The sequence below is a fragment of the Anastrepha obliqua genome, chromosome 5 (genome assembly GCF_027943255.1).
Source record: "Anastrepha obliqua isolate idAnaObli1 chromosome 5, idAnaObli1_1.0, whole genome shotgun sequence".
Lineage (NCBI taxonomy): Eukaryota > Metazoa > Arthropoda > Insecta > Diptera > Tephritidae > Anastrepha > Anastrepha obliqua.
In genome coordinates this window covers 108,175,532-108,319,710 of record NC_072896.1, presented here as the reverse complement: position 1 = coordinate 108,319,710, position 144,179 = coordinate 108,175,532, and the positions used below count along the sequence as shown (strand labels likewise).

The window sequence follows — 144,179 nt, the reverse complement described above, 5'->3', positions numbered from 1 at the left end:
GGGGCACTCATTTTATTGTCTGGTGATTTTCGACAAACACTGCCCATTATACCACGTTCAACACCCGCTGATAAACTTAATGCATGCCTTAAATCATCAGTTCTATGGCGTCATTTACAGAAATTGACTATGAAAACTAATATGCATGTACAACTACAACGGGATGCATCGACTGGAAATTGGATATTGCAATGCATTATTGGATATTGGAAATGGACGAATACAAATTGATGAATCTACACAATGTATCACCCTGCTAGCAAACTTCTGTAAGATCACAGAAAGCATCGACGAATTGGTGCAAAAAGTTTTCCCAAACATTGCACAAAACTACAAAAACTAACAGTTGCTCAGTACGCGTGCTATATTAGCAGCCAAAAACATCGATGTCAATACCATCAACTTCACCATTCAGCATGGAATACCCAGTGAAACGACAACATATAAGTCCATCGATACTGTGGAGAATCAAGGCGAGGTTGTCAGCTAACCAACTGAATTCTTGAATTCGCTTGATTTGCCAGGCAAGCCGCCGCACGTTCTTACATTGAAAATTGGCGTACCCATCATTCTTCTTCGAAACATAAATCCACCACGACTTTACAACAGAACCAGACTCTCAGTCAAGAAAATGATGAACAATGTTTAACGAGGCAACAATTTTGACTGGAAAATTCAAAGTTGAAAACGTACTGTTGCCACGTATCCCAATGATCGCGACTGATATGCCATTCGAATTCAAACATTTACAGTTCCCGGTGCGACTCGCTTTCGCAATGACTATTAACAAAGCACAAGGACAATCGTTACAAGGGTGTGGATTAAATTTGGATAATCCATGCTTCTCACATGGACAGCTCTATGTGGCTTGCTCACGTGTCGGAAAACCTTTTGATTTGTTCGTCTATGCACCAGATGGAAAAACAAAAAATATTGTGTATCCCACAGCACTTCAATAAACATCGAACTGAAACTAAACTTTGTAATTTCACAATTTTTTCGAAATGCACAAAATGAATAAAATGGTTTAGAATGAATTGAGTATTTGTGTACTGATTTTTCTTTCAAGTTATTTTTCTTAAATTTATTTTAGTTGTTGACGTAGCAACGCGCGCCGGGTACAGATAGTATTTAATAAATAAATTTTCTATAAATAGTGAAAACATTTTAGCTTTAAATAACTTAATATTCCTGCTATTGCCTGCAGTCAAAATACTATTTATTTATTTATGTCAGTATATTTCAAACACTTAGCTGCACACAGACAATTTCTTTCCTCCGTTCGCGTCATTTAGTTCCTTCTGAAACTATCCGTACATGCACGCAACCATCTCGTGCAACATTTATAAGCAATTCAACATTCCTTCGTCCTTTGTTGGGTGCATTGAACTCTACGTACCGACCACCTTTTAGCGAGGTATCGGTCGAGTCGTGTCGAGCCGAGTTCAAATGCTCCTCAACCGTCCACGCCATTACCTCAGTCACATGCCAATCGCTTGCGGTAGGTCGCGCATTAGTCAGTTTGTGCTTTTAGCTGGTTGGCTGGCAGGTGAATGAAACAATTTTTGCTTTTTACAAAAATTCATGTCTCTGTAGTTCTGTGCAGCAGCAGCAAGCAGGTGTAGATTTCTACGATTACTACTCTAGGATCAATAGCTGAATTGTATGCGCAAAACCAAACAGAGAGTCGGGGAGTAATGCAGCAGCAGTACAAGTGGTAGTTGGTACAAATAAGAACACCAACAATTTTGTGTATGCATGCATGGATATCTATGTATTAGTTAGTCTTTACGTTGTATTCGAGTTATCGATTGACCTGAAAACATGTACAGCGTGCCAATGAAGTAATTTTTACACACCCATACACACACACACATACAATCTTAGCATATTTCTTAGGTCCTCACGTGCTCGATAGTTGGCATACTTTGTAATACGCTTGTGGCTTTGCATTAGCACTCGCATTTCGACCACGTGCAAAAACAAATGGCTTTTGTAAGAGTTGAAATAATAAACTCGCACACACACACACACACGGAACACATGCACTCGCATTGCATGCACAACAAGCTCAAATGCAGTGTGGTTAGCACAATTGACAGGCGAAAATTCATATCATCTCAAATTGTGATTTTTCAATTGATGTTGACCTCCGCTGCTCTTGTAAACATAGCGAACGAAAGCTAGAGAATTTTGTTATTACCAATCGCAGCATCCACAAAATATGATTCATTGGAAAATTTTAAATTATTACACATTTACTTTCTTGCCATACAAATGTGTAGCAAATAATTTAGTGTGATTCCGCAGCGGAAGATGAATTCAGAAGCTTTGCGTTATTTATTGAAATACTGTCAGTTTTTTTTAAACGATGGCATTCGATACGTGATTTTCGCAAAATTTAAAACTATTTAAAACTTTTGTTATTGTTTTATTGCTAATTGCGACTTTCGTGCAATTGAAGAATTCATTCAACTTATTGGTTTGTGGTGCTGATGTGAATTTATAATAATAAAATTAAAGTGGGTATAGAAGAGTTGAATTGATGCAGGTGGTGGGGCGTATGAGTAACAAATTTACAAGTCTAAAGCAACCAGGGGAGTGCACAATCGATAGCGACCGGTATTTTTACGTATCCTAAATATAAACTCTCAATAATTTTGGACCGTATAGACAAATGTTCAAAATAAGCAGTTTAAGAAATTAATTTAATGCGCCTGATAAGTGAAAATTTAAAAATAAATATATATTTTTAGCACCGTAATATTTCATACCGCTCTAATAAATAATAATAATGATACTACTGCACAACAACATTTCTGATGATTGGGTTATGATACATGTTTTTAGTTCAATTTTTAATGACAATTTCAAATCTGTAACTGAAATTCCTGTATCAGCTCTATATGACTCTATATGACACATTTGACTTTTTGTAATAAAATACTATAGATTTAAAGATTATGTTATTTTATTGCCTTATTAAGTTTAAACAAATTTTCTTTTATATGATTTCCTAGCTGAAGTTGAAGACATAGAACTGTTGTTAATGCTCCAACAATAGTCGGCCATCATGTGTGTGTTCCAGTAACCTTGATAGCGTTCCTCCATCGTACGAAGGTCCTGGTGGAATCGCTCGCCCTGTTCTTCGCTGAGATCCCCAAGATTGGCTGGAAAATAGTCCAGATGGTTGTGAAGAAAGTGTAACTTAATGCTCATATTACATCCAACCCTTTGGAAGTGACCCATTAGTGGTTCGACGTGCTGAGAATAGTCAGAACTTTTCTTATTTCCTAAGAAATTTTGAACAAGCCAAAGAAACTCATTCCATGCCATTTTCTCAATCACTGTCATAGTGTCTATGAAATTTGAGTCTTTTATTAACGACCTTATCTGTGGCCCGTCAAAAATACCCGCTTTTATCTTTTCTGTACTCAAGTTTGGAAACTTTTTACACAGAAAAAGAAAACATTTTTCCATTTTTGTCAAGAGCTTTAACAAATTGTTTTATAAGCCCCTGTTTTATATGTAACGGAGGTAAAATTATACGATCCCTTGATACTAAAGGTGGGTTTATCAAGTTCTGTTGTACTGGTACTAACGCTTCCCTAGCAGGCCAATCTTTTTTAATCCAATGTTGATTTTTAGCTCTACTATCCCATAAGCAAAGAAAACAGGGAAACTTTGTGTAACCACCTTGTTGGCCTAAAAGAAAGTTTAAAAAAAAAAAAAAAAAAAAAAAATAATTGGCGCGTACACTTCTGTTAGGTGTTTGGCCGAGCTCCTCCTCCTATTTGTGGTGTGCGTCTTGATGTTGTTCCACAAATGGAGGGACCTACAGTTTCAAGCCGATTCCGAACGGCAGATATTTTTATGAGGAGCTTTTTCATGGCAGAAATACACTCGGAGGTTTGCCATTGCCTGCCGAGGGGCAACCGCTATTAGAAAAGTATTTTTATTAATTTTGCTTTCACCGAGATTCGAACTAACGACCTCTCTGTGAATTCCGAATGGTAATCACGCACCAACCCATTCGGCTACGGCGGCCGCCAGTTTACCATTTTTAAATCGACACATATGACCCAATTGTGTTCCGCATATTTAATTTTGTCTAAAACCAGAGCAATAGTTGTATATTCTTCTTTTACTTTAGTAGAATGTGCAATAGGCAATGAGCCCAATTTGTTCCCATTGTGTAAGAGAACACATTTAAAACTCCGTTTTGATGAATCTATAAATAAACGCCACTCACTAGAAACGTAATTTTGTAATCCCATTGCAGCCATTAAACTAGGTACATTTTTACAAAATACAAAGTCATCTTCTTCAGCAAAATATTCAAGGAAAGTTTGTTCTCTTCTGCGATAGTAAAAAATTTTAGTTTCTTTTGTGACTAAGTTTCTTTCTTTTAATCTAGACGCCAAAATTTCTGAACCAGTCTTTGACCGACCCAGATCGCTAATAAGGTCGTTTAAATCATCTTGGTTAAATGGTTTTGGTGTTCCCAGGTCACAATCAAAGTCACTATCGCTATTGTCTGTTTTTGCCTCAAAATGTAAAGGTTCTTCCTGTGAAGCACCAGGTTGAGGTTCAGATGACATCGTAGGGCTCAAAACACGTCTATGTGCCGATCGCATGGAAAGATATTCCCATTTGCCTCGATTTTTTCGGTTAATGCCAGTTATTTTTACCATACAAAAATAACAGTCGTCGTGGTGGTTCACAGGTTCAATCCAGATCATAGCAGTTTCGGATCTAAATTTATTCCTTTTCTTATTCGTCCAAAAAACGTAGAAACTCAACGCACGTTTTGCATACCTTTTGTGGAATCCAAGGCTTATTTCTCATGATCACAACTTGGGCAAATTTCATGATTCCAAATTTACACATAGCTATACAAGATGGCGCAAAATTACATCGTAACTTGTAACTTTTATAACGTGACAAATCTTGGATCAATACATTTGAGCTGGAAACAGAGCAGCAATTGAAAGTACGGGTGTTCCAAGCCAAGCTGAATTTAACAAAATTTCATCGAGGAAGAAGCAATGGTCGTCTGTTTTTTCGGAAGATCTGACCATGTCGCAATTGTACCACTAAAGAAACTTAAAATAACTACGAATCTGAGTCGTGCACAGCTATTTGTTTGCCAGCATTTTTCAGAGTTTTAAGGAAAACCAATCACCAAACTGCCGAAGGCGAATCATCCTTCACCAAGCTAATGCGAGCTCTCACACACAGGACACACAAGAGAGTTTTTGAAGATCGAATTAATGGATCATCCGCCTTATAGTCCTGATTTGGCCCCTAATGATTTCGTTTTGTTCCCGAGGATCAAGATTAGATTAGATTAGATTTGTGGGGGGCTGGACAAGTCCAAGCACTCAGTCAGTAGACCATTGTACTACACCCGGATAGATATCAGTAGAAAGAATAGAGATAGGAAAGATAAAAGGTGGATGGTAGAAACGGATAAATTAGTTTGAGGTCACTCTTTCACAAATCTCTTGGATTCATTGATGAATTTTAAGATATCCGGAAGAGGAAGAATATGAACTTTTTCTCTACCCAGTGTATCGCAACCCAATATACTAAGTCTGATTCTGGAAAATGCAGGACAGCTATAGAGAAAATGCTCTGCAGTGTCGACATTCTCAAGACAGGATAGGCATATCGGGCTGTTCACGACCCCCACGGTAGCCATATGCTGACCACAGACGTTGTGCCCTGTGATTACACCCACCAGTACTCTCAGGTCCTTCTTGCTGAGTTTTTGGAGAAAGGTCGCTGTTTTCCTGTTTGGTTCTTTCACAAAGCACTTCCCGAGTTCAACTCAGACCAACGACCTCTATGGGTAGACCTCATGAAGTCGTCACTCCATAGTTGAATCGATGCGGAATTGACACCTAGAAAGGGTTCAGGGCCCAATGGCATACTTGCAGAGCCTTCATTTGCCAATTTACCAGCTAACCCGTTCCCTGCAACACCACAATGTCCAGGCACCCAAATAAGACTTTGTTGTATTTTGCAACACTGTTCAGTTTTGTCGTACATTCACCGACTAACTTCGAAGAGCAGCGTGGGTTAGCAAGGGCTTTCAGTGCAGCTTGACTGTCACTACAAATTCCTTTTTCCCAATTAGCCAGTACGCCACATTCAAGATGGCATAGACTTCCGTAAGCAATACCGTGGTCATCTGTCCTGTGGCAGTGTGGAGTACTTAGTGTCTTCGTCTAAGTGCCATCCAGATCCGCTTCCATCACTGGTTTTGGATCCGTCGGTGTAGAAAGTATGCTGATATCCCGTTAATAGGTTCTCTGGACTTAACCATTGATCTCTATCTGGGATCAAAATGTCATACTTCCTACCGAAGCTAACGACAGGCACCCGATTGTCCACCGGCATCGAGAACAGTGTGCACCGCTCTGACAACTGGTGGTGTATCTGGTTGCCAGTGTTTACTTCATTTCCCCAGACTCCGTTTAACTTGAGCCCGTACGCCGCCTTCATTGCTTCCTTTGGAATTTGAAGATCTAAAGGTTGCAAGTTCAGAATGGCATTAAGGGCATCACCAGATGTTGTGCTCATGGCACCTGTGATACCCAAGCATACACTTCTCTGTAGCCTGTTTAGGGGTTTTACCTTGGAATTAACCATTGTGGCTTTCCACCATACAACAGAGGCGTATGTAACAATGGGTCTAGTCAGGGTAATGTACAGCCAATGTACTATAGCCGGTCTTAGTCTCCATGTATTGCCAAAGGTTCTCTTACACTTCCAGAAGACTTTTAGTGTTCAAGAGACCTTCTGCTCGACGTGCTTCTTCTAGGTAAGTTTACTATCTAGGATTACTCCTAAATATTTAACCTCAGAAGACAGTTGCAGTGTTACCCCCTTCAAATTGGGTAGTAACAGGCCTTCCATATTGCGTTTCCTAGTGAAAAGCACTAAGTTACTTTTTGTATAATAGAATTCACCGAAAGACCATGCAATTCGCACCAATACTCAATCTTATTTAGAGCTACCTGCATTTTATTGCATATAACTTCAAGTGAGCGTCCTGAGATTCACACGCACACATCGTCTGCGTAGGCTTGGATGTGTCCAATTTCCTGCAGATCATAAAGAAGAGAGTCCACCACGAAACACCAAAGTAGGGGCGAGAGTACACCCGGGGATCAAAAATAAAATGCGATGTCAACGTTTTTCAACGCACGAAGAAGCTGTTGAAGCTATTAAACTACTCGTTTTGAAGATATGGAGAAGTGTACTGACTTCCAAGGAGAATGCTTTGAAAAACAATAAAGCTATTTTCATTATTATTTTATTGTATTTTCATTATTAGTATTAGTTCCACTGCGGAAAATCACAAACCTTCCTTTGAATTTCTGATATCAAAAACTTCTTTCAGAGCTCTGCCTGAATTCCTATAGAACCATTTGTCCCTGCACCTATCTGTAAGGTGCATGCCACTACTACTACTATACTTCTGTCATTGTAAAATTTTCTAATTTTTTTATTATATTATTTTGAAAAATATTTCATTAAAACCAACTCCCTGAAATGTCTCTGAGTGAGCCCCTAGCTATGAGTTACGAATTATCAGAAAATTATCTGGTACTCCAAGAACTTTTTAGTACAAATTTTAGTCTATACTCTGCCCCTACGGCCTATGCAAACTTGCCACTGGAACCGAAAGTTATGATCGTACTTGGACTCATAGTCAGGTGAATATACTGTAGGTAAAATATAAAGTTCTGAAAGGACAGAAAAACTGCCGAGATTCATTAACTTAATTTCAGATCGTGGATTACGCAGCTAAGTTCCGTTTTTAACACACTATTATTAGCTCGGGTTGTATGTATGTATGTATGTAACGGGATCTTTGAGCTTAATTTTCACTGGCTTCTAAAAATCTGATCGACTTGAAATTTTACACACCTATCAAGGACCGATGACAATGCAATAATTTGATAAAAGTTTTCCATTATCCTTATTAGGATTGCCAGGATTAATATTTTCTTTTTTTACCTGTGGGCAAAAAGTAAGGTGAATTTGGTTGTAAAATGAAAAATCTTTATTTATTCTTGTAAATCAATTTCATCCCCTTCAAAATAATCCCCTCTCGATGAAATACACTTATGCCAACGATTTTTCCAATCCCCGAAACATGCCAAATAGTCCATTTCCGGTATACCCATCAGCACCTTCTTCAGCTTTTATCTCCTCAATCGACTCGAAACGCGTTCCCCGGAGTGGTCTCTTGAGTTTTGGGAATAGCCAGAAGTCACACGGAGCCAAATCAGGTGAATACGGTGGTTGCGGAACGACATGCGTGGAATTTTTGGCGAAATGGTCATGAAGAACGAGTGCAGTGTGAGACGGTGCATTATCGTGATGCAAAAACCAAGAGTTGTTGGCCCATAATTCTGGTCTTTTTAGACGAATTGCTTCACGTAAACGAAGCATAACGCTCAAATTATATTTCTTATTAACAGTTTGGCCAGGTGGAAGGACTAAATGCAAAACAATAATTTTCATTCAGAAAAACAAGGCTCGACCTTCAATCAATGATCTATATGGGAAAAAGTATGTAACATATTGATTATGTCAGTATATTTTGTTGTTATCTCTCCGTTTCAAGAGTGGGGTAGCCGTTTCTCAGGCTCCCTTCACGAAATAAGTTCTTCATCCCGATTACTTCTTTATCACGGCCGATAACTGCTTAGCTTTAGACTCACAGTCTTTGCATTTTGCTTCACTCTCATAACCCTCTGTACATAGGTAGTTGCCAATAGAATGATTGTAATATTTACTATATCAAGCATCCCACGCTTTTAACTCTAATTTGAATTATTCTATTTGTATCTTAATTTTTGTTATAATTCTGTTCTGAGCTAGTTGACTATGACTGATCGTTCAATTTGCTATTACTTCATTATAGGTCTCTTTGTCATTAAAATTTATTTTCTACTTTTTAGTTCGATTAGCAATAAAAGCGTGTTTTTTAGTTTTTTTTTAAATATTTTTTATTTTAGATCAAGTCATTTTCTCTAAACATTTCGTTTTTAAGCTTGTATTGTCTCTCAAACAGTTGTACACAGAAACCCAAAAAAACTGGCGAAAAGTTTCATCAAACCATAATGGCAATCGAAGATCTTTTCGCTTCGAAGAAAAATGACGCTCTGCTTGCGAATTTCTGTTGGTCGACTGTAACCAAAAAATAAAAAAGAAAATAGAGTAGAATAAACTAGAAAATCCTAAACATTTTATTAATGTGAAAAAAGAAATATTTACAAAATAATAAAATTTCAATACAAAAATTGTGTGGAAATACGTCAAAAAGTGGCCAAAATTGTAGAAAAAATGTTTGGTAATCTATTGAAAATCGGCAGACTTCTATGTTATTGCGCCATTTTTTATTAAAAAAATAATAGACAAATCGCTTGAGAGATAAGCAAACTTAAAATTTAAATATTTAGAGAAAATGCCCTGCTCCAGAAAAACAATTATTTTTTATATGTAATTTTAGTGTATTTTATAAAAAGTCTTCTTTCATACACCTGGGGGCTTAAGCAGAGAGAACCAATTTTACTTGAAGTTTAAAGGTAAATACGCCACTTATATAGAGTTTAAAAACTCGTGTTAAAATCTTACCTCCTTCTTCGTTGGTTTTGACATCGTTCCATTTAGACAACTGCAATAAAACAAAAACATTTATAATAATTTAATATTTATGCAAAACACTGAATATGCATTCAAATATTAGTAAATGTTTTTCAAAGGAAATAAGATAATAGGACTATGAATAAGTTCCTTGCGGTTTTACAACAGATGGCGTAACTTGATTATTATTCCATCGATCCACATTTCCAAACATTCATTGGAGAGCTACTGTCGTAAGGCACAAACGTCAGTATAAGTTTTTTATTTGAAGCGTAAACAACAATATTTTTTCCACACTTGAAAATGTCGAATTTCGTGCCAAATAATGTGTTTTTGCGGGGAATTCTTCTTCATTATTTTAATATGAAGAAAAAAGCAGCCGAAAGTCATCGTATCTTGGTGGAAGTTTATGGTGAGCATGCTCTAGCTGAGCGAACGTGCCAGAAGTGGTTTGCACGCTTTAAAAGTGGTGATTTTGGCTTGGAAGACGAAGAACGCGAGGGTGCGCCGCCAAAGTTCATGGATACCGAATTGGAGGAATTGCTCGATCAAGATCCGGCTCAAACGCAAGAAGAGGTTGCAAAAACTTTGGGAGTTGATCAATCAACCATTTCCAAACGTTTAAAAGCCATGGGAATGATCCGAAAGGTAGGCCATTGGGTGCCGTATGAATTGAAGCCAAGAGACGTTGAACGCCGTTTTATGGCATGCGAACAACTGCTTCAACGGCACAAAAGAAAGGGTTTTTTGCATCGAATTGTGACTGACGATGAAAAGTGAGTCCATTACGACAATCCAAAACGTCGGGCAACGTATGGATACCCTGGCCATGCTTCAACATCGACGTCGGCGCAGAATATTCATGGCCTGAAGGTTATGCTGTGTATCTGGTGGGACCAGCTGGGTGTTGTGTATTATGAGCTACTGAAACCGAATGAAACGATTACGGGGGATGTCTACCGACGACAATTGATGCGTTTGAGCCGAGCACTGCGAGAAAAACGGCCGCAATACGCCGATAGACACGACAAAGTTATTTTGCAACATGACAATGCTCGGCCACATGTTGCACAAGTGGTCAAAACATACTTAGAAACGCTCAAATGGGATGTCCTACCCCACCCGCCGTATAGTCCAGACCTTGCGCCATCCGATTACTATCTCTTCCGATCGATGCAACATGGCCTGGCTGACCAGCACTTCCGTAATTACGATGAAGTCAAAAAATGGATCGATTCGTGAATTGCGGCAAAACCGACCGAATTTTTCACAAAGGGAATCCGTGAATTGCCAGAAAGATGGGAAAAAGTAGTAGTAAGCGATGGACAATACTTTGAATATTAAATTTGTAACCATTTTACGTCAATAAAGTTTCAAATTTCGAAAAAAAACCGCACGAACTTAACCATAGTCCTATTAATATTTCATAAACATATCAATAGTAGTATATATACAGGGTGCGTCATCTTTTATGTCGGTATGAAAACATTGAATAATTTTGAAAAAAAAAAAACAACAACTGATTTGTATAAGTGTGGTAAAAATATGGTTTGGTTATTTACAATTTATTAAAACTATTTTTTGAAGACAATGTCAATCAAGTGGCCACCCTGCAATCACAAACTGCGATCTTTTTTCTGCGTTTGTCATCACCTTGTCAAGCACTTCGGGTTTTATAGCGTCGATTTCGGTTGATGAATAACAAAGTTATTCAGCGTTTACCGGTAGATACCTATGAAACGAGACTTTCAGCTATTAGTCCATAGATGTCGCCATGAGTATTTTTAAACCTTCCCAAATGTCTTGTTTTTTTCGTCTGTCATCTGTCAACAATATTCAGTTCATTGTGTGTTACGTTTCATACAACAATGCATTTTTGTCGCTCTTAAAAATGTCGAATTTCGTGCCTTCAAACTATCGATTTGCCTACATCGTGAAACCACTTGTGAAATGCTGTTCTCCCGGTTCAAAAGGAAGTCTTGTTTGCTTCGAATCGTTACGGGTGATGAAACATGGGTGTATTTCTCCAATCCCAAGCGTAAACGATCGTATGGTCCCCCGGCCACAAGCCAAAAAGAACGGCCAAACCAAATCGCTTCGGGCGCAGGGCAATGCTGTTTGCTTTCTGGGATCAGCGTGGTATGATTTGGTACGAGCTATTAAAACCAGGTGAAACAGTTGACGTTGCACGCTACCAACGACAATTGGCCGATTCGAACAGCGCTATACACCGAAAACGCCCAGAATATGCCGATCGGCGTCACAAAGTAATTTTTCTTGATGACAATGCACCGCCACGTCGAAGAAGAGCGACCTGGGAATTGGTGGAGACGTACGATTGGGAACCGCTGGTGCATGCGGCCTACTCACCAGACTTGGCGTCTTCCGATTATCATTTGTTTGCATCGTTGGGCCACGCACTTTCCGAGCAGCGCTTCAATTCTCATGAAGAAGGCAAAAAATGGCTCGATGATTGCGGCCAAAGACCAAATTAATCCACAAATTGCCTAAGAGATGGGAAAAATGTGTCGCCAGCGATGGCTATTATTTTGAAGATTAAATTTGTAACCATTTTCGTTAATAAACGTTTGAAATTGAAAAAAAAGTCTCACTTCATAGGTATCTACCGTATACATACCGACATAAAAGATGGCGCACCCTGTACCAGGTGCCACGAAATTAATCACCCTATCGAAGGTTTTTTAATTTTTGCAAATGTCAATCATATTTGAACTAGACAGCTGTAGTATACAAATAGACAAGAAATGGAGCGCATAAAAGTCAAAACAAAGATATTCATCACTCAAAATAATTTTTTATATTTCGGAGAAAGTTATTCAAAAACAAAAATTAATGATTAATTGTGCGCCATCTTGTATCTCTAAGTTTTACTGCTGACACTGGCTTACGGGCGGAATGTATGGAAATAAAAAAGCTCTATGACGTCCTGATTTAAGCGGTACGTCAGCATATATTCCATATTGCACTGGTTCTGGACATACCGATACAAACACCTAACCTTTTACTATTGAATCATAGCGTACTTCTGCGTAGTGTGTTACAAATTATGAGTAAGAATTAAGATCCTCAAAACACTTGTACTTAACGCGTAGATAAGAAAACTTTGCGTGCCCGATAAAAGCCCCTCGGCCGTTGGCTTGTAATCAGTCTAGGGACAACATCAAGTCAGATATGCCAAGAAAGGCATCTTTGAGTCTGCTGACATCTAGGCAAAATAATTTCACACCTTTCATCATATTTTTTTTATTTATTTTTTATTAAATATATTTAAATATATATACAGGTAGGTATACAATGTTTGTTGACACTACTACTAGTTTAAAGGAAACTAACAAGCGGTATGATTTTAACAATTTTGTGTGGTTTTCATGAAGTGACTTTTAAAATCTCTTTTTTACATTAACTACCAATAAGATCATATGGTATTTTTCGCTGGAGTCGTCGACTTAGGCCTGCAGTGTTGAGAAGTTTGCTGGCTTCCTCGTTTACGTCCCTCTGGAGCCTCTTAGAGTGGGCTTCTGCTTGTATTTGAATAACTTCAGCGACCGTAGGAATGTTGAGCTGACGAAGAATATCTGCATTGCGAATGTACAAAACTGCGTTCACAATGTTTTTGAGAATTTTTTTTTTTAATTATTATATTAATAAAAGGTGATTTTTTAGCTATTATCTTTTTAAACAGTTGGTTTAAACAGCTGACGCACGTTTCGTGTTTGGTTTCGCTGTCAAGCATCTTCAGTTTCGTCTATAATTTAACAATGAATCGTCTTACAAACGAACAACGCTTGCAAATCATTGAATTTTATTATAAAAATGCGTGTTCTGTTAAAAAAGTTTAAGATCCACTTTTTTATCGAAAAATTGTGTTTAGCGACGAAGCTCATTTTTGGATCAATGAGTACGTAAATAAGCAGAATTGTCGATTTTGGAATGAAGATCAGCCAGAAGAATTGCAAGAGCTATCAATGTATCCAGAAAAGGTCACAGTTTGGTGCGGTTTATGGGCTGGAGGTATCATTGGACCGTACTTCTTCAAAGATGCTGCGAATCGTAACGTAACTGTGAATGGTGAGCACTACCGTGAAAATATATCCAACTTTTTTTGCCCAAAATGCAAGAGCTTGACTTCCATGACATGTGGTTTCAGAAAGACGGTGCCACATGCCACACAGCACGCGTAACAATGGACTTGTTGAGAGGCGAGTTCGGTGAACATTTTATTTCACGTTCGGGACCTGTCAATTGGCCACCCAGATCGAGCGATATAACGCCTTTAGATTATTTTTTGTGGGGCTATGTTAAAGCTCATGTCTATTCAGACAGGCCTGCTTCAATTAACGCATTGGAAGACAACATTAAAGCATTTATATGTGAGATACCGGCCGAAACATTGGAAAGAGTATGCCAAAATTGGACTAAGCGGATAGACCATTTGAGGTTCAGTCGCGGTCAACATATGCATGAAATATATTACATTAATTACATTAAATTATATGGACTGTACTATCGATTTAAATAAAAAATGCATGCATTTTTCTGAATTTTACGTGTGTTGTTTTGAAAAACTTTCCTATAGCTCTTAAAAAATCACCCTTTATTACTTTGACTGGCCTAGCCCCAAATTTGTGCGCCATAAGACCACACTGGTTTGATAATTTAATTGTATATCATTATTTTGTTATATATGGAGAGTTTTGAGTTCCGTCCCATTAGCCAGTTCATTTTTAGTACTTTCAAATTAAGCTCGCTTCGTTTTATTTTTATATGCTTCTTCCAACGTAGCTTGGAATCGAGGTTATACCAAGATATTTGGCAGTATTTGCGTATGGAATTGAAGCCCCTAGTAGCATTATTGGGTGATGGTTTGCTTTTTTATTGGTGAAGGTCACATGAATTGATTTGTTACTGTTTAATTTTATTCGCCAAATTTTCGTCCATCTTTGTACTGTGTCTATAGCGGTTTGAAATTCAGATGCCACTACTTCGGTGGTTTTTCCTATCTTTCGTATACAGAAGGTAAAGACGGGCCCAAGGATGCTCCCTTGCGGCATGCCAGCGTTTATTTTCTGCAAATTGGAATACTCATTCCGTTGTTTTACCCGAAAATAGCGTTCAGTTATATACGATTTCATAAATGCACTGTATTGAAGTGGAAGACATGAGTTCAATTTGTTGATAAGGCCTTCATACCAAACCTTTTCGAATGCTTGCACGACGTTCAGGAAGACTACTGAGCATATGTTTTTCTCTTCGAACGATTTTTCTATTGCAGCTGTAATTCTGTGTACCTGGTCTATGGTGGAGTGTTTACAACGAAATCCAAACTCGTGTGAAGTTATCAGATTGCGAAACTCAATGATTTGCTTTAAGCGATTTAAAATGAGCTTTTCCAGTAGTTTTGAAATTTGTGGCATCAAGGAGACTGGAAGGTATGAGGAAACAACTTCACAACAACAAACATTTTGAATCCTTTCCTGGTTTGGCAATCACAATCATCTCCGCAACTTTCCGGAGGCTTAGAACATAATGGAGTCGGATCGATGAATTGAATAGATTGGCTAATCTTACTAGGCTTTTGTTGGGTCTTTGCTTTAATACATCCGCTGTGATTAAATCAAATCCAGGTCCCTTTTTGTCTTTTAGTTGCTTGGTTTTTCTTTTCAGTGCGCTTATAATATATAAGGTGATTTTTTAATAGCTATAGGAAAGTTTTTCAGAAAAACACAGGTAAAGTTCTGAAAAATGCATGAAATTTTTATTTAAATCGATAGTACAGTCCATATAATTTAATGTTTGAAGATTATCTTATCCAAATGTTGACCGCGACTGCGCTTCAAATGGTCCATCCGCTTAGTCCAATTTTGGCATACTCTTTCCAATGCACAGTGGTCCGGCGGCCGGACAAAATTCAGTTTGTCAACATTTTTGAAATAAAAAAATGATAATGCAGATGTTTTCTTAAATATTCAAGGCAGATTTCCTGAAAATATTACTTAATTTAAAAGATTTTTCATTGTAGTTTTTTGACTTTAAACATGAAATTGTATGCAAATCGTACTTCATACAAGAGTTTCATTTTCATGTCTGCAAATAAATATTACCATTTTATTGTTAACCAAATATTGGAAAAAAAGATAATTGAATATATTAACGGAAACAGTAATAATTCTCTTAAGTTGTGGTACAAAATCCAATTTTTTTTTTTTTGAAATTTCAAAATTTTTCGAAAATTTTTTTTTTAAAGATCACTTTTTCGAGTGGTCCACACCGGTCCACTTGAAATCAACATGAGTGATGTAGCCACATATTTCAGCTATGATCTCAAACTGAAACCTGTTGCGCAAAGTTGCGCAAATTAAAAATAATGTAGCTTTTGTGCATTTACCCACAGGCAAAACGTTACATATGGCTTATGCAATTTTGCAAATCAAGCGGGCCTGAATTGTCGTATGCTGTATCAGTAAATTTGCGGTAACGTTCAGGGTGCAATTTTAGTGAGACATGTAGCACATACTTCTAAAATGGTTGAAGACATTCCTAAGCCCATTAAAACTTTTACCTCTTATACCAGCGATGAAGCTTTAGCTTTCTTGGTGGCTAATAGACTGACAAAGCATCAATATCTTTCTATAAGATCTGGTGCAATAGAAAGGGAATTGATCTATATCCTTCTTACCATAAAATTCTCGAAGCTAAGAAAAGGTGTTACCCTGACCAGATTACAGTAAGCGAACATAGTGCAGAAATTCAGTTGCAATCACTGCTCGACCATTTATCAAAACGTTTAGTTGAAATTGCATAGTCTGTTTTGATCACTCTTCCTTCCGAATGTATCCCAAATTTGATTTTAATTGTTAAGTGGGGCTTTGACGGTAGTTCGGGCCATTCAGCTTATAAACAGAGATCAATTGAAATTTTTGATGACCAAAACCTCTTCATAACTTCACTAGTACTTATAGAATTGTACACAAAAACTCAAACAAAAAAAATTTAAAAATTAAAAATAAAAAAAAAAATTTTAAAATTAAAAAAAAAAATTTTTTAAATAAAAAAATAAAAAAAATCTAAAAACAAAAAAAAAATTAGGAGAGAATAACCTTACCGTAAACCTCCACGTGGTACTCTCTGGGGTCGTGAAAAATGTAAAAATGAACTCACCAGCTAATTACGGAAGTAAAAATGTATTTATAGTATTCAATGAATTTAAAATTTGCTAAAACTAAGGTCAGATTCGTCATCACTGATCCTTAAAACCCCTAAATATATACAATATTTTCAGCTTATTTAAATGAGTTTTTGAATTTTGTCCGCCAACGCCTTCTGGTCGGACCACTGTGCAATGTTTCGACCGGCATCTCACACATAAATGCTTTAATGTTGTCTTCCAATGCGTTAATTGAAGCAGCCTTGTCTGAATAGACATGAGCTTTAACATATCCCCACAAAAAATAATCTACAGATGTTATATCGCACGATCTGGGTGGCCAATCGACAGGTCCCGAACGTGAAATAAAATGTTCACCGAACTCGCCTCTGAACAAGTCCATTGTTACGCGTGCTGTGTGGCATGTGGCACCGTCTTGCTGAAACCACATGTCAAGCAAGTCAAGCTCTTGCATTTTGGGCAAAAAAAGTTGGATATCATGTGAAGGTAGCGCTCACCTTTCACAGTTACGTTACGATTCGCAGCATCTTTGAAGAAGTACGCTCCAATGATACCTCCAGCCCATAAACCGCACAAAACTGTGACCTTTTCTGGATACATTGGTAGCTCTTGCAATTCTTCTGGCTGATCTTCACTCCAAAATCGACAATTCTGCTTATTTACGAACCCATTGATCCAAAAATGAGCTTCGTCGCTGAACACAATTTTTCGATAAAAAAGTGGATCTTCGGCCAACTTTCAAAGAACCCATTCACTAAAAATTCTGCGTTGCGGTAGGTCGTTCGGCTTCAATTCTTGCATCAGCTGTATTTTGAAAGGCTTCACACCTAAATCCTTTCGCAAAGTTTTCCACGTTGTTGAGTAACAGAGGCCCAATTGCTGCGAACGGTGACGAATCGATAATTATCGATTATAATTGATGGTCATCATTAACACTGGCCGATACAGCTGCGATATTTTCTTCAGTTCGCGCTCTACGTAAGCGTTTTGGTGTTTGATTTGGTTCTAAATTTAGTCACAATAGCTCGAATAGCCGCTTCAGTGGGTCGATTAATCTGACCATAAAATGGAAGAAGCGCGCGATAAACTTTTTTAACAGAGCACCAATTTTTATAATAAAATTCAATGATTTGCAAGCGTTGTCGTTTATAAGACGATTCATGGTTAAGTTATAGACTAAACTGAAGATATCTGACAGTGAAAAAAAGCACGAAACGTGCGTCAGCTGTTTAAGCCAACTGTTGAAAAATATAATAGCTAAAAAATCACCCGTTAGTTATATGTGGAATTAGAGTGGTTTCTTGATCTAAGGAGGAATATAAGTCATCGCATTGGTTCTCGTACGGTTGAAAGGTGTTGGATAGATGATTTGCAAATGTGTTACCTTGCTCATTGCCGTTACCTTGAATGAACTGCAAGCGAAAGCGCGGAACGAACGACAAAGCAAACGAACGGCAACGTTCGACATCTTGCTCTCTCCTACTTAAGTGAGCGTATATATGTATGTATATGCGCATATGTATATACAGGGTTGGCCATCTTAAACTGACCCATGTGATTATTAAAAAAATATGGAAAAAGAAACATTTTTTGTGTTTCATTAGTTCAAGGAGATTCGTTTACATCCATTTTTGAATATGATATCGCGCAAGTGGTCGCCCTTAGCTCGTATAGCGTAATGTGCCCGTTTTTCGGCGTTTTCCATAGTTTTGGCCAGCGTCTCGGCCGATATGGCGGCTATTTCCCGTCGGATATTGGCCTTAAGTGCGCCTAGTGTCTTTGGCTTGTTGACGTAAACCTTAGATTTCAAACTACAGTAAAAAGTTATAGGGTTACTCAATGGGTCAGTTTAATATGGCCAACCCTGTATATAAATTCACGTATTTGTATTTGCATATGCCTTCTTATTGATTATTATTCATTTGATTTACTTGAAGAATTTAAAATAAAACCAAGTTTGTTAATAATACCTGTTGTTTTAATGTTATTATAATTTTTTGACGTGATAACGTCTAATAATTCTATGTAGCCGGTCGCACGCACCAAAAAATGCGTCGTTATCTTGCTTATGCGTCGTTACCTTGCTTGAACAGCATGTTATGTTATGTTATGATATGTTATGTTATGTTATGTTATGTTATGTTATGTTATGTTATGTTATGTTATGTTATGTTATGTTATGTTATGTTATGTTATGTTATGTTATGTTATGTTATGTTATGTTATGTTATGTTATGTTATGTTATGTTATGTTATGTTATGTTATGTTATGTTATGTTATGTTATGTTATGTTATGTTATGTTATGTTATGTTATGTTATGTTATGTTAATGTTAACTCATTCTCTATATCCATACAAAATATCTATCAAACAAATAAAATTAAAATTTTCTTTTGAAAAATGCAACCATTCAATCAGTATTTTCTTATGACGTTATCACGTTAAACTATCGTCAGTAAACCGACTTTACAGACAACCTCTTTTTTATAAAAGCTTACATAAAAATTAAATTATTATAAAAACTAAAAAACAAACGCATCGCTAACTTCTGAAGCTTTCGATAGTAATCAGAAATGCATAAATTGGCGCTGACAATGTTTCAGTAATGAAAAAATTATTGCATGTAATTCAATTTATCTTCTCAAGGTTAAATTAACGGCACAAATTGTGCTGAAACCGAAGTTTCGCATTCATAACCAATAAATAGTGTGAACATCCTGTCATATTTTTCTAGGCTGCCTAACGAATTTAGGCAACGAAAGCCGCCGAAAATTGCATTTACTGCCTAAATGACCTTCAATAAAAGTTGTTATTTTGCTTGCATTCTATCTATGCTGACAAGTCCTTCAATGCAGCGGTGCATCTTTGCATAAGGTATGTATGTATCTGTAGCGCATAATTAAATTTTACCCAGCGAAGCTCATCGACATTGCCGTGTCAGCGTTAGGAAATCGTACATACGTAAGTGTGTGTGTGTGCATGTATGTACGTCCATAAGTATATGGCTCATGGATAAGCAAACTAGGCCAGGCATTGACTGAGCTACAGGTGCCACAGCACGCACTCTATGTCGGCGGTGCTTACCCTCGCATATGTCACCTTGTTCAAAGGTCAACAACAGCCAGCAGCCAGCAGCCAGTGTCTGCTAGCATCCGCTGCTTTTAGCTGGCGATTTCTCATGAAACACTTAGCAAGTGGCAATGCAACCAAACAGTTGAGTGTTGCTCCAAACGAATTTGCAGAATGATGTAGAGATGGAGATAATTTGCTTCTAGGTAGATAGGTGAGTTTGGAAAAACCGAAAACAGATATTTTTTAAATTTTGTATGCCAGTGCCCATGAAAGCACTATTTAGCGTATTATAATTTTGTTCACCCAGTTCAAAAAAAACTAATCAGGGATAACTGATAAGCAAAAAGTGCGAGATCTGTCTAAAAGGAAATTTTTTTTAAAGTAAACACAGCAATGTTTGAGTAGCTAAAAGATAACATATTAACTTTGGTAAAATAGGTGACCTCAAAGAAAGGAAAACAAAAGTTCTTTAAAAGCTTTTGTGAATTGCATGCAACCGGACAATATTAAGCGCACTTTCAGTATAACGGTAATTTTCTAAAATGCGAGAAAATGCGATATTTAAGTAGCTTATAAAGAAATTTTCACATTTTTATAAACAAATGAGATCGAATAAAGAAAAAATTAATAACTTAAAAAATGTTGAAAACGGACATGACACCACCCACTGCCTTGTGAATCTTAAAATCCATTTACCGAACTCTACCAAACTGAGCATACGCATTGCATTTGATCTCCTTAGGGCGGATTATACAAATTATTCAAGCTGGATAAAAGAAATTTTGATTCTGCCCATCCGGCCGTCTTTGCAACGGGTGTCGTTTGAAAAGTCTGGTAAAAAAAAATACTTAATGGTTTGAGGTAAAACTTTATTTTATTTTTCGCCATATACTCATTTTAGTCTTACACACTTCCTCCAACGCTGTTCTAATTTGATGATCCCTTCCGAATAATCGGATTTGTTCAAGTCTGCAATCGCCTCCACATTTGAGTAAAATCTTTTTCCTGCCAGAAATTTCTTCAAATTGAGGAGCAAATATTAGTCCGAAAGAACCATGAGAGTCAAGTCGGGAGAATAGCTGGGATGTTAAACGACTTGGAACCCTTTTACCATTAATTTTGCGACCACAACTGCTGTGGTGTGAGTTGGTGGGTTGTGTTGATGGAAAAGGAAAATCACTGCACTGATACAAACGAATGCCAAGCACAAAGAAATGAGCCGATCTGGCAGAAACTTTGTGTTCTTCCAAGATATGCTGTAGTGCCATCTCTCTGACTTTATATATATAATTGACGCGTACACCCTTTTTTGGTGTTTGGCCGAGCTTCTCCTCCTATTTGTGGTGTGCGTCTTGATGTTATTCTACAAATGGAGGGACCTACAGTTTCAAGCCGACTCCAAACGGCAGATATTTTTATGAGGAGCTTTTTCATGGCAAAAATACACTCGGAAGTTTGCCATTGACTGCCGAGGGGCGACCGCTATTAGAAAAATGTTTTTTTTTTTAATTTTGGAGTTTCGCCGAGATTCGAACCAACGTTCTCTCTGAGAATTCCGAATGGTAGTCGCGCACCAACCCATCCGGCTACGGCGGCCGCTACTTTGCACTCTCGAATAGATTGAGTTAAAAATTAGATATCATGGTAAATATGGGTACGTTCGCGATGGCAATCAGAACAGCAGTGTTGCAAATTTTGCAAAGTATCACGTTCTTCTTGAATCTGTGGCAACACTTGCAAAAGTCAAACGTTCTATTTACTCATCAAGCGCGCAAATAACCTCAATAACCGGCAACACTAAATTTTTGTCTGCAAGCTTAACACAAATGCAATGGAAAAAGAAAGGTAAGCGTAATTGTTATGTATTTAATGCTGAGTATCAGCAGTGTAGTGCAAAATAAGCAACAGGGTTGCTGTATTGCTGCAGTTATACATTTTCGCGAACGTACCCCGTGTTTTATTTCATTTGCAGCATGTTGTTGCTTTCAGAAATTGTTAATAAGTATGCCCATATCCCATATAACGGTAGTTTTTAAAAGTAAATACGGAAAATATTGAAAACAGGTATGACACCACCCACTTTCAGTTGCGGTGGCAGTGAAAATAATAGGAGAGCGACATTTTGCAAATTTTTGACTACTTATTTACTTCTTATTTAATTAAAAAAATTCATTTAATGTTTTTGGAAATATTTGGCTATTTATTTGCTTTTTATTTAATTTTTTAGTTTTCTTTGTTATATTATTTTTTGTAAATTTTGGACTTTTTCTTTAATTTTTTATTTTTAATTTTGTATAATCTTTTTTTTGGTTTTGTAAATATTTTACTATGTATTTACTTTTTTATTTTTTTGCTCTTACAATTTTTTTTATTGGAAATTTTAGACTATTTTTTTAATTTTTTTGTAAATATTTGTCTCTTTGTATGCTTTTTATTTAATTTTTTATTTTTCTTTGTTGTAATATTATTGTTTTTTTTGTAAATGTTCGACTACTTTTTTTAATTTTTGGTTTTTTGTAAATATTTGACTACTTACTTACCTTTTATAATTTTTTTTATTTTTTTGCTCTTAAATTTTTTTTGTAAATATTTGACTATTTTTTTAATTTTTTTTTTTTTTGTAAATATTTGGCTATTTGTATACTTTTTATTTAATTTTTATATACACTTTTGTTTTTTTTTGTAAATATTTAGTTATTTATTTACCTGTTTTTTTATTTTATTTATTTTTTCCTTATTTTGTTTGTAAATATTTGACCATTTATTTACCTTTTTGTAATTTTTTATTTTTTTGTCTCTTAAAATTTTTTTGTAAAGTTTTGACTATTTTTTTAATTTTTTTGTAAATATTTATTTGACTATTTGTATACTTTGTATTATCTTTTTACATAATTTTTTTTTTGTAAATATTTAATCATTTATTTACTTTTTTTTAATATTTTAGTTGTTTTTGTCTTAATTTGTTTGTAAATATTTGACTATTTGTAGGCTTTTTATTTAATTTTTTTAGTTTTCTTTTTTGTATTATTATTGTTTTTTTGTAAATGTTCGACTATTTATTTTTTTTTTAATTTTTGGATTTTTTGGAAATATAATATTTGACTATTTACTTATTATACCTTTTATACATTTTTTTGTAAATATTTGACTATTTATTTACTTTTCTATGTTTTTGCTCTTAAATTTTTTTTTGTAAATTTTTGACTATTTATTTAATTTTTTTGTAAATATTTGACTATTTGTAAATATTTACTATTTATTTACTCTTTTTTACTTTTCATTTTATTTTTGTAAATATTTGACTATTTATTTACATTTTTTTATTTTTTTTTATTTAAATTTTTGACTAGTTATTTAATTTTTTGTTTGTCTTAATTTTTTTTTTAATATTTGACTATTTATATACTTTTTATTTTTCTCTTTTGTATTTTTTGTTTTGTAAATATTTTATTTATTTGCTTTTTATTTATTATGTTTTTTAATATAGTGCACAGTACAAAATTGAAAGATCTGTGCGTCTCCCTAATGCTTGCAGTGTCTTTCAGGCGGAAGTACTGGCAATTGGGGAAGCTTGTAGGCTACTAATCGCAGATCCCTCTTTTAAGGGCAATATCGCTATCCTTTCGGATAGCCAAGCTGCACTGGGCTCGGCTACAACAACCTCTAAAACCTCTAAAGTGGCGGAACAAAGCAGGACTAGCCTTACCACCTTGAGCGAAAACCATAAAGTTACCCTAATCTGGGTTCCGGGACATCGGAGCATTGAAGGTAATGAAAAAGTGGATGAACTGGCAAGAAGGGGATCTGCCATGAATAACGCTCTTGCAGAATCGGTACTCACACTATTAGGTGCAGTCAAGAGTGTAATTTCTCTAAAATACCTCCGAATCGCAGATTGTAGATGGAGAGACCAGACGAAATGCAAAATTAGCAGAACGTTATGGCCCACCTACAATCACAAACAAACATCAATACTGACAAATATGAAACGGAGGAATGCCTACAGATTCACGGCGGGACTAACTGGCCTATCCGCCAACAGCCACTGTAGCAGTTGTAAACAAACTGAGAAAAAGGAAAAAATCGTCCATTTCCTCTGCGAATGCCCTGCCCTATGGAAGGACAGAATGTTAACCCTGGGTAAACCGCTGTTCGAGAGTTTGGAACAGCTGTCTGGCTTAGATGTCAACAACCTGATAAGGTTCCTGAACCGCACAGACTGGATATAGTCATGCTGTAATAAACTGGTAAACAAGTTGGTGACGAGGATGTGGCAACAAAATGGTACGGAAGCGCTAGTTGGATTCTGGAAGAATCACCACTTAAATCAACCAACCAACAGTACAACAAAACCACAAAACTCAAAGATTCAAACTTTGTATAAAATTTAATACAACTCAATAAATTTTCACTAGATTATTTATTAATTTTTTATATATTTTTATAATTTTTTTTTATTTGTTTATTTATTTCTTTTAAACATTTTTTTTTTTTTTAATTTATCTAAATTTTTTATTTATTATTTTTATAAAATATAGCCCATAATACAAAGAAAATTATGTAAAATAACTCAAAGTGGGAATAAAATTTAATAAATTTCACACTTTTCAGTTGTTGTTGTTGTTGCATCAGCATAAACATTCCCCATAATTGCATGGGATCCGCCGCTGGAGGGATAGTCCTTGGCCGGATATAAATCTGGGTCTTTCTGGTAATGCAGAACCGACCGTTGTGGGAACGTCAAACATGTTAGTCAAAATTTTCAGAAAAACTCTGGGTATGCAATTTTGTAGCCCACTCTATAATACCTATTTTGGTAACAGCTAACGTGGCAGCTAACAGTGGCTTAAAACTCGCGTTCATTTTTGTTAATTTTCTTTTTTATTTACGGCATTGCGCATTCTCTTCCATACAAACCAAATTTCAATTTCCGTCCATACATTTCTAATTTCCTTCTATATAAGTACATACCATCTATTGTTGCTAAATGTTATAATATAATTAAAATCCTTATAAGTCTATGACATTTCGCAACAAAGCATCCATTGGCTATATAAAATTCACTACTTTACTTGTTCAAATTACTTTTTATGTTTGTGGTTAATTTCAATATGCAACATAAATAAGCTGTCCTTGTCAGTCATGCATGCATACATACATACATACATATATACACAGACAAGTATTCTGAGAATGCACACGTTGACGTGTGTCAGTTGGCTACCACAGACAAGTACCGTAAACAACCTAAGGCAGCTCCGCCAGTGAGTACACTCCTGCGCTGGATAAGTCCCATTCACACTTCATGAATTGCAACAGTCGCTTGCTGCTTGACTGAATGGCTGACTGGCTTGGTGACCCCGACTACCTTGACTTATGCTCTGACAGATTCTAAGTAAATATGTAGATGGGAGAGTATATGTATGTATGTATGTATATGCATATATCGTCCTAAATGTCCTTCGGCTGCACTTGCATTTAGCAAAAACTCACTCACTGCAAAACGAGTGAAGAAACAAATAAAAAAGATGATGCTTTTTCTCTGTCAATGCAAAGGATATGCAGATACACACACACACACTTGCATCTAATGTAAAACACTCAACGCGTATTGCTTCATTACACGTGTGTGCATATGTGTTCAGTTCAAAGTTGGTCAAAGGCTCCAAGGGTAGACGCGAAAGTGTCAGCGAGGGTCACTGCGAGTTGAACCGAGTTGAGGATGCACCCAACAAAGGAAGCTGCAAGGACACAGCAAAAAAGAAAACGGAAATTTGTGCACAACAAGATGCTAAAGTGTTTCAATGGAATTGCAATGAAAGTCAAAGGTGAATGAGTTGATTGCTCTTCCCTTTGGTTTTGTAGACGGAATTGTTAAAAAAAATAAAAAAATTGAATAAAAATTAGAAAAAGTATATTGAGTCTGCGATTAAGTCAAAATGTATGTTATCAAAGGCAGACATATTAAATAGGAAGAGGAAATAGTGGAAATGCATTTTCAAACGTGAAATCGCTTTGTCTTGTAAAAGAATACTAAAGCTGATAGATTCGCTTATGCGCAATGGATTTCTGAATTGAACGCAGCAGAGACATAGCTGCGGCGAAAAGAATAAGAATTTATGTGTAATAGCTATATTAATCATTTATGGCTTGTGTTTATTTATTGGGCGTTTGGCTCCAAAAAGTATATATTTGAGCTTAATAACTTGGGTGGGCTCTTGCTATCGGTCAGCCTTCTATCTGCCTTTCTATCTGCCCTTCTATCTGCTGATTATATTAATCACTCAGTTATTTGTAAGTCAAACATATAGTTACATGATCACCCTATATGCGCATATACCTATTCCTATATTATACCTACTCTTAATTCTAACTTAATCTTACTCTTATATTTAATTACTTATGCTAACTCTTATTTAAACCAACAACTGCTTTACATACTTTCTCACACTCTACACCCACACGCTTACTCACGCACTCAACATACACACAACATGCATTCCTACATTCATTGCTAGTTTTACCCTCTCCCATTCTCATTAAATGTATTATCTAATATTAGTTAAGCTTTCAGCTAAGAAGAGTCTTTGTAAAATGTGGAGTTCAATAAAGTTCTTTGACACAAGAAGACGTTTTACTTATTTTCTATATCATAAAGGCGGAAAGAAGTTCACACAAGTCAAGTTAATCATTAGTTTCATGAGCATGATGAATTTCATTAGTTTGATTAATATTGAATTATAAGACAGTGTATTAGATGTACGTACGATCGGAGGACCCAGCATCGACTCGGATCATTACCTTGTTGCAGCTAAACTGCGCACACGCCTCTGTGCAGCAAAAAACGTACATCTACCTACGCAAAGAATGTTCGACATCGAAAAGCTGCAATCACAACAGACAGCCAGAAGATTCGCCACTCGACTCTCACTCCTGCTCTCAGAGAGCACTTCCCAACAAACCGGCATGCACGAGCAATGGAGCAACATTTCACGTTCCCTACGTACCGCCGCCGAAGAAGAAATCGGATTCCGGCGAGCCCCAAAAAACAGTTGGTACGACGAGGAATGTCATGCTGCCGCAGAAAGAAAGGATGCCGCCTATAGAGCCACGCTGCGATCGGGCGCAAAGCGAGCCATGTGGGATCGCTAAAGAGAGCTAAAAAAGGAAGAGAGACGTATTATCAGAAAGAAGAAACGAGAGGCCGAAATACGTGAGTGCGCGGAGCTTGAGACGCTGGCCAACAGGAACAACACCCGAAAATTCTACCAGAAAGTTCGGCGGCTTGCAGAAAGTTTTAAGACCGGGGCGCTTTCCTGTAAGAACAAATATGGCGAACTGGTGGCTGACATCCAGAGCAATCTTAAATTATCGAGGGAACACTTCTCGAACCTGTTAAACAGTGATAGCTGCGCATTTCACAGAGAATGTGAAGATCCCGATACCCCAATCGTCGACGACGGAATTGACGTTCCGCTACCCGATCATGACGAGGTGAGAATAGCGATAATGCGGCTAAAGAACACCAAAGGCGCGGTCGCCGACGGACTGCCGGCTGAGCTATTCAAACATGGCGGCGAGGAGCTGGTAAGGTGTATGCATCAGTCGGATGCAAAATATGGTCGGATGAAAGGATACCTGCCGATTGGAATTTAAGTGTGCTCTGCCCAATCCATAAGAAGGGCGATCCTGCAATCTGTGCCAATTACCGCGGGATTAGTCTTCTAAATATCGCCTATAAGATTCTAGCGAGCGTATAGTGTGAAGCCCACCGTCAACCAACTGATTGGACCTTATCAGTGTGACTTTAGACCTGGAAAGTCTACCATTGATCAAATATACACAATACGCCAAATCTTGGAAAAGACCCATGAAAGGAGAATCGACACAGAATCTCTCTTGCCAACAAGTGCTACTTTAGACTAAATAGGCAACTGAGCAGTAAAGTCCTCTCTCGACGAACAAAACTAACACTCTACAAGGTTCTCATCATGCCCGTCCTAACGTATGGCGCAGGAGCTTGGACGATGACAACATCCGATGAAGCGACGCTTAGGGTGTTCGAGAGAAAGATTCTGCGTAAGATTTTCGGACCTTTGCACGTTGGCAACGGCGAATTTCGGGATGGCGATGGAACGATGAGCTGTATGAGCTTTACGACGATATAGCGACATAGCGGCTACGTTGGCTGGGTCATGTCGTCCGAATGGATACAAATGCTCCGGCTTTGAAAGTATTCGATGCGGTACCAGCTGGTGGTAGCAGAGGAAGAGGAAGACCTCCTCTGCGTTGGAAAGATCAGGTGGAGAAGGACTTGGCTTCACTTGGTGTGTCCAATTGGCGCCGGTGACCACGAGAAAGAAACGACTGGCGCGCTTTGTTAAACTCGGCCAAAATCGCGTAAGCGGTTATCGCGCCAATTAAGAAGAAGACGAAGATATGATGAAATAGGCAAACATGTTTTCTTTACACCTCTTTTACGGATAAACTATTTTTGTACGGAATGAGGAATTTGATATCACTCGAAAGATATTTGATGCTAAAGAGAAGAAAATTATTCAGATATCAAATTAGTTTAACATAAGGCAAAAATGGCACTTACCCAAATGCCAAAACCCGTACGTATGCCTCCTAAATGTATGCTTTAATATTGATTTAATATGTTAGAATAAAATTACAACAAAGATGAAGCTGAAGATTTAGATGTAGATGAGGAAAAAAAGCAAAGCGATAAAAACAAAGATACGGAAAGATAAAGACAAAAATAAAGATAAAGATGGAGATGGAGATAAAAATGAAGAGAATGATAAAGATAAAGATAAAGATGAGTCATGAATGGTTCAGAAGAGATCGTGAGTCCATCGAGGATGCGGCAGGCCGTCGAAATCGAAAACTGAAAATCAATAGTCGCAAATTAACCATCAGAGAGCTGGAAGAGAAACATTGAAGCTGAACATTACTTGTAGTTAACGATTTGGGTTCGGATCGTGTTGCTACAAGGTTGGTCCCAGAGGACTTGAATTTCATGAAAAAGGGGCAGTGCTAATATCGCCAAAGACACGATTTGCAAGGCTGATTCCGACCTAACATTTTTTTGTCGGGACAGACTAGCAAGTATAGTACTCATACACAATTAAATCCATTGTACTGCACTCGGAATCCCATTTTAATTTTCTTTAAATCTACTCGACCTCCGAAAAAATCTGAGTAGATCTTGTCAAGGTGATCGCTTCTTAAAACATCAGTGCCAAAGACCTCAAACCTGATTCGAGCGAAGGCGGGGCAGATGCACATGAAGTGGTCCGCCGTCTCATCCTCCTCTCCACATGCTGGGCAGAGTGCACTGTCTGAGATGCCCACCTTTTCCATGAGCTTTGCCCACAGAAAGTGGGTCGTCACCTGTCCAACCAGCTTCCTACAGTCCCCTCCGCTTAGTGACAGGAGGAACCGCCACAGTCGGTTGGACATGACAGGTAGCATCAGTTTAGTCCATCTGCATCCTCTCTCAGCCTGCCAAGCACGTTTGTGGATTAGTGTAACCCGTTTGCGAATCGTGGCTTTGATGGATGCAGAAGGAAGTGGCAGAACGGGCTACGGGCCAAGAAAGTTGGCCTCATAGCCTATTCCGGCTAAGGAGTCAGAGATCTCGTTACCCGCGATACCCACATGCCCCGGGACTCATGTTAGCATTAGGCAATTATGTCTACCGACATAATTCAGCCTGGATTTGCAGCACTCGACTGCCCTTGAAGTGGTTGGGGGCCTGTCTAAGGCCATGAGCGTAGCTTTGCTGTCGCTGCGGACAATACAGATCTGCCTCTGCATCTGTTTTCCACAACAAAGTTTATTCCTTCTTGAACAGCATACACCTTCGCTTGAAACACAGATGCATGCATTCTAAGAGCAAAGTGCAGTTTTGTCCCGCTGGATTCCACGTAGACCTAACATTAATCAAAAGCGTTATTACTGGAGACAAGACTTAGGCTTATACTCGTCTGATATCTGCTTACATATAATCCTTTATATACATAGTTATATAGTACATATACTGTGGGCAAAAAGTAAGGTGAATTTATTTGTCAAACTTCGCGAGATTAAAATTTCGGTCTAGTTATTTTTTCCATGAGTTGGCAGCACTGTTATAGAAATCTGGGCCAACTTTCATGTGAATGTCAGTATCAGTAATATATTTACGCTTGTGTTTACCAAACGACTAAGAGTGCATTTTTCGATTTTTACAATGTCTGATTTGATTGAGCAGAGAAGTGCCATCAAATTTTGTTTGCGGAATGAAATTTCGGCTGCGGAAACGTTTAGCATGTTGCAGAAGGCATTTGGTGATTCGACCATGTCGCAGAAAAATGTTTATAAGTGGTACAAAGACTTCAAAGAGGGTCGAGAACGTGTCGATGACTTGGAGCGCTCCGGACGACCATCGACGTCAACAGATGACCAACACGTCAATAAAGTGAAGGAGTTAGTGCTCAAAAATCGTCGGTTGACTGTTAAAAACCTTACTGATATGATCGGAATATCAGAAGGATCTGTAAAAACCATTTTGAAAGACCATTTGGGCCTACGAAAAGTCAAATCTCGCTTGGTACCGAAAACTCTCAATTTCTTGGAAAAAAGTCGTCGCGTTGATGTGTGTGAAACAATGCTTTCAGACTATCAGGACAAGCTCAAATGCATCATTACGGGAGATGAGACTTGGATTTATGCTTACGACCCTGAAACAACCGACCAATCAAGCGAATATTGTGCTAAAGGCGAGGCCAGACCGAAAAGAGCACGTCAAAGTCGTTCAAAAATAAAGGTCATGATGACAGTTTTTTTCCATTTTCGTGGTGTGGTGCACTATGAATTCCTTCCACCTGGCCAAACTGTTAATAAGGAATATTATTTGAGCGTTATGCTTCGTTTACGTGAAGCAATTCGTCTAAAAAGACCAGAATTATGGGCCAACAACTCTTGGTTTTTGCATCACGATAATGCACCGTCTCACACTGCACTCGTTCTTCGTGACCATTTCGCCAAAAATTACACGCATATCGTTCCGCAACCAACGTATTCGCCTGATTTGGCTCCGTGTGACTTCTGGCTATTCCCAAAACTCAAGAGACCACTCCGGGGAACGCGTTTCGAGTCGATTGAGGAGATAAAAACTGAATCGAAAAAAGGTGCTGATGGCTATACCGGAAATGGACTATTTGGCTTGTTTCGGGGATTGGAAAAATCGTTGGCATAAGTGTATTTCATCGAGAGGGGATTATTTTGAAGGGGATGAAATTGATTTACAAGAATAAATAAAGATTTTTATTTTACAACCAAATTCACCTTACTTTCTCCACAGTGAGTGGAGAGCTCCGAATGAGCGAGTGAACCAAAAAACCAGGTCGCTTTCATTGAAAAAAGAAAGCGAAGCTCAGAGTTTTTATGGATTAGAACGGTATTGTACACCACCATTTTTTGCCAGAAGACTTGCTGAATTCTCTCAATCCGATTAGACAGACCTATTTGGTACGGTCTCCAAATAACAGCGGCATACTCTAATCTTGATATAGCAAAAGCACAATACAAAGTTTTGAGAGTGTGTGGGTTGGTAAATGCAGAACAATTTCGGCGAACGAATGCTAGCATCGCATATGATCGTCTAATGACGTGGTTAACATAACTAGTGAAATTCAGCTTAGAGTCGAAAATAACGCCTAAGTCTTTAGTTTCCTCAACGGATTGCAAAGGTAAGCCAGCAATACTATACGAAGTATGCAAAGTATTGTTTGATTTAGCATATTTTACGTGGAAGAATTTGCTTATATTTAGATTTTCCATCATGATAACGCACCAGCGCACAGTGGTCCGGCGGCCGGACAAAATTCACTTTTTCAACATTTTTGAAATAAAAATTTGATAATGCAGATGTTTTCTTAAATATTCAAGGTAGATTTCCTGAAAATATTACTTAATTTAAAAAAATTTTCATTGTAGTTTTTTGACTTTAAACATGAAATTATATGCAAATCGTACTTCATACAAGAGTTTCATTTTCATGTGTGCAAATAAATATTACCATTTGATTGTTAACCAAATATTGAAAAAAAAAAGATAATTGAATATATTAACGGAAACAGTAATAATCCTCTTAAGTTGTGGTACAAAATCCAATTTTTTTTTGAAATTCCAAAATTTTTCGAAAATTTTTTTTTTAAAGATCATTTTTTCGAGTGGTCCACACCGGTCCACTTGAACTCAACATGAGTGATGTAGCCACATATTTCAGCTATGATCTCAAACTGAAACCTGTTGCGCAAAGTTGCGCAAATTGAAAATAATGTAGCTCTTGTGCATTTACCCACAGGCAAAACGTTACATATGGCTTATGCAATTTTGTGTAAAAGACAGAAAAAGACATCACAGACCCCATCAGCATTAAGAGACAACTAAAAAAACAATGACAGATTTATTAAATGCTTTGCTTTGTTCATCAGATGTAGTTATAATATCAAAAACTAAGGTTCCGAAAAACAAGCCAAAACCATTTTCAAAAATTTGAAAAATGATCCAGCCTCAGAAAACAGCTCATCAGAAACCGAGTATTCTGAACCATAAAAAAAACTAAAAATGAAACAAAAAACAACTAAATATCCAAAAAAAATTTAAAAACTAAAACAAAAAAAAATTTTTAAATTAAAAAAAAAAAAATTATAATTAAAAAATAAAAAAAAAAATTTAAAATTAAAAAAAAAATAAAAAAAATCTAAAAACAAAAAAAAAATGAGGAGAGAATAACCTTACCGTAAACCTCCACGTGGTACTCTCTGGGGTCGTGAAAAATGTAAAAATGAACTCACCAGCTAATTACGGAAGTAAAAATGTATTTATAGTATTCAATGAATTTAAAATTTGCTAAAACTAAGGTCAGGTTCGTCATCACTGATCCTTAAAACCCCTAAATATATGTTTTCAGCTTAATTAAATGAGTTTTTGAATTTTGTCCGCCAACGCCTTCTGGTCGGACGACTGTGCGGCGCACAGTTGCATCATTATCCGTGAATTTTTAACCAAGCACGTAACGAATTCGCAACAGCCATCGAATTCAATATGGCGAACTGAGATTTTTTTCTGTTTGATCGAATCAAAAAACTACTAAGGGGAACTCGTTTTGTCAGTCGAAAATAACTAATGGAAATATTGAAGACGGCTCTGATGGCTGTATCGAAAATAGAGTTATAGTAATTATCAAATAATATTAAAATCTTTTAGTAAGTGAATACCTTGAAAATAGGTTATTCATTTATTCGGACAAAAATCACTCGTCAGCGATCCTCTCGCATTTGCCATTTATTAGTCAAATCGCGCATGAGTGAAAAATTAGTGATGAGTGACTGCTTGAGAACTATCCACATAACTAACTTTAATAAAAATTGCTTAACTATCGAATAACTTTATAGTTTTCTTCGATATTCTCCATCACTAGTTTCGCTGTGTGGTAATATAGGATGAAGCCGACACGTGCTGAGAGGGCCATATGGAGTTGGAGTAGGCTTTACTTAAGGAGCACACCTAGTGTGAAATTTCAAAAAATTGATTTTTTTTCATATTTCGATAGGTTATACCTTTAAATATAACATACTAAAATTTTAAATCGATATCTTAAATAGTTTTTGAGTTACAGCTATTTAAAAGAGTAGCCGCTCGGCAGTTTGATAGTTCCATTGCATCTTTAAACGCATTTTTCTTGAAACAGCATTTTTCGAATTTGCTGGAGTGATTACTCGGAGACAAATGATCCGATCGCTATCAAATTTCTTTTGCATCTTCTCTATATAGCTCTCCATACGATGACCCTCCAGTTGTTTGATCTGATCAAAAATCGGATTTCGGTAGGCCAAAAACGACCAACATTTTGGGTAAAATTTAACTTTTTTTCCAACATGCCGCCATTTTGTCAATTTTTGATTTTTTTGTTCGCCCGAGGATCATCGTACAGACAATATGTTTTCGTTTAACGAGAATTTTTTTGTTAAGGTTTTATCAACGGAGAAGACTGCAATCACTCCAGCAGTGGAGGACCGTTTTTTTTTTGGCACCGCCGGAGATCGCGTGTTATTTCAAAAATATTTAATATATTATTCCAAAAATTTTACTGTGTATTCTCAAAACACGTATAAATATACCCTCAAAATTTTAAAACGATTGATTCACTACTTTTTTTTTTTAATTCCCAAAAATTGCCTTTTTTTAGGCTGTCACACTAGGTGTGCCCCTTAAGTCTTCTAATTGACGTCACATAGTTCAAAAAAGTAGAGACACCGAGCGGAATTTCTCCCATATAAAAAGCAATTACGTTAACGACTCATGAGATTTTATTTTCTTAGCGGTAATAGTGGCATAGCATATTTGGCAAGCCTGATAAAATGTATAAAAACTGCATGTTCACTTTGGAGCTAAATACCAGATGCAGTAAATTAGATGCAGTTGATAAATTAAGCACAATCAGGACCTTTTGCTAAAAATACAAAAACTCACAAATAGTAACTATCCCTCTGATTGCTCACATCCTTCGCGCCTACTGACCTCGCACGCCCACATGAATCAAAACTAAGTCACAGACAAAATAAACCACACACACACACACAATAGGAGAGACACACACACACATATAGCCAAATAAAAATGCAAGTTTTCCTTCGATACAATACAAGTGCAAAAAACAGTCCATCGTTGCAATGAAAGGCAAACGCTAATACAACAAGCAAAAGCTGAATGAGTGATTGAGTACAACTGTGAGTGTGTAGATAAAAGGTGGCGATTTGTTACAGCTGATGATGGCGTCTATGCCAGTAGCAGGACATGATGCGCGAGTGTGTGCGTGCGTGCATGTGTTTGACACAAATGCACTTTGGCCGACGATGTCCTTGTGATTGTGCTGAGGGCAGTGCACTCGCATTCGAAGCGATTTGTATGTGGGAGCGTGTAAAGTAGACGATTGGGTGTATGTGTGTGGGTGTGTGAAACGTGTGTTTGTACTTTTATTGCTCGGAAATAAAAACGTTGGCGGGTGAGCCTTTGGACAACAAGCTATGCATAAGTATATGTGTATGTGTATGTGTATGTACATGTATATGTAAGTATGTATATGGACACATGCATGCGCCTAAGAAATCAAAGAAAAACTGCTATATTCTTACAGAAAATGCTTCGCCTTCACTTACAGACCTACACACACACACGCACAATTACAATGCAAGGCTTATGTGCATGTCTGTATTCCATTTTACTCGTAGCAAAGCCAAAGCAGGCATAAAAACACTTCCAAAAGTAGGTTAACATTTCACGGTTTTGTATGCAGTAGAAGAAAGAGCCAAAGAAAATGGTTTTTACTAAAATGTATTACAATTTAGAATGCATTTCACATCCGTTTTCTCATTTGCAAGACTTGATGTTTACAGAAGGAGGAGAAAAAAGGCATACGTGAATTTAACTCTTACAAAAAATTGCTAATAAATAAAGAATTATCGTTTAAATAAGTAAAATGTTCAGGAATTTAATTAAATTTTGTATAACGTATGAGATTTTTTTTGTCGAATTTCAAGTCACATGACAGGTGGCGCAAATTGATCATACAATTTGACCTTTACGCGCTTTATTGCTTGCCTGTTTGTTTACTGCTATCTGAGGTTGAGTTCGAATCGAACGAACTACACTCAAACATAACATCTGCGTTTCACGAAAGTTGTCCAGTAAAAGTGAAAAAGCCACAAAGAAATGTTCCTTGGTTGAATAGTACACTTCCCGACCTGCGTAAAGAAACAAGAACCTTATGGAATAGAGCTAAAGGAACGGGGGACGTCCTCCTGCTCAACAGCCCTAACCAACTACAACAAAGAATTGAGGAAATCTAAAAGGGCTACTTGGAGGAATCATTGTGAAAAGATTCCCAGTCTTCCGAATGTTGTTCGTATCCAAAAAGCCCTACTAAAAGATCACTCAAACGGCATTAGTACCCTGAAAAAGCCTACACAAGGAATCCAGAGAAAACCAGTCAGCTTCTGCTGGACACTCACTTCCCTGGATCACTTGTGCTAAACGAGATCTCTGTGCCGGCAGAAACTACTACATATGTGAGCGCTGAGAACTTAAAACTAGCAAACAAGCTATTCCATGAAAAGCGGGTAAAATGGGCGATATCAACATTAAGCCCATACAAATCTCCTGGTCCTGATGGGATACTCCCCTGTCTTTTACAGCAGGGTGCACACCATATTATCCCTAATTTGACCAGACTATACAAAGCAAGCTTACTGCTAGGATATTTGCCTACAAAATGGGCTGAGGTTAAGGTTGTATTTATTCCAAAGGTAGGGGAAAACCCGAACAATTGCCTAAATCATACAGACCAATTAGTCTCAGCTCATTTTTCCTTAAAACAATGGAAAAGATAGTTGATCAGTATATTAGGGAAAACAATTTAGCTTACTTCCCACTGCATCGTCTTCAATTTGCCTATCAACAGGGAAAATCCACTGAGACTGCAATACACAGCCTAGTAACAGTTATTGAAAAGGCTATTGAGTTCAAACAGATAGCTCTATGTGCATTTATTGACATATCAGGGGCTTTTGATAACACTTCCTATGAGGCAATCTATAATGCCCTATATCTAAAGGAGGTACCTGAACCCATCACCAGATGGATAATATTCATGCTGAAATCTAGGACGATCAGCACCGAACTAGGAGGAACAATCAAATATATCAAAGCCACAAGAGGTTGCCCTCAAGGAGGCGTACTTCTCCACAAACTGAACAACCTAGGTTTTCACACTCAGGGCTACGCTGATGACTTAGTAGTTTATATATTAGTCTGGCATGAGGAAACCATTTCGGATCGCATGCAGCAAGCCCTTACAATAATAAACAAATGGTGCACGGAAAAAGGGCTTTCCATTAACTCATCCAAAACAGCACTTGTACCGTTTACTAGCAGAAGGAACATAAATCTCAAATGTCCGACCCTTAATGGAACAACACTTCAACTCTCGACAGAAGCGAACTATCTTGGCGTCAGTCTTGACAAAACGCTTACGTGGAATTCCCATATTGAGAGACTTACTTCAAAAGCCACAAGGGCATTCTTTGCCTGCACAAGGCTTTATGGTAAGACATGGGGACTAAGCCCTAGAATGACCTTCTGGACATTCACCACAGTTGTGAAACCCATAGTCACTTATACATACTTAGCATGGTGGGCCAAGGTCAAGCAAAGAAAAGCAGTAAACGAATTAAACAAACTGCATCGCCTGATATGCGTTGGTATTACAGGGGCTATGAAAACATGTGTGCTCCTGAACATACCACCGCTTCCAATCTTGATTGAAAGGGAAGCTCGCTCGAGTGCCTTAAGATTAAAAGGTATATCTGAACTTAAAAGTGGGGATGTGAAAGGACATTTAAAGATCTTAGAAGACTTCCTACATAGTCCCATTCTTCATAGGGATGATATACCATCACCCAAACCAATACTCTTCAGGAACTTCCTAGTTATAATTAATGAACGCACAGACTGGAGAACTAACTCTATCACTTTCAAACCTGGCTCCCAGCTATGGTTTACTGATGGGTCCGAATTGGTAGAACCGGGGCAGGAATCAATGGGCCTTAATTCAAAAAATCGATTCCGATGGGACTCTACCCAACAATATTCCAGGCAGAAATACATGCCATTGAAATATGTGTGAGAGAAAGCCTTAGCAGGAAAATGAGAGGTACTCACATCTACATACTTTCAGATAGCCAAGCCCTTCTATCAACAACTATCACCCCTAAATTGGTAAATGATTGTCTAAACCTTCTCAACACGTTAGGAAACCTCAACATAGTAACACTAGGCTGGATTCCGGGAGGACATGAAGGACATGAGGGAAATGAAATGGCTGATGACCTTGCAAAACAAGGAGCAAATATGCAACTTACTGGTCCTGAGCCTTTCTGTGGACTCACAAAAGGCCACATTAATGAATTCCTTAGGAAATGGGAAGAAAGAAAATTTGCTGCACACTGGCTAAACTGTGCCGGTCAGCGTCAAGCCAAACTGTTCCTAAGTCCCAACAAAGGAATATCTAACAAGCTTCTCTCACTAAGCAGAGTAGATCTGCGTCTTTTAACAGGATATCTTACAGGTCACTGCAGCCTGAGGTATCATCTAAATAATCTTGGTCTATCTGAGACCAATGTCTGCCGCTTTTGCGAAATGGACATAAAAAGCTCAGAACATGTGCTTTGTGAATGTCCTGCGTTGGGCAGACAGAGACTTCATCACCTTGGTGGCATCGTAGTATCTCCATGCAATCTTTGGAACAACAAACCCAAAATTGTGCTAAAATTTTTAAAAAGCCTACAACTCTAGGGTTACAAAAATAAGGCTTTCACAATAGATCAGCTCTGGTCGCAGTACGTAATAGCCTTCTAATAATACTGCAACTGTCCGCAGTTCACAAGTGTTAAATATAATATGGTTGACATGCAACGCCATTTGTCAAAATTATAAGTCTTCCGATAAAGTGGTTAATTTTATAATATCGTAAATAAGGAAAAAGAAAGGGAGAACATGATTTCAAAAACATCGGAACGATGAAAAATTTAGTGTTTACTTGAGAAACAGGATAAACAACTTTTTTGGTAACGTTCAAAAAAATGTAGGAGGTTGAATTAGTTTTAAAGGTTTTTTTCGAAGATTTGGGGCTTTATTGAGAAAAAACGGTACAAAATATTTTATTCGAAGTATTGGCCATCGCTAGCTACAACTTTCGCCCATCTTTCGGGCAATTTCCGGATGCCGTTTCTCCAAAATTCTGGCCGCTGCTTGGCTATCCATGACTCAACCCATATTTTGGTAGCCTCGTACGAGGAGAACCGCTGGTCCGCCAAATCGAGACTCATATGCCGGAACAAATGATAATCGGAGGGAGCTATGTCTGGACTATACGGCGGGTGGGGTAACACTTTCCAGCCAAGCGTTCCAAGGTATTTTTTGACAGGTTGAGCAACATGCGGCCGAGCGTTGTCATGTTGCAAAATAACCTTGTCGTGCCTTTTTACCGTTTCCGGCCGTTTTTCTTTCAATGCCCGGCTTAAACGCATCAATTGCAGTCGGTAACGATCCCCCGTGATTGTTTCGCCCGCTTGGAGCAGCTCAAAATATACGACGCCGACCTGATCCCACCAAATGCAGAGCATGATTTTCTTGCCGTGAATATTCTGCTTGGCCGTCGACGTTGATGCGTGGCCGGGCAAACCCCATGATTTTTTGCGTTTTGCGTTATCGTAGTGGATTCATTTTTCGTCGCCAGTCACCACCCGATGCAAAAAACCCTTCCGATTTTGTCGCTCGATCAGCAATTCGCACTTAAAAAATCGCCGTTCGACGTCGCGCAGCTTCAACTCGTACGGGACCCAATGTCCTTGCTTTTGGATCATTCCCATCGCTTTTAGACGCTTGCAAACGGTTCATTTATCAACGCCCAATGATTCAGCAAGCTCTTCTTGGGTTTGGCACGAGTCCTCGTTTATCAATTCCCCCAATTCCGCGCTCTCGAACTTTTTTGGCTGGCCAAGACGCTCCTTGTCTTCGGTGTGAAAATCACCACTTTTGAATCGTCGAAACCAGTACTCACATGTTGAAATCGACGGAGTATGGTCTGGGTAGGCCTCCTGCAGCAATTCACGGGATTGGGCTGTATTTTTTTTTCAAATTGAAGCAGAAAAGCAAAGCTTCCCGCAAATTGCGTTTCGACGGCACGAAAGTTGACATACTCGGAGCACGAAAACACTGCGTTGTTTATACTTCAGCGAAATGACAGATACTGATAAACAAAGCCTAGGGATGAGGCTTTGTCATGAATATATATTCAGTATTGCCAACGCGATAAAGTGATAAATAGCGCCATCTGGGTGTCACCTTTAAAACTAATTCAACCTCCCAATATGATTCTAAATATTTTACCTTTAGGAAAGAAACTTGGCATTGCTCAAAAATGATAGAATACTTCATAAAGTAGATTGAGGCATGATGGAAAGAAAGATGAGATGGCGCCTATCGTGGTCCCGTTACTTTGCTCTCAGCGAATTTGGCAACAAGTTACGTGATTTTAGCTCCAGTATAGCCAGATTACCATTTTCGTAACTTGATTTAGCATTTTTTTTTTGTTATTTAGTCTCGGAGTTTTAGTTCTTTCTTCATGATATTCTACATACCATTTTCTAGCCAGTTCTAATTAAAATGTAATGTTTATAATTTTGTAAAATATACATTTTTTAATAATTAGTTCAATAATTCACTCAGTTTTATTTAGCTTTACTCTTTTTAACATCTGGTCGCATTGCCCGCGATTGCAGTTGTTGTTGGTGTTCTTCTGCTTTCGGCAGTCAAATCTCTCTCTCGCTACTGCAGTGTTGCCTGGCTTTGGATATAAAAACGCACTAAAATGCCCGTTTAAATAAAATAAAACACCAAATTTTTATTGAATCACTTAAAGAACTTTGTATGCGTGACAAATTGTCTTTAGAATGTGCGTTTTTTTTAATAAATGTGTTATGCTTATGTACAATTTAATTTATGAGTTTTTTTTTTTTTGTTAAGCGAGACTCTTTTGTTAAGGGAATGACTTATTTGCTATATTTGAGGTTATGTAACTAGATAAGGTACTCTTTTTGTAAAAATGCCAGTTTGGTCTCTTTAGTATTTCCTGGTATTTTGTGACGTATTTTTCAATGAATTCACCTCTTGATGCCTTATGTCTCACTAAGGATTGATGCCGGGAAGAAACGATTACACCTCTATGGTTTTAATCCGCATTCAGTAAATTCAAACGCCTTTTAAAATGTGTAAAAAGGTTTTCAATCTTAAGAAGAGTTGAGAGAGGGACATTTAATATTCTTGGATAACCTTCAAAGGAGCAAAAAATTAAATTCACACTTTCAAAATATCAAATTTTATAAGAACCAACTATTTTTCATTGGCACTAAAATCTTCTCCGAGTGGCCTTTTTTAACCTTTTTTTGTATAAAAATATAATTTTTTTTTTCTTAAAGTTTCGGTAGCTTTAAATTAAAAAAAAGAAACAAACAGGAAACTTCAAAATTTTCGCATTTTCGGTATAAAAAAGCACTAAATTATTGCGAAGAGCAAATGGTTGGCAATACTGCACAACTCGGAAAAACGTGACGTCACGCACTCTCTGATGGGCGCAATCTTCTTTCTATCATTCTTGGATTGAGGTAGAAAATCAGCATGAGCACCGTAATGTAGAAGTGTGTGAGAGAACTACTTTTAAAGAGTGATAAAATAGTCAGTCAAATAAAAGAGATTCGAAAAAAAAATGTTTTTGCAAAAAAAAAAAACTGGTTCTTTCAAATTCACCGAGAGTCAAGCAGTGGTAGTACCTTTCAAGGAGGATAGAGCAATTTTATGAGAATAACCGCTGATTTTATACGTATTATTGCGTTCTTTCAATCGTTCATTACTCAGACGGCAAAGAAGTAACAGCAGTTTTTTCCCACCTCTGTTGTAACTCCTACTGTGTCAGCAAAGCAACTGATACCTTCAAATTTGCTGAGAGCTGAGTAACGGTTTAATGTGGGACACACCTTTGCATTCTGTACATCGTCGTATCCTCTGTAATAGTATAACCTTGAATATTCCTCATACACATGTACAAATGTACGCCAAGGACGTGTTCACGCTAGCTCATCGATAGGTGCTCAAATTATCCAAATCAATTCCTCTTCCTGGCTATGCCAGCGTATTCAAGACAGAGCTATCCCTGCAACTTTTACAGGTCACTGTAAAATCAGACTTAACCTTGAAAGTAAGAAAGCCTTTTCCACTATTAATGGGAATGTCCAGGTTTAGCTAGAGCAAGACTTCGCTCTTTCGGTAAGCCTTTCTTACATCAAATACCAGGTGTATACCTATGAAGTGAGACTTTTTTTCAACTTATACTTCAAACGTTTATTAACAAAAAATGGTTACAAATTTATTCTTCAAAATAATAGCCATTGCTAGCGACACATTTTTCCCATCTCTCAGGCAATTTGTGGATGCCGCGCCAAAAAAATTGGCCGTCTTTGGCCGCAAACCAATCATCGAGCCATTTTTTGGCTTCTTCGTGACAATTGAAGCGCTGCTCGGAAAGGGCGTGGCCCATCGATGCAAACAAATGCTAATCAGTAGGCGCCAAGTCTGGTGAGTAAGCCGCATGCACCAGCTGTTCCCAATCGTACGTCTCCAGCAATTCCCGGGTCGCTCTTGTTCGATATGGCGGCGCATGTGGCGATGCATTATCATCAAGAAAAATTACTTTGTGACGCCGATCGGCATATTCTGGGCGTTTTCGATATATAGCGCTGTTCAAACCGGCCAGTTGTAGTTGGTAGGGTGCAACGTCAACTGTTTCACCTAGTTTTAATAACTCGTACCAAATCATATCACGCTGATCCCAGAAAACACACAGCATTGCCTTGCGGCCGAAGCGATTTTTTTGGCCGTTGTTTTTGGCTTGTGGCCGGGGGACCATACGATCGTTTACGCTTGGGATTGGAGAAATACACCCATTTTTCATCGCCCGTAGCGATTCGATGTAAAAAAGACTTCCTTTTGAACCGGGAGAGCAGCATTTCACAAGTGGTTTCACGATGTCGGCAAATCGTAGTTTGAAGGTACGAAATTCGACATTTTTAAGAGCGAAAAAAAAATGCATTGTTGTATGAAACGTAACAAACAATGAACTGAATATTGTTGACAGGTGACAGACGAAAAAAACAAGACATTTGGGAAGGTTTAAAAATACTCCTGGCGACATCTATGGGCTAATAGCTGAAAGTCTCACTTTATAGGCATACTAAGAGTTTTTCAATAAGGGCGGATAGATGTTGAAATGGAATAAAATGGTGTTTGCTGTGTGGCACGGAGCGCCGTCCTGCTGGAACCACATGTGGTCTAGGTCCATTTGGTTCAAAATGGGCCATAAGAAATTGGAAGGGCCACCACGTCTATCGAAAAATGGGCGAAATGCGCGCAACGTTTGCGTTAATGAACACTCATTTTGATAATAAAGTTTTATCATTTGAACGTGCTGTTCAATCGTGTAACTTGTCATGATGATTTGGCATAAACAACTGAATAATAAACAAAAGATTTGACAGATGTCACCAAAGCAAAATGGCTGCCACAGGGCGCCAAAATCGACCCGCGCCAATTGAAAACCCCTTTATATACCTGGTAGATGAAGAAGAACAAAAAACAACAAGGCATCACACGAGAACAACAACAACTATCGATAGTGCTGATAGTATTTCTTAAAACTGCAGAAATTGTTTCTTTTAACCCTGCAGTAGTCGCGCGGTCTACATATGTAATCCACCATTGTTAAATTTTAAATTTTTTGAAAATAGTGCATCGATTTCATCGGAGATTTTTGCTACTTGTCACTAACAAATAGAGAGTCACTCTCAGTGTTCCGCTGTTAATTGTCGCATGCAGTTGTGTCGCTAGAGTTTCGTGAAATTCATGGTCTACGTATGTATGCCGCGCGACCGATTACGTAAGTATTTTAAATTAGGTTTTATGCTAATAGCTAGTTATACTTTATAAAGAAAAGTGGACTTTTGGCATACTTTTTCATTTTACAATTTTGTGGAACTTTTCTGATAATATTTACATATGTATGCTACTCTGATGAAATGACTTTGGACAAACAACTCTTTTCCTTCAGAGGGCGTTGTTCTTTCCGGCAGTATATTCCAAGTAAACCTGCTAAGTATGGACTGAAAGTTTTTGCACTTGTAGATGTTCATTACCCATACACATATAACTTAGAAATTTACGCCGGCCAACAACCCGAAGGTCCATTTCGGTTAAGCAACGAGAGATTTGATATCGTGATGAGAATGGTGCAATCAATTTTGAATAGACATATCAATATTACTATGGACAATTGGTTTTCCTCTCTGAAAATAGCAAAGCAATGATTTGATAATGGAATTACAATGATTGCTACCTTTCGAAAAGATAAAAGAGAAGTTCCCCGGGAATTTAGAATAGCTAGAGGCAATCCAATATGCTCCTCAAAATTTGGATTTCACTCTCCATATACTCTGGTTTCTTATGTACTAAAAGCCAACAAAGTGGTAATAGCCATGTCTACAATGCACAACGATACAGCGAATGATTCTGACACCGGAGATCAACGAAAGCCGGAAATAATAACATACTATAATCGCACTAAAATGCCGTTGATCTGGTTGACAAGATGTGTTCTCTTTATGACGTATCTAGGAATTCGAGAAGGTGGCCGCTGACTAAGTTCTATAATCTTGTAAACCTCAGTGCTCTCAACGCATTATGCATTTACACTGCAAACAGTAACTATGAATCTGTCAAAAGGCGTGATTTTCTCATAGACTTAGCCTTGTCTTGGATGAAACCACTGGCTCACCAAAGATTAACACTTACCACGCTACCTAGAACACTGACATTTAAAAGAAAAGACTTCCTGGATCTTCCACAAGTTGTAACTCATCAAGGTCCAACGCATAATAACTACGTCGGTCGTTGCTACGATTGTGGAAGGGCCCGTAATAAAAGCACCCGTAAAGTGTGTAACGCTTGCAATAAACGCATTTGTCCTAATCATTCCAAGACTGTATGTTCGTCATGTTTCGAAAACAATTAAAACATCTCAATTATCTTCTGGTTATTTTATATATATTTTATACTTTTGTGAAGTATCTTAATTTTTTGTTAAAAAATGAAGTTTTGGTTTTTATTTATTTTATGTAAGAACAGAAAGTTTATTTATGTTATTTTTGATTAATATTAATAAATGAAACAATAACAAGAATATTTAAAACAAAAGCAATGGAAGAATTAAATATTTACCTTTCGTATTTTTAATTTTAAAATGGATTACATATGTAGACCGCGCGACCAATTACGCCAGTTTCAGGGGCGCGACTACTGTAGGGTTAATCAAAATCGTTGTATATTTTATTCCTGTCTTTACTATTAGGTAATTAGATTTAATAAAAAAATATGTGCGTTTCTTCGCTTTATTTATAGTTAAGCGGGGAAACCAGTTTAGACTTATCAAAAAATCGACTTTTTTTATTGCATAAATTGTTAGTATAACTACTCAGGAATATGTGGTAAAAATTTTAAAGCGAAATTCGCATTATTTCCGATTCTATGAGCACTTAAGTGACTGCCCTTCGGTTCCGCACCGTAGCGCGCGTTAGTTAGAACGACGTTTTTCTCGAAACTACTTTTTTTCAACTGGTGGGCAGTCTAGCTCAAAAAGTTATCGACCAATCGTTATAAATTTTTATCGGAGTATTTTTTATTCAATCTTTAGTCATATGACCCTAATTCTGGGATTATATTATCATTAAAAATATTTTTTTAAGCAAAATAGATGAAAAATATGGTATGAAAAAATTACATTTTGTTCAAGCGCCTCAGAGATATGCAATTTTCAGTATTATTTTATCACAATTAGGTTCATATTCTTAGGCAACATGTTTTTTTTTTTATTTATTTAACAAACGCCCATCGGCAATATACAAATTACATTTTATTACAGTAACATTTATTAGTATTTTATTTTAATTTACATTTTATTTGGTATTATTACTTTATTTGATTACACTTGAGCTTCATGCTCTGTTTGAGTACTCTAAAAAGACTAACTCTAATTAGGCAAGCACAACATAATGAAACCTCGCTTGACTGCATTTACTGTTGACGATGCAACACGTGCGCGTCAGATTACCACAAAACACTTGGCACTGTTTCTGCCAAAATATCCGCTGTCGCAGACATAGCGTCAGCATAATATTTTGTGGGAATAAATAAATGAAGTTAATTTGAATTGCCGAATACGTTAACTTACATACAAATAAAAAGAGGGTACAGAATCAGAATTTATAGAGGGCAGGTAATTAATACAATGATAAAGAATATGAGACAGATGGTTCTTGAGAAAAATCTATAGGATGATATTTTTGGCATTTCGCAGAAAAGTATCGTAGGTTCCACCATAGAAATCGAGAACACCATGAAGTGAGTTGACGCTGATGGCTATTCTATTGCACGGGCCGTGATAGACGTAGCTTTTGTAAGTAGCGACTGTTTTCAGTAGACGACTATTCCTAAGAGTGAGACCAGCCGGGGCAAGCTCGAAGGAGCTGCGTACTTCCGGGGCATCAATAATACCATTTACCACTTTATAGAAGAACGCCAGATCAGTTATGCGACGGCGAGCCCGCAGACTGTTGATGTTGTACCGAATGTAGATATCTTCTGTAACTGAAACGGTTGATGATGAATGTCGGAAGGCTAAGGTCTTGCAGAGCTTACGCTGCACTCTTTCAAGTCTAGTAATGCCTGCTTCAGTGTATGGAGACCAGATTATGGATCCGTACTCCAGTATTGGAAGAACTTGAGTTTTGAAAAGACAAATCAGGGAGTAGGGATTCTTGAAGTCCTTACTATTCCTAGTTATAAATCCGAGTATCTTAAAAGCTCTCTGAGTTATTCCGTCTATGTGCTTGTGGAAAGTTAGTTTTGTGTCAATCGTGACACCGAGGTCTTTGATGTCATCCACCTCCCTTATTTTATCACCATTGAGTGTGTACACTGCAGGTAAGGGAGTGCGCGATCTCGAGAAGCACATCACAGCACACTTTTTAAAGTTGAGATCCAGTTTGTTCCTTGTAAACCAGCCAGAGAGATTATCGACGTCCTGTTGTAGTAGATGACTATCCAGCACACTAGTGATTGATCGATAAACTTTAAGATCGTCTGCAAAGAGTAGGTATTCCGAGTTGAAGTCGTTACCAATATCATTCACGAATATGCTGAAAAGAATCGGACCGAGGTGAGAACCTTGCGGAACACCAGAGTTAGCCACGTATTCATTGGATAGGTGGCCATCCACTTTGACCCGCAGGTGCCTACCAGCTAGATATGACCTAAGCCAGTCTAACGCTTTGCCGCAGACGCCATATTTCCTGAGCTTGTATAGCATGATGTCATGGTCAACTCGATCGAACGCTTTTCTGAAGTCAGTATAGATGCTATGAACACAGGTGTTGGTATTCAGTGAGTTCAGTAGATAGTTGGTGTAGGCGAAAAGGTTAGTTGACGTTGAACGGCTACTAATAAAACCATGCTGTCTTGTGGTAATGATTGGATCAAAAGCAGCAGAGAGTTTCGGTAGGATCAGCTTTTCAAAAAGTTTAACCAAGGCCGACTGAATGCAGATTGGTCGATAATTCGTGACTGTATTCTTTGGACCTTCTTTATGAATGGGGCTGATGTACGAGAGTTTCCAGTCTGTAGGAAAAACACCACACTGCAGAGACGATTGGAAAATGTGTATCAGCGATTCACAGAGGCCATTGGCGCAGTTCTTAAGAAAGGCATTCGGTAGGCCATCAGGTCCCGCACCTTTACTAGGATCTACGGAGTTCAGTTGCTTGAAGACATTATCAAAGGTAACCTCAAAGTCATTTAAGTTTACCGATTGCGTGTAAGGGTGTGAGTGTGCTAGGGTTACGCTATCGTCAGACACCGGTGCATATATGCTTTTAAAGAACTGTGCAAATAAGTTACTGATCTCTACGCCACTTGATGCTGATTGATTATCCCAGACCATGGATGCTGGAATGTCACTGTTTCCTCGCTTCTTATCCTTGATATAATTCCAGAACGCTTTGGTATCACCTTTCAGTGACCCTTCTACCCTATCAACATACACATTATAACACTTGTTGCAGAGATTTTTGCACTCTTTTCTCAGGTTACTAAAGAGTGTGTAGTTTCACCTGGTTTTATGTTAACGAAAAAAAAAATTGTTGTTGATTACGAAGAAAAACTGCAACTGCAGGAATGCCCACCAGCAAGACTCTCGGATGGCGATCATCCATGGACAACACGCTCTAACGCCACTATTTTCGGCGGAGATGGCTTGAAAGAATTCTAAAGTGTACTTAAAAATATGAGTAAAATACCCTCCAAGTTTAAACAATTTCTGACTATTCCTTCCTTGTTCAAAAAATTGACGAAGAACACCAAAATTTCGGCCTCCTAAGCCGGTTTCCCCCCTTAAGGGTGCGGCCAGAGTGAACGCTGATGCCGAGCCGAGCCGAGCCGAGCTTATTGACGCTTATTTTCATGCGAGAAGAAAATTTGTATATAACACAGTGAATGCGAGAATCAGCGCTGAAATTTTGTATATTCCATGTGTTTTGCTCTTATGTCATTTAATTTTGTTGTTCATTTGTGTTTATAAAATTGCTGTACACGGTAATGGATTCATCTGATGAAGGGTATTTTGCTTCTCCTAGTGTGATTAATGCAATTATTAACACAAACGAGTTTGGAAAACATCCAATTACACTAAAAAGGAATGAATTTGGTGAATTTCATCATTTATATAATGATTTATCTTATATTTATTTCGTGGAGGGAGCCTGAGAAACGGCTACTCCACTCCATTGGCCAGTTTTTTTTCGATTTTCGTGGTGTGGTGCACTATGAATTCCTTCCACCTGGCCAAACTGTTAATAAGGAATATTATTTGAGCGTTATGCGTCGTTTACGTGAAGTAATTCGTCTAAAAAGACCAGAATTATGGGTCAACAACTCTTGGTTTTTGCATCACGATAATGCACCGCCTCACACTGCACTCGTTCTTCATGACCATTTCGCCAAAAATTTCACGCATATCGTTCCGCAACCACCGTATTCGCCTGATTTGGCTCCGTGTGACTTCTGGCTATTCCCAAACCTCAAGAGACCACTCCGGGGAACGCGTTTCGAGTCGATTGAGGAGGTAAAAGCTGAATCGAAGAAGGTGCTGATGGCTATACCGGAAATGGACTATTTGGCATGTTTCGGGGATTGGAAAAATCGTTGGCATAGGTGTATTTTATCGAGAGGGGATTATTTTGAAGGGGATGAAATTGATTTACAAGAATAAATAAAGATTTTTCATTTTACAACCAAATTCACCTTACTTTTTGCCCACAGGTTGAAAAAGAAAATATTAATCCTGGCAATCCTAATACGGATAATGGAAAACTTTTATCAAATTACTGCATTGTCATCGGTCCTTGATAGGTGTGCAAAATTTCAAGTCGATCAGATTTTTAGAAGCCAGTGAAAATTAAGCTCAAAGATTCCGTTACATACATACATACATACATACAACCCGACCTAATAAAAGTGTGTTAAAAACACAACTGCACTCTAAAAAGTAAACATCAACAATCCAAAAAAGCGAGCAAAACGCTTTGAAACTGTTTTCTCGCACTCATCGGCTTTGCTCTCTGCTCTTGTCGGCGCTCACTGTGTTATACACAAGCTTATTTGTATTGACTTGTATGTAACCAGTTTTATCGCAATGACAATCTTTATCGCACTGACAATCTCGGCTCGGCTTTCAGCGTTCACTCTGGCCGCACCCTAAGAGTAACAGATTTATATCGAATTTTTTTCTGGCTAATCTTCAATTTCTGGACAATAGAAAAAACGCAACTTCGGCGATTAGCTTATCAAAGCGTACCTCAACTTCGACCGTCCATACGTCCAGAAAATAATCATTTAAATCAATATTTTGCTGTGGTATTCAATACTACAGGGTGAACGATATGAAGTGTTACCAACTTCACACTGCTTGTATCTGTAAAACAGCTCATGACATCAACGTCAAAATTGTTCTAATGACAGTTCAATATATTGTTTATAAGCCATCAAAAGCATTTGCGTCTCAGTTTTGTAGAATTTTTTTTTCTGTGATGGAATTCAAACGTGTGTGTAATAGTGTGATTGCGTTATATTTGACTGGAAAATCACAACCAGCTATTGTTCGTGAGCTCAGTCACCTCAAAGTGAATAAAATGTTTGTGTATCGCACTATAAAACGTTACAATGATACTGGTAGCATTGCAAAACGCTATGAAGGTGGACCAAAAAAAACCGCAACAACACCAGAAATGGTTCGGAAAGTGCAGGCTCGACTTGAACGAAATCCACGTCGAAGTGCAAGAAAAATGGCCAAAGAACTGAAAATATCGCAAGACAGCATTCGACGCATATTGAAAAATGAGCTCAAAGTCAAGGCTTACGAGTTCCAAAAAGCACACGATATTTCACCCCAGCAAAAAAAGTGCGAAAGAGCAAAGGAGTTGTTGCGCTTGCACGAACGTGGCGAATTTCCTAACATTGTGTTTTCCGATGAAAAAAATTTCCCAATTGAGCAGTTCATAAACACTCAAAACGATCGTGTTTACTTGACCGAACGCTCATACGACAATTTGAGCCTACGTATGGCCACTCGAAGCAATTTCCCATCGCAAGTAATGGTTTGGGCCGCAGTGACCGCTGATGGATGCTCTACAATCGTTTTTATCGAGCCTGGTGTCAAAGTGACTGGTGTCGGGAAAATGTTTTAGAAGCTGCTTTAGAGCCGTGGACACGCAAATATTTCGGTCGTAGACCATGGACGTTCCAACAAGACTCGGCACCGTCTCATAAAGCTCGTGTGAACCAAGAGTGGTTAAAAATCATGTTCCACACAATGGCTTTCGAATTCATCAGACGCAAATCCGATGGACTATTTCATCTGGTCCATTTTGGAGAGCAAGGTGAGGACTAAAAAATATGCCAGTGTGGATGCGCTGAAAAAAGCGATTATACGAGAATGGGCTAAAATACCTCAAGATCACATTCGTGCAGCATGCAACTCATTTTTTGACCGTTTGAAGGCTATAGTCAAGGCAAAAGGTGGTCATATCCAGCTAAAGTGAATATATGTTAAAATTGTAATCGATTTTGAACAATTTTGTCTAATTGTCCAAACTAATTTCACATAAAAAAGTTATGGTGTTTTGAATAGGTAACACTTCATATCATTCACCCTGTATATTGGGTTCATAATCGACAGAAATTTCTTTGATCGCTTGCTCCGACTTTTCACTTTCGTCGTACTAGCACTGAAGAATGTATCGAATTTTTTACCTCTAACTATTTTGAAGTTATAATACACAACTGACGTCACATAAAAAAAATATAATACACAATTAAGATTTTCATTTATTTTATAAAATATTTATTTTATAATAGTATAGGAGCGCAAAATGAATTATCCTATCGGAAGATTTATAATTTTTGCACGTTAAGCATATTTGACATTTGTGAATTATGAAACTGCAGTATACAAACAGACAAGTAATGGAGCGCGTAAATGTCTAAATAAAAATTTCCATTAATAAAAAAATAAATTTTTTTAATTTCGTGAAAAAGTTATTAAGAACCAAAATTGGATGAATAATTTTGCGGCACCTTGTATAGGTATGTATATGTATTCCATGTCTTACAAATATTTACCTTGAGCTGTGATTTCCTTTTAAGTTCAGCAATTGAACGCGTTTGCTGTCTGAGGACCTCCAGAGCAGTTGGCAATGCGCTAGCAGAAAATTCCAAAAATTCGCCGAGAAGTAAGAAACTACTACACTTTTGTATCTGTACGTATGTATGTCTGTGCACAAACTCGTAAATCTTATACCGAAACTATTCCCGTCTTTTTTAATTTCTTTTCAATTGAAACTTTTTATTTTAATTTTATGACGCGATATGTAACGATATTTACGTTTGCACGCGCTTCATTTATTTGTCGGAATGATTGTTGTTGCACAGGGCGTATGAGGAACGCACAAGTGCCATTTGTTGAATTTCATGAAATTTGCTACAAATTGAAATGCGAAATTGCTGTAATTGAATTATGTATAAAAATACTTGCATGCGCCGGCGTGAATTTATACAAAAATATGTATATGTGTATGTACATATTTATGCACCCTCCCAAATGCGGAAAATAAACCAGCGAAAGTGAAATATGAATAAACTTTATTGAGTACGCATGGATGTGTGGATGTGCTGTAAAAACGATAAGATTTAGGTATGTCTGTGCTTCCAGCTGTATTTGAAGTTGTGTTATACCATGCAAGAATTTCTTTTTTTATTGGATTTGGCTAATTTGTTGGTAGTAAACTCAGAAGAAGCGCTGGTTGTTATTAGCTTATTTGCGGCCGATATTAAGCCACGATCATTTTAAATTATTATATTAAATTATTTTTTATTTATCAGCACATTTCTGTTCAATGTTTTGTGGCAGAAGTGCGCTTGAAGGGTCTTCGCTGCCGGCCAAGGCAAGGCCACTATTAGAAAATTATTTATTTTTCTATCATTTGATATTTCACGTCTACAGCGGGCGTTAAGGGGGGACCCTCATTTATCGGGTCAAAAAAATCGATTTTTTGGAAATAATTTTAATCTATTCTACAACTATTTAAGAATATACTTTCAAAATTTCAAGTCGATATCTGTATTTTTGAAGGAGTGACAAAATTTTTAACAGGACGCGACGGGTGGCCTGATCGCCTGTATCCAAAACTTTAAACGCGTTTTTCTCGAAACATCATTTTTCGATTTTGTGTACACAATTGAGAACGCTGTATTGAACCAATCAGGCTTTACAATAGCTCATTTTAAAGATAATTAAATTGTTTTCAATGTGACATTAAGTGTTTTTTAAAAAAAAAAGATTTTCATATTTTTTTGTAATTTTAAAGTCAATTTTTATGCATGAAAAATCACTTTTAACATAAAACTGGGTAAAAAATATCAATTTCGACATTTTTTTTTTAAATCAAAATGTCACATCGAAGGTATTATCCTAAAGTTTTAAAAAAAATTTGGTTTTTTTATTTCAGAAAAAAATTCAGAGCGCTAGAATGTACACAGATAGAATGAGGTGCCATGGACGAGGTGTATATTTCCATACTTAAAATGTTTTTTTTCTTCTCCGAAAATTTTTGTAGACAGTCAAGACATTTATTAAAGTACTTTATGAATTACAAAACGTTTGAAGTTATTTTACCTGAGAAAAAAATTCCCAAAAATGATGCATTTTTCGACCGTCTAAATGAGGGTCCCCCCTTAAACTTGGAGCCAGTGGCATATTAGTTACGCACAAGCTCTCTCGACTACGGCGGATGCTACATTTTTAGTAGGTTAGGTTAGGTGAGACTTGGTTGATCCTGTAGATCGCACATAGACCCGAAATTTATCCATAGTGATACCAAGTCTTAGCATGGAGAGTTTATTCTATTTTATATTCTTTACATTTTTAGTAGTATTACGATAATTCGAGGTAGCCATCCTTTCCTTACTTTGACTTAGTGGACACAGTACGCTTTTTTACTGAAAAAAATTCCTACATTATGACAGTTTATTGGACAAGCACAAATTTCATGGTGTAAATACTTGAAAATGTCGAAATGAATTTCCAGAATCTGTATTCATTAGGCAAAAACTCCCAAATTTCTTCACAGATAGGTTCAATTCCACCTCAGTGGCGTTTAGAGCGACACTTATCGCTTAGATGATTCGTCAACAATCGATGTACTCCAAAAAATTCACTACTTTTTGTGGCTGTATGGGTACAGGGTTGCCCATATTCGACGGACCCATCTAGCAACCCTGTATCTTTTGACAGAGACATCAGATCGCTTAATGACATACCGCGTTGGAAGCGTCAGTCCAAGCAGATATTTACCATGGAACAGTACACGCCACGCGAGCACTCCCAAATTGTTGAAATTTACATTCAACAAAAGAAGTCAAAAGAAGAAGAAGAAGAACAAAATCATCACATCCGATGAGGCTCATTTCTCTCATTTCTTATTGAATGGAACGGTAAACAAGCAAAATTGCCGTATTTACGCCACCGAAAGTCCTCACGAAATTCAAGAGGTACCTCTTTACGACGAAAAAGTCACTGTTTGGTGCGGCGTTAGTGCGAAACGATTATTGGGCCGTTTTTCTTCGAAAATGAAGATGGTCAAGCTGTTACCGTCAATAAGGAGCGTTATCGCGATATGATAACCACTTTTGTGATGCCAATTATCGGCGCTCTACCACACACAGCTCCCAGCACAATCGATTTTTTGAAGAAATTATTTCCTCGTCGTTTGATGTCGAAAAAAGGCGATTTTGACTGGCCACCGCGTTCGCCCGATTTAACGCCACCTGACTTCTTCTTGTGACTTCCAAAGACCATAGAAGAGCTCAAGAACAACATCCGGAGGAAATAGCCGCTATTCCAGCCGAAATGTTAGCTAAAACTATGGAAAATGCTGCAAAACGGGCACAATACGCCGTACAGGCTCAAGGCGGCCATTTGAGAGATATCATATTCAAAAAGTGATGACAACAAATCTACTTGAACCAAATAAAATAATTACACTGTGCGACAGTGATTTTATACTTTTATGGAGACCTAGCACAACTTGTGGCTATAGAAAAACTAAACAAAATGGTATAGGAGAAATTTCCAATACACCCCCAAAATCTCATTTTATGGCCATAAAACCGTTTTTCAACCGTTACCAAATTAGTAAAAAAAAAATAAAATCCTAAAACTCACACAACTCTATTAATTTTAATTCAATTACAGTCAAATATAGCTCATTCCACGCAAAATTAAATTTACTATAACAGTAGTCTACTAAAAAAAATCCTCAATAACGGATAATATCGTAAAAATTATGCCAAAGTTGAAAAAATAGAGAAAAAATAAAAAAATTCCGTACTTCCGTCTACAGTCTCGTCAGTTGTCGTTTCAGAAAAATTGTCAACACACTGTCAAAAAGGCTTGTTTTTGTTCTTTCGAACTAAAAAAACAAATTCGAAATCGGATCGAAATTGGCGAAGTTAGGAGTGATTCTTCACATCAACCTACTGAAAAACGGTTTTATGGCCATAAAATGAGATTTTGGGGGTGTATTGGAAATTTCTCCTATACCATTTTTTTAGTTTTTCTATAGCTAGGTCTCCATAAAAGTATATTTAATTTTTGTTTTTTTTTTGTCACACAGTGTTATTATCGTCGACAAAATTTGTGTTTTTCTTTGATTTAAAAAAAACACATGGGTCCGTCGAATATGGACAACCCAGTATATAGGATACCTATTCAGGCCTTCTTATGCGCTTCTTCAACCTTCCCACCATAGTCAATTTTACCGTACCGGAATTATGCGGTTTTATATCCACCCAGGGACTATCGCTCCAGCAACACTTCCCTTATGCTATTAAAATAACAATGAAAACCATAACATCAGAAAGTCAAACTTTCACTGTAAATAGCGACTAGAAGTAAATCCCTGTTCACGAACTTTTTCACCCCCAAAACATGGCTTGAAAAAAAATTGGGTCATGTAACAACGGTGCAGCTTTCATAATGCCCATAAAAGCATCGCTTTGTTGATAGTGAAAGTGATCGAAGATAGTATTATCTCCGGAAATGGAGCTCATCAAGTTCATGTGACTAAACGAATTTCACTTTTATTTGGCGTTATTTAAAGTGATTGGTGTCAAAATGGAAAATTGAAGTAGTCTAAAAGTTAAGTTTCAATATAACAAAACCCACAATCATTTTCCACCATTAAAGGCACTAAAAAGTCTATCAAATACAGAAAGTAAACTTTCTCTAACAAATGCATTATTATTGTTGTGGCAATTCAGGTAGAGTGAAGCCAGCGCTCGTCATCGTTTATCTCACAGAATGGTGGACTCAGCAAATAGGAAATTTCGACAGGGTGAAACCAAAGGGAAAATGGTGTGAAATGAGTTAGGGCATGTGGAGAGGTGGTTAGTGTCGTGTGGAGTACTTTCGCATGCCGGACATATGTTGAGTATAACTAACTCATAATCCTTCAAGGGAAGAGTGGACGGGGTGCAGTATTTGGAGGTGCGGGCTGGTGAACCTGCTCACGGATGGCTCGAAGTTGGACGACAGGGTCGGCAAAGAAGTACATAAACTTATAAGGTCGCGAAATATTTTTGGCCACGAGTGGATCAGAAGCGCTCGAAGGATATCCTGAGGCGAACTAAATCTCAGCTCTTGGCCGTCACTGCGAGTCGCTTTTGCGTCGCTCGTATGGAGGATGAAGGGGTGCAACTAAGTTTTAAAGGTTTTTTTTTCGATTTCAAAAATTTTTTGTTAAAAATTGGTAAAACCTATTTTATCCAAAATACTGTCCATCACTAGCTATAACTTTTTCCCACTTCTCTGGTAATGCATGGATTCCATCCCAATAAAACTGCTCGCTTTTGGAGGCGAAGAACTCATCAAGCCAATTTTGGATACCTTCAACCGAAGTGAAACGCACTCCCGTAATGGCATTCTGCATCGACCGGAACAAATGGTAATCTGATGGTGCAAGATCTGGGCTATATAAGGCGGGTGGGGTAGAACTTCCCATCCGCTACCATCGAGATAGGTTTTGACCACTTGTGCGACATGCGGCCGAGCATTGTCATGATTAAAGATCAATGTCTCATGTCTGGTTTCCCATTCCGGACGTTTTTCCGCAACTGCTCGCTTCAATCGCATAAGTTGTTGTCTGTAGAGTGCTCCGTTTATCGTCTGATCACTTTTCAGTAGTTCGTGGTAAACGATTCCCTTCTGGTCCCACCAAACACAGAGCATTACCTTGCTGCCATGGATATTTGGCTTTGGCGTCGATGGTCCGGGTTCGCCACGCTTAACATACGCTGCCTTGCGCTTCGGATTGTCGTAGTGAATCCATTTCTCATCGCTAGTAATAATGCGATGCAAAAACGACTTCGCTTTGTATCGTTGAAGCAGCATTTCGGAAGCAGTGACACGGCGTTCGATATCCCTTGGTTTGAGTTTGTAAGGCACCCATTTTCCGACTTTCTGGACCATTCCAATGGCTTTCAGCCGCTTTGAAATGGCTTGATGAGTCACGCCTAACGTTGTCGCAAGTTCTTCTTGGGTTTGACACGGGTCTTCGTCCAAAATTGTCTCCAATTCGGCGTCTTCAAAAGTTGGTGGCCTTCCTCCTTGTCGGCTGTGTCAAAGTCACCACTTTTGAATCGTCGGAACCAGTACTCGCAGGTTGAAATTGATGGAGCATTCTCACCGAAAGCCTCACACAGCATCCAATAACTTTCCGCTGCACTTTTCTTCAGATGGAAGCAAAATAGCAATGCTTCCAGCGAATGGAGTTTTGTAGGCACAAAAGCTGACATAGTCTTTGTATAAAAAAATTTTTTGTTTACACTTCGACGAAATGACACAAACTAAGAAACGACACTTAATGATGACGCTTTCACACGAAACTCGTTACACAAATACTCAGTACAATTTGACACTAGTATTACTATATGTTTTAAATCCTTTAAAACTTAATTGCACACCCATATAAATGATCGGTTCTTTATTTCATTATAAAGAGGAAGGTATGCCGTTAATAGTGGAAAATAACATGAACAATTACAGGACATTATCCTTTTCATGAAATTTTCCATAACAAAGTGGCTGCCCTATGCCCTGGATAGCCTCACAAATTCCATCTTTGAGGTCTTGAATCGACCCTGGGCTGTAGGCGTAGACCTTCTCTTTTACGTGGCCCCAAAGAAAAAAGTCAAAAGGTGTTAAATCACAAGATCTCGGTGACCAATTGTGATCACCTCTTCGAGAGATAACACGGTCCGGAAACTTTTCCCGTAAAAGATCAATGGTTTCGTTGCTTATGTGGCACGTAGCGCCGTCTTGTTGAAAATAAACGTTGTCCAGATCAATACCATCCAATTGCGGCCAAAAAAAATCGTTAATCATCTCTCGATAGCGCAATCCATTCACCTGTCACACCTGTTATTGGAAAACCCTTATCTTGGCTCTCATATCTTTGCTACGCCTGCTGATATACCAGGCCTTGATATTAAAAACTCCATGAACTTCACCAACAGTCATTGTACGGACGGACAAATAAACATACACCCACTTCCTCATTCTTTTCTTTCTAGTCTTCTTATCTCCTTTACTAAGGTATCACAAAGGATGAGTTTTTAATTTTCGACCAAGTGTGCCCTCTCATTTCAGTCTAGCCTAAGCTAACCCTTTGCAATTTTATTTTGAAATTATGAGCAACTGTCAAAACATTCGGTACTTCAATTTGTTAAAATTTATAAAGCAAAAGATTTTAGAACTTTTCATGCTTATTAATTTTAATGCTAAAAAGAAATATAGAAATTTTGAATATCTTCCATTTTTGGCAAAAAAATGGCTTTAACACTAGAAAGACTGAAAGTTAGTATATACCTATATTGCCCAAATGCAGTCAAAATGACTGCATTATGAAATAATAACTAATGTGTAAAGAAATTTGTTTAAAGTTAACTTTTAATATTTTTTATATTATGTGCAGTTATTAGTACATATTAATAATAAAAAAAATTTACTTCACTTGGAAAAAAAAAATAATTTATTCATTTTTATTTGTATATTACATTTTATGCAAATTAAGGTGGAACTTTTTTTATGTGTACATCTTCCGCAAACATATTTTTGACATTTTGCACATATATTATTTGTTTTGTTGTTGTGGCAAAGTCGTATTTGACAAATTTTGCGTTTGTTAGAATGGTTTGCATTTAATGATGTTGCAGTTGATCTTTTTGGGTCTTCGTGTTCTGATGAATTTTTCTGTCTCGCAGCTCTGTATTCAGTGGAAAACTGTTTTTGCCAGTTGAAACAAGAACTCTTTTTGTTGTATTTGTATTCCTGTCGTTTCTTTGTGAAGGATCCAAGCATTTATTGCAGCCAAATCTAAAATATTGAAAAATATTTGGAGGGGTCATCTACAAGAACTAGATTTTACTGTGTATTTTCTGGCCATTTGATCCGTCATATCAACTCCACATTTTGTGCTGTTATAAAATTGTATAGATTCCGGTAACATTTTGACGTGATAACGTCTTATAATTCAATTTAGCCGGCTGCACGCACGAAAAAATGTGTCGTTACCTTGTTCATTGCCGTTACCTTGCTCATTAGTGTTACCTTGCTCATTTGTCGTTAGCTTGCTCATTGCCGTTACCTTGAATGAACTGCAAGCGAAAACGCGGAACGAACAAAGCAAACGAACGGCAACGTTTAACATCTTGCTCTCTCCTACTTAAGTGAGCGTATATATGTATGTATATGCGCATATGTAATATACATATATAAATTCACGTATTTGTATTTGCATATGCCTTCTTATTGATTATTATTAATTTGATTTACTTGAAGAATTTAAAATAAAACCAAATTTGTTAATAATAAATGTTGTTTTAATGTTATTATTATTTTTTGACGTGATAACGTCTAATAATTCTATGTAGCCGGCTGCACGCACCAAAAAATGCGTCGTTACCTTGCTTGAACAGCATGTTATGTTATGTTATGTTATGTTATGTTATGTTATGTTATGTTATGTTATGTTATGTTATGTTATGTTATGTTATGTTATGTTATGTTATGTTATGTTATGTTATGTTATGTTATGTTATGTTATGTTATGTTATGTTATGTTATGTTATGTTATGTTATGTTACGTTATGTTATGTTATGTTATGTTATGTTATGTTATGTTATGTTATGTTATGTTATGTTATGTTATGTTATGTTATGTTATGTTATGTTATGTTATGTTATGTTATGTTATGTTATGTTATGTTATGTTATGTTATGTTATGTTATGTTATGTTATGTTATGTTATGTTATGTTATGTTATGTTATGTTATGTTATGTTATGTTATGTTATGTTATGTTATGTTATGTTATGTTATGTTATGTTATGTTATGTTATGTTATGTTATGTTATGTTATGTTATGTTATGTTATGTTATGTTATGTTATGTTATGTTATGTTATGTTATGTTATGTTATGTTATGTTATGTTATGTTATGTTATGTTATGTTATGTTATGTTATGTTATGTTATGTTATGTTATGTTATGTTATGTTATGTTATGTTATGTTATGTTATGTTATGTTATGTTATGTTATGTTATGTTATGTTATGTTATGTTATGTTATGTTATGTTATGTTATGTTATGTTATGTTATGTTATGTTATGTTATGTTATGTTATGTTATGTTATGTTATGTTATGTTATGTTATGTTATGTTATGTTATGTTATGTTATGTTATGTTATGTTATGTTATGTTATGTTATGTTATGTTATGTTATGTTATGTTATGTTATGTTATGTTATGTTATGTTATGTTATGTTATGTTATGTTATGTTATGTTATGTTATGTTATGTTATGTTATGTTATGTTATGTTATGTTATGTTATGTTATGTTATGTTATGTTATGTTATGTTATGTTATGTTATGTTATGTTATGTTATGTTATGGTATGTTATGTTATGTTATGTTATGTTATGTTATGTTATGTTATGTTATGTTATGTTATGTTATGTTATGTTATGTTATGTTATGTTATGTTATGTTATGTTATGTTATGTTATGTTATGTTATGTTATGTTATGTTATGTTATGTTATGTTTTGTTATGTTATGTTATGTTTTGTTATGTTATGTTATGTTATGTTATGTTATGTTATGTTATGTTATGTTAAAGTATATTATGTTATGTTAATGTTACCTCATTCTCTATATCCATACAAAATATCTATCAAACAAATAAAATTAAAATTTTCTTTTGAAAAATGCAACCATTCAATCAGTATTTTCTTATGACGTTATCACGTTAAACTATCGTCAGTAAACCGACTTTACAGACAACCTCTTTTTTTATTACTTTTATCAATTTTCACAAATTTATGCTTAGTACTTAGAACAGCTACTCTTTTATTTAGTTTGCTTTTATATAGTGTAAGAACACAATTCTCTGATTTTTATAGCAGAGTGGAAAAACGAGGCATCTTATCCTTCCTTTGTTTGGCTGCTTTGGGTAGTTCTCTTTTGTTTGCTCTAATAGTTCCAACTAGAGTTGTTTTTTGGCCAATAATTTTGTCGCAAGTGACAAGCTAGTGAAAAAGTTATCGGTCGTGATATTTCTTCCACAGTTTGTATATGGCCCGACAAGTTTCAGAGTGTTCACTGAAAAGCATTGACGATGGTCGTTGTTCATCTTTCCCCAAATAAGGAAAAGCATTTAAAATATATTTGCTACTAACATCTGATACAAGCCAGAATTGTGATGCCAAATTTGTTGGGTTTATTAGGCATATACTGGGCAAACCTACACCTGGCTTTTGACGGAAATAAATGCTCGTCAACTGGTTGATAGCAAGCTTGACTATTTTCAATGAACTTGTCCCATATTTCCGAATCCAAGGCAAATTTATTTATTTGTAGGCGTCTACTTCTTTCGCTTCTTCTGTCAAACCGAATAAATCGTAGGATTTGCTTGAACTTTTCTAGTCAAAATGACTGCTTTTGGGCAATATAGGTATAACACATATGAATATAACGGAAATGAAGGAGGGGGCGGTAACTACAATTATTAATAAACGCATTTATATGTTGTACAAAAGGTCACAAAATTCTAAGAAATTGTGTCATTATATACGAAATTGTTTTTCTAACTGAAACTAAAAAGGCAGTCAAAATGACTTTCTTGGGCAATCTAGTGTTAAAAAACTGATTTCTTTGACTAATCAAATTCACTTCTAAACTTCAGTACGCACAAAATATTATTACTTAAACTCAATAGTCCCACTGTTTGAGAGTTTGGAGAACGTCTCAAAAGCGTAGCTCCCAGCTCTACTTAGATTCGCCAAAAGCGCTGACATCCTACATGATGTCTACTTTAGGTACCCATAGAGGTCGGACTCCATCTGGTATCGCTAGGGACCAAAAGGTCTATGCGTGGCTTATTGCCAACCAGGCTAACCTAACCTAACTCAATAGTGTAGTTATGAAAATTGATTTAAAATCATTTCCCTATACTTAAGACAGCAGGATATATATTTATGCAAAGCTATATAGGCGCACAGCCATTTAAGATACTTATAACCTTAGATAGATCTAACGTCCTTTCGCCAAAATGCTCTAAACCAAATTTGGATGTTTTCAGGGACACCCAAATTGCAAACTGTACAGGCGGTAGAAAATACTTTCCTAAAAGGTCTCACATAAAAGGTCGCTCACGTAAGAAGACTTCCTCTTACGTGAAAAATTAGGCTAATAGCGTAGGCAGAAAAGTTATGAATGAAAAGTCAGAAATGAAATTAAAAAAAAAAAATATTTTTAAAATCATACAAAATTTTGCACAAATTGGCTTATTTTTTTCGGCTTATATTAGAAAATAGTGTGTGGGTGTTTTAGGTAATTTTATCCGCCATATTTCGCAATTCAAGTTTCCACATTGTTTTCCTTTTCTTCATTGTATTCCTAATTATTATTGGATTATGTTAGCACTGCCGCTCCTTGAGTTCACATTTTACAAATTATAATTTCACAAATTCATCGCACGCTATCACAACACACACCCACACACTTATGCATATGTATGCATGTATATACAAACATGCATACACACATACGTGTGCATGAAGACACTTAATGGCTTCCGCGACCGGAAACGCTGCGCCACACCGCGTTACCATCCCCAAAACCACCGAAAATTCATGTGTGCACAAAACGTTCACACAACAACAATAACAAGCCGCCAATTTAGCCAGCCGCCCGATACCTTTGCGGCCAACATGTGAAAGCCAATAAACTGGGGTATACGCGAACGCGCGGTATTTGACCTATTATCGCCTAGCCTTGCCAATTGAAATGTGTGCCAATTAAGCAAACCCCATTCAAAACAAAACAAAAAAGGACGAAGTGAAGGAGGTGCTCTGAGCACGTTACGCTCATGCACGCTATGCAAGGTAACTCAGCCGAAAGCGGTCAACAGCTGCCGCACAGCAATGCTGCCCCAAAGTGGTGCATATGCCAGGCCACGCTATCCTGCTACGCATACGAATGTGTGAAGGTATGAATGTTGATTTTATGCTCAGAAATGAGCAGCGGAAGAAGGAAAGTGGTATGTTAGACATGTGCATAATTTACTGTTAATTTAGTTTTAATTTACTTTTCATTTACACTTTAGAATTGCTGAAAAATTTACGCTCAACTTATTTGGCATGGCAAATCAATAAAAAAAAATCACTGCATTTTAGTAGCAATCTTTCTTTAATTATTTTTCTCTAAGTGCCACTGCATCTAGTAACTTCTTCTCTCACTTCCACTCATTATATAAAAAAAAGGACAGCGGAGTGTGCCCTAATAACACTTGACACTTCCTTTTATCATTTCCTTTGTTTTATTTTTTAATTTCCATTCACTTATGCACTTTTGTATGTAAATGCATACACACCAATGAGTTGTATTCCAACAATTTTATATTCCCAAAAATTTAACGGTTTTTATAATTATCTATTCCGTGTTTCCGAACCGTCCTCCAGCGTGATGCAACTGCAACTGAATTGGCCGTACTCGTTAAATGTTCGTGCTGGCCCAGTCTGATGGTTTGATTTGGCCTCCATCGTTTCGAGTACTCGGCTCGAGCGCATATGCAACTTGCCCGAATTTGTATTCCACTGCGCAGCTCAGCATAGTTCTTATTGCAATTCACAAACGCCCTCAGCAGCTTTCACACACAAATATGCATTCACACACATGTACTCGTACGAGTGCATGCTGTCATGCAGTATTTTCTGAATGGCTGAAAGGCACATTGCTAATTTTGCTTTTGCACTTCCCTCTCACTCGGTTCGAAAAGTTGTCGCTTGTTTCCTTTGCTTAGCGGCATCTCAATGAATTGATAAAGTTGCCAAGGTGGGCATGGGTGGCGCACATTGCTGTTGTTTGGTAAGGAAGTTCAATGCACTGCTAGTCGCCTATTGGCACAGTGGACGTGAAGGCTTAAAAAATGTGTTTGTTTTGTTTTTCGCGCGTATAAAAGCATCTTATATTTGTTTGTTCGTTTGTATACGGTAATTTAACAACACTTCCGTTCAATTGGCTAGCGAGTGTGCGCCTAAAAGTATGCTACATTTATTCCTTGCTGTTTTAACCTCCTAAGGCATAGAAATACGTTTGGTTGCCTTATTATAATACGTTCACATATGCATTAATCACCTATAAATCCACCAAATTAATATACCCGTTCACATACGGCAGATTACCTGCAAATTTGCCAATCAGCTGTCAACACTGTTGTGAAAGGTTATTCTTCATAGAAATTTTTTTGGTGAAATATTTCGGTGTTTTTGGTTTGCTTAATTATCATTAACGATATGAAAAAAAGACAAGGAGAAGGAATAGCTAATTTAATTGCACAATTGATTGCTAATAATAAACAGTTGGAGGAAATCCGTAAACTACGTTTACGAGGTTGCAAAAAATTATGGCAGCAAAGCGCATGGGAAATACTATATTACATTTAATAATAAGTAATAAGAGGACAAAACGTTTATGGATACACGCTTTTTTCTGTAAAATGAATCCAAAATTATATATTATTATATATTATGTATTAATATTTAACAAACATTCTATTAGAATTATGTTTACAGACCTGTTTTCTTTGCCGGCATCCATTTCATTTAGTTTTTATTTTGATGTTTCTCCTTACATTCGTAATAATAATTATCGATAACACAGAAAACACAGGGTGGTATGTCAAAAAGAATGATTATTATCTAGGATTATTTTATAATCTCAGATTTTGGGAGAGAAATTTTGTATGGGAAATCTTGCTTATTAATTACGGATTTTGAGTTAAGCGCGAGAAAGTAGATCATCGACTTATATGTGATCGTACAGGGTGGGCCACATAGCGTTTGCTTTTTGAACCACCTATTTTTTTGAGAATGGTAACACAAATGACATGTCAAATGTGTTCATAATTTACTTAAAGGTCTGACATTTACGAAATGGAACGCTATACGCTTGAACAAAATTGGGAAATATTGAAAAACTATTTCCAAAGTGGTGAGTCTTCTTCTTCTTCCGCGGTTACAGTAAATGGCGAGCGTTACCGTGACATGCTCAACGAGTTTTTGTTTCCAAAAATTGAAGAGGATGACATGGACGACATTTGGTTTCAACAGGACGATGCAACTTGTCACACTGCAAAAGCTACACTCGAACTTTTGGCTACCGTTTTTGAAAACCGAATAATCAGCCGAAATTCCGATATCAGTTGGCCGCCTCGGAGCTGTGATTTACGCCCGTTGGACTATTTTTTGTGGGGTGCCGATAAGGACAAATGCTATGCGAACCATCCAGAGACGATTGATGCTTTAAAACACGAAATCGAAGTTGAAATTCATGAAATTGGAGCCCAAACAATCGAAAATGTGCTTAAAAATTGGGTTGATCGAATGGCCTACTGTAAAACCAGTCGTGGCAGTCATTTGAACGATATTATTTTTCATTCTTAAATGACAATGTTCAATCTTCAAAATAAAAAAAATTTGATTAGTTTTTTTTTATAGCCCATTCAAAAATCAAATTTTACATGGCCCACCCTATATTATTAGGAGTGTATTCATTAGAACTCCTGCTCTTTTCGGCAAAAAAAATATTAACAAAAGATTTCTAATATTTTTTTTAACTCTTTCCATTTGCTTAAAATTGCATCATAATTGAATTTACCCAGCAGTTCAAATAACGTCTTCCTGTACGAATTGTTAATAGCGGAAATTATTTACTATTTGAAGCCAAAATTATAGCTAAGGAAAAATAAATTAAAATGTTAAAAAAATGTTTCCAAAACAATTAACATTTTCACGTTCGTCAAACCGTCTCAGGTCAAAAGTGAAAAATATGTCGAAGGTGTTGGTTTTTGTTTGAATACATCTGGTTTAATTTTAATCTACAGTTAAGCAGAATGACAGAATATAAGAAAGGGAAAATTTGGAAGTGATTTTAGAGGTTACATAAACGTAAGCATAGAAGAGAATTGAAAAAATAAGGAAGGAAAAAGATTTATATATACATATATACTAGCATTTCCCAGTGGGCTTCGCACCACCATACATAAAATGTTTTTTTATATCGCAAGAAATTTTTCATATTAAGTTTTCTTTATAGAACTCGTAAAATGTTTAACCAGTTGAATTAGTTGATTTTTTTCATTCAACATACTTTCTAAAGATGTCACAATAGCTTTTTCTGTACTTTTTTAAAATTTGATTGTGGTGGTCACCTATATACATGTAAGGTGAAAGAGCCGATAAAAACTTGTAATTAAACTTTGATTCTTTAATTTCCATTTCAATTTTTTACGCTAAATACGTTATGCTAAAATAAATAAAGCTAAAAAATGTTTTTCCAATTCCTTGAATGCTCCAGTTTTTATTATATTTTCGTCCAAAACTAATATTAACATAATACACTTACAACCACAACAGTACAACAGAAACGCTCATAAGCGGCTGTGTATTTGTTGTTGTTTTTCCCATACAGGCATTTCGTATGAGAGGAAACCATTACTCACATAAAATGTCATAACTCAGGAACGGCTGCACCGATTTCAATCAAACTTCACACAAACCACCTCCTCAAAAATAGAAAAGAACTTGTGTCAATCGGTTCGGCGGTTCTTGAGTTATAAGATTACCAAGGAAATGTAACTTCTTTTTATATATATAGATTTTTTAATAAAACCCTAAGAGCCCAGTTACTATTGACTTAATTTACGCAACTTTAGCTTTATTAAGCTTAATAATTTGCCCAACCTATTTTATGAAACGCTGTACTAGCGGTAAGTTAAAACTTAACTTAAAATAAAAAGTAATAGTAGTATTTTATTTATTGTATAATATTAATAATACAGTGAATATGATATAATACAGAATGATTAACGCAAATTTAAAAAAATAAATAAAAACAATTATTGCAATAATTTAGAAGGTTGTGTGCCATACAAAAAGCAAAAATGTGGTAGCCAATTTAAAAAAAATCATTTACAATAAAGTAACTTTATTTAACACTATCAGATATATATTTAAATAACACATAATAGTTGCGTCCCTCTAAGAGGGTATCAAAATAATAAGCTGTAAATTTTAGATTCCAAAGGTTCCGTCTTACGTAGATTGAGAGCTGTGATATAATCTGTGTATATAATGGAGAAATTGTTTTTGCAAAAGATTTCTTTGATGTGGCATTATAAAGATATTGGGTGTTTTTTTAGGAGCTTGAAAACTTGAAATTGTAATACAAAACAAAAAAATTTCTGTTTATTATAATCTGGTATGTTGGTCCATTTAATCAGTCTAATATCTGACCACTTTTTCCAATAAATCTGGCCGTGTCGGGTCAATTGTAGTTTGAATATTAGCTTTCAATGCTTCAAGAGTTGCTGGTTTGTTGGCATTAACCAATGATTTACTTATTGCAATCCAGAGGCGTTAAATCGCGCGAACGAGGGTTCTGTACACAGGACCATTTCTGGAAAAAAAGTTGCAATTAAATTGATTTTGCATCGATTTTTGATCGATTGTTAAGCGCGCTGTATAGCAATTTGTGCCATCTTGATGGAACCAAATGTCGTCGTTGTTTAGCTGATTAATTGTTGGAAACATGAATTCAGTCATCATGGCTCGATGCCGCTCGCTATTCATCGTAAAGGCAGCTCCTTCCTCATTTCGAAAGAAATATGGACCGATGATGACGCCAGTGTGTAAACGACAACAAAGAGCCAATTTTGGATTTTATGGTGACTCGTTAACGGCGCGAGGATTGTCTTTGCTCTATCCAAAAGTAATGATGCCCACAGGCATCATCGGCTATCAGGTGTTTAAGTAAAAAAAGAGAGTTAATTACTGGAACCACTTTCCATGGGCGTGGGAAAGAGCTGACATACATATGAGAAAAAAGAGGTTGTCTGTAAAGTCGGTTTACTGACGATAGTTTAACGCAAGGTGGATTTAATAAGGTGACAGCATTCACCCAGCTGAATTTTTCGCCGTAGGGATGGCTTACGTCAAAATGATATGCTTTGTTTGTATGTATTGGTATGTATTGGTATGTTTACATTCGTATGTTTACATTTGCTTGCTGATTTTGACATGATGCTTACACCAAACGCAACAACAAATACATGTAGGGTTTTACTTATATGTGTTTGCTGTCACCTGTAATAAATTCGCCTTGGTTTAACGTGATAACGTCATAAGAAAATACTGATTGAATGGTTGCATTTTTCAAAAGAAAATTTTAATTTTATTTGTTTGATAGATATTTTGTATGGATATAGAGAATGAGTTAACATTAACATAACATAATATAACATAACATAACACAACACAACACAACACAACACAACACAACACAACACAACACAACACAACACAACACAACACAACACAACACAACACAACACAACACAACACAACACAACACAACACAACACAACACAACACAACACAACACAACACAACACAACACAACACAACACAACACAACACAACACAACACAACACAACACAACACAACACAACACAACACAACACAACACAACACAACACAACACAACACAACACAACACAACACAACACAACACAACACAACACAACACAACACAACACAACACAACACAACACAACACAACACAACACAACACAACACAACACAACACAACACAACGCAACACAACACAACACAACACAACACAACATAACATAACATAACATAACATGCTGTTCAAGCAAGGTAGCGACGCATGAGCAAGATAACGACGCATTTTTTGGTGCGTGCAGCTGGCTACATAGAATTATAAGACGTTATCACGTCAAAAAATAATAATAACATTAAAACAACAGGTATTATTAACAAACTTGGTTTTATTTTAAATTCTTCAAGTAAATCAAATTAATAAAAATCAATAAGAAGGCATATGCAAATACAAATACGTGAATTTATAAATGTACATATGCGCATATACATACACATATACGCTCACTTAAGTAGGAGAGAGCAAGATGTCGAACGTTGCCGTTCGTTTGCTTTGTTTGCTTTGTCGTTCGTTCCGCGCTTTCGCTTGCAGTTCATTCAAGGTAACGGCAATGAGCAAGGTAACGACACATGAGCAAGGTAACGATACATTTTTTCGTGCGTGCAGCCTGTTAAATCGCATTATAAGACGTTATCACGTCAAAAAAGAGAGTTAATTACTGGAATCACTCTCCCTGGGCGCGGGAAAGAGCTGACATACATATGAGAAAAATTGAGAGCTGACATACATACATAAGAAATAAAGAGGGTTCGCAATGTCTATTAGCCTCCTGTAAGAGGGCGCTATGGTCTTGAAGTGAAATTTCGATTCAAGATTTCCCGTGAGAGTGGTTTCATTCTGAATATTTTTATCAGAAAGATTGCCTCTATACGTGGCTTTGACTCGCTTACAATCCAAGTTCCTAATATCGACTCGGTTTATTGGACAGATTCACAAGTGTCCACGCACAAAAAAGATTACACATCTACATAGTGACGCAGGGATAGCTCAAGTAAAAAAAATACTAAAATTGAGAAAGACAAAGACAAAAAAACCGATTCTCGATGTTGTTGTATTATTCCATCAAGCCTGCTTTTACGGATTGAGTTGTTGAGGAGTTTAACTTGTTGGAGGTTAGGAAGGTGGTAAGAGACTCCCGATGAATGTGGTTTAATGCCAGATTCCAGATTCCAACTTCGGTGATCTCTATATCTCTGAAATTAAAAAACCAGATTTCGTTAAAGTAATGTTAAATCTCGTAATTAAACGAAGGAATAAGCAAAATATTTTTTTTGACAAAATGGCGGTTTTTCAAAAACAAAAATCGATTTTGAACCAAAATTTCGGCCTTAAATTGTTTGTAAAAAAAAAATATTTATTGGTGAGAAAAAATCTTCGATTAATTACTAAAAACGATATTTAAGATGCTCGCGATAAAATTTGAGACTAATCGGATTAGTCGTTTTCGAGTAAAAAACCTTCTGCCTTGTACTTTCAAGCACTCGGAAACGCCTTTTCAAATTTGCGTGTAACTTCGAAAATTTTCACTGGAACGATATTAAATTTTCTGTGTGTATTCTTATATACATGTACATTAAGAAAATAAAAAAAATCCATTTTTTGAAAATTCTAACTGTAACCCCTTGAACCATAAAATTGTGTCTTTCTTATGGAGCCGCAAAACTTATATGACAACCTAGTAATGCATTCAATAATGGTATTTCTTTATTAATGTTAATGAAACTAAAGCTCAGTTAAAAATATCTGTTAAATATTTTGCAATGTGACGTCCTAAATAAATTCGAATCATATGACAAGCTCTACTGAATCAGTTTATTATTACTGTAAAATGCATTATAATTCTAAAAATGTACAGCTTTGAAAAATAAACTGAATGAGGAGTAATTTTTCATCACATTTTAAAATAAATGCCACAGCTTCCCTGGCAGAGAATGTTTTAATTTTATTGTACAAGTTTTAATTTCAACTAGAATGTGGCATCTCCGTTTTATTGCTGTCATAGCGAGCAAGCCAGCCGCATCATGCAACCTAATAGTATCATCTCTTTTTAACAAATACATTTTAAAATCAACGGACGTGCCAGCCGGTTTTTACTACCTGCGGTTGCGCCAGTGTTTACGTGTCGTACCATCAACAACACAGAAGTTGCCTTATTGGGAGGTTGCTTTGTAATTGTGCATTATGTAGCAGTTAACAAACCGGTTTTTGCCAAGCAACTACCAAAGAATCCGGAAAAAATCGAATTGCTTGCGCACATGAGTCATGGCGCGTGAATATGGATACGAATTAACGATTCTCAGAATTGAATGAGTGTTAAACGGTAATACACAATGAGAGAAGAAAATCAAAGGATAAAATAATTGAATGAAGTATTGTATTCTTCCCAACTTGCGACTTATACAAATTATATATGCTCTGCTTAATTAATATATCTAATTAAATTATTTCCGATTGATTATTATTAATTTGATTTACTTGAAGAATTTAAAATAAAACCAAGTTTGTTAATAATACCTGTTGTTTTAATGTTATTATTATTTTTTGACGTGATAACGTCTTATAATTCTATGTAGCCAGCTGCACGCACCAAAAAATGCGTCGTTATCTTGCTATGTTATGTTATGTTATGTTATATTATGTTATGTTATGTTATGTTATGTTATGTTATGTTGTGTTATGTTATGTTATGTTATATTATGTTATGTTATGTTATGTTATGTTATGTTATGTTATGTTATGTTATGTTATGTTATGTTAAAGTATATTATGTTATGTTAATGTTAACTCATTCTCTATATCCATACAAAATATCTATCAAACAAATAAAATTAAAATTTTCTTTTGAAAAATGCAAGCATTCAATTAGTATTTTCTTATGACGTTATCACGTTAAACTATCGTCAGTAAACCGACTTTACAGACAACCTCTTTTTTTCAAATATTATTTTATTTTATGACTGTGTTTAATTTTTTGAAATTGAATCCGCTTATCCGGTTATTATTCACTGGGTTTATTTTCAATTGTTCTTCATATTTGTTTGTTGTAGCTCGTGCTGTCATTCCATATCGTGCTGTCACTTGTTGACAGCTAGGTTGTAAGTACTATTTTACTTGTTCGTCTACTACCTTTTGCGGCAGCATCACAAAGTGTGCATCTCGCACACCCTGCACAAAACTCGTGCGAAAAATTTCTCCCTCAGTTTTCTTGGTGCCTCCAGAAGTCACAGAGGTAATAAATGAACGATAGTTTGCTGTGTTGTCAAATTTGTGATTTAATAATAGAAGCTTGCAGAAAAAACCTGTCTCAAGTAAATTTAGTATAGTTTCTGAACAAAACTTGTCAAACACGAAGTGTATACAGCGTACCAAAAGATTGTGGAGTGCGTAGAAAGTGTGTGAGATCATCAACCGGTGAAGGAAAATTGGAAAACCCAAGACGAAAGAGTGAGTACTAACCAATCAATACAGTTTTCGCGAGTTTCCCCAGTTATCTAATAGTGGTTTTTATATTAAAAAAGTTATGCTAATAAAATGCCCAAAACGAGAACTCGTAAATTACATTTGTGATTTGCTTTGTTAAAAAAAAATATCGCAATATTTCACAAAAGAAAAATCTTACATGAACGTCTGCTGCGTGTGATGGCTTCTCCACCATCTCGGTTGACGTCTTTGGTTTTGACTTTTTCTTTTTGGCGCGATTGCATTGATTGACTGGTGTGCGAGTGCAATGGGACGATGATAAATTGAGTAGGAACGAGTTGACTGGAGCCGTTTGCAGTACATTCGAGCAAGCGAGTGCGTCGATTATTGAACTGCTTTTGTTTGATGAGAGATTCCAGTGTTGATGCTTCTCTGTGGCATCTGTAGGTAGCGAAATGTCTATTGGCTAACTAACATGGCTATTGAGGTATTTGAGTTATTAACCCGCGCTTACCTGTTGGTCTTCTTGACTGGCTTTCCGGGATCTTTCTCATTTCTACTCTTACCATATTTCAAAGTGCTTTTTAACCCGATTTTCACAATCGTGCGTGTGTGTGAGATTTGTAGTTGGGAGAGAGAATATTTTAAAAATTGAATCATTGCTCGGCAGCGTTGGTGGAAACTTCACCTTCATTTTCGAATTTATAGCTAGTAATTAAATTTGCGTTTGAATACCAAGCAAGTTCAAGAAACGTGTTTTAAGCTGCGATTAGTAAGTGAAATAATGGAGTAAGGTAACCTATAAAATTGACCATGTACGCGCGCTTTGAATGTAGAATATTTCAATTGGGCTAAAATTTGGTTTAGGCAAACAGTTTGGAATTTTAAGTGATACCCCAGTTAATACAAAATATCAAAACCCAGATGGTTTAGTGCAAATACTCTATGTACTAATGGTGAAAACTTACAAACTTACATACATATGCACTAGCAACTGCTATATTTGTTAATAACGTCAATTGCATACGTAACGTATTAGACTGGCATTTTTGTTAATTTGAAATACCAAGCAGAATTGCTGCGGTATCTACACGCTCATTGCGGATTCTAGACATCAATAAACCAACATCTGTACTCATTTCCAGTAAACATTCAAATTCGTATCTGACGAATGTATCTTTTAATTAAATAGCCATTGCTGCTTTCGTTGGCAGCCGACATGTGCGTTCGTGTATGTGCGTGTATGTTCCCACAAATTAAATCAGCTTCAAGTCGCCTTGGATTTGCCTCCGGTAACCGCGCCGTGCATAGCCATTGGGCTGCTGCTGGCCGCTTCAGTGTCAATGGCATTTGCGTTTTATATGGAAACGTTGAGGCTTATTGTACTCATTTCTTTTTCAATGTAGTTTATTTCATTTCGTTTTTTTTTTTATATACATATTTTGAAGTAGCTGTTACCAGAGCCGCTTACTGGTTTTACATACAATATGTACATATGTATGCACATTTTTCGTTATTCTATTTTTACCATTTCATTAATGTATCTCTCGTTTTGGTGGTTACTGATGTCGAAGTAAGAGCCTATCAGTGTGGCAAGGTTTTTTTTTATTTATTCATTTTTATTTTTTAACACATTTCAAAAACAAGTTGATCAGCCTCATTTGCATTTTTCCTTGTTCTTTGCTCTTTTCACGCACTTTCGTCATTATTAATCAGTTTGTGAAAGAATTGCCAATAGTATTGATGGTATTGTCGCTGGCGGTAAACCAGGCCTTGGTCGAGGTTACGGAGTAATCTGAGTCAAATAAAATGTGTAGGTGGCTATAGAACATCCTATAAAATTTACTTCGTGGTCTAAGTGAAAATCCATGTTCAATGAAGTCAATTGTAGGTAAATAAATTGAATATTTTATTTCTTGTTTTCCTCGATTAATAAGTTTCAGCAGATGTAAACTTACAAATACTTATTTTTTAAAAGATTTATGCACATATTTATGTTACTTTTATTTAATTCTGAGGCTTGCAATAATTTCATAAAATTTGCAGTTAACTGTATAAATTGATTAGATATACCCAACTTTAATTTTTAATCGCTTAGTAAAAAAATAGTGACATTAACAAATGGTGAATAATTATTTGTGGAAGTTCCAGATTTGTAATTATGTACATATGTATTTCATGCCACAATCCTTTGGTGTAAATTCTGACATGTCCGTATAATAAAATTTAAAAAAATTGACGGATAAAAAAATGTAAACAGCTTAATATTTTATGTAAAAAAAAATTTTAATCTGATATAAGAATTTTCAGTAATTATTTCTCAAAGAATAATCCACTAAAAACATTACGTATTCGCCGTTCGCCGTATTTCGCTCATCTGTTCCTGTTGCTCCAGTGTTGCTTCAATTGCCGAATTCACCTTGTACCAGTGTTGTCGTGAAACGAATACAAATTGATTTGAGGTGAATTTAAGAAATATGTAGCTTGCGAATAACAGAAAAGCAAAGCAGACATTTTGAAATTTGCTTTCGTACTTTTTGGATTCCGGCAAACTGGCAGATTCAACAAATCTTGATTTAGCATCTTATTGTATTTTTTGGCGCATTAAAGTAATGTAAAGTGATTAAATTCCTGTTGATTATGTAAATAGTTGAAAATTAAAAGTTGCATGTTTTGCCTCATTCCGTGCAAATAGCCGGAGCGTGCACTGGAGTTCGAGAACTGGATTTCAAGGAAAAAGTAAGTGCAAGTTTTTGCAAAGTAAATAAGTGCAGTGATACTCGTATTAATAAAATGCTGACGCTATAAATGCAGCATAATAAAGGCGCTATGTGTGTGATTGATTTCATCAAAAGGTTATTGTACTTCATTAACTGCAATGGCGCTGTTATATTTGAGGTTACGTGTCGTTTCAACACTCACTGTTTTCATTGCAAAACTTGTTCATAAGTGAAATTGAATTTAACAAAAATTTACGTATTCATCTTTGAATTACAGAATTCATACTGCTTAAAAATATCAAATCGTCAACTTTAAATATAACGTTAGTAATTTGAACCTTACACAATGTCTTGGGTGCCTTCTACCGATTTTGAAGAGGAAGTGGTTTCTATGCAACCAAGGCATAACTTTATTTATGGCCAACTATGCGACCCTGGACCGCAAGAATTTCATCCTCGCCCCAAAGAGCATCTGGATTTCATAGCAAAACAGAAAAATGAGAAAAAACAACGCGAAGAAACTTTGACAAAATCGCAGAACCACAAATTAAATATTATTGCGAAAGTGCAGCGCATTGCTGGCACCAAACCGTTGGGTGAGCAGCCAACCATCCACGATTGGGACGACAATGAGAATATAGAGCGAGAAACAATAGCAATGATGAGACATGTAGGCTTAGGACCGCGATTAGAACAGCCATTCGACGAAGAATGCACGATAGCCACACATCCCATACAGAGTGATATAAGAATAAATCGTAATGGTCGTAAACAAATACCAATATTTTTCGATGAAAAATATTTCGAATTGAAGCCACGCGTTTTAGACTCTCCCTCCTCTTCCGTTGGAACTAGCCCGACAAAAGAGAGTGCAATAGCACATAATGAATCAAGCGCGTCAAAAGAAAGCAGTAGCATTGCAACATCCTGGGACACTTCCAATGGTCGTTATTCAGATTCACCTAATAGTGGTTTTGCAAGTGCAATAGATATGGTTGGAGATCAGGAAAGTTTTGAGACCGCAAGAAATAGTAATAACGGACACAAATCGCAGAATTGGCGAAAAAATAAAAACCAGACTAGTACACAAAACTGGCGTAAGAAGGACGATAATACTGAAAAACAAAGCTGGCGTAAGCGGGACGATAATATTGAAACACAATCGTCGATTAATAGGAGTGCTGAACGCCGATGTGGAAAAGAAGTTAATAACCAAATGCAAAATAATAATTGGACTTGGCGCAATCCTAGTAACAAGCCTAGTAAAGCGAAATCAGGTCGCATGCAGTCACCTCAATTATGTTCACCAAGGGAGTTGTATGAAAAGAAGCGACAAACGGATTAGAATAAAAACTAGCACAGTTAAACCCCAAGAACGTAATTGAGAACTTAAGAGGCGCAATACAAATTAAAAAAAAAAGTGAAAAAAGGGTAATTTTAAAATAAAATCTCAATGGGGTTAGTAAAAAATGCAATTGAAAACAATTTTCAGTGAAATTAAATTATATACGTCAATTTATTTTCAAAACTTCCAATCAAGTTTTCAAGATATGCTTCAAAGCATTCATCCCAACCATTTGGTTGCATTTGAACCTAAACCCATGGAAATATTTACAAGCAGCAATAAGAAAAGTAATACAATTTTAAGAAATGTGAGGATATATATTTTTTGTAACGAAAGGTTTAATAATATTTTAAGCGAGTTGTACCCAGTTCCATGTCAGGTTTATAAAAAGTTCATATAAGTAAATTTAATGCAAGTTTCCCAACGAATGAGTGAATCCAGCCATTTAAGTAGAGCACACTAGCTAAGAGAAGTGGAGTATGTTTCCACTTGATATTTCTAAAACTGAAGATATTTCTTCTATCTCCACCATCATCAGCATCGAATACATTTGCATTCAAGAGAATACCTAATTAAATATCCGTTATTGCATGTCAAACGGCAGACAAATGAAAAGTTTAAATAATTCCTTTAATTTCTAAAATTAGTACAAATCAAAAATGATAGAATGCAAGTTTGCGCCCATCAGAGAGGCGCGACGTCACACTTGCACACTTGAATGAATTGAACAAATGTGACGTCGAATACACAGCGATTTTGACAAATTCACTGAGAGCCAAATAGCGGTACCACGATCGGCGCCATTTGTACTCACGTGCACCAATTTTTTGAGAGAACTAATGTCATGTATGAAATGTTGCTTCATAGTTAAAATTTATATTTGCCTGAAATCCAAGTTGATGAGAGCATCGTAAGCGATGAAACAATGAGCTGTATGAACTTTACGGCAACATAGACATAGCGCAGCGAATAAAGACTCGTTGGCTGCATTGGCTAGGTCATATCGTCCGAATGGATACAAACGCTGCGGCTCTGAAAGTATTCGCTGCGGCACCAGCAGTAAAAGGACTTGGCTTCATTTGATGTATCCAAGTGGAGCGCCTTGTTAAGTTGCACAAGCTGTAGTATGGCCATGGTGCATTGAACAGATCGTAGCAATAGAGTAAAAACAGAAAGGTTATTGTTTTTTTTGGTCCCTAAAATGTCAAAATCTATAAATAAATTTGACAGTTAAGGGAATTCCAAAAAAATGTGTCAATTTAGAGACTGAATAAAATGAAAAAAATCAAATCTGCTGCACTACTGTTACAACTGGTTCAATGTGCGTTGAGTGGGGCCCTTAGGTTCAATTCCATTGAAGACGGTTACTTCATTGGAGTTAGAGAATAGCAATCATGTAATGCGATAATTTGCAGCAATATTCCTTTGCTGTTTTCCTAAACAAAAAACTTACTAGAGGGGAATTGAGAGCACGAAGTGGCATTTAATTTTGAGGGGAAATTAGAGGTTTTTACGGAATATATTTTTGTCACTAAGAAAAACAGAGGGTCATACAATAAACAAATAAAACGCCGAATTTTGAAAAATCTGTAGTGAAGAAGTTTAAGCAAAAATAAGTTAGCATAGGAAAAGTGTGCAATTATACTTAAACGGGGTAGGTGTTTGTGCTTTTTTTCGATAATTTTCTGTTTGAGTGCGAATGCCGGTAAATTGGCACATTTAGCTAATTTTTACCGGAAATAACGTGAGTACAACAAATATGGATGTCATATAAATGTCCACAGAAGTCAAACTTCCGACAATTTATATGACATTATTATCACAATGGACCTGCCGAAGGTCTAAGTGTGTCTTACGACAACCCTACCTAAGTGTGTTATTCCTATTTGTGGCTTTATTTCCTTGTCCAAAATGTTTCTATTCACATGAAGAGACGTAAAATTGTGTTTGATTTAATATATCATTAGACAAATTAAGTTGACTTCTATGAACTTTTTTCCAAGTTGCCAAGAAATTTATTTTCATGGTCTTAAATCGTAGGCTCTAAGCCATTAGGGGTATTCGTTTAAACGTTGAAATGCCTTATGCCGCATATGCTTCGTAAGATGACCAATTCGGAAATAATTTGCCAAAATTTGTATGAAAAATCCTTTACACAACCTGCGTAAGTTTACGCGTCGATTTTACGAGACAGGGAATGCCCTTGCCAAGAGTCAGTGGTTATTGTTAAATAGCTGATAAACAAAGTTTATACAACAGTTTGGCTGACTTCCTAAATGTTAATTGCGCTGCTTAACCTTTTGATTTAAGACAACGTGTGGGAGGCGTGAGTCCACTTCCGTGCCTAAAATGAGAACCTCGCGTCAGATACGTGAATATCTTTTATGGCCGAAAGTGAGAACCTTTTATCAAAAATAGGATTGTTTTTACACACAAAAAAAGCTTTCATCGAAAGTGGCACACACAATCGTCACTCGATTCTTAAGGCAAGGGGTTAAGTAGAAAGTCAAAGGATGCTTAACGAAAATGGTCGTTGATGCGTAATAAAGGGTGTTTTTTTTAGAGGTTAGGTTTTCAAGATGAAATAAAACGTATATAATTTAATGTTATAGCCAAGTATTTAGCTTTATTATAAAGATAATGGTTTGCCATTATGTTTTAAAAATGATTTCGGGAGAGTGGCCGCCGCGGCTGGCTCGAATAAATTCCAGCCGAGAGGCCCAATTTTCGACCACTTTTTGCAGCAATTGGGGCCGTATGTCAGCAATAACGCGCCGAATATTCTCTTCCAAGACGTCAATCGTCTCGGGCTTATCTACGTAGACAAGCGACTTTACATAGCCCCACAAGAAATAGTCCAGCGGTGTTATATCGCACGATCTTGGAGGTCACGCCACAGGTCCACGGCGCGAGATAATGCGCTCACCAAAAGTTTCTTTCAATAAATCGATTGTTGCATTGGCTGTATGGCATATAGCGTCGTCTTGTTGGAACCAAAGGTCGTCCACATCAACATCGTCCAATTCAGGCACGAAAAAGTCATTAATCATGGCGCTATAGCGCTCTCCATTGACTGTAACATTATGACCGGCTTCATTTTTAAAGAAATATGGACCAATGATTCCCTCTGCCCATAGAGCACACCAAACAGTGACTTTTTGAGGATGTAACGGCGTCTCAGCAATGGCTTGTGGATTATGTTCGCTCCAAATGCGACAATTTTTCTTATTGACATACCCATTCAACCAAAAGTGAGCTTCATCGCTGAACAAAATTTTCTTGTGATGCGTCGCGCGAACCGAACCATTATTTTCGTAATAAATTTGCACGATTTGCAAACGTTGTTCAGGTGTAAGTCTATTCATTATGAAATGGCAAACCAAACTGAGCATAAATCAAGTGACAGCTGTCAAAAAGACCATCTACGAAAAAAGTAGTCCCAACTTGAAAACCTAACCTCTAAAAAAACACCCTTTAGTATGAGACTCTTAAAGACATGCATAAAATTTCTGATACCCCTCGTAAGCGTATTGCAAAACGATTTGTTAACTTGAAACGTTTACTATATGAATACCCCTATCGATTCTATGAAAAATAGATTAAAAAATTGCTAAGCAAATCTACTACAGAGTTTATATTTACATATATCAAATGCAGTATTATATAACTACTTGTGTTTATAATTTCAAATATATTATTGAATCGAATGTTTGTATTATATTCAATTTGGAAAAATTTAATTAAGTAACTTTAATGTAAGACGAGGTGATATTGCTTTATAGGTATGGATATGTGAAAGCTAATCCGGCTATAAAAAACAATAAAATTAAATCTAAATTTAAGTTTTTTAATGGCTCACGAAAAGCAAAATTTGAAATCCGACTTAATTAAGTCGACCCTATAAATATTACGAAAAACTGAAAAGTTGAAAAAAAATTACTTAAAATATTTTTTTCTAAAAGTTTCAAGAAGACAGCTGCACCATAAGAAGCTTTAAATTGAATGTGTGTGTGATATTGTTAGACTCGATTTAGATGACTGGAAAAGAAGAGGAAGAAAGAGAGGTAGATGTAATAATTCGGACTGTAGCCTCAGTGGTTAGGTCACTGTATCGACGGAATAAATAATTCTATTGTGGGAATTTTTTCAGCGGTACAATGAAATAAATCGAAATTCTGAAAAAGTTCCCTTCTTGTGTATGTCATACGTGTGCAAGTAGTATTCAAGAGAATTGCGGCACAGCATTGCTTCGACGAAATCTTTTGTTTGTTTTTTTTTGTCTTTTCTAAATCGCGCTGCAATTTTTAATTTGGGATGAAAAAAATTTTTTTTGTGACTTACTATAGAAAAGAAAAGAAATGTTAATGAAATTATTTACAAAAAAAAAAAAAAAAAACAATGTAACAATGTAAAATATCCAAAAAATCCGTTGGTGCTTCCAATCGAGATATGAGTCCGACAGACTTGAGAAATGTAATTTTCAGAAGTATTGAGGCCGGCGTAGCCGAATGCAACCCATTCAACGTGACTACCATTCGGAAGTGCGTAGAATACAATGGCACACCTCCGAGTGTATTTCTGTCATGAAAAAGCTCCTCATAAAAACCAGTTGCCGTTTGGAGTCGGCTTAAAACTGCAGGTACCTTCATTTGTGGAACAACCTCAATCCGCACACAACAAATAGGAGGAGGAGATCAGCCAAGCACCCAATTGTTTATTATTATTTGTTTTAATCCTTTGAGGTTCTGCGTACTAGGCAGGGCTACTTTACTGAGAGACTCTCACCACCTTCCTACACTTCCGAACATCGAAAGCGTTTATCGGAGGCCAACCACCACCTATTGCAGATGAAGAGATTCAGTTGTCTCGTGAGACACGCGAAACTTTGGCTCAATTACGTTCTGAATATTGTAATAAGTTAAACTCCTACTTATCTAGAATTGATCTCGATATACTCAATATAAGTATGTTCGGCATGTGAAGGCACACCGCACGATGCTAACCATCTGTGCACACGCCCTTTCACACCTAAAACCCCTCTCTCTCTGGACCCAACTTGTCTAAACAGCACGTTTCCTGGGCTTATCGGTAACTACACCGCACTGGCACAGGGCTTAGTGTGCTGCTACAACAACAATAACAACGAAAGTTTGCACTAGTGAGGGATAGAATTATGACCAATTTGGCTAGAGATAGATAGATTTTTTATGAGGTTTGCACTTCGACCTCATGGTCTTTTGTGCTCTCTACTTATCAAAGTACCTCATCCAGACCCAGATCCCTTATTAAACTCTAACTATAGTCAAATATGTGTGAACATATTTTTGGGATTTGGCTTTTCTTGAAAGACCCATACAGTTGGTTGTCTAGTTTCGGGTTCATTTGCCCAGATCGAAGATGCTGCTACGACCTCATAGACTAGACGTCTTCATGTACACCAAATGCATTTTTTTTTACCAGATGATACGAGTTTTTGTTTTTAGCCACTTTTTAATTATGTACCTAGCATCCAATGCGAACAAATAGCTCAGAATAAATTATAACAATAATTATTGTTAGATAGTAAGTTATGCTAGTCTACTCGTAATCATTCGAATCACTTGCATTCTATGAAATGAGGAGTATCCAACTCTATATAGAAAAGACCGAAAGCGTTGTACGAGGCCTGTTTTGTTTTTTAAAGTTGACTTCAAAGGGTACTTACGTAAAGGGTGTCCCAATAACAGTTGTTATCTATCGCTATCGAGAGATGATTAACGATTTCTTATGGCCGGAATAGGATGGTATTGATCTAGACAACGCTTATTTTCCACAAGACGGCGCTACGTGCCACACAAGCAACGAAACCATTGATCTTTTATGGCAAAAGTTTCCGGACCGTGTTATCTCTCGAAGAAGGCATCACAATTGGCCACCGAGATTTTGTGATTTAACACCTTGTGACTTTTTTCTTTGAGGCTACGTGAAAGAGAAGGTCTACGCCAACAGCCCAGGATCGATTCATGACCTCAAAGGGGGGAGTTCGTGAGGCTATCGAGGACATAGGGCAGCCACTTTGCAATTCGGTTATGGAAAATTTCATGAAAAAGATATTGTCCTGTAAGCGTGGTCCTGGTGGTCAGTTGCCTGATGTTATTTTCCACTATTAACGGCATAGCTTCCTCTTTATAATGAAATAAGCAACTGATCATTTATATTAAAAAATAGCATTTTTCTTTGAATATCAAAATAACACCTCTTATTGGAAAACTCTTTGCATTAAATTTTGTTTAATTTTTTTTTCGTTATGTACCTAAACGCAAAATATTAATGAACGCACTGAGATTTGCACGTTTGACAACATTAATTTCGCATCGCTAGAAGAGATCAAAATAAAAAGCGCATATGAGAAGTGCTTCGAGCATTGGGAAAAGCGCTGAAATAAGTATATTAAACAAGTATTTGAGTTGATTACTTTGAAAGGGCAAAATAGATATTGATGAATTAAGTAAATAAAAAAAAAGTAAAAAAATAGTCGCAGGTTGTTTGTACGAATCTCGTAATTATTATCTATTAAAATATGTAAACAATTTTTTTTTTTATATCATAAATCAATATTTGAATTCGAAGGTAATTTTTATGTAGTAAAAAGGCGATATTTTACATTTACTGCTTCCAAATGAAAAGACATGCATATAAGAAATTATTTACTTACGCAACTCTGAGATCCTTTGGATTTCAGTATCTTAGTTATAAAATGCTGGCATGAAGAGATACGAAAATTCAACTTGCTTGCAGCATCCCAACGATATGTGAAAATTAAAAAAACAAAAATAGAATAAAAATTTATCATTTATCATTTGTCATTGAAGTTCTCGTATTAGTTAACAGATTGCAATATGTGTATTTATGTTTTTCTTTTTAATAAAAATAAACGTTGAAGTAAATAATACGAATTGGTTTATATTTTGTTTATTTTACTTTTTTAATTTCAACGTTTGAAAGGCGGATTTAGTATTGGTTTATTGGGAACAGCAAATTCCTCGATGCTATCTTTAGGCTAGTCTAGGGCAGCAGCTTAAGCTATAAATTGAGTGTGGATGATTTTGTTATATTCGATTTAAGTGCGTAGAAAAGAAAAGGAATAAATAAACTGAAAGTAAAATAGATAGTTAATATTGGAACTGTATTTTAAGTGATTATGTCTCTGTAACATTGGGGAAAAATAAGCATATTTTAGGATTTTTTCCAGCGGGACAATGAAAAATCAGAATAATACCTTTTTTGTACTGCATAAATTGTTTGCAAATTTTTATTAAAGAAAATGCTAATTTTTAATTTTCAATGAACAAAAAATTTATTTTAATTATAGTAAATGTAAAGCGTGAGCGGCAAAGTTCAAAATTATGGCTCCGTTATACAAAAAAAAAACGCAAAAATGCTTTTAAGGGGTTACATGGGTTTCGTCGGGTAAAAAAGGCTTTTTTTTAATATTTTTTTCTATGTAAAAAATTATTTATTTAATTCAAACTTTTTTCTGTCTTATAGATACATATTTAAAGAATAATTTCTGAAATTTTCAAAAACAAAAAATTAAAACTCCTCCATTGTGACGTCATTTCCGGTGACCCCTTGAAAAAAAGGTGCGTCCGCGTTGTCAGCATAACTCCTGACAGGCTGATCAAAAATGAAAAAACAAAAATAAGTGTTTTAGTTAAGACCATAAACTCGTGCTTGAACGAAGGAAAGAAAAAAAGTAAAAATTGGAATTTTGGCAGACATTTTTCCAAAAAAATGAAAATTTCGGTCAAATTTGCTTGACATTTTGTTTTTTTAAATAGTTGTAATTGAAAAAAACAAAAACCAAATCCTTCTTTCAGCACGAGTAAATTGTATTTCGAACACCTGTGTAAAATTGCATCAAGATCGGTTGAGTAGTTTTCGAGAACATTTGACAACCGACTTTGAAAACACAGTTCCGAGAAAAACGCGTTTAAAGTTTTAAGTAACAATAAAAGTGGCTTGGAGCGCACACCTTCCAAAGGCTGTATCTCCGAATTTATTATTCGGATCGACTTGAAAATTTAGGATAATATTCCTGAGTTGTTGTAGAAATTAATAAGCAAAAAAAAAATAATAAATCGATTTTTTGAACCAATACCCGTTGTGCGAATTGTTAGTTTTATGAGAAATTTAGAAAAATTTATGTCGAGGATCGTTTGAAAAGTTCGTTCAGAAATAGAAACTACTTAATTAGTTGTGGTAAACCTTTTTTTACTTTTCGACATAGTCTTCTTTTAGGCTTATAAACTTCCTCCAGCGCAGTTATAGTTTGTTTGATCCCTTCCGAATAATAGAATTTGTCCAAGTCTGAAAAATAGTCATTCGTTTCTGCAATCACCTCCTGAATAAAATATTTTTCCCCGCCAGCCATTTCTTCAAATTGGGGAGCAAATAGTAGTACGAGACATCCGAGGGCGTCATGTCTGCAGAAGAGGGAGAATGTGAAACGAGTTGGTGGAGCCATATTTTCATCAATTTTGCGATCACAACTGCTGAGGCGTAAGCTGGTGCGTTGTGGTGATGAAAAAGGAAAATCACTTGTTGTTGTTGTAGTAGCAACATAAACATTCCCCATACATGTGTGGGGAATCCTGCTTAAGTGACAGACCTTGGCCGGATGTAAATCCGGGTCGTTCCGGTAACGTAGAATCGACTGTTGTAGGAAAATCACTCAACTTCCTCGGTTCAAACGCATGCTAAACACAATAAAATATACCGATCTGGCTGAAACTCGGCTCTACGTTAACCTTGATAAACGCCAGTTGTTTCTTGTTGTTGTAGCAGCATAAACATTCCCCATACTTATATACGGTGAATGCTGCTGGAGGGACAGTCCTTGGCCGGATATAAATCCGGGTCGTTTCGGTAACGCCAGTGGTGCCAACTCTCTGACTTTGCACGGGTTTTTCAAACGACCCTCTTAGTTTGAATTTTCTTGGTAGGCTTTCTGCTGTTAGCCTTAGTTTAACTAAAGCAATGCGAAAACATTGCGTACACTTTCAATTTGCAAGTCAGATAATATCAGAAGTGGGATGTAAAGGTTACTTGCTATTGCACGACCATTTTCATGTTTGGCTGTTAAAAGCCGGTAAGTGAACAGGGCTGTAATACGTACACTAGTGTGCACCGACATACAAATAATGAGCTTTTAAATTTATTTATTTATTTTTGCTAATTAATTAATATCTATAAACACAATTTTCATAGAGTAGCCATTACTGATATGCAGAAAAAAACTTAAAAATTTCGGTTCTTTAAAATTTATTTTAACTTGAGTGTTGACTTGCTGCAGACGACATCCCCATATAACGCGGGCCTTTAGAGCTTCTCCACTTTTTTATCTTCAGCTCTTTTATTCTTTACTCCATTTTGCCGGTCCATCTCGTCCATAGAGCAGCAATTCTTGCCATAATTTTCCTTTTTCCTGGCCAACTTATTTGCTGTGCTTTCATACATCACATTCTCGTTCTTTATGGGAGCTCAACAAGAAACAAAAAAAAAAAACATTTAATATTTCAACATTTATATTTAGCAGAATATCCCAAATTCACTCGCCACTATTTGCACCGCAAGCTGGTCTCCTTCTGCACGTATTTTCCACAAGCGTGCCATAGTTCATAGTGACATTCACTTTTCTATTTTTTTTTGGTAAGAGTGCAGCTTTTTGCGCTGCGTGCATTCACCTCCAAAACTGAGCATTACAAGTTACGTATACCACCCAGTGGTCACGATGAACGGAAATGCGGAAACAAAACGCATAAAAAATAACCACACTTGCTATATCATAATTATGTATTTTGCCACAAAAAAAGAAAAAAAAAAAATTGATTTCATACAATTTTGTACACTTGAAAGCTGTGGTGTAGCCTACACAACAGCGAGCAAGGATATTTTGTTGCTGTTTTCGTAGTGTACGTATGCGCATACATATGTATGTATGTATGTATGTATGGTAACAAAAATGGTATTTTGAATTGTAGTTGCCTGTTGAAGAATTCAGCCAGAGCAGAATGAATTACAAGAGAATTAAAATGCGAAAAAATCAAGGCAAGCAGAACCAGAATGTCACATACACAAAATCCTTTTGAATAAGTAATAGACAACTAATATAAGATAAAATAATTATGGGGGAGCTGAGCAAACAAACTAAAATTAATTGGAGACTACAGGCACGGAGAGCCAGAGAAGATAGAGAGGGAGAGAAAACGGGCAGTTAGTTATTGGTAAGCAGTGCGGGCGAGTTGTTCCTTAAAAATTAAATTGATAAATCTTTTGGCACTGAATCCACATTTACCAGTATTTCTATTATTCCCAATTAAGATTTAATAAAATTTTAAAAATTCTACAATTCAGTTTTTAATCTAAATCCGACTATAAATTCCAAATATTTCACTTTGGAATGTATTTATTATTATTTTTATTTTTTTTTTTGAGGATTTTTAGTTTTCCAAAAATACAAATAAATGAATACATTCGGATTGAACGCTGAATATGGTTAGGTATCGTTCGGTTTGTTGGGTGTTCCAGCTATTGTAACAAATGGCATCAGGCAAAATAATTTTACTTCTTCTTGCCTTTACTCACCTTAACGAGCTTACAAAACGACGAATTGTCAAAGGTTGACTGCATTAACCGCTCTCGATTCAACCGACCGATTCAACTGACTGCCTGTCTGGAGCACAGCTGCTGCGAAAGCACCTTTAGTGCTCTCCAAACAATCAAGCGGAGGTTGACGAAGCTAAACTCGTAAAATAATATGCTGCAGCTGCTGCTGCTGATGATGATGATAATAATGATGCCTCTGCCAATGATGGCGACAATAATTATGATAGTGATACTGTTGGTGCAACAGACCGGCTAGCAGAAGGAGTTGTGAGGAGGTGACGAATCAACGACAAAACGTTAAAGTGAAGTACAGGTGGTAAGGGAGTTACCATCTCGTGGCAGGTTAGATTCTCTACAACAAAATCAAAAACAAAAAAAGAAAACTGAAAGAAAAAAATAAAAATGTGTCTCACGAGCAGGAAGAGCATGAGCGTACACGCGAGAGCAAACAGTTCAAATTCGCGTTGGTGGATGTTTAAGATGCTGGTGAGGACAATACAAATGCTATAGATGGTTGCCGAAGATGACTGCTTTGTTACTGTACACATCGCTAATAGTAATGGAGACTTCGCAGTTCGTGCTCTGTTGTCCCTTTTCTTTAAAGTTGTTGGTAGATACTTGAGGTATAGGAAACCCAAACGACATAATACGACGGCACACGGCAGCTTGCGATAGCTTCCGACCACAGTGACGAAAAATCGCCGACGCGCGGCAGCGCGAATATGCACAAGCCAGCTTTGAGATTGTGTGTATGTGTCTGTGCATGAGGTGAACTTGTGCACGGTAAGTTGCAGCGCCACGCCGGGCGACAGCACTCACACCCATACACAGACGTGAATGCAATAATGACTATGGCAAAGGAGGCTTTTGTACGTATATGATGCTGATGCTGGCAATAGTTGTTTGCAGCGCTGCTGGCTGGACCAGAATTGTGAGGCGGCGGCTGCTGTTGCTGTTGCTGCTGCTGCTATCATGACTGCTCTGTCTACACTGCCCTCACCTTTTCGCCTGCTGCCTGGCTTGATTCAGTGGATTACTATTCGGCCGGCAGTTGGTCCCTTACTTGTTTGTTCGTGCGTTCGCTCGCTCGCTCGCTCGCCTGCTCGTGGGTTCGCCGACTCTCCAAGTTGACAGCGACGAAGATGATGATGCGGAACACAATTGTCGTTTTGCGGCAGTTGGCGGTTTTGCAGTTTAACTTTGGCACTTGCTCGTAACGAAAGGAATCGGTATCATCTTAAATTTCCACTTTGCTTTGCACTGACAATTTTACAGCTTATCTCCTTGGCCTTTTGGCTGGATTTTGAAGACTGGTTCGTTAGTATAGTTTGGCATTTGCACTCGAGGTGCTTGTTTTCGTAATATACTCCTGCCTTAAGACTGAGTTGTGTTATAAAGAAAGAAAGAAAAAAAAAACGAAATTTGTGGTGTAGATACCTACCAACAACAACAACATCAGCACAATGTGTATGAAGTGGAGCAATTGCGGTGCTAAGTTTAGCTGTTTTTGCTACCCTTCCGTTGTATCGGGGGTTTCACCGTTGCGTGGACAAACTGTGCGGTCGGAAAGAAAATATGAAAAAAATGAACAAAACCACATTTTTAATATTTTATATAGAATAAAAGGAACATTAAATCGTGCAGAAAAACGAAAAGAGACACTGACTCACCGCAATTCAGTGGAAAACTATTTTGCAGCGAAATGAAGTCAAGCCGGTGGATGGGAATACACGCTGGCCGCTTAGTTGGCAAGCGAAACATGTAAGTCGATTAAATAAAATACAAAACTTAAAATGTTAATCTCATTTCACTAAATAAAAAATTAACGAATATTAAAATTCGCCAAATTCAATTTTATCTACTCGTTAACGGCTTATTGTTTGCGAAAGAAGTCCATACGAGCGTTTCGAGGATACACGCCCTATGGCGGCGGCGCTCTTATGCACCTTACCCACACATATGTATATACATACATACATATGTATGTGCAGACAGGTACAGAAAAGCATACCAGCGCAACTATTATGTATGTGATATGTATATATGTATGTACACGCACACAAGCAGCACGCAAGCACACACATACACTTATTTTAATACCCTTCACCTTTTCCATTCCTTAATTGAAAGAGTTTGCTAAAAAAATTAAATAGATAAGTATTGTAGAGTTAAAAAAGGATATCGTACCCTCAGCAACGGTCGTGGCAACCAGAGCAGCATTGTGGCCGCTGGAGAAAAAACTTGTATTGCTGGAATTTCCACTTTGGCCATTTTTTGCTGCGTCTTTTTCGACTTGCACCTATTCCTCTACAAAAGTACCTTCCATGGTCGTCGTTGTCGTCGTCTTGCCTCAAGGAAAGCAGTCACAGCGAAAAATTCGCATACAAAAAACCAAAAAGAAAAAAAAACGAAGAAACAATAAAATGCTGAAAAAATAAATGCCGACAAGTTCAAGTCGTCGCGGCGGCGAAAAAACACGTTAAATTGAAATGCGCCTCAACACGGCAGTGGCAGCAATAGCAGCCAGAAAAAAACTCGTATATTGGCATTACCTTTCAGGCAATTGCCGCTGTCGCTGTTGCATATTGCGCGTTGCTGCGTCTAAAAATGCATTTCTTCCGCGCTATGCAGGCGCTTTGTCGACGGCTGTTGCTATGTTGCTATGCCTGCAATGCAATGCCAATGTTGTTGCTGCTTCGGATGCTGTTGTCGAACAACAATTCAAAACGAGATTGTTCCCAATCAACTGCTTCCAAACTGTAGCTCTGCGACAGCCGCAGTAGCCTAGGCCAGGCCGGCATTTATAAGTCTGCCAATAAGCGACCATTGGTCGGTCATTACGTGTCTTCTGACTGTTGTTGAGCTCTGGTTGTAGTGGCTGGCTTGCAACGCATTTGCCGGCATTTTTTTGAATTTCTGTTTTTTTTCTTTCGCTTGTGAAGCAACCAATTTTAGCAACCGGCCAACGCATTGCAGCATTGCGCGGTGCTGCGCTTTTTCGCGATTGAATTTTTTTTCTTGTCTTTCACAAGCATGAGCGCGCGCGCGTTCGCCTTTTGGCGGCCTTTTTGGCTTCTTTTGACTTTGGTTTGACTTGGCCGGGAATGGCAGTTGCTGATCATACTAAATTCAAATTGTCTGCGTTGCTGCATGTACCGTCTACGGATTTCTCATACGACTAGGCTTTATGAATAGACATTCGTATTGCAGGTTTATTTTTAGATGTCACTAATGCGAAATGCAATTGTTAAAATATTTACTGATAATAGTTTTGCACTACTTTGCTCACTTTTACACGAAAGTATATATTATTCAGTTAACGTTCAACAATTAAGGTGGGCCGGGTTAATTCAATAAGCTAATATGCTAAGCTCTCTAAGATTGTATAGGAATTTGTGTGTTAACAAAATATTTAGTGACATTATTATTAAAAGAAATGTTAGCAAAAACAGATTCATATTTTTGGTTATCCATTTTACATCTCGTAACTAACATAAACTACCTAAAATTTCTTTCAAAGAGTTGGGAATTGATGGGGTTAATAAAGAAATATTTTTCATATGTTAGCAAAAGAAATATTAGCAAAAACACAATTATATTTAGCCATTGTTCATTAAGGGGTTACATCTAGTTAGAAGCCCTGAAAAATGAGGTTTTTAAAAAAATTTTCCTGAGAAAACTTCTGAATTAATTGTTTTAAGCCTTTGTACACATATTATGGTAACTTTGAATAATATTTAAAAAAATTTTATTTGCAAGAATAACAGTTTTTATAGCTGCTACAGCAGATTTCCAGGAACCCCTCCAAAAAAAGACGTTTTACGGTGACCACTATATCTCCGAAGTGGATTATCTAAAATGAAAAAACCTAACGGATTTGATTAAAGTATTGTATATTCTTGTAATTAATCGAAGGAATAAGCAAAAAAAAATTTATTGACAAAATGGCGGCTTCTCAAAAAAAAAAATCTTTTTTTTGGAATAGTTTTGGCCTTAAATTGTGTATAAACAAAAAAATGTTTATCGGTTTTAAAAAAGCTTCGATTAAGTACTAGAAAATATAGTTCAGAAGCCGGTGTAAAAATTTCAGACTAACCGGTTTAGCCGTTTCCGAGAAATCGTGGTCACCGACTTTCAAAACACAGTTTTGAGAAAAACAAGGTTAAAGTTTTAAAAGCTAATTTAAAGTGCTCTGACGCGTCGTTACATTTATGCGTATAACTTCAAAAATAATCTTCGGAATGACTTGAAATTTTCATAGTGTTTACTTAAATATATGTACATTACAAAAATGAAATAAAAAAAATCGATTTTTTGAAAATTCTAACTAGATGTAACCCCTTAAATATATTTTGTATGATTTACTGTGGAAATTGTTTTTTATTTATTTTGCTATTTTTTTCTAATTTTGTAGTATTTTTTTATTATTTTGTATTATTTTTTTTCTTATTTTGATTATTTTTTTTTCTTATTTTTTATTATTTTTTGTATTATAATTTTTTTATTTTTTTTATAATTTTTTATAACTGTTTTATAATTTTTCTTATATTTCTAAATTTTTTTTCTATTTTTTTATGTTTTAATATATTTTATTTTTTATAATTTTGTTATATTTTTTTTTAATTTTCTTTTTTAATTTTTGTTTTTTATTTTTTCTTTTAACTATTATTTTTAATTGGTTCTTATTAAAAAATATCCCAGAAATAATACAAAATAACAATTCCACTTATTTTAGGGGAAAACAAATCTCAATTCTAATATTATACTTTGTGAAGTAATTATAACCTTTTTGAGATGAAACCAAAAAAGTTGTCTCCCAAAAAATGCACGCACATAATAATGACTTTTATAAAAAGGTTACGAAAGTGTTACTAGAATCTTTTTTCTTTTAATTATTAAAATTACTCATAGCGGCATAAACATTCCCCATAAATGTTTGAGAAATGCTGCCGGAGTGACAGTCCAGTTATAAGCACTTTGGTGCATTTGTAGGGGAAATAGGCTGCAACAAAAGGTATACGGTGGGCCATGTAAAATTTGCTTTTTGAATCGGCTATAAAAAAACTAATCAATATTTTTTCAAACTTTTTTTTTTATTTTGAAGATTGAACATTGGCCTTTATGAATGAAAAATAATATCGTTCAAATGACTGCCACGACTGGCTTTACAGTAGGCCATTCGATCAACCCAATTTTTAAGCACATTTTCGATTGTTTGGGCTCCAATTTCATGAATGGCAACTTCGATTTCGTGTTTTAAAGCATCAATCGTCTCTGGATGGTTCGCATAGCATTTGTCCTTAACGGCTCCCCTCAAAAAATAGTCCAACGGGCTTAAATCACAGCTCCGAGGCGGCCAATTGATATCGGAATTCCGGCTGATTATTCGGTTTTCAAAAACGGTAGCCAAAAGTTCGAGTGTAACTTTGGCAGTGTGACAAGTTGCACCGTCCTGTTGAAACCAAATGTCGTCCATGTCATTCTCTTCAATTTTTGGAAACAAAAACTCGTTGAGCATCTCACGGTAACGCTCGCCCTTTACTGCAACCGCGGCTCCTCGCTCATTTTCGAAAAAAAAATGGCCCGATGATGCCGCCAGACCAAAAACCACAGCCAACCAGTGACTCGTTGTGGATGCATTTGCTTCTCTACAGTAACGTGTGGATTTTCTGAGTCCGAAATCCGACAATTTTGCTTATTGACGTAGCCACCGATGTGAAAATGAGCTCCATCAGAAAAGAAGAAGAAGACTCACCACTTTGGAAATAGGTTTTCAATATTTCCCAATTTTGTACAAGCGCATAGCGTCCCATTTCGTAAACGTCAAACCTTTAAGTAAATTATGAACACATTTGACATGAAATTTGTGTTACCTTTCTCAAAACAATAGGTGGTTCGAAAAGCAAACGCTATATGGCCCACCCTGTATAAATTTTATTTTTGAGGTTAGAAAAATCGATCCAGTTGACCATTGCTGGTTAAAAATTACAATCGCGGAAGTGCACAGGCTTGAAACTCCGTGCACGAAACACCTATTGATAGAATAGGTTTTCTTAAAAGCGGTCGCTCCTGGGCAGGCAATGGCAAATCTTCGAGTGCATTTGTGACACGAAAAAGCTCATGTTGTTGTTGTTGTTGTAGCAGCATAAACAATCCCCGTGCATATACGAGGAATGCTGCTGAAGAGACAGTCCTTGGCCGGATATAAATCCGGGTCGTTCCGGTTATCTAGAACCGACTGTCGTGGGAACGTGAAAAAGCTCCTTACTCGGAACGGGTGTAAGCGCCAATTATGTATATACATACATATGTATATAACAGTAGAAAAATTGTTTGTGGAACCTAGACGTTCCGACAGTTATAAAGATAATTCATTTTTAAGCAGCTGCCGTTAGCTTCGTTTCGTGCAAATTGATTGCGCTGAATTCGATTTTTTTGGTTTTACTATTTGAGTGAAGCGTAGCTTATAATATTATATTTTAATGAAAATCAACGTCACCGAATTGAGAAGTTACGTCGAATCATTTGTCAAATTTTACCGTAATTACCAGTGCTCAAAACTGGTAACTCCAATTTGGAACTCTAAAAATGGATATAACAACTGATAAATATTTATGGGAATCCTGCAAGCGAAGAGAAATTGGAGCTTCAAAATGACAATTAATTTTTTGAGAAGCTGAAAATTCCAGGAAAGCTGATTACAATTTTTAAGAATCTTAAATTTGCATGGATATTAATATTTGGAATGGTTTACAAATTTTACATTGGAGCTTCTTCGGTATTTTTCTTGACGCTTTGTTTAGCAAAATAATAGTTTGTAATTCTGCGGTTACTCATTGAAAGATAATTTTTAAAATTCTTTATTGCAAATACTAAGAATTCTAATTAACATTTTATATTTGGTGGGTTGCGGTATTGTCGTCGTCCTTGTCGACGATCTTCGAGTTGTTTTTCTAGTCTTACGAAGAATCTTTCCTTTTGCTGTTGCTGCCGCAGTTTGCTTGTCTAGAATTTTATAGCACCAGGTTATTCCCAAATTTTTGTTAGCATTTAGAATAAATGTAATTTTTTTTTACTTACGAAAAAGTATGTACCTAAGTACATTAAAAAGTCAAATTAGTAATCTTTACAATTTAAGTCAATCTGTAAATTTACGAACTACTGCATCTCATTCCGCACATGACACTCATCTATAACCATAGCATTTAGCTTTTGCGCGTTTCCTTCTACATTCAAAATCAAACATACACTTGTTTAGGCCTAAACCTTCACCAAGCAGTACGACACCCCTTCAAATACCAAACTCGCCAATAGTTGATGACTGACCGGGTGTCGTTGGCAGCACCAGCAGCAGCCAAAGGCTAAGAAACGCACGCCGCGTCAGCTAGAAGCAGGCGAGGCGAACATCTGAAGGAACATTCTAAGTGCTACAACTTCTCACTGTTGAATGTGGTAATGACTGTGCGAGGGGAAATAGCATGAAACGACTGTTGCGACAGAGGCACAGCAGCCGAAACGGCTGAAAGATGGGGGAAAATTAAATAGTGTAGTGGCCTGTTGAACGCGTGTGCAATAGCCTGCCATTGTCAGAAAAATGCTTTACCTAAAAGCTTGAGGGAGGCAGTTGGTGGAGTCTGTGAAACAATAGCACGCAAACAGCGCGCAGCAGCGACACCATTATCCTCCGCAGCATTCGACGACGACCACCATTTGCGAGGCAAAAGTAGATGAAGGCAAAGAAATAAGAAAGAATAAGAGTCGAGTTAAACCAACAATGGTAGCCAAGAGAGCAAGCTACAACAACAAATTTACTTTGTTTTTTTTTTTTTTTGTTCTGTGTTGGCAGCATCGGCAGCAACAGAATGGACCAGAAAGTGAGGTAGCCAAACATTCAGCTAGTCTCAGTGTCGAAACGGGGAACTTCTGTATACGGTGTGTGTATGTGTGAGTCGCTCTTTCGATACTCCATCGGTAGGTTGGTTGTTTTGCACATCTCACAAACGGCATAACAAACTAACCAACCGCCCAACGAATAAACGCTCGGTTAGTAACAAATGTTTTAAACTAAGCCTACGTGCAATCAAACCATTTTGTTGGAGCAACCAACAGACTCGGCAATGAAACGTCAAACTGACTAACAGTGGTTAATACGCCGCTACAAACAATGCGAGAAATTAAAATAATGTTTCTTATTGAAAAAAAAAAAAAAAAATAAATAATAATATTGCGAGCAAAGGTGCTGTTTGCTATCACTGCAGTCTCCAAGCTCAGCTCCATTTTTATGTTCTACCTCAAAAATACAAACCACCTCTGCTATCGCAGCCTTCAGGTACATAGGCTCTTTGCCGTGACTACTTCCCCACGTCATTTTATTCCACCGCATCCCAATTTTTTTTTTCTTCGCATTTCAGCAACAAAGTTCATTTCTCTTTCAACTCTCCCACTCACTCCTCTATATTCATTTCCCCAACCATTTAAAACGTCATCACGCCGCCATGCTATTTTCGTATGTGTGTCTATATATAAAGCTAATACTTGTTTGGGTGTGTATATATATATTTATTTATCGTAACTTTTGAGCGAAGGCAGTAAAGGTCGAGAATGAGTGGTAAAGAAGGCGCAAAAAGTGTGATGAGGTGTGGTGTGTTGGTTGGCAAAGACCGTCAATGGCGTCGCAGCTATGCTTACCTGCAAAAAAATTAATGTTAGTTCGTTTTTGTTTTTGCATAAATTCGTATGTTTTTGCACAGTTTTATATTTTTAGTTTCTAAGCCGTATTTTTATTTTAACCGTGCGCTTGCTTTCCTTATGCTATATTTTCGCCGTTGGTGATAAACTCGTATGGAGCACGAAGAAGCTCTACTTTACTCGGCGTATGCTGCTCTCGTTCAGTGTGCAGCGCGCCCACACGTTTTTGTTTTTTTGTTTTTTTTGTTTTACATTAACATAAATTGGTGGTTTTTGGTCTCCTGTGAGCTACTGCGGCGCATGCGTTTGCCTAGCCTCTGTGCGGATGGTGCTTTTATGCTGATGCTGCTGCCTTCTGCTGGAGCCACTGCTCGCCCAAATGTGAAATGTGAACCATGACCATGCCAAAGAATGAAAAATTACAGCACAGCACAAATCGCAATCAAGCGAAAAAGCACCACGCGACGGTTGCCCCACGATTCAGCATCGGTCAGTTAGCAATTCAGGCAATGCATGGTGAATTCTCCAAAAATGTTAAAGCAAACAAAAAAAAGGAATTGTATATTTTTTTATTTTATTTTATTTTATTAATCTTGCTCTTGGCTTTTGTGCTCGGGGCTAGTTCGCCAATTTGATTATTGTATTCGCATGTACTGTGCGTGCTATTGTTCCGCTGGTCAACGTCAAGTACGTGCACTTATACATACATATATACTCTCTCTATATACATATATACTTATATAGTGAAGTTCGTGCATTGCTCCAGCGCCCAATTTTCATGATTGGAAAATAGTTGTCTAGTGCTGCGAGCGCTCCTTTTTGTGAAACCCGTAGGAAGCGTGTGCCAGCATAAGTGCAAGGTGTTCAACGTGGCTGAAGCCTTGGTGCTTTTGTTTTTTTTTTTTTGGTTCTCTTGCTTCTTATACATATTTTCTTGCCCGCCATTTATAAATCAAGAAATCCGGTTTTTGTATATTTTTTTCGGATAATAAAGAGCTTAAAATAGAATTCAGTCAGCGAAGATTAATCGTACGTTGCTGAGGCTGGGTTGATTATTAAATCTGTGAGAGTATTAGAGTTTTAATAATCTATAAATATGATAAATATATATTGTAGAATAAGGCTTAGCCCGAAGAATGCTAAATTCCTGTGCTCATGACACACAACTCTGTCAATGCGGGTGCTTTTTTAAGAGCTGGAGAACTTAAAGTGATAATAAAAAAAAAAATCTCAGGAATGATTTTTTTTCATATGACCTGGTAGATAATTTCACGATATTTTTTTTTTTAATATAATATCCGGCATATGTCCGTCGCGGCTACGAGTTATGTGGTCCATTCGATCAGTCCAAGTTTTGACTTCTTTTAGTAATAAATCTGAAATAAATACATATAACTAAGTAATAAATCTAAATGAGCCCATTCGCAAACGATGGTAATTCGGCTTCAATTCTTGCACGAACTGTATTTTATAGGCACATAAGACAAGCTCCTTATGTAAAATTCTCTACGTAGTCGAAGGAAAAGGGCCAACAAGTTGAGAATTACAGCGAATCGACATTTCAGTCTCTTCTTCAACACTTCGCTCTGTAAACTTCGCGAACAGAGTTTTTTTTAAGTAAATTGCCCCAATTTCGAAGCGTTGTTCGGTTCTGGCGTTAAACGCCGCAGATTTAAAATAATAGTACTAGATGGGATTTGAAATGTTAGTAGTTATGTATCGCAGCAGTAGGAAAGTTTATTCGAAATGTAAATTAAAAACGATAGCACATCAACATTTCCACCAGTTTTCACTATATTTCCTTTTTTTTAAGTTCATTTTTCTTATGAAACAAAATAAAAATTGTTCAACAAAAATCAAGGCGCATTCATTAAAGCTGATGGACATTGGAATGTCACGAATGCCAGAAGAAAATATAAAAAAAATCGACAGAAAAGGACGAACTGCGTTAAACAGCCGACATTCATTTGAAGATAGAAGCATGTGACGATAGTGCTAATATAACGGCTTTTCGTTATTTAATTTTGTGCTGACAGCCGAATGTACACGGCAAAAAAAAAACAAAACAAATCAGCCGATCTACTGCTATCACCTGTAATAGATTCTCCTTGATAAAAACCATATAAATTAAAGTTTTCGAACTTTATACAAAAATTTCACAAACCTTTCATTCCATTTCCAGGGTTTTTAATTAGAATTTCTAGAGAAATTTTAGGAATGCAGTTTCTGGTAAAAAATTATAATAAAGGGCAAGTTCGAAGTTGCTAATAAATCGCGTTGTTTTTTTATAATTTTTTTCCTTGACAATGTTGCGCATTTTCCCCATTTAAAAAACCATGCATTCGATGCTATGGAGAAAATATAAAACTACATACCAAACATTTTTCTAGATACTCTAAATAAAAGCTATGGAAATGCATTGAAAAGTATATAAAATTTTCCTAATTTTTTTGCCAAACTGGTTAAAACATTGATGTGCTATCGCTTATTGTTGTTGCTATAGCAGTTCATTCTATGTCGCAGGTTGTAGTTGCGCAGACTTTTCATTCGTAGTTTAGTATTTAGTAAACGGGCTTAAAAATGCAGAACGTAGCCATTTGAACTCTCGCATAAGCCTAGAAAAAAAATCTGAAACATCTTCGAAGTATTAGCTATAACTTCTGAACTTGAATAAACCTATAGTTGAGCGATACGAGAAGGCTTATTTAACCCTAAAGTAACTTGTAAAAGAGTCTTAAGTAAGAAGTGAGGACTCTTTCCCCACATAGTACCTACCAACTTTCTCTTATATGGAGTGATATGCTGCTGCTGCTGGCACGTTTTGAGTAAGTTAGTCAGTCCTAATTTCTGTTTTCTTTTTTGTATATTAAATGAATCATCGTCGCGAATAACTTTTTTTTAAATGTCAAAGTTGTAAATTTACAGGGAAAGAAAATCATGTTTTTTATGAAGCGCATAAAGACATTTAAAATACTTAGTTTTGCCATAAATTCTGTAACAAATTTTACAATGCATACGACGAAAACGAGTTCGCGAAAAAAAGTTCCGTTATTTTTGCTTTTGTTGCATTGTCTCCGCATAAACTACACTCAGTTTCGTGGCAAATTTCGCTGGTTAAGGGGGGAAGCTGGTCTAGAGCGCAAAAAATGGGCATATTTTATCAATTTATTTTGACTCAACAAAGGAATCAATCGAAAATCTGTGAAATAGGTTTAATAATATAGCTTTCATGGTACAAATACAAAATTTTTCGTCTGAATTAATTTCAAAATGGCCGCTGTCCAGCAGTTCTCCTAAGGCTCCTTTTTTTTCTAGTGGGTCCATTGCCGAAGACGTAAACTCCTTAATTTTTGTCCTGGATCAAAAAATAAAATTTTTTTAGTTTCTATATAACAACAGAAAGAGACGTACGTAGGATTTTTTCGATATTTTGTTTTTTCGCGAAATGGTGCACGTTTGAACAAAAAGTTACAATTTTCACTATAAAGAACGACATAAAATTGTTGATTAAAAAAAAAACTATGAATATAAATAAAAAATCCTACGTACGTCTCCGGAGAAAGGTATTTCGAATGTATTGTCAAAATTTCGTAAGAATCGGTAAAGATTTGTTCGAGTTATGTCTTCGGCCAGTTTAAAAAAAGTGATTTCGAGAAAAACGCGTTTAAAGTTGTAAGTATTGTAAAATCATACCTGCGAGGCACTGCCGTCGAATGAAACATTTGGGCATTTAGACATTTTTGCTGGCATCCCTCATTTGGTATATTATTTCTAAGACCCTAAAGCACCTTTTAAGACAAAAAAAAATTTTTCGATTTTTTCAAAATTCTAGACCAGCTTCCCCCCTTAACAATGGAGTGGGAGCTAAGGAAAAAATATTATAACTTCGTATCTATAACGGACTTAACTTGTAACAGAACTTAAATTGGAAAGAGGATTTACAAGTTTTAATAATGGAACGTAAAAAGCGAACGTTTTTCCACTAAACGTAACAGCTGCGATGATTCCAATATACAGCTTAATTTGTAGAAGTGGATATTTAGAAAAAAAACGGCGAATGAGACTTATGAATGTACGCCATTTTTAATCTTCTTGCTCTAAAATTCGCTAGGATGACAGCAATTCACTTGGAGACAGATTTGGGCTACCGAGACCTACTTCAAATATTTAGTATTCTTCTGGAAGCAACTTCCTGTTTAGTTTCTTTCCGGTTGCCCGGTTGCTTCGCTTAGCTTTAATAGCGGGTTATGTTAGACAGTCGCGCTCGGCAGGCATTGGCATATCTCCAATTGCAGTTTGTAAGGAAAAATCAGATAAAAATGAACTGACTTACCGCTTGACTCTGAGTTCTGCTTAAAGGTTCGCTAAAAGTTAACCTTTAAAATATATAAAACGTACTATTATATTATACAAGGTGGCGCAAAATTAATCACCCTATCGGAAGATGCCTATTTTTTGCACATAATACATTTTTATGTCAATCATATTTGACACTGACTTAGTTTTCACATGAGTGACTTTGAATTAGAAGACCACTGCAGTATACTAGAGCAACCCGCATGTGTGTATGTATATCCGGCCAAAGAGTGTCGCCCCCGTTCATGTATGGGAAATTTTTATGCTGCCATAACAACAACAATTATTAGAGTGCAAAAGGTCAACATAAAGATGTCCATCACTCAAAATGGTTTTTCTTTATTTAGTAAAAAAGTTATTCAAAAACAAATTTGGTTGATTAATTGTGTGCCACCTAATATAAGGCATTAGATACCATGCCTTGCCAATTAAAAAAAAATCTTCAAAGCGTCATTATATTTATATTAATATAATATATCTCTCTACACGTCGTCTATATTGCATTTAATACTCGTATATTTATTTTTGCTTATAAAATATCTTTTTAGTCGAAATTAAGCTTTTTTACAAATGAATTTTTCTTGTTCTTTTAATTTCAGTTCTGCATTTCATATATCCGAGTACGTACCGTTTATTTCACAAATACAGCCGGAGGGACTGGCAAAAGTTCGCTTAGTTGGCGTATCAAAAATAAATAAAACAACATTTTACAGTATTTGCTAGAAACCGAGGTTGAACTGAAATATGACAATAACAGAGTGTGCTCAAATTTGTAAAATATTTCAATTATTGTTGTACCATCAGAAACGTTTCCCATCCTTGGCAGGATGCAAATTCGAGTCGTTCCGAAACATGGAATATTCGATTCGCAAAAGTATATACAATACCCGATTTTCATAAGTATCAATACGGAGTACCAAAAAAATACTCAAAATTACTTAGTACCAGACATTAAATTGGAAATTTAGTGCGAATTCATAGCACTCAGTGTGAAGTCCGGAATAAGCATTTTACTTATCCTCAGTGCTGACTTACAGTACTCGAAAGAAGTCAGTACTACATTACTATTAAAACGACTTTAATATATTGTTTGGGGAAAAATAAATCTATTATTTTCTCGGTAGATGGCTGTAGTGATTGACAGATCGATATCTCGTAAAGTATCAATCAAACAATTTAACGTTTGGTAACATTTCACACTAAGAAAATTATTTTTTTCCATTCAATTGAGTTACAGGGTGTCAACAATGGAAGACAAAAACAGAAAATTCGATGCATTTGACAGATTTTCTTTGATAAAGGCGAGATTGCAAGCCAGGCCGCTGAGGTTGTGAAAGGTGCTTATGGTGCCGATACTTTAACAGCTAATTATTGTACGTACAAATTTAGTTTCGTCGATTCCGTTTAGACATTTTGAAGTTAAAGAAAATGTCGAAAATGTCGATAAAATCTCAGTTAATCGAAGTTGACCGGCGTGTTAGTAGTCGTAGCCCTTCACCCAGTAGCTACAGATCGACCCTAAAACAGTTTTAAACAGTTTGCGGAAAAAATTTAAGGATTTATTTTTCCCCAAACTAATATAATTTCTCTGGTACCTGATACCTTTTGAAGTCAGTACTCCTCAATTGATGGCGTTTTTTTATTATTTTATTAAAATCATCTCTTTTTAAGAAATAAATTATCGCCGGATTGGAAATAATCTACCCGTTAAAATAACCGATACCGAAGTAGTGGATTCTCGAAAGTCATTATTAAAAGTCGCAGAACTAAAACTAAAAAATAATAGAATACAATAACAATAAAAAATATTATTATAAAAAGAAAATGATATAATAATAATAAAAAAAATATAATAATAAAAAAATAATATAATAATAAAAAAATAATATAATAAAAAGATAATATATAATAATAAAAAAATATAATAATAAAAAAGTATATAATAATAAAAAAAATATATAATAATAATAAAAATATAATAATAAAAAAATATATATTATAATAATAAAAAATTTATATAATTATAAAAAATATATAATAATAAAAAAATATATAATAATAAAACAAATATAGTAATACAAAAAAATACAATAAAAAAAAATATAATAATATTAATATTAATAAAAAAATAATATAATAACAATAACAAAAAATATATAATAATAAAATAATAATAATAATGAAAAAAAATTCTTGTCATAGAAACATTTTTTTGAAGTTTCGAAGCATAAACGGTTCAACCCCGTTTCCCTTTCCGTATTCAAATATAAGACTTCGAACTGATCACACTTTTAGCGTCGCATTATTGAATAAATATTATTTACCTACATTTTTTTTTGAAAGTGGATCGTTAATTGATAAAACAACACGTGAACATGCTCCTACAGTGCGTACACCCGAAAACATTGCTGCTGTAGCCGAAAATGTGTGTGAACATCCAACAATCTCAACTCGTCATCGTTCTCAAGAATTGAGGAGAAATTGGCATAAATAATTATTATCTTTACAATTCTGTCTGAACAAAGCTAGCGAAATTTTGTCAGTCCCCCCAAATGGAATTTCACCAAATATGCATATAACCTTAAAAATTTATCACCAAATGTTGGTAGCAGCGACAATCAATGTCGTCAATATTCATCATTATAACAAAAAAATATCTCTAACTGCAGCGCGAACACGGCTACCACAAAACGGCTCACGGCAGCGGCGGCGCTAGCGGTGACGGTGTCGGCGTATCCAGACGACATGCGGTTGTCAACAATTATGCAGCAACAACAACAACCATAAGACAAACTACGTACGAACGTTAGTCATAAGCTAAAGCAAAGAAGTCAACTGCGCGGCACAAAAAATACACCTTGATAAGTATTAGAAAGGTTGTTGCAAAACGACATCAAGGAATACGACACCACCACCACCAGCACATACGACCCCTCGACATGTCCGATGCGACACTGTCTTTGTCTGGCTCGCAAAAGCCGGATAGCAATGAAGATGGTGGCGCTCGCGAATTCGTTGAAGGTTGGACACTTGCGCAAACACTTGGCGAGGGCGCCTATGGCGAGTGAGTAGACATAAAAACGCTTTTCATTTTTTATAACAGATACATTGAATTTAACTATTTTTGTTATACGATTTTGCAGTTTTAAACTGAAAGTAACATAAATGATTTTGTGCACCCGAGCGTTGAACTGAAGTGATTGTGGCCTGCATTATTGAAATCTCGTTGTGCCAGCATAGCATATTTTTTTACACATTTTCGCATTGTAAATGCTACATAATTTCATTATAAGAATAGTGTATTCATGTTTACACATTTCGCGAAAACACGAAAACTCATCCAATTATGCGCATGCGCTGCATTTTCTATGCCATGCTCCAACATTGCAAAACTAATTTCCTTTTGCTATATGAATTTGGCAGATAACGCTATTTAACTTAACTGCCAAAAATTTAAGACTTTTCTACCTTTTCGCCAATTTCAAGCGTTTCCAAAGAATTGCCAATTCTATTAGCAGCAAATCTCAACTTGACTGCCAATTTTTTTATATTTGTATTATTACCACTTTCTCTTCTTTTTTGTTCATTATGGAATTTGCCATTCGGTACATACATTTTTTGCATTTGCAACCCCCACGCAAACACAATAAGCGCAACAAAAGCTGCAGGACAAACAACAGACAAACATTTGTATGTATGTATGTACACGCATATTGGCATACAATGTTGTAGGTACGATATTAGTACCGAATACGGATTATACGAGCGACCTGCTGCCGGAGTCCGCAACGTTCCTCTACATACATACATATGTACATACGTACTTGGTTGTAGTAACAACTCGTATTTTGCATGTCAGTCGGTCGGTTACGGAGTCGGGAACCTGCTGTATTTTGTTATACGTTACTACACTGTTTGTTCCCTGGCTAGCATTCGCAGCAGTCCGTCCGCATATCCAGAGTCTTCCTCATTGTTGCGCTCCAATCCAGCAGCATTTCATTTGTGGAGCACGATATAGCACGAGTAGTGCACACTTTTTTATTCTAGTCACCCTTTTTACTTTCTTACTCTTTTCTATTTTTTTCTTTTTTTTCCTTTTTCCATTTTTTAATTTTTTTCTGGTTTAACCCTTCTTCTTTTTAATTTCTCTTCTCTTCACTTTTTTCAGAGTTAAATTGTTGATTAATCGTCAAACCGGCGAGGCTGTTGCTATGAAAATGGTCGATTTGAAAAAGCATCCGGATGCGATGCTCTCCGTACGCAAAGAAGTTTGTATTCAAAAGCTGCTGCAGGACAAACATATTCTACGCTATTTCGGCAAACGTTCGCACGACGGTGTGGAATATTTGTTTTTGGAATATGCAGCCGGTGGTGAATTGTTTGACAGAATTGGTGAGTAATAAAACAATTAGTGGTTTGCATGAAATTCCTGCATAAAAAAGTGTGAAGTATTTTTACTTGTTTTGAAAGTTCTATTAAAAAAGGAAATGGGTTCGAAAATCACCAAAAAATTCGTATTGAATTGTTTGTGATCAATTAATAACTTCGAGAGAGTTTAACACTTCATAAAATTGCAAATTCGTTATTTCATCAAGCAAAAAAAAAACATTACATTGTTGTTGTTGTAGCAGCATAAACATTCTCCCCATACATCTACGGGAATGCTGCTGAAGTGACAGTCGTTGGCCAGATACAAATCTGGGTCGTTCCGGTTTTTCCAGATTATTTGGCAAATCTGAAAATATCCTCTAGTTTGGCAGCACGAATATTACTCATTCTCATGATATTGGAACCTAAAATTCGTAGCCTTGCTCTAGTAGAGGCAGGAGAGCCACAGAAAAAATTCTCAGTGCTATCCGTCTCCTCTTAGCAAGACAATCAAATCTGGTCCTCAATTATTCCAATGTTGGTCATATGCTGACCCTATTTTGGTCGTGTCCTGTAATAATACGGACCATCAACCGAACGTATTTTCTTCTAAGCTTTAGAAGAAAGTTCGACAGTTTCCTTTTCGAGCTTTTCACAAAACACTTCCCAGTTCTGCAGTAAATTGTATACATAGTCACTGATCCAATTCATGATTCCTGTAGAAATGATTCCGATTATTGGTTCTGGTCCCTGTGGGGTAACCGCTGATCCACAGTTGGCCAATTCATTGGCAATTCAGTGCCATCTTACGTATTTTAGACTTAGCTCTTTACTTCTAAGCTCTTCTTTGATAGCGTGTTGTCCCATAGCAAGGCGGGATTCGGATTCTATTAATAAAGTTTTTTTTTTACACCGAGCTAATAATCGAACAAAATTGATATGTTTACGTTAGAGAGATAAAGCTATTAAATGCGTTTTTTTCTTGGCGGAAATATTTGGTTATTCTTCAACGCTTCGGGATAAATTTTAAAATAAAACATTTTCAATTTTTTTTTTCATCAGAATTTTAAAATTAAATTTTTTGTATTTTTTTATCAGAAACATTTTAAATTTAAAGTTTTTGTATAGTTTTTTTTTTTTTGTTTTTTTTATCAAAAAAATTTTTAATTACATTTGTTGTAATATATTTTTTGCATCAAAAACATTATTAAATTTAATTTTTTTTAATTTTCATTCAATTTTTTTTTCAATTAAATTTTTTTGTATTTTTTCATGAGAAAAATTTTAGAATAAAAGTTTTTGTATTTTTTTTTCATCAAAAAGTTTTTATTTATTTTTTTTAATAAAAAAAATTCTAAAATTAAATGCTTTGTAATTTTTTCATTAGAAATATTTTAAAATTAAATTTTGTATTTTTTAAATAAAATTGTTTTGTATTTTTTCATCAAAAATTTTTTTGTATTTTTTCGTCAGAAAAATTTTAAAATTAATTTTTTTGTATTTTTTCCCATCAAAAAATTTTTTTGTATATATTTTTTTTATCAGAAACATTTTAAAATAAAAATGTTTGTATGTTCTTTGTTGTTTCATTAAAACAATTATAAAATTAAATTTTTTGTATGTTTTTTTTTTTCATCAGAAAATTTTTTTGTATATATTGTTTTTTATCAGAAACATTTTAAAATTAAATTTTTTGTACGTTTTTCTATGTTTCTTCATCAAAAACCTCTAAAATTAAATGTTAATTTTTTAAATAAAATTTTTATGTATTTTTCTCATCAACAATTATTTTGGTATTTTTTCTTCGAAAAAATTTGAAAATTAATTTTTTTGTATATTTTTTCATCAATAAAAATTTTTTTTTTTTCATCAGAAAAATTTAAAAATTAAATTTTTTGTATTTTCTTATCAGAAACATTTTAAAATTAAATTTTTTGTATGTTTTTCTTTGTTCTTTCTTCAAACATTTGTTGTATTTAAGACAAATTTTAAAATTAAATTTTTTGTACTTTTTTTCATAAGAAAAAATTTTGACTAAATTTTTTGTATATATTTTTTACTAGAAAAAGTTTAATGTAGGGCTTTTACTCAGTTGTGACAACTTTCTTCCTTTGTTTGATATCCATAATCATAATTATACAGACCTCTGGTGAGTACTCACTCAGTAGGCTTGCCCCTATCCGAAAGGATTTACTAGCGCATTGATACATTCTTCGACTACAACAGTGTTATTTATAACTATTAATGAATAATTATTTCTTACTGCTGACTTAAATCCAACAAAAATAGCTCCATCACATTTTGTATGAATTACATAAAAAATATCTAAAAATATTTTCTGATATAAAATCTCATCATACTCTCATGTTTTCACGTGAACATTTGTCAGCGCGCTAAATATCCAGCCATTTGATGAGTTTTTCCAACTGATGCTCATTGTTTTCCTGCATTTGTTCTTGTTTTATGCTTTTTAATAAATGTACGTATTTGTTTGTAAGTGTGCTTAGCTACTTTTTTCGCCCAGCATAAATATTAATGATAGTGCATGAATGCAAATTAAGAGAACCTAAGATGGAAGGGGCGCTGAAGTGAGTGTGAGTATCCATTATAATGGCGGCTGCTGCAGTTGACGAATGTTATCCTGGTCTGAATCAAAAGCGCTGCCTTCTGTCGCGTTACTATTGCTTATTGTTTACGCCCAAGAGATTGGGTTGAGATGGTTGTTTCCAGATTGGCATTGGGATTGGGAATGAATTGTTTGGTGTGGCATCCATTTTTGTATTTGTAGGCTTATTTTTATGATTATTTGCAGCACTGACGTGTATGAAATGCACTTGTAGGTGTATGTGGGCACATCCTGATGTGTATTCATCAACGTCCATTGTTGAAAGCGCGGTTAGTTAGTTATCAGTAGTTTTATAGTTAGTAGCCGACAAGGAGTAGGGAGAGATGGGTAGCTTATAAGGAAAAAGCACAATTGTGAGCAAAACTGCAGTAATGTTAGTTACGTAGGCTATGGCTAGCAGGAGGCATTAATGGTTGACGGAAATATGCGCACTTAGGATAGGATTGAGTGGTGTTGTTGCTTTTAAAGTGACCATAAATTACATGGCTACTAAAGTCTTCATTTCATTCTTCAATAATCTCAAGAGGCTCATGAAATTTTTATTTTTTGCATATGCAGAACTTATGGAAGTGGAACTGTTATATATATTCTATAGCTCCTTGGGTTTTCAACCACGTTAATGTGCCCAAATTGTGATGCTTTAGGTAATTCCCTTTCATCCGAGCCACAAAAGTAGTTTCAATGAATTGTATTGGTGGCCATCCTCCTCAGAATACCTCACACATACACTGGAGCTAACTTTTTGTCCGCGTTCCAACCGCTTCTTTTCCAAATGTTAACCACCTCGCTAGATATAACAGAACGCAGAACGCAATATAAGTATGAATTTAGAAAAAGCTCTCTAGCCAAAGGTGGAAGTACGGACACTAGAAAGGGCTAATTTACTGGGGCGGCAGCCCTTGGTCGGCAAACACCCAAGTCATTCCAGTAACGTATAACCGGCTGCCATGGGAATGTCTAGCCAAAGGTCGTTGATTTTATTATCCGAGGTAGTGAATTTGACGATTCCGTTAGCATGAAAATTCAAGCAGGTTACTAACCCGCCTGCCCTAGCTAGTGATAGAAATACTGCCTACACCCCTAAGCAAGTATTTGCTTGTTTTTGGTCCGCGGGTGATATTTTATTTCCCACCTACCCTGTATATCTACCGAGTTTTCTCCTATCCGCCACCTGGGGACGCGTCCGATGGGAAGAAGTAACTCCACACGGAATATATAGATACTTCAGTAGATTATTATTTAGGACATTTCTGATTTATTTGGTTACATGACATTATGTCCAAAACTTGATCGTTTTCGAGATATTTGGTTTCGAAGATTATTTTAAAAAATATTTATATTTTTATTTATGTTTTTATTTAAACAATGTTTTTATTTCAAAATTTTTTTTTATTTTATTTATTTTTTTATTTAAAAAAAAAATTATTTTTATTTATTTTTTTATTTAAAAAATTTTTTATTATTACTTATTTTTTTATTTTTATTTATTTTTTTATTTTTATTTATTTTTCTATTTATTTTTATATTTTTTATTTTTATTTATTTTTTATTTTTATATTTTTGTTAATATATATATTTTTTATATTTTTGTTATATTTTTTTTTTGTTATATTTTTGTTATATATGTATTTAAAAAAATTTTTTTTTTATTTTTTTAGCGCTTTTGCGCATCCACAGTTACATAAATGTTAGTTCAAGAATCGAATTTGTTTTCTGTTTTTTTATATACTATATATTTTGTTTTTGTTATATATGTTTTATTTTTTTGCTTGTTATATAAGTATATAGTTTTTTTTAATAAATCGTCACTAAAATTTTACCCATTTTAACTGACAGTTAAAAATGGCTGCTTGAAATTGTTTGGAAGTTTACAAATTTGTATTTAAAAAAAAGTTTTGGTAAAAAACCTGTTCCGCAAATTATTTTAGAAACTAATATGTCTTTTTAGCTATCCGAAAAGGTGTAATATTTAAATTAGAGTAGTAACCGTAGGTAAATTGCGAGCTCAACTAGTAGTGGCGGGTGAAATTTCATAAGAAGAGGAAAAAATAATAATAAAAAAATACTTGGGTAAAAGGGAAAAGTTGACTATTTAAATATTTTTATTCAATGATTTTTTTATTCATTAAAATTCATTATTATTTATTGTATAAAATTTTCCTTGACGACTATCTGGCGCATTTTCTCCATGTAACGAATGCACAAATTTTTGTTGATATGGAGCAAATGAACAGCAAAATGAAAAAAAAGTCAAGGAAAATGTTGGGCCACTTTAAACTTTCGCTTTATTATAGTAAAATTTATGGAGCTATAAAACTGTGTAATGTTTTTTTTAAATCCGTTTAATAAGTTTGAAATTTTGATGAAAATCTTTCGATTTTTCGTAAATTTTGTGTAAAGTCCTAATCAAACTTTGGTTTGTATAACATGTGTTGCAGAATGAACTATATTTTTATAAAAAATATTGAAAATTAAAAAAAGTAGTCAATTTTAGGCAAAATACAGTGCATTTATTATTTTGTTCATGAGTGTATTTATGGGAAATGCTGCTGGAGTAACTTTCCTTGGCCGGATATAACCGAGGACGTTGGAACATTAATTTAGTCGACTTTCTCTTAACTGTTGCATCATCTGCAATATTTTCAATTTTTTTTGCATTATGTATTGTATCCGTGACAATAATACCTGCCAATCACGAGTCTATTCAGTTGTCCATTTATTTCGCATTTACTTGTTTGTTATGCATTTAAATGAAAATTAGTTTTCATTCTGGCATTCATTCAATAAATTCATATCTACATACAAATACAGTTACCATATGTATGTAATCCACTCTGCTCCATCAATTTTGTAGCAAATTGCAACTTCCTTCCCTACGCCTTTATGCTTTAAATACAAGCATACATACCCGTGTACTTTGGTTCTCTTCTACGCGGCCACACATACAAATTTACTATTGTATTTTGTGTTAAAGGTAAGTTCACCTTGCCACATTGATTGGATTTCAATGAATGTTTATAAACACATAGCTGGAAGGTGCACTATACAAACAAAGATACCCTGTAGGGAAATCCACCTGTATTGAACTGGTGCGCTTGTTGTTGTGAATGCTTAGAATCATAACTAGTGTGCATTCCTTCTTTTTTTTCATATACGCGACGTGGGAATTTTTTAAAGAAAATTCCTAAGAAATGCCAATGAATGAGTTATTGAAAGGGTGAGGAGAGGTTTTCACTTCAACCTTAAAGCCTTTTGTACCGTCTACTCATCACGGTAGCTCGTCCAAATTCAGCTCTCTCAATAAACCTAAGATGGAGGTGGGAGCGGCTGAGATGCCTGAGATGATTCTTCGCGCGACGGATCACATTCGAGAAGAAGCTTTGTTGGAGTTTCTGGGGATAGGTCACAGAGACGACAGGAGTCAATAGACCAGATATCAAACCTGTGTAGATGGCTACACAATCTGCATTATCCTATGGGAATGCCAGTGAGTATACTCAGTTTCCCCTTAGAGAGAGTTATGAGTTTGCTAGATCTCTTTTCATTATATGCTCCCAGTGAGAATTTCACCTGGCGTAGCCCCATAGTTTGGTGACAGCTTACGTTTCGTTCTTACGTCTTAGCCCTTCGCTTCTACACTCCTCTTTGATGGTGTGCTGTCCCATGGAAAGGCAGGGCTCGAGTAGTTTTAATAACGAGGCCACAACCTCTCTAACCTCCGCATCCGGAACTTCGTTGCTGGGTATACCCCTATGTCGTGGGAGCCGGATGCGATTGTGCATTCCTGGAAAATTCTACTTTTCGATCAACTAAAGGACTAATGCCCAGCCACCATAGCCGAATGAGTTGGTGCGTGACTAACATTCGGTAGTGTGTAGGTTCGAATCTCCGTCCATTAAACAGCAAAATGATAGTAACAGTTTTTTTCTAATAGCGGTCGCCCCTCGGCAAGCAATGGCGAACCCCTAGTGTATTTCTGATCTGAAAAATCTCCTCATAAGAATCATTTGCCGTTCGTCGGAGTCGGCTTAAAATTGTAGGTCGCTCCATTTGTGAAACAACATCAAGACGAACGCCACAAATAGCTCGGCTCAACACCTAACAGAAGTGTACGCGCCAATTACTTATTTATTTTACTTTTAAGGACTAATGATTACTAAACCCCAAAGGATAACAATGCCTTGAGTGCTGTTTGACTGTCACTCAGAATGGCAATTCGCTAATTCCAAAGGTTTCTATCTAAGTTGATCTCTACGCATATACAGTTGGCATAAACTTCTGCCTGGAAGATGCTAGATACACTTCGGCACAGACTGCTTGGTTTTGGGTCTATATATTACAGCACCTATGCCTTCAGGTGTCTTCGAGCCATCTATACACCGGTGAAGGGTGCATATTGAAGTTTTCTTTCGAGAGCAGGTGTACTCCGGCTTACTTTACTTTACTTTACTTACAGTTCGATCCTGGATTTCCTCTAAAATTTAATGACCTTCGTGGTGTTGCTGTTGTAGCAGCATAAACATCTCCCAGACTCGAACTGGAAATGTAGCTGGAGTGGCAGTCCTTGGCCGTATATAAATCCGGGTCGTTTCGGTAACGTAAAACCGACTGTCGTGGGAACGACGACCTTCGTGATATAATCATTGGGTAGCTGGACAGGTAGAATCTGCTTGTTCCACGCTTCCATGTTCTTGGATGCGACCGCTGTGAATCGTTCACCACTGCATTCTTTGTTTGATAGTTCGAAAATAGTATTAATTCGAGAGGTGAGATCTCTTAATATGTCCCACACCGATTTTTCTATAGTTCCGTACCAATTCTACATTCTTGAAGTTATAGCTATGCTTGCATGAGGGAAAAACTGTAACTTAACTGCTGAGTTTGCACTGTAGTCACTCTGTTATAACCGACTTTATGGTTTCTAGATTCATTTCTCAAGGACGTCAAGAAATCTTCACTCATTGCATCTCAATTGAACTTCAATTTATAAAACTCAAATGTGACACAAGTCGGAAATGCCACTTAATATACTAACTCGTCACGAAGCAACATCTTACAGGATCAAAAACCCTAATCATCACTTGATGTCACAATCAAAATAAACGAAAAGAGTGATGGGTTGCATTTAATGTTCGACTTTGACGCTGTCACACACTGAAACATGTTGCGATTGCCGACATGATTAGTGAAGCATTTCGAAATGGGTACAAATTTTCTACGCAAGGTATGTAAGTACATATATGTGTATGGTGATGTATGTATGCAGAAAATAGCAGCTAGGGACTTATGTGCCTAATGGCGTTGTAGTCACAAGTAGTTACTTGTCGGTATATTCCTCCGAGGATGATGAGAAATGTAATGCCTCAGAAATAATGGATGAACATAAATACATATCTATGTATGTGTGTATGCACTTATGTAACTACATTTATGTGTTTACAGGTGATTACATACAAGTAGGCGCACACATACAAATGTAGAAGCAAATTTACCTATACACACATATGCAAATGCAAGTAACTTCATTTATGTAGCCCAAGGACCCCCACGTACTGCAGAACGTTCATACTTAGATATGTATGCTCCTATGCGTGTATTGTGTACGAAAAAGTTGTAATTAAAAATTATCGATTGAAGAGCAAACTCCCCTCGGGAAATCGAAAATGAATTTTCACATATAAAAAGTATTAAAAAAACATGAGTAAGAAGTCTAAGATTTGGTACAGTCGATGTTTTTCCTCTTTGGATAGAGTTGTTATGTATATATGTATGTATATATATTATATGTATTAAATGCCATCTATGAAATTGGAAATGGAGTTACATCCCAAAAAAAAAAAATAAAACAGTTTAATTCTTTGTGGCTAACGAATTGTAATAAAATTTTGCTATTATCGGCGAAAAAATTTCCTTAATAGAAGTTGAATGCGTGGAAATAAATCTCCTTCCCAATCTAAAAGGGCCAAATCTTGAAATTTGCCTCAAATACTCCTCACAGTTTACTCTCTCTGTCTCTCTAACCTCATTCCTCCTTGACTATTTACTCTTTCACTTTCCAGAGCTTTAAATACAATAGGATTTTTAGCCTGAATGTTTTAGGGAGTTACCAAATCTCTCGGTGCTACTTGGCTCGAGTTCTCAAATCTCAAAAATGTGAACCTCATACTACCGGCCTCTTAGGTTAGATTAGATGGCTGCTCCAAGGTTAAAAAAAGAGAGAAAATCCTTATAAATTGATTTTTTTTTTTACTTTTTTTTTGAATGTCTAGAGCTCAATTCAACTTCGTGTAGCATACTCTTTGAATCCAATTTCTGAGTTTCAGCACTGAGAAAGTGCGGACACTAAAAGGAAAAATATCCACAGACCATTCGAATGTCACTTTTTCTAACGGCACTTTTTCTGATGTTGTTGTTGTTGTAGCAGCAGCATTCCTCCGACATTTACAGGGAATGCTGCTGGAGTGACGATCTTTGGCTGTGTCCATATCCGTCTCGTTCCCGTAGCGAAAAAGTACAATTTGGCTTTGTCTGAACACCAATTTTCTGCACGAGTTCGCCCATCTTTATACTTGTTTGGCCAATGAAAAAGTTTTGAGCACCTGACAGCTTAGTGCCTTTGCGCATTTTCTTAGCAAAAACTGGCTGGACGCCGTTCGGTGAAACCTGACATCTTGAGGTCTTGAACGAACTATTCTGATCGAAATTATTATACAACGCCACTCACCTTCTTTAATCATCTCTCCTAATGTATTCGACTGTTTTGAATCTATTTTGAATCTAATAGATTCCATACAACCATCTTGCCCATAGCTGGTGCTTCTATAACGTCCTGAATCGAACCTCGTCTTCATACATTTGGTGCCCTAAAAACCTCTCTTCCCGAACAATTTCGCGACGGACTTTACCGCTCCGATTTCTTCAGGTATGAGAGGTTGTTGTCAGTTTTTTAAGATAATTTTATTGACCCTTTCGCGACGGCGCACCTGTACTAATATATATTTGCCACTTTTAAGCGATGCCAACTTCTGTGCAACAAAAAGTGAATGCCGTATATACTTATAAAAGCCATCCGTCGCGAAAGGTTTAAGATAGGCGGTCGTAACTATCATATCTTCGAGGCATTTGTACACTAGTGCAGAATACGCTCGTAAAGTTTTCTTTCGAGTGCAGGTGTACTCCGGTTTACTACTTTATTGTCCAGTTCGATCCTGAATTACTCTCAATGATGAAGTGACCTTCGTGGTAACATCCTTGGGTAAAAGGTGGTAGCTGGCAGCGCAGGTTCAACGATTCCATGCTCTTGGTTTTGTCCACTGTCAATTGGTCAGCATATCACTCGTGGTTGGCTCCGGGTACGAAAATCATTGTGGCCATGAAACGTGAAATGATAGCATTTTTTTATTTAATTTTTATAGCAGAATTGGGTCGGTTTGGAACTATTTCAACATCAAACTTTTCATGGGTTTCTGTGAGTGTTTGAGATGTCTCTATTTTGCTCAAGATTTCGTGTGTGTAAAACGCACCAACGGATGGTGAGAAGGAAATTCTCTCAATTGTATGCTTGTTTTATCCTGTTTTAATGAGTATAATAAGAAGTTATTTTAAAAGTGTCAAGCAGTAGATAATTTTTTATTTATTTATTCATTTGTTACAGTCTCAAGAATAACAAATAGAAGATGGCACAAAATTGGTCTTCCAATACTAAATAAATAAAAACATTTTTTTAGTCTAGGGAAATCTTTATTTTGATCTTTAGGTGCTCCATTGCTTGTTATTCTTGTTGTTCCCCATATATGTACGGGAAATGCTGCTGAAGTGTGACAGTTCTTGGCCGGATATAAATCCGGGTCGTTCCGGTAACGTTGAACCGACTGTCCGACCTTTATGCGCCCCATTGCTTGTCTGTTTGTGCACTGCAGCGGTCTAAATGCACAAGTGTCAAATATGATTGACGTCGACGCCATTTGCAAAAATTTTTAATCTTCCGATAGGGTGATTAATTTTGCGCCACCTTGTATATATGTACATATATTTTGATTGAAATGCAATCAAGTGCGTCTTAAATGTGGAGCACATTTCACCCATTATTGTATTTTACAGTTTTTTTTTCAAACACTAACCTCTAAAATTTATTTTATATGTAAATATTTATTTTTCATAAAAATTTTCCTGTTCAAATATTAATTTTAGTTGCCTTTGTTTACGACCGAATTTTTATATTTTTTAGCACACAAGCATACATGGACACACTTACTTTTTATCCTTTTTCCTCCCTCCTCTCTTCTATTGATTTCTTCTCATATGGAAATCTGTAACCTTCCGCACTTTGTAGCGTTCAAACACAGCTTATCTGTGTATGTGTTTGTGTGTGTGTGTGAGTGCACTGCTCAATGAAAGCTATAAATTATTTGTTGAATCATAAATTCCGACTCTGTACACTTTCTATGAGTTTTAGCGCCTAAAGGCATGCTGTGCTGTGGAAGTTTGTGTTGCTTGTTTTTAACACAGTAAAAATTGTTTAAGAATAAATTTGTTAGTTGAGTGGCAATTTTATCTGCCATAAATGTGGAAATATTTTTGTTTTTTTACATGCATACATTTAAAAATCATAAAACGGATGAGGCATGAAAAAGTTAATCGACATTGCGGGTATTGGCAGATTGCGGTCGATGTAGGTATTATATTATATGCATGTATATTTGTACAGTTTTACGTATACATACATGCATACATATGTACGTTCGACGGCTTATGCGGCAATAATACGTTTATTAAATCATTTATTTATTTCCAATTCAAAAGCTGCTCATGTAGATGTATCGAAAACTGTATCTTTATCTCTATTGAACCATAAACAAAGTGAAGAAATAGTTAAATGAGAAAAGTGACAAGATGAAAACCAAAATTCTTAAAATTGCAATTTTAATTTTTCATGGATGGGATGAAAAGTTCTTGACTTCTTAAGCAAGTACTTTTATTTATTTCAAAAAATCAGTAGCATTTTATTGCATTTATTTGTATGGAGGGCTAGCATAAAGATTATAAATTCAATACGAAAGCTGAAAGTCTTTGATTTTTTTTTAATCATATCTTCTATAAAATACTTAACAAATCTGTGATTTTCTATTGAAATTACGGATCCCTATTACTGCGAAGAAAGCCTTCTAATATTTTCTTTCGTTGCACAAATTTACAAGCATTTAGTTATTTACTGATCGATATTAATCGAATAAACTAGCAAACCACCTAACATTGATTTTTCACGTCGAATTCGAACCAAAAATTGTCATGGGCCCAAATAATAAACCACCAATGACATTTTAATGCAGAGTCAAAATGATTTACGACGCTATTTGCAAAAATTATAAATCTCCTGATAGGGTGATTAATTTTGCGCCACCTTATAGTAATTAATTAATACTCTCATAGTTGAATCATTTTATATTGCAATGTAAAGCCAGCCCATAGCTTATCGGCATTTTCATCTTGCAAGCGGCCCCATCTCGATGCAGGGAGAGCGAGAGAGAGAGACTTACTCGTTGGAGAAGCAAAATAGGTATTTTAAAGAAATATTTTTCACCAGAAAATGTGAGCTCTGACGACAGTATTCAATAGTGTTACCATTACTTGGGATCAGTTATTCTCTAACTGGGATCAGTCTCTCTCAACATCTCGTCACTGACAGTTCAAATTTGATTGAATGCGATGGCGATAGATGATTTAAGTGTGAGAACTGCCATGTTATTGTAGTTACTTAGTAATTTTGTAAGAGTAAAAAGTAAGTCACAGAATTTTTTGTCCGCGCTCTTGATCGTTTGAAATCATTTTTTGATTTATACCATGAAGAGGAAGAAGGACACCGATATTCATTCTGGGTTACTCATTTTTTGCAAAGCATGCAAATGTATAGTCTGGAAAACTACAAGCTGCTGCTAATGTGAGCGTCACAAAAATATACAAAATGGCCGTCAAACATGCAAAATGACAGCTCTTTGCTTCACAGATGTTGGCAATATATGACTTCAGTGACATGAATTGCCAACTTGAATTTACTCTCACGATTGGCTATTTTACTGAAAAATAATTTAAATAAATGTTTCGATAATTTTTTTCAAAATTATTATTATGTTTTATTTTTTTTCTACAATTTTTGTTTTCTATAATTTTTTTCAAAATTATTATTTTTTCCAAAATTATTATTATTTTTTTTTTCAAAATTATTATTATTTTTTTTAATGTTTTTTCTTCTATAATTTTTTTAAAATTATTTTTTCAATAATTTTTTTCAAATTTTTTTTTTTTCAAATTCATTCAATTCTGAAAACTAACACCATCAGTCGCTTGTCTCATTTTGACCACAACATGGCTTCATTTTGTGTGAAAATTGTGAAGCACAATGAATACTTTGTTGTATCTATGTATTTTTCAATGAATTTAGATTAGTTTTCAATAAATATTAGATACTTCTCTTACTTTTCCTTTTTAGTGCTTAAATTTTTTGTGTGTTTTGTTGTGCTGAGCCAAATCGACACGCTTTGTTGTAGAAGCATGAAAACTCCTCAAGTCGCTCCGGTAGTCGACTTTCGTGCGATTAATTGACATTTTTTTGACAAAGACTGTTGCGTGTTAATAAATTTTTTACAGATCAGATTTTTTTATGCCCAAACTGAACTGAAACTTTTTGTTCGAATATGGTCGAAACCGAAGCTGTAACGGCGATTGTTCGCTAGAATACACCAAAAACTCATGGAATGGCAGTGGATTAGCACCCACAGCACTCACAATTTCAGAAAGGCCTCTTGTGAGTTTACATCAAACATTCATTGTGAAATTTGTCCTTAACACGGATTGCTTGGTTATTCATTTAAATATGCGTTGTAAAACAGCTGAGAAAAATTTGTTCGCTATTACTTAGGGGCTTTAGTTCGATAACATTCTCAAAAAAAGCAAAAATACTCATATCTAAGGAGAATGTTGCACAATTTTTGGCAACACTTGCCCAGCAGATTTAGGACATATGGTTTCTGTAGGTAGTGGCTACCCACGAATATTGGCTAAACAGAATTTTCGCTGTAAATGAGAAATAAACGCGCCTAGGCTCAGAGGTGCTTACAATACACAATATACAATACAATATATATTTTTTACATTTTATACATATTTTTTATTATATAATTTATTTTTTATATTTTTTATTATATAATTTATTTTTTATATTTTTATATATATTTTTTTTTTGAATTTCATACATTTTGTTTTAATTTCATAAATTTTTTTAATGTTTTTATAAAAATATTTTTAATTTTTTGCAAAAATCTTATTTTTTACTTGTTTACCTTTTTTTGTAAAAAGTTTTAATTTGTATTTTTTTATAATTTAATATTTTTAATAATTAAAAAAAAAAACTGAATGTTTGTTTTTATTATTTTTTTCTTATTTGTTTTTATATATTTATATCTTTTTCATATTGTTTTATTAAAAAAAATGTAGGTTATACCATGATACAAAAAAGAAGTTAGTTTCACTTCAAATTTTTTGACGCATACAGGGATTTGTGAAGCTTTGTAATTTGTTCATATTGCTTGCAACGTTGCCGCACTGTTAATAGTTAAAAAATCGGGGTATTTCGAAATTTAAAAACCCCTTCCTTTCATTAGTATCTTAAATTTTTTTTAAATCAATTACAATTTTCACTTAATTTTTTAGCTAAATTTCGATGAAGATGTCATAGTTACTAACAAAAGTTAACCCCTTGCCTTACAATTAAATCTCGAAGAATAGTACGCCTGCAGACAATTAAAATTAACGCAATTCTATGCGTGGAATTAATTAATATCTACAAACTATTTCATTTGTAAAAATAATAAAAAATATTGATACTAAATAATATTAATATTAAACAAAATATGAAAAATAAATACTTTACTGTTTCATTTTAATTTAATGTTGTTTCATTTTAATTTCGTTGTTATTAAAATGAAACAAGCAAACATTAAAATATACTGCGATGTTAGTTAAATTCGAATTTAGTACGGAAAATCTTGACAGGCAAAACCCGCCATTTCCACCTAAGGGGTTAAGTGAGTGGACTACCTTCTTTTTTGTATTATGTGTAATCCAACAAAAAAATATAATTCAAAGTATCAACACTTTGCACCAAATTTCAAGAAATTCAGCAAAATTAAAAAAAAAAAATTAATCCAAATTTCAAGCTTTTTGGTTTGAATTTTTCTAAAAGTGTTGCGGAGTTTTGTAGACCACTCAATTTTAGTTCAATTTCTGATGTTTTTTAGTTGGCAATGTTCCTCATTTTCTTTCATATAAAAAAAGTTCGAGCATTTTATAGGGTGAAGATGAAGATGATAACAGCAAATATTTTAGTTTACGGATCTAAACAGAGTTAGACGAAGCACTGGTTCGTGGCATCATTAGGTGCTGCTTATTGTGGTGAAACTCATGTATATCCCGGTTGGATCACGACTTATCAACTAAATATATGCATGCCCAATATTCGGGAAGTTCGAGAAATACTACATGTAACCACTTCTTCACATGCACCCTTAAACCAACTCATCCAACGATCTTCTCCCTTTGAACCGTCCGATGATCAACTTAATGATTGATGATAATATTTAGTGCAACGCCAATCTTCGTATGGCAACGTATGCAATATGATGCGCCACAACTAAACGCGAGAGCTGCTACAGTATTTATGTATCTCCCAGCTCAATTTGAATTCTATAACTTACTATTTTTCAGCTTGTTTTATTGCATTTCGATTCACCTTATTGGAAAACCCTGTATGCATGCACGTACCTACACACCATTCCATACAAATACCTTTACTTTGACTGCTTTAAATCCTGCCACACAGCCACGCAACTACTTTTGTTTTATCACTGTAACTGCTACTACAACTGTTGCTATGCACCCCTACACGTTTTCGTTTCTTTTTCTTCGTTTTTTTTTCATTTTTTTTTTTTAATATTTAACTTTAACGTTCGTTTTATGGCGACCGTTCATGTGAATGACTTTCAACGAACAGCAGATGCATTAAGGCGGATATGTTTTATGTGTGTGCGTGTGTGCGTGTATGGGTCTTCAAGCGCAGATTTTCGCAATATCCAAACATATGCACACTTACATATGCCCATGCATCTATGCATGTGCATGCACGTTTAGTTTTACCTGCTTGCCTGCCTGCCTGCCTGCCTGCCTGCCTGACTGCCTTTTCGACCGCTCTATTTGCCCTCTGAAGCATCCTTAGCAAACGTTACTTTGTATATCCATACGTACATACGTACGCATATTGCAATTTTCATGTGTGAGTGTTTGTGTTTGTACATGTTGATGGAAAACATTCTCAATTCAACAGCCAACAGCCACCAACCACCGGCCGGCGTGGCCCGGCCAACCTACCAACCAACCAAGTCATCAGTCAGCAGCACCACTACTAATGTCCGTATCACTGTGCGCAGCCTCCTACACACGCATTCACTTACATTTGCTATATTCGTAAGTGCACTTAAAGATGCATTTCTCGACGCTTGAGTGCGCTGTGAGCACACTCTGCTGCTTCTACTTCCACTACCTACCCACCACATGCACATATACCCAAGCATAAGTATGTATGTATGCATGTACACGTATCGATAAGTACTAAAACGTGGCGTTCGCTGTTGGTCTGTTCTACAGGTAAATCAGCGTATTGAGAATGCGACTATAAATATTCGTTAAGAAGTCCTTTGCATGCATATCTTTAAATGAACTTGTGTATGTATGTATGTATGTATATGTGTATCTACCTTAACAAGCAGCATTCTTACTCTATTCTCCCTCCTACTCTACACTTGCCTTTGTGTGCTCACTTTTGTCCCATTAACTGCATTTTTTCAATTTCAACTCTTCGGCTCTATTGAGTAATTTTGTTTTTCTTTGCCTGGCTTTGAAAACATCCACTTTTCATACTAATGGCTAAGCAGTCACATTCAGTATACATACGCACATACATACATACATGCATATTTATGCATCCTTTTAGTGATTCACTTGTGCTATTGCGCTATAACAAGCAGGAATCCAACAAAAAAAACTATAGTCAACTGAACCCTGTGCATCAAAATGCAACGTCACCTTCAAGGTGAGCCAGAATAATTATTTCAACGAAGCAGAGATTGGAAATGTAAAAATGTTAAATTATTATGCATAACCTGACTACATACAAATTCGATTGTACCGAAACCCAGCAAGCATTCTCTAGAATGGTCCAGATAGAACGCAACAAGCGAGAAAAAAATTGTTTAGAAAATTATGATTTTTTTAGAAAAATCAGTTATAAATAGTGTGCAATTATAGAAAAACAATTTTACTCATGTGCCTGCCTATTCGGTAAATGCACTTTTTATCGGCTTATGGCGCTACTTCCGAAAAGGAAATACACCCATCAATTTTTGAGGATTACTGCTGGGGAGAAAATGCTTAGCCGAATATTAATCCGTTGCGTTCCGTTAATACAAAAGTATAACGGACATGTGTAGACCTTTCTGGATGGTTTGTATAACATTTTTATAAAAAATCTGTGGCCGAAAATGGTATCACCAGGTTAATACAATAATCTACTTCAGCGGGCTGTTTGGCATGACTCAAATCGCGTTTCCATTTTTCAATTTTCGCTCACAAAATCGAGTGGTAGTCGCCACCCGTACTTTTAGCATTTTCATAAAAATGGGTAGCTAATGCCATCTCTCCGAAACTGGTAGTCTTTATTTATTTATTGAATTAAATATATAATAAATTACAAAATTTAATAGTTAGGTTACAGCGCTAGCTACCAGGGCTATTGGCTGTGTCGATAATGGAAAAATAGAAGATATTATCTTAATGTCGATGGAGTGTAGCTATAAATGGTATTGATGTTTTGGGTTGTGGTTGTTTAAGAAGGATGATCTGATTCCGTGAAGTATCGGACATTCGAGGAAGTGTGAGGTGAAATGTTGACAGTTGGTGCTTTGTTGATTGCTTAGCACGTGCGAGTGTTCTACTTTTGTGTGATATTACTTTGGCACTTTGTATGGATGCAATGACTTCTCGCGAATCACTTCTGGGTTTCCGCAGATAAAGGTTTCTCGGTTATTAATTTAGTATAGAAGGAAATGCCCCTCGTTAGAAAAAAAACGTAATTTGACTGCCAAATTCGAGTTTCGGTAGCCGAGTGCATTTGTGTGTGACTAGACTACCATTCGGTTCGCTATCGTCGTTGTTGTAACAGCGTAAATATTCCCTATATAGTACATGTTTGGAGACAACTACTAAACTACTAAAAAGACAATCCTTGGCTGGATATAAATTCTGGTCGTTTCGTTAATGTATATACAACCGACTGTCCCCTGCTTGATGCCCAGGAGAGAAAAAATGTTTGAAACATTTTTCTAACAGCGTTTATTGTCCTTCGTCAGGCAATGACAAAGGTATGGCTGTATTTAAGCCAAGAAAATTATGTTAAAAAAATATCTGTCGTTCTGTAGGATCCTCCATTTGTAGGTCAACAACAAGATTCACAGCATAAATTCGAAGAGAAACTCGACTGACCTAATACCTAAGACCTCGAACTAATAAAGGATTCGAGTTGCGCTAAGGCTCCAAGCTAAGCTGATGATAGGTTATATCGAAAGGAACTGTGATGTGCCTTCAAATTTGTTGAAAACAAGAACCTGAAAAAATTCAAAAAAAATTTCTATCTCATAGCAAAAGTAAAATTTGCAAACAAGAAACTGAAAAAAATTAAAAAAAAAAAAAACAGGATACTCAGAAAAAGTACATTTTGTTAAAAACAAGAAACTGAAAAAAATAAAAAAAAAAATTTCTATCACAGAAAAAGTAAATTTTGTTAAAAAGAAAAAAAAATTTTGTTAAAAAATAAAAGAAAAAAATTTCTATCACAGAAAAAGTAAAATTTTATAAACAAAAACAAGAAACTGAAAAAATTAAAAAAAAAAGATTTCTACTTCATAGAAATAGTAAAATTGGTTAAAAACAAGAAACTGCAAAAAAGTTTACTAGAAGAAGCTCTGATTTTGTTTTTTATCCACGTTTTTTTTTTTCATTTTGTAACTGAATTGAGTGAAGTATAGCGGGAATGTTTAGGCAGCTCGCTCGTTATTGAATGGAAAAATAGCGAAATTGTTGAATTTCGAAAGTTGTTTACGAGGTTCAGGAAAAGGGTGTTCCCTAAATTGCAAAAAAAAAAAATAACTATATTTAGAATAGTGTACAGTACCACCCTGTATTATGGTGTATATCTAAAATTCTGTAGAGATTTAGATTTATTGGATGTTTGCATTCTGCCTCATGGTTTTTTGTGCCCTCTAGTCATCACAGTACCTCATAGAGACCCTATTCTGTATACTCTACCTGTCCTTTTCTTTTTTTTTTTGTTAAAATTTTACTACCTGAAATTCTCAGTTATACCCTTTGTATAGAAAATTTATTTCCACACCAAAATGTTCACTGGGTTTACCTACTCATCTGCATTGCTTCTTATGATTAATCTACTTTGCTGCATCTGTCTTGTCTCACTGCATACTAACCAACCCTACATATCCTGTTACCTGAATTCTAGGCTACCACCACCAATCAACTACGAATTGATGTAAATAATGTGCCTACCTAAAAATTTGTTGCCGTCAGTTATTGTAAACCAAACTTATTTACCGAAATGGAATTCGGTCTATATTTTCTGCTTCCCTTTAATTTTCACTATACAATCTGATATTTTCCAATAGCTATTTTCTGTCTCTTTTCCCCTTTCGATTTTTGTAGTTTTCTACCTACTTTAGGTTGTAATTTTTCAGCTTGTGCCCTTGAGTTGCGAATCACATGCCTTTTGAATTTTCTATATTGTGACCCCTGGCACATGCTGGCATATCTTGAGAGATCCTTCGATCGCATCACATTTCATCTTCAGTTGCTCGGGGAAAGTCATACGAATACATTCAAAAATCTGTTGTTCGTCGGTAATGTAGTAGTGCGTTTTAAAAGTAGAAAAGTATTGCTGCGAGTGTCATAGTAATTGATTGTAATCCACCTTTGAGTGGGATGCCAGTGAAGTTTTTTGCTCTTCGTAAAATGCGTAGACTGCGTAGAATAATCAAGTTTCGGTTGCGCAGATTTATGAAGCGTCGCATTCGAAAAGTTAAAAAAATTGTAAGAAAGTTCCAATGGCTAGCGCCATGCTTTTTGATGCTGGTGTTTCTTGTCGCTAATCATGTGGCAATGGCTTTTTTGCTTTACCGTGCCGTTAGATGCATGTTTCTCATTACGGTCAGATTCGCGTTTACGCCAGTAGCTGACAAGCCTGATGAGTAGAGTGGACGCGAGAACTAAGTGGTAAGTACATACATATGGTACATTCACAGATTTTAGATTATTTTAGATATGTGTGAAGAGAGTATCAAAAGGGAGAAGCAAATGTCGCTGTTGGCAGCCATGCGTTACCTGGCATCACTTCAAAATAAAATATTGATTATACATCTTTATTTGAAATTCTGCTTATTGATTTTTTAGCTGGCCTTAAACAATCAATCATACCCATTTGGACTCCACTACCAAATCCAAAATAATATAATATCAGTCGCATAACTTCTGTGCGCCAAAAAGTTAACCGAAATAAAATGCAGTATTTTGAATACTCGAATTTTATTACAGTATTTTGTTACTCGAATTTTATGCTATGGTATATTTTTAGATCTTGAATCCAAACTAAAACTTCCGTCTCAAAATTTCCGGGGATTTTTTCGTGCGTGACTTGATTGATATTAATAATTGTTAGGTGCTGCCATCCATTATTTTAATTTTTTATATTCGCAAATGGTTCAAAAAGGTATTCCTTTTTCCTCAAAGTAATATAAATGCTGACAAGGTATCAATGATAGTTTTTCCAATTGTTATTTGCAGCAGCAGCTGTCAAAGTAACCACTGTGAAAATATTCAGTAAGATTTACCAATTCATCTGCCAACTCATCTGCATCGAACTACAGCTAAGCGGCTGCCTAAATATGAGTTTAAAAATAATATCCAATATAAGATGAACTACAAATTAGTAGCAAACTAAATGATTCTCACCGCTTTCGCATTTTACTCGAGGTAAAAATTGAAGAAAAATTTTTTCAACCAAATTATCTAAAAAACATGAATAGAAAGAGAGGAAAGGTCTTAGAGAACGCACTAAAAAATGTTTAAGCAAACATTCAGAAAAAGATTCCACGTTTTAGCTGTTTTTCAAAACCTAGAAAACTAATACTTAAATTTAAAACTTTGCTAGCTATTTTTCAGTTCTGAAATGTTTTCACCTTTTGGCGGGGAAAATATATGCATGCGTACATACATACCTATATACAATATACAGCTGCGAGGTTTTTTTTAGTACTTTTAATATTTTTATATGCACAAAGTATTTAATGCATACAAAGGGCATACATTAATTTTGTTATGTTGAGAGAGATGGTTTTATAAAAATTGGGTATCAAAAAGGCGTATTGCCTTTTTTGAATTTAGATGTTATGATATGTAGTACAGGGTGGCTGATGAATTTTGCTACATTAAGAAACTCAAATAACTTTTTTTTTAGTGTATGGAACTCATTTATTTTTTTTCAAGTTGAAGGTCATTAAATTTTATTAAATGTAGCTTAACTAGTTTTAAAAATAATTGAATTTAAATGCCCCCCATGCTCGTTGACACAAATGCGGCATCTTAGTAAAAAGTTGTTCATTGCTGCTTTGAGAGTTGCGACAGGAATAGCCGCAATTGTTGCCCGAATGGATTGTTTTAGTTCATCCAAATTTGTTGGCTTTGTTTTATAAACTTCTTGTTTACATAAACCCCACAAGAAAAAGTCAGGTGCAGTAAAGTCAGGCGACCTGGGGGGCCAACGAAATTCGGAGTTTCTTGAAATCAGTTTATTGGGAAATTTTCGTCGCAACTCTGTCATAACAGTCTGGGCTGTGTGAGACGTTGCCCCATCTTGTTGAAACCACACAGAGTTGAAAGGAATTCTCTTTCGGCGTAGTTCTGGATAGAAAAATTCTTTCAGCATTTTCAAATAACGGTCTCCAGTAACCGTAACGGTGTGACCATTTTCTTCAAAAAAATAAGGCCCGACAATACAGCGTGAAGAAACCGCACACCACACTGTCACGCGAAGAGGATGCAATTCCGTCTCGTGGAGTATCTGTGGGTTAGAAGTACTCCATATTCGACAATTTTGTTTGTTCACATTCGAAAATCGAAAATCGAAATGGGCCTCATCAGACATGAAAAGGCAGTTTAACATGTTTTGGTCTTCTTCCACCATTTGCAGGATCTTCTGGCAAAATTCCAAGCGAATCGGCAAGTCTGCTGCATTCAGTTTGTTAACCATTTGAATTTTGTAGGGAAATAAGTCTAAATCTTTGTGCATTATTGTTTGCAAAGACTGTCGGCTGACACCAAGTTGAGCAGATAAGCTTCTTGTTGAAACCCTTGGATTGCTTTGTATAGCTGCAGCTACAGCAGCGATCGTTTCCTCCGACCGAACTGGTGGGTTTCGATGATAAGGCCTTCTTGCGACTGTTCCTTGCTCAGCAAAATTATTCACCAGTCTCATTATGGTCCATCTGCTCGGGGGATCGCCGCCAAACATCCGCCTGTACTCTCTCTGTACCAAAACTACGGACTCCAGTGCGTGATAGAGGCGGACTATCCAAATTCTTGTTTGCGTGTCCCAGTTATCCATTTTAATAAATTTTAAAGATCAATCTGCAAATTAAAATCAAAATGGAACAGATAACTTAAAAAGAAAAAAAGTTATTCAATTTTTTTTTGGTAGCGGCTTTCATCAGCCACCCTGTATATGTATAATTACAGCAAAATAAAGCACAATTTATTTTCCAACTTAATGACTAAATACAATGAAATTATATTCAATGATATTATAAATATTAAATAAATAAATAAGGATCTAGTGAAGTTGCCACTCGATAAGACGTCGCCATCTTTGAAACGGCGTAATAGTCACGTCTTTTAGGAGAGAGAACTACTTCGCACAACATTTTTAAGAACCCTTCAGAAGTTTTGAATAAAATTGTAGTGAAACGTTTGAGCTAACCATTTCATAACCTCAATTCTATTCTTTCGAAATCAGTTATTTGTCACTTTCTGGTTATGAGTATCTTGCATCATATTCCGTGTTAAGTGCACGTGTGACATATTATTTTGATCTTTTTCCGCTATAAAGTAAAATTTTATTCCTATAGCGGCCCATAAAATACATATTTCTTCACCTTTGTAGAGGCTACAGTAAGTAATAATTTTTTAACTACGTGATTCTTATTTTTTAAGAGAAATTTTATAAGCACCTCGAGCAAAAAATTTACTATTGCACGTGTCAAAACACGAATCTAAAAAAATCTCAAAAAATATTGTTATGATTTTCGCTACGCGATCCGTATAATGAATGAGTTGATTTTTTCTCAAATTACAAGTTATCTGTGTTAAGTTTGATAACGCTAGAGCACCTTCTATACTCCTGTCCTGCATTAGCTAGAACCAGATTAAAATGCTTAGGAGCTTTACAATATGAGAAGTTAGAAAACCTCTCGGAGATAGAGCTCCAAAGTTTACTTAGATTCGCAAAAGACGCAGACGTATTAGAAGATGTCTACTACAAAGAAACGTGAGGGTCTAGCTCCATCTGGTAGCACTAAAGATCAATAGTAGGTCTATGTGATGGCTTTCAGCAGAGCCAGGTCAACCTAACCTAACCTAAGTTTGATAACATTTGCGAAAGAAAAAAAATTAGGTTATGGGCGATTTAGATTTATACATTTAACATTTTTATGGTTACACAATTTTTCATTTCCTATTATTTCCTTTGTTTCAGAACCCGATGGCGGCATGCCACAACACGAAGCTCAAAGATACTTTCTCCAACTACTCTCCGGCGTACAATATCTGCATCAACACGGCATAGCGCATCGTGATTTGAAACCCGAAAATCTACTACTAGACGAGCACGATAATATCAAAATATCGGATTTCGGCATGGCGACAATGTTTAGGTATTAGGTACAATAATCTAACTTTTATTGATTCTTGATTTTATTTATTTATTAGAAATTATTGCAATAATAAATTTACTATTGCACGAAAAAGGGAGCACTGAGCGCTAGGACCTTCGGCGAGATTCTTGATTTTAGTTACTCGCACTGCTTGGTGGGCCATGTAAAATTTGCTTTTTGCTTAAAAAAAACTAATCAATATTTTTTTAAACTTTTTTTTTATTTTGAAGATTGAACATTGTCATTTATGAATGAAAAATAATATCGTTCAAATGACTGCCATGACTGGCTTTACAGTAGGCCATTCGATCAACCCAATTTTTAAGCACATTTTCGATTGTTTGGGCTCCAATTTCATGAATGGCAACTTCGATTTCGTGTTTTAAAGCATCAATCGTCTATGGATGGTTCGCATAGCATTTGTCCTTAACGGTTCCCCACAAAAAATAGTCCAACGGGCTTAAATCACAGCTCCGAGGCGACCAATTGATATCGGAATTTCGGTTGATTATTCGGTTTTCAAAAACGTCAGCCAAAAGTTCGAGTGTAACTTTGGCAGTGTGACAAGTTGCACCGTCCTGTTGAAACCAAATGTCGTCCATGTCATCCTCTTCAATTTTTGGAAACAAAAACTCGTTGAGCATGTCACGGTAACGCTCGCCATTTACTGTAAGCGTGGCTCCTCGGTCATTTTCGAAAAAAAAAATGTCTCGATGATGCCGCCAGACCAAAAACCGCACCAAACAGTGACTCGTTGTGGATGCATTTGCTTTTCTACAGTTACGTGTGGATTTTCTGAGTCCGAAATCCGACAATTTTGCTTATTGATGTAGCCACCGATGTGAAAATCAGAAAAGAAGAAGACTCACCACTTTGGAAATAGGTTTTCAATATTTCCCAATTTTGTTCAAGCGTATAGCGTCCCATTTCGTAAATGTCAAACCTTTAAGTAAATTATAACACATTTGACATGTCATTTGTGTTACCATTCTCAAAAAAATAGCGCAACGCTATATATATTCAAAAAGCAAACGCTATATGGCCCACCCTATTCAATATTGAAATTATTTTTGTGTTTTCGCGGTTGATCTGAAAATTCGCCAAGAAGAAATAGTACTTGTACTGAAGTTAGTTTTAAAGTTTCCAAATAAGGAAAATTAAAAAAAAGTACGAATTAAAAAGTCAACAAAAATGTCTGCTGCTTGTTCTTAGATACGTCGCCAGTGTAACTTTTTGTAGGTTATATTAAATGAGTTTTTAATAAAATGTATTTTTAACAATATATGCCTCAGCAAAATTAATAAGGAAACAAATGGTTTAAAAACTATGCAACTGAAATATTTCAGGCCAAAACATATGTTACGCCAAACAAATTTTTTAAGCTCTGGTAACACTAGTGTTATGAAATTTTGCATGGAATGACAATTTTAATTTTTTTTTACTTGTTTTCTCGGGACCGTGCGAAATGAATAGTGGAACGAACTTTCAGATTTTAAAATTACGTTACGCAAACACCGAAATCGTGAAAAATTATGGGCGTATTTTCGGTTAAACGTTAATTTTCATTTGTTCTGGGGCAATATTGAAGACTTTGATATTATTTCGTAGACTATAAAAGCAAAAAATGCAGAAATAAGTGCAACTACAGTGGTAAAGATTCTGAAAAATCCCAAAGATTACTTAAAATAAAGAAGGCGTGGCCGTCCTACTAGTGTTGATGCGTGAACAAAGCGTCGTATTAAGCATTTATCAGTTAATAAGTCGTTAAGGGCAGGTGACATTAAGTCCCAGTTATCATTAGAGGTCTCCAAACGCCGAATTCAACAAATTTTGAGTACCAACGATGACATCAAATACGAAAAAAAGCTGCATAAACTTAAGTTAAAATCGTGCCATAAATATCGCTCGAAAGCAAATCGCTGACAAATATAAATTCTCGTCGGAAGAGAGGCTAAACTTAATTTTTAGTGATGAGAAAAATTCAACTTGAGCGGCCCAGATGGCAAATTGAGGTATTGGAGAGACACACGCCGCGAAAGAACAACTTGCTTTGAGAAATTTTGGCGACGACGGCTTCCTTATGGTTTGGTCAGCTTTTGGGCATCATGGGAAGTCAACTATTTGTTTTATTTCAATTCACATGAACACCTCAAAGTACACAGCGCTTCCTGATAGTGTTTTAATCGAGTTTTGGGAAAGGTTTTGGGGAGAAAATGGATATTTCAGCAAGATAATGCTGCAATTCATTGTCCTTGCTGACTTTTGACCTCTTCGAAGAGAGAAAAATCGACCGTTTAGACGGCAATTTGACCGGGTTGTTTGATTTAAAGAAAGAAATTGTGGAAGAGTGGCACAAAATTGAAGTTACGTATCTCCAAAAGCTCATTTCATCAACGCCCGATAGTTTAAATGAAGTTATGTCTAACAGTGGGGCTGCACACATTATTAAATATTTTTTTTTTTTTGTTTTTTTTCTTGTATAAACCTTACAAGTATTTGTAACACTAATGATTTCGTATGGATATATTGTTTAGTTATGTTTCACTTGTGAAATATGAAATTAATTTTTATGAAATTGTCCTCAAAGTCTTGTTCTTTCCTTCCTTTTCAATATACATTAGAATTCCAAAACAAAAATTGAAGTACGTATTTTGATTTCTTAAAAAACAACATTATTTATTTCACTGAGGCATATATTTTAAATAAATAATATACAAAAAAATTAAAGCAAGTAGTAGAAACCAAAAAAAAAAATTAGGAACTTGAAAATTGGTAAAGAAACCCTATACAATTAAATATAAATTAACTGAACTATAATTTTATTTATTTTATTATGAAGTAGTAGAAAGAAAAATGTAAAAACTTGAAAATTGATATAAAATTATAATAATTATTAATACAAATTAATTGAATTATAATTTCGTTTATTTTATTATGAGTGAATTAATTGAATTAAAAATTTTATTTATTTTTCTATGAATGCATTAATTGAATTATAATTTAATTTATTTTATTATGAGTGAATTAATTGAATTAAATTTTTTTTTTATTTTTCGATGAATGCATTGATTGAATTAAAAATTTTATTTATTTTTCTATAAATGCATTAATTGAATTATAATTTCATGTATTTTATTATGAATGCATTAATTGAATTATAATTTATTTTATTTTATTATGAGTGAATTAATTGAATTAAATTTTTATTTTTTTTCTATGAATGCATTAATTGAATTATAATTTCATTTATTTTATTATTAATTGAATTACAATTTTATTTATGTTATTATGAGTGAATTAATTGAATTAAAAATTTGATTTATTTTTCTATGAATGCATTAATTGAATTCTAATTTAATTTATTTGATCAGGAGTTCATTAATTGAATTACAATTTTATTTATTTTATTATGAGTGAATTAAGTGAATTGAAAATTTTATTTATTTTTCTATGAATGCATTAATTGAATTATAATTTAATTTATTTTATTATGAGTGAATTAAAAATTTTATTTATTTTTCTATGAATGCATTAATTGAATTATATATTTTCTTTATTTGATTATGAGTGCATCTCGTTCCCATTTAGTTATGTATTTTCAGTATTAATTTCCTCTTATTCATATTTAATAATAATTCTAGAAAATCATTTATTAAATTTATCTGCTTAAATCTCGAATTCCACCAAAACCAATTACTCATTTCGATCTTCTCTTTTTGTTTCACTCTACAAATACACACAGATACAAAGGCAAGGAACGCTTGCTGGACACCCGTTGCGGCACATTGCCATATGTAGCGCCTGAAGTGCTCGTCAAGCCCTACCACGCACAACCCGCCGATATTTGGTCCTGCGGCATTATACTCGTCACAATGTTGGCTGGTGGTAAGTAAAAAAAAAAAAAACCGAAAAGAAAAACACCACAAAAACAAAATTGCCAACTCAAATATGTGAAACTCCCAACGTAGTGCTTGCGCTGGAGCATAAAATTCGCGTAGTAAAACTTGTTTTTATGAATTTAGTTTATTGGTATTAAAATATGGCACCACAATGTACATACACACACATACAATATATCCACTGAATGTATGTTTTTTTTATTGTATTTTACATATATACATATTTTCACATACATACATACATGCATTTATAGATTATTATATATAGATTATCGCGTATCTATGAACATACCTATGTAAATAGTAAATTCAGACACCATTTTCGTGTGTATGTGTGCACGCTTTATTCGTTTGTTTTTCGCCTCTTTCGTTTGCGATTATTGCTCGCCTGGCCGCAACAGGCTAACGATGCACAGCTCAACGCCCACACACATCCTTGCGAAGAAATGTGAAATTTTATACAAGTCCATTCGCGTATGTTGCATAAAATGTATGTATATATGTATGTATGTGGGTGCATATGTATGGTTTATTTTTATTATAAAATAGTGCACGCTTCGTTGGGTGACACGCCCAGCTTGTTTCACATTCATTCACACACACACACACACACACGCACATATGTAAGCAAATTTTTTCAAAACTTTAGTATCAATATCCGTCCAACTCGTTACTCGGCACATCCGCGTCGCATCCTCATCAATCAACTCGAACACATTTTATTATTTGCCTCGGTTTCCTCGCTGCCGCTGCTGCTGCCTGCACTTGTTTTTCGTGATATTTTGCGTTACTTATTTGTTTTTGCATTTTTTGTTTGCCGCCGCGTTGATTATCGCCTAGAGCGTGGTTCTCACACGTCGCCTGTCATTTGTCGAATTGAATAGACGACGTTACGTATCGTTCGTGTCGTGTGAAAAAAAGTTTGCGTGGTACCGTTCAAATGGTTTACTTTTATTCTTTCAAAAAGAGGTTAGATTTAAGATTAAACTCACAAGTATTTAAAATTTGTTGCACCATTGAACTCATCATCAATCAATCAGCCAATCAATCGACAAACCAAATCCACCAGACCGCCAATCAATCGACTAATCAATCAATCAATCTATCAAATCAAATCAAATCATTTTTGCTGTGTCTTTGGTATTCTAGCTGTAGATTCTTAAATATGCTATCATCTAAAGCTTTTATACCAAAGCTCCAGCTTAAATTGCTTGCTGCACTTTTTTCGTTTCGTTTCGTTTTCGTTTGTTCTCGTTTGGCTCGTTATTTTTCTGTTGTGTCGTTCGTTCTTTCTTAATCGCTTGAATGCTCGTTATAATTTTTTATGCATTTTCCTTTTTTAATTTTTTGTTATTATTGCATTAAATTGTGTTTGCCTGTTTTGTTTGAATTTAATTTAATTTTCCTATGTGAAGTGCTCCTTTTTTTTTTTTTTTTTTTTTTTTTCTTTTTTGTTTTTGTTAATTATGTTCGCTCTCACCTTGCGCTAGTGTTTTCATTTAATTTTGCAAAATGAAGTTTGAAAATATTTTTCATGCGATTTGCCACAGCTGCGTTTGACTTGTCACACCTGCATTGTTTGCTTAAAATAAAGAAAGAAAATTTATATTTAAGAAATTGTAAATATTATATTGTATAAATTAAATAATGAACAAGGAAATTTACACTTTTTAAATTGTAAAAACTAGTGCTCCGCAATCATATCGCTCGGTTGCTGGAGGAAGGTCATAACTTAAAAAATTCGCGAAAAATGGCTGCTTTAGAGTTCTTAAGTAAAAGTGGAGGCGCAAATCTTGTTATATGGCAACGCTGGAATAGAGCTGCCTAAAATTGTTTAGGCCTCTACTTTTCACCAAGCGCAGGTGGCGAATAGAAGAGGCCTTTTGTAAAATAGGGAGTTATACCAGTTTTATGAGGAATAATCATACTCGTTAGCGGCGAATCTGGCTCGAAAACTTTGTTGTTTGCACATGGACATTTTTCGCTAAGTTGGTCGAGCAGAGAAGTGGCGAATAGAAGCGGCCTTTTGTTGTTGCTTTCATTTGCAAATTTTTCGTCAAGTTAGCCGAGCAAAGAAGTGGCGAATAGAAAGGCGTTTTTTGTCTCTTTTACTTACAAATTGTATACACAGCAAAAAGACCTGGAAGAACTGCTTGTTATTTCGGCATAAAAAATTTTTTTTAAGTTATGTCAGTCTTCCAGCAAACTGTCGATATGTATGTACATATATGTGTATGTATAAGTATAATTCTTTATGTGCAACTTTATTAAATATTTTAATAGAAACTAAAAAATCGCTTTTGAAATCCACAACAAGAAAAAATTATTAAAATCTTATTTGATAAAAATTATTGCATTTGTTGTAAAATTGACATTCAATTTTTTTTAATATTTTCTACTGCTACATACATAATTACATACATCGCATAATTAGGGGATTCACATATTTTTTTATGAAGTCAAACGCTATGAAGCGAGGTCTTAAAAAGTAACCCCAGTTGTTGCTGTTGTTGTAATAGCACAAACATTCTCCACACAAGTATCGGAATTCTGCTGGAATGGCAGTGCTTGTCTGGATATAACTGCGACCAAAAGAGATCTATTGTGCAGAGTCTGCTGAGGTACCCCTCCTTTTAAGGCTTTTTAAAAACTTTAGTCCAGTCTCGGGTTTATTTTATTATTACCTTCAAGTTATTGTAGCCTTTTTCTGCAGCCGCTCCTACGTTACCGGTAAGACTCGGGTTTTCCCCGACCAAGAGCTGCCGCCCCAGTAAACTAGCCATGTCTAGTGCACAGTTTATTAAACTAGCTCCAGCCTTTTTCTGTCTAATGCAGGACATTCTCAAAGAATGTGCTCTGAATTTTCGTTGGACATTTCACGGAATCGACAGTTGATGCGTCTCAGAGCGGCTGATTTTGTTCAAGTGATATCTTAGGCTACCGTGAACTGTAAAGTAACCAGTTAAACGTCTTCAGTCTACTCTGCTGAGCGAAAGTAGTCCATCGGAAATTCCTCGGACTTGACGTTAGGAATTATTTCGCTTATTAAAGTAAAGTAAAGCGGCCGCCGTAGTCGAATGGGGTGATGCGCGACTACCATTCGGAATTTACAGAGAGAACGTTGGTTCGAATCTCGGTGAAAACACCAAAATTAAGAAAAACATTTTTCTAATAGCGGTCGCCCCTCGGCAGGCAATAGCAAACCTCTGAGTGTATTTCTGCCATGAAAAAGCTCCTCATAAAAATATCTGCCGTTCGGAGTCGACTTGAAACTGTAGGTCCCTCCACTTGTGGAACAACATCAAGGCGCACACCACAAATAGGAGCAGGAGCAGGAGCTCGGCCAAACACCCAAAAAAAAGGGTGTACGCGCCAATTATAAGGTTGTCAAAAAAGTCTTGCGGTATTTTTATTGAATTTTCAATTGTTCATAAAATTGGTTAAAATAATGCGATTTAAGTCAAATATGCACCGTTTTGTTCGCTGACGAGTTCCCAACGAGATGCCAACTTCATAATGCCCCTCTTATAGAAGCTCGCTTCCCTATTGTCAAAAAACTCGGAGAGCCAATTTTCACAGGACTCTCTTGAGGACCACTTCCGACTACCAAGCTCGTTCGCCATGGACAGAAATAGGTGGTAATCACTTGGTGCGAGATCCGGACTATACGGTGGATGCAAAAGAACCTCCCATCCGAGCTCCCGGAGCTTCTGGCGCGTCACCAAAGATCTGTGTGGCCTGGCGTTGTCCTGATGGAAGACAATTCGGCCTCTGTTGATCAAAGATGGCCTCTTCTGCATGAATGCTGCATTCAAGCGGTCCAGTTGTTGGCAGTACAGGTCCGAATTGAGCGTTTGGCCATAGGGGAGCAGCTCATAGTGGATGATTCCCTGCCAATCCCACCAAACACACAGGAGAACCTTCCTGGCCGTCAATCCAGGCTTGGCCACCGTCTGGGCAGCTTCACCGCTTTTCGACCACGACCGTTTGCGCTTCACGTTGTCGTAAGTGACCCACTTTTCATCGCCAGTCACCATCCGCTTCAAAAACGGGTCGATTTTGTTGCGATTCAGAAGCGATTCGCATGCATCCATACGGGCAAAAATGTTTTTTTGCGTCAAGTCGTGTGGCACCCATACATCGAGCTTCTTTTTGAATCCAAGCTTCTTCAAATGGTTTATAACGGTTTGATGACTCATGCTCAGCTCTTGGCCGATGCTACGGCTGCTACTATGCCGGTCTCTTTCGATCAATTCAGCGATTTTATCGCAATTTTCGACGACAGGCCTTCGGGGCCGTGACGTATCTTCGATCACCTCTGCACCAGAACGAAAACGTTGAAACCATCGTTGTGCGGTGGAAATGGAAACTGTATCGGGTCCATAAACTGCACAAATTTTATTGGCAGCATAAGATGCATTTTTGCCTTTATCGTAGTAGTACTGTAAAATATGCCGTATTTTCTCTTTATTTTGCTCCATGTTTGCGACGCTATAACTCACGAACGACTAAAAGCAAACAACAATTAATCAAACACGTGTTAGCACGTGAAAAGAGCTTTCCAAAAAGCTCTAGCGTGAACCGATGCGACGAATACAACCAGAACTACGCGCTTGCAAAGACAAACTTACGGAAATACCGCAAGACTTTTTGGCCAACCTTATATATATACCTATATTAAAGTAAACAAAAATCAGTTGAGCAGTTTTAACATCTCCCAGTTGTACTTTTAAGCCCTTTTTTTGTGCAGCCAACTATTGAACTGTAAAAAATATTAGTATCATCTGCCTACGTTGCAACCTTCCTACAACTTGTGAATTCCCCAAATTATGTGCTTGTATGTTACTCCGCTTCGCTGAACTATATCTACAAATTTGTGGGTAAAAATAATTTTTTTTTGTGTTTTGCAATATAAATTTTTTTTAATAAAATAAATGATTTTTTGCTTTTATTAAATAAATTTGTTTTTTTAGTAAAATAACTAACTTTTTTATGTGAAAAATAATTCAAAAAACAGAAGTGGATGATTAATTTTGCGCCACCTTATAGTACTGATATCTATGTAAAAAGTTCTCGTATTCGGCACTGCATGTTTTAAGTGTGCTTTTAAGGCCAGGTTACCCTTGATTTGTGTGCTTTTTTAAATAAACTTTATTCATAGTACAAAATATATTTATTAATCAATTTTTTTACATGTGAAAAAACAAATATTAAATTGCTTAAAAAAATTTTTTTTTTTTTTTTTTTTCAAATGGTGGCTTTCAAAATGGCTGCTAAATTTTAGCTGATTCGTAGTTGGATGCCATCATATCTCGAAAACGAATTATCTGAAAGTAAAAAATCAAACGGTTTCATCTTCTGTATTGAATTGGTTATGACCGCAAGCAGAATCACAAACATTTATTGTTATTTAAAAAAGTTATAAACAATTAAAAGTGAAAAAATAGTGGCAAAAAATTCAAAAGTCCGCCATTTTGTTTTTTTTTATTAAAAATATTTGATTCTGCTTGCGGTCATAACCAATTCAATACAGAAGATGAAACCGTTTGATTTTTTACTTTCAGATAATTCGTTTTCGAGATATGATGGCATCCAACTACGAATCAGCTAAAATTTAGCAGCCATTTTGAAAGCCACCATTTGAAAAAAAAAAAAAAAAATTTTTTTAAGCAATTTAATATTTGTTTTTTCACATGTAAAAAAATTGATAAATAAATATATTTTGTACTATGAATAAAGTTTATTTAAAAAAGCACACAAATCAAGGGTAGCCTGGCCTTAAATGAGCTCTCCGCTGAAAGCCTCAAGATTCAGCAATGAAGGCTAACGCGCAAATCCGAACAATAGTTGTACTCGTATATTTAATATTTCCTGCAAATCCTGCATATGCACAATTAAAAAATATACTTTTTAATCTCAATAACTCAACTAATCTTCCATTCTTGTACCAACTACCATCCCTTCCATATAGAACTGGCCTGGGATCAACCTTCCATTAACTGCCAAGAATTTAAGAATTGGACCAATAATGAACGCTGGTCAACACAAACGCCGTGGAGCAAATTGGACACCCTGGCGATATCGCTCTTACGGAAAGTATTGTCCACGAATCCCACTTACCGGCTGACGCTAGATAAAATTCTCGATCACAAATGGTGTAACATGCAATTCAATGAAAACGGTAAGTAAAGTACCAAGTAAAATTTATGAATTATCTTCTACAAAAAAAAAGTGCAGGTATAACAAAAAGTGCTAAAAAGCTAAGAAAAAAGACATGCACTCTTCTCATTGGGTTCAAGAAAGATTTGTCCAGGTACTTAGTGACTCTCAAGTTTGTAATGCCATTTACCGTTGAGGGTTATTTTGTGCCTAAACAAAAGTTTCTAGAATTACTGCAAAATACTACAAAAAGCCAAAGTGTTTGAGTGCCTTAAAAGTGAGAATACCTTTACGAGAAATAGAAAATGTTGTAGAAATTAAGTGAATTATGTATAAATAACAAATATTGCTATTGCTTTATTCACCTTCCGCAGAGCTTTTGCTAAGCTTTTCAATATGCGCACCCTAAAAATTGCTAAAGTTAATTCGCGCTTTATTGAGCTTTCATTCGATTTACCGTGCGCTGTTAATCAGTCGGAAACTTTTTAAATTGTGCATAATTTTCGGCAATATTTATTTGTCTAACATTCATTGAAGCTTTCTTGCGTCAGTCGCCAACTGGCAGCTTTTCATCGCTTTGGCGCTTTAGCTGTATGATAGATTTGACTACTTCATAAAGCTAGATTACCAAAGCATTGAAGAGTCTGCTTCAACTTCGTTGAAACTTGAAGAGGAGAATGTGTTTAGGCTCGAGTTTACAGAAATTTGCTAAATGAAAACAAAAAAAAAAACACATTAAATTTACCAAGAAAGAGATGTGTTAATAAAATGTCCAACAATGTGTAACAACAACAATGTGTTGCACCTACTGAAAGCAAAAATAGAATGAGTCTAATCGGATTTCAATTTAATTAATTTGATAATATGAAAATTCATACAAAGTTTTAATAATAATTTTTAATTTACTTAAAATCTAATCCACTAATCTAATGGACTTAAGTCTTATGTCATTCGCCTAAATATAAATCAATAGTTCAAAAATAATTTTAAATTCATTGAACCAGATAAAATTGTAAAATTTAGTTTAAATTAGTTCAGAACTATTCTAACTGTTGTTTTGTCCTGTCATTCAATTTAAATGCCACTAAATCCAGTGACTTAAATCAAATAAACTAAAACTCATTTCGACCTGATTAAAATCAGTGCAGTACAAATCAAACTAATACAGTAAATAAAATAAATATAAAAAAGAACAGAAATCTTAAAAAAATTGCATTATCAATTTTTCATAAAAAAATAGTTAAATTGAAACGAAATAAATGAAATAAAGTAATACAAGATTGCGCAAAATTTATCATACAATTTTGTTTTTGAATAACTTTTTCGCTAAATAAAAAAAATTTGTTTTAAATGAGGAAGAGTCAAAAATCCGTACGTTCCATTGCTTGTCTGTTTGTATACTGCAGCTGTCTAGATCCCAAGTGTCAAAAAGGAGCTACGAAGAAGTGTCAAAATAGAATAAATAAAGTAAATGGAATAAAACAGAAAACAAAATAAAATGAAAAATAAAATACAATGAAATAAATTAAAGTAAATAAAACAAAAAGTAAAAGTTAATTAAATAAAAAAGTAAATAAAACAAAAAGTAAAAGTTAATTAAATAAAAAAAATGAGCATCAAATCAAAATTAAATTAAAATGAGGAAAATAAAGTGATATAAAATTTCAAATAAGGTCAAAAATAATAAAATTTTATTGAAATATATTAAAATGGAATAAAATGTAATAAAATAAAATAAATAAAGTTAATAAATTAAAATTTGAAAATTTAATTCAGGTAAAAAACAATAAAAAATAAATGAAATAACGTAAAATGAAACAAAAAATAAAATTAATACACTAAAATTTTAAAAGTTAATTACATTAAAAAATCAATGTTGAATCAAAAATTAAATGGTGTTATATAAAACTTAAGAAAATTCAAGAATAATAAAATTCTATTTCAATTTTTAGAATAAAAATGAATTTAAACTTGATAAACTTAATAATTAAAATTTGGAAAGTTAATTTAATTAAAAATATCAACGTAAGTTTCAAATTTATATTAGAAGTGAGGAAAGTAAAATAAAGTTAAATAAAATTTAAATAAATTCCATTCAAATTAAAATTAGGTGAAGCAAAGTAAAATTTAAATAAATGATTATATTAAAAGTTTAAAACAATATATGTAGTAATTATAGAATTAAGGGGGGCCTCTTATCAGTGGCTTCAAAAAAACGTGTTTCTTCTCAATTTTTTTTCGAGGCGAGAAAAGCGACACACAGGAATAATCTTTTGCATTTATTTGAAGGCATGATTGAAGAGTAATAAACAATTTTTTAACATATATTAAATAAAAAAACAATATGGCGGACATATGCGGGATCTCGCACAGCTTCTCGTTGCGCGCTAATAAACCGGCGTGTAAGATTGCGGTCGTAGTTCTCACCTGAAACACAAAAGAAAAATATTGTCTTATTCAGAAGGCTTTCCCGCATATAATAGACTACTCTTGTATAAAAATATGAAAAAATAAGCACACAATTAATTATTGCAAAAAAGTGCTTTTTTCGCTATGTTTTTTTTTTTTTTTCAAAAAAGGTGTTAAATAACATTAAAAAATGAATTTCTGTATTTTGTTAGTTAATTACTTGCGCATTTTAATTATCTTTATATAGATTACCGGTTTGAAACGATAACTTTCGTCGTTTTTTTTTTAATCTTACACGCCATTTTCAAAAAAATGCTTTTGAGAAAACGTGTTTCAAAGTTGTCAGAAGGTAGACAGTATACTCACACGAGTGACGATACACAGGCCTGTTACTCCGAAATCACTTTGAATTCCGCTATACAATTTTGAGGGCATATTCCCCTATAATATATCTATCGATTGCAGTAAAAAAAAATCGATTTTTTGAAGCCGACTGATAAGAGCCCCCTTTAAATTGAATGAAATAACGTAAAATGAAATTTTAAAAATTTTATGAAGTTTTAAAATGTTTATTAAATTAAAAACTCAACGTCAGATTAAAATTAAATTAAAATGAGGAAAATAAAATGATATAAAATTTAATAAAAATAAAAAAACTAATAAGTTAATGAAATAAGTGAATGAAATAAAGAAAGGAATCAAATAAAAAAACGAATCAAATAAAAAAATTAATAAAAAAAAAACAAAATGAATCAGATAAAAAAATTAATCAAAAAAGAAAACAAAAATGAATCAGGTAAAAAATTTAATCAAAAAAATAAATAAATGAAATAAATCAGACAAAAAAATTAATCAAAAAAAAAAAAAAAATGAATCAGAAACAGAAATGAATCAAAAAAAAAAAATTAATCAAAAACAACAAATAAAAAAAATGAATCAGATAAAAAAAATTAATCAAAACAAACAACAAAATGATTAAAAACAAAAAAAAACAATTAAAGAAAAACAAAATGAACAAGGAAAATTAATCAAAAAAAAAAAAAAAAACAAGAATGAATGAAATAAAAAAATGAATAAAAAAGAAAAAAATGAATAAAAAAGAAAAAAATGAATAAAAACAAAGAAATAAAAAAAATTTATAAGAAAAGGATTGAAATAAAAACAAAATTAATAAAAAAATGAATAAAATAAAAAAAATACAAATTAAATAAATAAATAAAAGTTAAATTACAAAACAAAAACCGAATAAAATTTAAATAAAAAGAAATGTAAAACTATAACTTAAATAAAAAAAAAATTAAAATTAAAATAAAATAAAAATTAAATAAAATAACACTCAATTGCATTGAACAAAATAATTTTTAATTACATTTTTTAAATAATGATTTTACTATTATGTAATATTAATAACTAATTGAAATAGGTTAAAATAAAATTAGTAATTAAAATAAAATAATGTGAAATAAAATGAATAAAAAAATGAATAAAAAAAAAGAAATGAATGAATCAAAACGAAAAATGAATGAAATAAACACATTAAATAAAAAAAATAATTATTAAAAAAAAGTTAAACTAAAAAAAAGAATAAAAATTAATTAATATTAGTAACTATTATAATTGAAATAAGTTAAAAAAAAATTAGTAATTAAAATAAAATAATGTAAAATAAAATAAATTTACTTAAGCAAAACTCACATGCATGCTTAACTTAAAGTAAATTAACAAAGCAAACTAAAATAATTTAAATAAATTTATATCATGCGAAACTAAGAAATAAAATACATTGGAATTAAAATATTATGAATAAAATAAATAACCAATTTAAATGAGCGTGATAAAACCGAACTGTAAATGGCAATCAAAAACAAATTCAATTTATTCGCTTTATAAAGAAACTATGTATTGCATTTTTTTTTTTTTTTTTAATATTATATTATGTGAAAGTGACAAGTGACAAGTGAAGCATTTTTCAACAACGCAACGAATATTTAATGTTGCCTGTCAACATTTATAATTAATTTAAAATAACATTTAAGTACATACATACAATATTTGGGCTTTTGCATTTGTGTTGCGTTTCTATGTTTGCATTTTTTCGTTTGCATATTATTTGCTCTTTGGTGATTTTAGCTGTATGGTAAAAAAACAAGAGACCCATAGAGCTTTATTACCAAAAACCAAATGATTTTTGCTTTTTCAGTTTAAATGCAGTTCAGTTCAGTTCAGTGTTTTTTGTTGTGGTTTTTTTTTCTCTCTCTTTGTTTTGTGTCTTGTGTATTTATTATATTATTTAAGTTTTTTTTTAAGCACGCCTTTTAATTTAGTATGCCTCTTCTTATTAGTAAATGTTTACTTCCAACACAACTGAACTAATTTACTTCTACATTTTCTTTTCAACAGAAAAATCACACGACCTCGTCGACTCGACGGCCGCACTCGATATACACTCGCCGAAAGCCAAACGTTCGCGCAAACATTCAAGCAATCAACGTCTCACGAACAACTTCGTCGACGATACGGTGTCTCGTAATTATTGCTCACAACCCATGCCCACGATACCCATAGACCTGACAGACGTGTGCAGTGCACCTGATGGCGGTGACAAGGACAATGCAACAGCACAGGAGGGACGCTTCAGTATCTGTTTCTCGCAACCTGCCCTGCTGGACGATCTGCTGGTGTGCACTCAAATGAATCATACACAAACGGCATCGCAGAACGTCTTTCATCGTTTGGTGCGTCGTATGACGCGCTTCTTTGTCACCACACGCAGGGATGAGACCATTAAACGACTGGTAGCGGCCATCAAACGTTTGGGTTTCACCTGCAAAGTTGGCGATGGCGGTGTGGTCACCATATCGACTCTCGATCGGCGAAAATTACGTTTGGTCTTCAAGGCGTACATTCTTGATATGGACGGCAAGATTTTGGTGGACTTCCGTCTCTCGAAAGGCTGTGGCTTAGAGTTTAAGCGTCGCTTTATTAAAATTAAAGAATCGCTGGAAGATATTGTATTGCGAGGACCGACGACATGGCCCATAGCGATTGCAACAAATACTGTGCCTTAAGAAAGTAGTCGTATCATGCACATGAAAGTCGCTGACAGTTACAGTGTAATTGTGTGGACTTCGTATTTTTGAACTTTTTGTACTGTACCAAGAGAAATTATAGCACTTTTAATGTAGTCTAGAGTAGTTTTTTGTACTTGAATCCAAAGTCAACTTCCTATGCAAATGTATACAAAGAAAATATGTATTCTATTAAAGGCTTTTTTATTTTAGTGTTATCGCTGCTCATTCATGTGTATGCTTTATTATTGTTTTATTGTCATATCCTCATTGAAATTCATATTTAGTTTTAGAAATTGACTTAGTTACTTTTCGGGCTGTATTAATTTATTTAAAAACACAAAAATGAGACGAATGTTTGTATTTATACACATTTTATGGAAAAAATATTAGTTAAATAAAAAAATACGTGAAAAAAGAGCAAATGCAAAATAAATTCATATAAATTTAATATTTATTTTTGTTTCATTTGTAGAAATTGTAAAGCCGATGAGTTAGCCAGGAAAGGTACTACACTTTAATTGTTTAGTGATAGAAGTACCATTGGGATACCTATGGACATGAGCAAAGTAATAATCAAAAATAACATTATATAAGAAGCCAATAGGTCGTGGGGAGATGTTGTTGTTGTTGTTGTTGTTGTAGCAGCATAAACATTCCCCATACACATATGTTTGGAGAATGCTGCTGAAGTGACAGTCATTGGCCGGATATAAATCCAGGTCGTTCCTGTAACGTAGAACCGACTGTCGTGGGGAGATGACGGCATATGCGTAACAGCTAGGCTACTATGGCAGCAAATAAATAAGAAAAGACAAAAGAACTGTTTAGCCTTTTTCCCGAGAGGATATCCTGAACGTTGTGGCTTGTATAACCGGTCATTGACTATTTGGCAGGTTTTCTCCCATGAATATTATAGAAGTTGTAGAGGTGAGGAAGAGAAATAAAACAGTTGAGCACATCCACTGCAATTATCCGGCCTTA

The 144,179-nt window shown here is 35.5% G+C and overlaps 2 protein-coding genes across 4 annotated transcripts; both read left to right on the top strand.

Moving 5' to 3' along the window:
* Nucleotides 1-71,590: 71,590 nt before the first annotated feature.
* Nucleotides 71,591-143,577, top strand: LOC129249321 (serine/threonine-protein kinase grp). Of its 2 annotated transcripts, XM_054889070.1 has the most exons (9): nt 87,736-87,840; nt 88,146-88,288; nt 100,171-100,191; nt 102,241-102,635; nt 103,740-103,963; nt 127,483-127,660; nt 131,403-131,545; nt 137,531-137,740; nt 142,528-143,577. In XM_054889070.1, exons 4-9 carry the CDS (start codon nt 102,511-102,513, stop codon nt 143,193-143,195), a joined length of 1,548 nt encoding a protein of 515 aa, XP_054745045.1. In that variant the 5' UTR covers nt 87,736-87,840; nt 88,146-88,288; nt 100,171-100,191; nt 102,241-102,510; the 3' UTR covers nt 143,196-143,577. The 2 variants fall into 2 exon arrangements, with proteins under 2 accessions (XP_054745043.1, XP_054745045.1); XM_054889068.1 differs by lacking the exons at nt 87,736-87,840; nt 88,146-88,288 and adding an exon at nt 71,591-71,839.
* LOC129249322 (uncharacterized) lies at nt 74,230-77,170 on the top strand. 2 transcript variants are annotated; one of them, XM_054889071.1, is made up of 2 exons: nt 74,230-74,554; nt 74,813-77,170. In XM_054889071.1, exon 2 carries the CDS (start codon nt 74,882-74,884, stop codon nt 75,878-75,880), a length of 999 nt encoding a protein of 332 aa, XP_054745046.1. In that variant the 5' UTR covers nt 74,230-74,554; nt 74,813-74,881; the 3' UTR covers nt 75,881-77,170. The 2 variants fall into 2 exon arrangements, with proteins under 2 accessions (XP_054745046.1, XP_054745047.1); XM_054889072.1 differs by lacking the exon at nt 74,230-74,554 and adding an exon at nt 74,641-74,713.
* Nucleotides 143,578-144,179: the final 602 nt, after the last annotated feature.

Bases quoted from the DNA above. Each gene is read 5' to 3' on its own strand.
- LOC129249322 (XM_054889071.1), top strand. From the start codon at position 74,882: ATGTCTTGGGTGCCTTCTACCGATTTTGAAGAGGAAGTGGTTTCTATG.
- LOC129249321 (XM_054889068.1), top strand. From the start codon at position 102,511: ATGTCCGATGCGACACTGTCTTTGTCTGGCTCGCAAAAGCCGGATAGC. The intron at 131,546-137,530 runs GTAAGTAAAAAA...CCTTCCATATAG, and splicing joins CGTCACAATGTTGGCTGGTG to AACTGGCCTGGGATCAACCT. The intron at 137,741-142,527 runs GTAAGTAAAGTA...TCTTTTCAACAG, and splicing joins CATGCAATTCAATGAAAACG to AAAAATCACACGACCTCGTC.